Here is a 141,033-nt window from a genome sequence, read left to right on the forward strand (position 1 = left end):
TTAGCGTCTTGTTATATCTTAAATTGTTGTTCAGACTCGGTTCAGAGCACATAGATAATAGCAAAGTAATGATTTTATGAATTTAACAAATATTGCTCTCTATTCTTTTTTGCGGGTTTAAAACTTTTGGTTGCGAGTTGAATTTTTTTTTGCGAGTGAAGCTGTATCTCAGTGGGCAGTCTCTACCCACCGAGATGAAAGGGCTTTTTCTATTGAAGTGACAATATGATCACGCACACTACGTTTCCCCCCTGCCGCCAGTCTGGCAGATAGCTAACTTGCTAAGTTGGCTAATCAGCGCTAACACCAACTACAGATGGGCTTAGCTAACGTTACGTATTAAGATGGGAAAGCATAATAATTAAGTTCACTTGATACAGAGTTTAAGATTTCGCCATTTCTACTGGAAACTTGCTCTTTTATCAGACTGGCGACAGGGGGAAAACATAGTGGGCGTGATTATATTGTCACTTCAATCAGGAATGACCAATAGAAAAAGCCCTTTCATCTTAGTGGATAGAGACCGCCCACTGAGATACAGCTTCACTCGCAAAAAAAATTCAACTCGCAACCAAAAGTTTTCAACTCGCAACCAAAAGTAAACCCGCAAAAAAGTGCGTCACGTGCGCTTTGACTCAACAGAACATTGCTGCTTATGCAGCAGTTTAAGTAGAGAATGGGCTTTTATATTGTACGGGAGAGAGAGCAAGAGCACGTCCGCGCTTAAACCATCTTTTACTCTCTAATACTGTTATATAGTACTCTAAATTAATACATTTACAGAAAATCTGCGATTTGTCACATCCGTTTCACCACTAAATACTAGCATGATGTCGGATTGCACTATAATTTATGGCAGATTCAATTTCAAATCTTATTCAATAGTGATGGTAGTTTATATATATTTTATATTATTTCAAAAGTAACAATAAGCATTTTATAATTTATTTATTGGATTGATATAATTAATTTGAATTTAAATACATTCGATTTACACTGTTGAACTACACTAGACATTAGAATGCATTGTTGACATTTAAAAAATGACATGTAATTTAAAATGATTTAATGTAAATGCACGATTCTGTCACAGGCCAGTGTCCTCTCTGCAGTCGGCCCCTTCAGCATCACACAACTGCGGTGATGCATCCCAGCCTATCATTATCTCCGACACGCCCAGCCCTGCTGTCAGCATCATCACCATCCACAGTGACACAGAGGACGAGGACGACAGAAAGTGTCCACCGGAAAGGTACAATCTCCTTCGCATCACAACCAAAACTCTTCATTCTGTCGTTATATACTATTTTATTTGTTATTTTTATTACATTAAGACAAGACTACATTTGCAAAATAACTAATGTCGAGGTAGATAATCTTACTATAGTACAAAATAAGCATTATATCCAAATTCTGCATGACATGACAAAATCTCAGGCAACACAAGGTGCAACAGGATTTTTAAAAGATTAATATTTCATTGTGGATGGAACTACATGGTGCATCACTATAATATATTGCAATATTTGTACAAATACTTTGACACTTGTAGCTGGTTAGGACAAAACATCTATTATTAACATGATGGAGTCGTGATTCATAACTCAACACTTTATCATGTGCTAGCTACTGTTGGATGAGGATTATTTATGCACTTATCACAGCTTGATCACAATAATCATGAGATGAAATGAGTTACCTGCTTCTTCTCAGCGGCAGCTGCAGCGCGAACCAGCGAACCAACGTCATCAGCTGTGTGACGGTCCATGACTCCCAAGATTCAGACTCCTCCACCAGCACTCCCCTCAGCCCCAGACACCTCCCAAACTTTAAAGAGAACACACGCTCCTCCAGATCTCTGGCTGTGGTCATGCCGTCGGTGAAAACGCAGCTCTGGGATGAACCTTCGAAAGGTCAGTGTGCTGAACTTAATTCAGGTTTCTTTGTGTTGGTGATACTCTTCTTTTTCTACGGATTCTACTTTTGCACCTCCGCTTTGTCTCTGTGCCTTTTTATACAAGGTTCTTAGATGTTTGTATTCCTGGTTTTCCCTAAATAATCACTGCTTCTGGATGTTTTCCTTTCATGTTGACCTTGAATCAGCTTTATATTACTCAAAATGTTTTTCATTTTGAAAATGATGTCTGTACATGAGCGGTGAAATATCATTTAAAATCAGGATTTTACTTGCAACAAATGAGTAACTTAATCTTCCACCCACAGCAGTGCTCAACAAGAGACAACCTGCTTATGAGAGACGTCAATCTACTCATTGGTAATATTTGTTCTAAGCCGGTTCACGGTATTTCTTGTACTGAATTTCAGAACAAAGCAGTAATAGTTCTGGAAAATCAAAGAAAGGTGCAAGCTCGCAATCCAGTGGCAACCGGCATCAGATGGCTGCATCCAACAGATCTCAGCCTCTTAATCTTAGCCAGGTAAGTGTAGTTTGTACAGTTGTGTCTCCATTCATTTATGACTACTGAAATGGATACAAACTGACTAGAAACTAGAAACATAGCCCCATGTAAAAAAAAGGGGGAACATGTGATTCATTGCAAATTTATTGCACCTACGCAGGCACAGCAGTCAATGATATCATCTCACGACCGTGCAGGGGGTGGATCCTTAAGACGCCAGCCCACCTACCCTCCAACCGGCCCCTCCCACTCCTACAGGCTACATGAGGAGTCACTCTTCGGTTCCGCCTCCAGCCTGTACGCATACCCTGCCTCTGCCGCTCTGGCCTCCGTGTCACAAGCAGTGGACCAGCTGCACAATTCGTCCGGTTCCTCTTCCTCCAGCCGCCACGCACGCACCGCCGGGCCGTACTCCGCCTCTCTGAGTCTTCTGCAGAAGAACAGCATGATGGGCGTCATGTGCCCGACCTCGGCTGCGTACCAGCAGCAGCAGCTGTCTGCGCAGTCGTACCAGCGTTCTGCAGCTTATCCCCTCAGTCAGAGAAAACTTAATCAGTTCCCTTACCTGTGAGGACCCGACATGTTTGGTGTGATATGGAGATGTCGTCGGAAGAGCTTAGTTTAATTTCTAACTTTTTTTATTTGATAACAGCCTTTTATTCATTTTTAAGGCATTTCAGAGGTGCAAAGCATCTTAAATAGTCTTATGCTTGCACAATGTATGCAAAGATGCTATATGGTTACATTTCCCCAAAATCGCTTTTGTTGAGAATTACATCAAACTTGATCATGAAAATGAATGATCCCAGTAAACAACTTTTCGAAGTTTCATACAGAAAATTAGGATACTGTGCACGGTATATATAATTGATTATATACTGCAGAAATATTAAGGTTAGCATCGTGGTGAATTTGGTATATGTGTAGCAGTATGCATTAAAAAACACTTTTGGACATCTGCAAAACTGATCGGTCAGTTTAGGAGAATCCAGAAACACGTGCCCTCAGTGGTCAACTATACATAAATGGATGTAAACTGTCTAAAAAAATCATTTAAAAAAGGCAACACATTTAAAATAAGTGTTTAGTTGACGAATTAATGTTTTATATGTTTATCTAGCTGTCTTTGGTACGTATGTGAGTCAGTGAGTAATGACTGCCAATATTTGTCCTTTAGCAGCTAAACTGGTATTTATAAACTCGATTAAAAAATGTGTTGCAATGATACATAAATGATGTCATGCTAAGATAGTTAGAACTGAACAGGCCAAAGTGTGCAGGACTTGATCATTTAACACTGTTTTGTTCCTGCAAAGAAATTCCTAATATTATGAGGATTTTTGTCTAATGGAGACAAACAGCTTTTCTAGAGTAGTTGTAATCTAAGCACTTACGTCATTTTAAGGGGCAAGTCACACTTGGTCTCTTAAACCGCACGGAAAACACGAGGCCGCGCCATTTTCTCTAGTCAAATGACCTGCGGTGCACCTGCCACGTGTCTACATCAAAAATAACGAACTTGCGCCTGCAAAAGACGCTAAATGTAAATCGTCCCTTATTAATTCATTCAATTACGGTTGGGACGATCTATCCAGCTAGATTTTCATCTTTTGGTTTACCGTTGATATAATTGGTTTATGCATAAACGATCATGTTTAAATGTTAACATTATTGCGCTTTTGTTGATTTATTTATTTAATGTGTGTAGGGCTGTCACGATTATTAAATAATCGTTTGTTTGACCATCGTGATGGTTTCGTATCATCGCAATAATCGCACATCTCTATAGAAGGGGGAGCAATAAAATTTTTATTGTAGTCTTTGCAAGTGAGAAAAGACTGTCAAGAAGCATTTCTATGACTTTTAATGGGGGCTTCATTTCAATCCCGATCAAACTCATTTTACAAGTATTTTGCGGCTGTATTATTGACATGTAAAAGCCTAGAGCTTAAATATATGATGACCCCTTTTTTTAAGAGAAAATAAAACATAGTCAGATCTTCATAACAATATGGTCGTTTCAAAGCCAAATAAAAAATGTATGAGAATTAAGCCCTAAAACAGACAATTAATCGTCATAATCACAGTGATTTATTAGGCAATTAATCGTCAGACAAATTTCATAATCGTGACGGACTAAATGTGTGGTTTAAAATGTTTGTTTGTATGTGTTTTTATTAGGGCTGTCAAACGAATAATCGCGATTAATCGACATCCAGAATAAAAGTTTGTGTTTACATAATATACAGTATGCGTGTACTGTTCATATTAATTTTGTACTTATAAACACGTATACATCGACATACATGTATACATATTTAGATGTGTTTATTTATATCTATGAAAAAAAAATGTATATGTATGTTCTTATAAATAAAAAAATGAATACGCACAGGAAACCGCTTAATAGTTTGACAGTCCTAGTTTTTATGTTACAAATAATGATTTCCTTTCGATTCTTTTTATTAGTTAATAGACATTGCATAATTTGTACTAAATTAATTTAGATTGTACTTTCATACTTTTACATGTTGTTTTTATTTCATTCTTTTTTGTATGCTTTTGTAATCCATAACTCGAGAAGCTGAACTAAAGAAATTGCTCAGTGTGTATTATGGCGCTGTCTTGTATTGTTATGTTACGTCATGTCTTAACATCACATCCTAACCAAGTACAACACTTTCAGTGTCAACTCATAAACTCATGCAAAGAGCGAGTTTTAACCACTTACGTCGCACCTGTGGCCTTGTATCACAAAGCCGGGTTTGGGTTTTTACCCAGGTAAGTTCGCGTTTAGTTTGAGCATACTCCGAGTTTTCGGGCTCAAGAAGGTGGATTGGTTTTGAGCGGGTTTCGTCGCTGTGGTAACTAAGGCTACACGGCTAACCTGCTCCGGAGCAGGTTTTATTCTGGGTTAGAGATCGCAAACCAAAACTGGACCAGCTGTGAGATAGATTGGATTCAATTTATAGTCATTACACACATATTATTATTTTTTGGATTGGATTCAATTTATTGTCATTACATAGGCCTACATATTTTTTGGATTGGAATAGTGACATAGAGATGATATCATTTCATGTGAAACTAGAACACAAACCAAACCGAGATTCCTTATAACATATGACCAAGTGTAACTTTGAAACAAAAGAAGAGTGAGATAGTGACGTATATCTAACGCAGTGAAGCCATCGAACTGATGATGCTTTCCATGTTCCGTGTGATTGGCTGGTTTGACGCACGTGTCACACTTTCAAAGAAAGTTTATAACAAGTCTTTCTACAGCTTAACCTGATCTAAACCAGGTTGGGTTTGTCTGGTTTTGTCAACTCAAATCTTACTCCGCAAACAATGTTTGTTCACCTCGCTTCGTGATACAGGCCACTGATGCTAGACATGGCCTTGTGTGGGAACCTACCTTGTGTTCACAAAATACAAGCGAGACTTAAACAGATGGTTAACATGTTCCACGTTCATATTTTATTGGTTGATCTCGTACCTTTCATAGTGAACTTTTTTGGCGTTCTGAACTTGTTGGATATTTTCTCTTGTGAATTTGCCGGGGTTTTGCTGAAGTCTTGGCTTTGGTGCAGTGATGGCTGTTTATACTGTTTGATCACAATGTGAAGTGGAGTGCGGAATAGACTTCATCACAATAAACTTCCATCCACAAGACACCGTGTGTGTGCGTTCGATAAATTTCAGAGCTCAACAGCCAGTCTGGGTGATGAATGGACCGTTCCCTCTGCTTACTACTCTCATATCTGGACGTTTATTTTTATAACCTCTCTAAGGGATTGTATTTTGGTGATAATCTATCGTCGCAGACATTTTTTGGAGCAGCTTGTTTTTTTTCTATAAGAAGTGGTGCTCTTACAGACAGACTGGGAATGAATCGGTCTTATGTCTGTAGGATGCTGTTCTCGTTGCTTTCGAGTGCAAACCACTGTTCCTAAAAAATAAGCATAAGGCATAAACATGGCGTGCCAATTTTGCTGTGCATATACATTTTTTATAGCTTAACTATGTTTTCACTAAAGTAATGTGGAGTTGAACATTTTTGATAACATTTTTCAATGAGGTTTCATTTGTTAAAGAGTTCAGCCAAAAAGAATCCTTTCATCATTTGTTCACCCTGTATGACTTTCTTTCTTCTACAGAACACAACATATATTTTAAAGAACACTGGTAACCAAATACCATTGACTGCCATTGACTCCCATTATAAATTAGGCGTTACTCAAAATATCTTCTTTTGGGTTTCACAGAAGAAACAGTCAAACAGGTTTTGAACCAGTAGGGTAAACAAATGATGATGAATAAATGTTCATTTCGGGGTGAACTATCCCTTTAACATTAGTCAATGCGTTAGCTATCATGAACTAACCATGAGTAATTCAATAAAGTTTATTTATATTTTTTTAATGTTAGATAATTTCAAATTTTTAATGCTGAAAAATGTAATTCAGTGATACTTCCAGATATGATCTTCCTGTATATTATTGTATATTTAAACTAGCCAATTTTTTGTGTATTTTACCACAGGCCTACACTATATCGGTAGCATAAGCATGATCACATGATGAACGAACAATTGACACGGCATCTTTAGTTCACATGAACCGTGAGGAGTAGACACAACCATTATCTAAAATCAGTATTATAACGGCAGAGCATGTTTTTAAACACTGCAGATACTCAGTGCTCATGTCTTTGGGTCTTCAGTTGTCTGTGTTTGTGACATTCTGAGTACCACCGGTGGGGTCCTGGTGTTGACACATATCTGTCAAGTGAATATATGTGACTGGTGTCCTCCACTGCAGCGCTGCAAGGACCACCCAATGATACCGGCGCCCAGGAGACTTGTGGTTGTAGCCTCAAGCAGAAGGTGATAATCTATGAGGCTCTAAAACAAAATAAGTTTAGATCAAGGTCAAGACACGACCTGGGATTCAGTCAGAGTCGATATAGGCTAACATAACTGCTTATGCCTCTGTAGTGGCCTGTAGTTTTCTACATTGAAAAAAAAGGACATGTCATTTTCAAAAATGAAAATTCTTTAATCGTTCAAAACCGGTAAGATAGCTTTATGTCACCAACAGAGATTTTTAGAGATTTGGTCACATTCACGAGTTTGAAAAAGGGCCAACACAATTCATCTTGAGTACCTATACAGTAGTATTGCATATGTCGCATCTTCAAAGAGTATTTAGTTTGATCAAATTTATAAAAGAGAGATACAGCTTCAAGATAATTTCCGGAACAAGACGAGATGCTGGAGTCAGGCAGGGGGACGGAACTACGAGGAATAATCCCTTCGTATGTTTTTACATTATGCAAGTATTCATCGATTTCCAACAAAACACAGACATATGACATATTTTGATTTACCGTGTACAGTTCATGTCCGGCACCTCAACTTCTGTCACCATCGCAAGAGTAACGAGCTGCCGCTGCAGAGCCACAGCGCAGCCAATCTTTTGATAAGCAGGTCTTCCTATTGCACGTTGGTTGGCGCATGGGCGGGCCCTTTCTTTCGCCTTGCCGTGCTTTTCCTGGAGAATTGTGCAATAAAAGGTATAGACTACACTTATAAATTACTTTCCAAAACAATTTGGAGTGCTGGGGAGTGTATCAAGCACAGAAATACTACGTCATACATGCCAATTGGTTGCAAAGTCCAAGGTGTTCTGCGGAAGTGGGTTTCTTTAATAATGAAAATACGAGGGTTGTAAGTGGATAGAGTTTATTCCTTATCTCTGTCAATCATAAATAAAAATCAAGTGTATTTTTCGTGCGATGCGTCACAATGACTGATAATGTGAGGTGATATATAAAATGAGAGCGATTTATTACATTTTGGTATTTGGACTGGTATCATTGGACTTGCGCAAGTCTGGCAATCCTGGTGGTTTTCACAATGTCTCATACAGCGCCGTTGGTCTCCAAAGAGACAAGACGCGCCATTTTTTACAAATCGACAAAAAATTTTAACAGAATAAATACAGAAACGGCTTGCAAGAGTTGAAACAAAGATATTTTCGGCAACTAGTTTTATTCTGTTTTTAGCTTAAAAAGGGTGTCTGCTCTCTTTTATTGTTGGGAAGAAAACAGCTCGTCGACATCCAACCATTTTTTTAAGAAAGGGAAGCGGGGTTTTAAACAAGACTGGCGAGTAAATAAAGACAGAATTTTCATTTTTGGATAAAAGACAATTTTAAGTAAATCTATAATTCCTCCCAGTGCGGATAAATGGAGCAGCATTACGTGTTGATATAACAGACAGAATAACAAGAGAAAGCAGTTACAACTGCATGAGGGGATTCTAACCGAATACCTGCTCACATGTTATAAATGCTTAATACATTTATCTATTCATAATTGATTTGATTCACAAGCAGATTCATTATTATCTTGATGTTGTTTGTAAAGTGTTATGTTTTTCTTATTATTGTATATTTCATATCTTATGTCACTTTTCATAACTATGTCCTAAGACAATCCTTTTCCGAATGTCTTACGGTGCCCTACAGAATGCCTTCAGGTTATGATGCTTATCCAAAGCCGTTTTTCTTGCTTACCAAGACAAATTCATCAAACGTTTTATCACTTTCTAACACTAAATGCACAAAGGGTGACTAACTTGTTTTATGAATGATTCAATTACTTCCAATAGTTCATCAAAACCATAAAACATTTTTTATTATTTATTGTAGAAACAGAGGCTACATCTCTGATGCGAGTCATATTAAGAGGTATTGACAGCCCATGAAAGTGTACTTTAAAGAAAAGTGGATGCCTGTGAAGTATTCTTTCACAACTTCAAAACAGCTAACATATAAATGTTAGCAAACCATGAAAGTGTCCCTTTATATAGTGGATTCATGCAAACCATTTATTAATAATGTATGAACGTTAGTAACCTGTGAAAATGAAATACACAATAATAAGAAAAACCAATATAACACCCTACATTCTCCAGTCTGACAGCCTATTTGCAAACAACATCAAGATGATAATTGATCTGCTTTCGAGTAAAATAAATAATGAATAAATACATTAAGCATTTATAACATGTGAGTTAAAATGGCTCAAAATTTGGCAGGCACTGTATTTTGTTAGAATCCCCTTTTTATTCATGCAGTTATAACTGCTTTATAATGCATTTGTAAATGACTTATTAATCATTAATGAACACGTTTATAAATGCTTTACAAAGATAACAATGTAAAGTGTTACCTGATTTTGTGTTTTCAGCGGTCGGGTGTAATGAATCGTCCTCTAAAAAACAGACGGGTTTGGTATTCTCATAAAATGATCATGATTCTGTGGCCTCAAATTATATCGTTCACATCAAGAATAAAGCAAAAAATGAAAGTATACCTGTTTTCTGACGCATGCGCACAAAACATGCTGTAGCTGTTTCTTTAGACTGTTTGGAAATGTGGTTGAGACACACAAACATACAAACGCCTTTTGCGTGAGGATGCATTTCACAAACAAGGGATGAATAGTAGTGTTTATTCAAACGAGCACCATTCTGAATAAAACAAATTCATCATGTCCATGTGTCGAAGAGGCATAAAACTCTACCCTCATGCAAAGTTCACTGTAAAATGTACAGGTTTCTTTATTGCAGGTAAGATCAAATCTTTTAAACGTTTACGTATTTTATTCTCCGTGTATAATCTTATTAGGTGTTATTGCACCCTTCCCTTTGATAACATTTTATTATGTAGCAATTCATTTCTCGTTTCCCCGTGTGCAGTGATCGTTTGGTTATGTTTGGCTTTCTTGTCGCGTCAAAAGCATCCGTAAACATCCTTTACATACGATAGGTCCATACAAGTCACAATAAACTTCACACGTCGATGTCGCTTAACGTTCCCCCTTCCTTTAGAAAATCAAAACGTTTTAAAAACAGTATTCATAAAAAACAACACCAGCGAGGAAGTCGAACTAAAAATGCAAGTGTGTTAGCTCAAGAGAGTCTCGCCGAATTGGGAATACATTGCGTTATGATGTCAACGTTTTACGCGTTTCGCTCCTTTGCGCATGTTTGTTTTAAAAGCCGGAGCAAGACATATCCATGGAAAATCGGAATCGTCTGTAACTCCCTGCAATGTTCGGCAATTCACTGTCTTTGCGTGAAAGGCGCTTGACACATTGGTGTCTCTGATCTCGTGCCATTTCCAGTTTCATACGGTCGTGACCCGCATCACCACCTCGCGGTTGGTGGGGGTTCCGAGCCTCGGGTCACTGGGCCTCAGCTGGCTCAGGATGTGGAGGATGGTGTAGCCGCAGTGATGGTTGAGGATAGTTCTTAACCTGCGCACTCGCTGACCTCCCCTGCTGCCGCTGGCCAGCCCGTGCGGGTTACTGCGGGAGCCGCGGTTTCCCGCCTTACTGCTCGAACTCAGCGGGTCTCCTAAGTCCTTTGACTTTTCATAGTTCAATACTTTCCATTGCTGATTAACAGCCTGCCATCGCTTGAAGATTCTATACACCGATGAGCCCTCGTGAATTATTAGACCTGTGAGGAGATATTGATATAGAAGAAATGTATTAAATACATTCATACTGTAAAACCAGTCTAGTGACTGATAACGCCTACATTCTATTCCATTTGGGTCAGCTGAGGTTTCATATATATATCATTTGCCTCTAGTCAATTCTTTATAAAGGCTTAAGCAGCATCAAAACAACTAAATCAGGTTTAACACGTGTGACGTTGAAACTACGTTATATTGTGGGGATCTAGCACACATGTCAATGTCCTTTTTACAAAAAAACGTTTATGGTTACTTGTAATCCATTTAATCTGAAACCAGCTATACAAAAATAACATCAAAAAACATCTGAGCATATGCTTTGATTTATCCACCATTTTCTGCTTCTCACCTATGCAGACGATGTCCATGAAGCCATACATGCCGTAGCAGATCTGGAAGAGTAGGTCCTGGCGCTGCCATTTGGCAGATGGGCTGAGAGAAGACCAGACCAGCCACGAGATGCTGGCAATGAGGAAGAGTGAGCCCAGGATGATGGCGGCGATCTGCACCTTCTCAATGACCGTCAGAGAAATGGCCTGCCACTGAAACACACGGCAAGAGAAGAACCGTTCTCAGCCTTTGCTGTGCTGCTAGATGACTATAAAGAAAAAGGCAGCCAGTGCTTAGCCCTGACCCAGATATTTCACAGCTTGAGGAACCGGCTGATGGTTTACCTGCAGTGGATTCTTGGTGCTGATGGCCAGAACTTGGTACTTGAAGTAGCAGAGCTCGCAGCTCCAAGAGCCTCTCTCGCTGATCCAGCGAATCAGACAGGGCTGGTGAGTACAGCGGACCGAGCCGTCGCAGCGGCACGGACTCAAGAGCTCCCCCTGCAGACAGGGCACAACAGAATTCAATGAACATCGGTTTACTTTGATAATGCTTATACGTCTCTATGTGTCTCTTGTGTGCATGATTCATTAGCTATCGTGTATATGTAATGAGTCTCTCTATTTCAGAAGCAAATTTCTTGTGTTCTTTTCTCCTTTTTCCCAATGCTGTCCAATTATATTAACAAATCATAGCTTGATGGAATTACAATGGATTGTGACATTACTGAATATTCTGATATAGTCTCAAAAATTACAATTCTGACCTCATGTCGTTCAAAACCTGTGTATGACTCTTCTGTGAAATACAAAAGATGATGTTTGGTTTTGTGTCCGTTCAAATGGAAGTCAATGAGGGCCAATGTGGTCTGGTTACTGACATTCTTCAAAAAATTGTGTTTTGCAGCGGAATAAAGTCATACAAGTTTGAAAGGACATGAGGGTGAATAAATAATGATAAAAAAAACATTTGGGGGTGAATGTCCCTTGAGATCGAATGTATATTATGTAACGCACTGTAAGTCACTTTAGATAAAAGCATGTGCCAAATGCATAACTGTAAACGTCACAAGTTTCTCAGGTCCACGTGTGTTCTGTTTATTTTGTACATTTTTGATTGTTCTGTCTAAGATATCAATTCCTCAAATGAACATTATGTATGACTGTTGTTATATGTATTAAATTTAAGTCTATTACCAGGTGGGCAACTCCAGTGTTATGGATGTGACATTTTATTGACTTGTAAATTCTCATTGAATGTCTATATTATCAAAATATAGAATCATCTGTTTATATTTTACCAAACCCCTGATGATAGAGTCCAGACATCAGTCTATGCACAAGCTTTCCATTGAAAGTGTTATGGATGTGACAAAAAACATGGATCCTGAACAGAACATTTCCGCTAAACTAAAATAAAAAACCTTAAAGCTTATGCAAGTTATATGAGTTTTTATTTTAAATGCGTCAATTTACAATCTACTCATTTTCATTACTGGGTAGGCTTTAATATATAGTCTTACAAAACTAGTAACGCTTAAGTAAAAGCGATGCAAAAAGAAATGCAGTTTCTTTAGTTTCAACTTGACAGAACACTTTCATGCACCGTTCTTGACGTCAACAACGTGTTCGAGGAATATGTGCATATCTTCGATTTCAGTGAAGACAAAACTGGAGGGTTCCAGAGCTGAAAATTCTGCCTTTTGTAATGTGTCCATGGCCTCTAAAACATCTCGGTCCTCCACGCAGAGTACCGTGGGCAGTTGAACAGAACCAAGCAGCACACTTGACTGCTCCAAACACCACGCACTGACTTTTCAACTGAAATAATATAGCGTCATACATAGACAAAACATTTATATTTAAACTTACGACAGCGACCGCACCGCAGGATGTTGTCGTGCTTGTACGCGTCTATTCAAAATGCTGTCGCTCGCAACCAGTGAAGCTGCGAGTGCAGGTGTTGAATGCAAGTGACGTCACTCGCACAGAAAGCAAATTTGTCTGAGCGTGCGAGTGCAATTCTGCAGCCAGACCCTTCTCCATCTGTGCATGGCATTTCTGTATCATCTGTTGACTTCTGCAGCCAGCATTACAACCGAGTACCTGGGTAAGTGCACATCTTCTATTTCAGTTAATATCTGACACACACCTCAATAACCCATCACGGCTGGAAGCCCGCCCAGCCCCTCAGATAGTGTTGTGGTCAACGATTGAACTTGATTTACGTAAATGAGGTATTAGTCACGAAGCGTCCAGCGGTACAAATGATAAATCGATCGCGAGCACCGCTTGCACGCAGCTGCTGACGTGAGCTTTAGACTCCAGACTTACGAGCGCGTGTAGTGCGCTCGAGGATTTGAAGAGTGTGCAGTTAAAAGACACGTGAGTTATCCTCATCTCTACAGCTCCAGACGCTCGATCGATACACAGTTCTGATGCAACTGCGGAGTGAGGCACACTCTCACGGTTATGTGTGCTATAAAAAGCAATTTTAAGACTTTAACTGGAACCGTAAAAATGATTTTGTGGATATATTTTGTAGATGTTTTGTAGAATGTTACCAACGTTCTTCGAAATATCTTCTCTTGTGTTTTGCAGAAGAATGCAAGTCCTACAGGTTTGAGGCTGAGTAAATGTTGTTATATGTTGTTATAATTGCTTCCAATGTTTCCTCATCTGTAAGTCGCTTTGGATAAAAGCGTCTGCCAAATGACTAAATGTAAATGATGACGGGTGAACTACCCCTTTTACAGTTTGGCACCGCTGTATTTTCTGAGTCAAATTCATGATCACACCACGGGGGACGCACGAGTGAATTTCAATAACCCACCGCGGTCTCGAAATAGCAACAAAAATGTACAACAACAATAAACAAAACAAAACAAAAGACAGCCTTATTTCTTTCACGGGGCATCCAACAAAACAGCAGACCTGGAGTGAGCGTGCTGGGTGTATTTTGATGAAAAGCATGCATCAGCTACATATCTAGTGCCAGCATTTAGCAAGCTTCTAAGAGAACATTTAATACATACGAGGTGAATAACAACTGATGTATAAAGAACACGGACGAAGAACCGTGGAGGCGAGATGGACGACCGTAAGATTGATGTGATCTTTCGAGAAAGCCTACAAACAAAGGAAAGAGTGAATGGGTTCAGACGTACCAAAGGTACTGCAGCGTTCAGGGAAGAAAAGAGTAAAACAGCAAGGCAAGAACGCAATCTGCGGTCATTAATTGCATCGATTGGTTAACTGTGGTACACGGTGTTGAGTGTCTAAATGCAAGAGGATTTTTGAGATGTGACTGGAATGAGAACCGCTTCACATCCTCCGGCGTCATAATCATTATTGATTTCGAGAAGTAATACAGATTTGTGTGTGCTCATCTCTATTTCTTCATCTCGGTTTGTCAATTTGGTGTCTGAATCGATGATGAAATCGAATGGGGATTTTAAGTGTGTCAGATATATACAGCGGGTTACAAACATCTGAAACCACACAGATTTAAAATGTAAATAAAATAAAGATAATAAGGTACAATTGTGATGATACATAATGGGTTGTACAGTTTGATACAGTAAATGAGGAAAGAATATGTTTTTATGAACATGAGGTTCTCTGCAAAACTCGATTCTGATTGGTCAGTCTCTCATCTTGATATGTTTGTATCACTCTTCTCATATCCGGTATGAATTTGTTTCAAATGGATGCTGGATACTTTACATCCTGCCATTTCATAAAAAACCCCAACAGGCTGATTTGTACCCCGATGTAAACATTAACACCTTTGTTTACAAAAAGGACAGATTTCCTTTAATCCATCGCTAAAAGATTAAACTGGTTGAGTCCAGCCCGGCTCCAGTGCACGCTGCCATTAAAGCAAAAGAGGGACATGCTGTACCAAACACTGAAGTTCAAGTAAATTTCACTCAAATTGTTCTCTAGTTAACAACACGCGGCTGTGATCAATGTGAGAGTTGCGATAAGTGGACAGAGATGAGTCATACTGTGCTTTATAGTACAGCCTGTCCTCTTCTTGTTGTGTTATCTGAGATTTAAAGTCAGATTTCATTTCGCCAAAACGAAATGTAATCGGCAGAACATCTGTAATTATCGGTCAAGTCAAAGTAATCCCTGAAAAAAGCTTCCTTTGTGAGTTAAGAGACGCTAGACTTAGAGCAAATTGTGCTTCCTGCATTAAAACCAAACGTGTGAACTTGATCAGATTAGAGTTTATATTCACGGTTAACTGCGACTGCGTCAAAAGAATTCAGACCTGATAGATCAGACGTGGATTGATATTTCATCTCTCGAGTCCCATGGTTGTTCTTCACTCATGATCAAATTGTACGTTTGGCTCCAAAAGTTGAAAAAAGCTTTTTATATAGCAATTGGAGTAAGACGTTAAGTTGAAACCTGGACGCATTTATGAGTTTTTGATGTCCTCCTTTTGCTTTAATGACAACTTTTGAGCTTGCACATGAACACAACAAGTTCATTCAAAATCTGATGATCGGTTTTATTCTGTCGCTTAGATGGTTTATTGTGCTGCGTCAGCAACAGAAAGGTCACGGGTTCCATTCCCTGGAAACACACATACTAAAATGTTTTAAATTGAATGCACTGTAGGTCACTTTGAATGAAAACCGTGCAAATAATATTTCAACATGATTTGAGACGTTTCCAACGTGCTTCAACATAAGCAAAGATGTAAATACGAATAACATTACAAATTCGCTTGAATTTTATTTCCATGTTTATATCAAAAATCCACATTTCTAAGACCTTACTGCATGTTACTGGCATTGAAGTCAACGACAAAAAAATCGTTTTGTTATTTTTAATTGCCTGACTGTCTTTCAGCGCTCACTAAACGTACCTGAGAAGCAGATTTACAGCAAACCGCATATCGCGTTGAAAAAGACACCTGACATAAATCAGATGGACGTCCATATGGGTTGTATTGATACATCACCAACACTTTTCCAAATGAGCTGATGTCTACGGCTAACTTGATGCAGGACTGGATCACAGGTTCTGCACATCTGTCGTCACACAGCTTGGCTGCTGACCAAACATCCAACCTGCGTTCGGCCCATAAATAATAAACAAAAACATGTGCTGATGCGTATGCGAACGTCTCATTACACACACGTTTTAGTAGTAATACACACACGCTTTCAGTAATAATGCCGTGCAATTCATCAGATGACATGTCAACCAAGTCACCCGTCGGACAATAGAGATACTGACATCAGTAGCCCGCTATAATCAGCTTACGTTTTGTTGAGGTATGACTACATTGAATGATACATCTCTTAAAGGGACAGTCCACCCGAAAATAAAAACTGAGAACATTAAGAGAACGACAGCTTCGGTCTCCATTCACTTTCATGATTAGTCTCCACATGTATCTCTGCTATATTTGACGTGCTACGTAATAAAGAACGTGTTTTTAGAAACAACATGAGATGAATAAAGGATGGATTTAAATTTTTTTGTATGAACTAATATAGCCAATATCTTTGCAATTTACAAATAAATTGTGTCTTTATGCAGGGTACAGTGCAACTATTCTGAATCAATGTGAAGGAAATATACAGTCCAAATATTAAACCATCATATCATCTCACTGAGCCTTGTTTATAACCAACAACTTAAGTATTTTAGACCATGTGAATGTTTTTCTTGCATAACTATCTTAGCATCACTGTAAACCTTTTAGCTTTAGTTATGCGGCTAGTTGCCGGCAACTTACTGTAGATTTATATTTATCTAATTTATTGGCAACAGTTTGTTCGAAGATGAATGAATATTAAAGTGAAACATTTATCTTTACAGACAAAAACGATAAAATAACAACCTCATGCAAAGCATTCTGGGAACCAGAAATCCACATGAACCTTTTTCGGTTTGTTTTCAAATCTTGGTTCCCAGAATGCTTTGCATGAGGCTGTTATTTTATCGTTTTGTTCTTTAATGATAAAGACTTGTTAATGTTTAATGATCATTTATCTTTGAACAAACTGCTGTCAGTGACAGTGATGTTAATTAAACACATTTCACGCCACCTAATGCAATGCAACAACCAATTAATGATCTACGCATTTCTATACAGAGCATCACTGAGTCCTCTGAGTCATGAAAAGGGTTAATCGGGTGTATGTATTGAGCATGTGCATCGACAGCCCCCAACCTGTAAACCCCTCAAGCAGGGAAATGTATTATTAGCACACGTGTTGCCCTATACGTGATCATGTCTTTGTTCAGTGTTGGCAGTACAGTGAGATGAACAAACCCTCAATGGAAACACATTTCTGGACATTTTTGTGTCAATTTAGGTGGTTTTGTATATCCCAGTGGTCTACTTTGTAAAAAAAAGTACATTTACTTAATTTATATCGTTGTTGTTTTTGCTATTTTTGTAGTTCATTGCATTACTGTAATAATGCTGAAGGTTATTTACATACTATACAAAACAAGAGGACAACAACTGTTTCTTTAATGAAGCGGTATGGTAAGATAAACAGACTCCAAATATTTCCCACACGAATCGCTGATCAATTATGGCTGCTTTATCACAATGCATTTTACATTTCGATAAGGTACAGATGGTCACAACAGTTACTTGATATATATATATCATTGATTTGTGGCCGCATTGCTTTTCCGTTTTTGTGATTTGTGATAAAACACATTGACATGAATACTAAGTAACACAATAATCAAATATAGTGCTCATGTTAGTGTGTATTTACATAAGTCCCGAGTAAGCACAAAGAACTTAATGTGATTATATGGACCAGCCTGTAATTCATTCGGATCATGTGTGCAGTATGGACAGGGCAATATAATGTGCCATTTACATTTGCCTTTGAGATGGGAATTTGGATGAAAAAGAGAGAGAGGTCGAACGCTCACGCGTATCGGATAAAATAACAAGTGCCTACCTGCTCGGGCCCTTGGAAGCAGATCCGACACTGGGGGGTTCTCATCCCGCTGGCTGTGCTGCTGGCGAGGCTGACCGCGTCCAGGCCGGCTTGCAGTTTGGGGTCTTTCTCCTCAAACGCAAGGCTCCTGGGCCTCGGGTCGCTCCCGTAGTATTCCTCCTCGTCATCGCGTCTGGAGCAGTCGACGAAGGGCGGCCATCCGCAGCCGCCCATCCCGAGCCCCCTCATAGCGTTGGATGGTCTGTTCGGGTCTGCGACAGTGTCGGGCCGTCTAGAACCGGATCGCATGAAAACCAGCACCTTCAGTTCGTTAAAAAACATGCGTATCCGGTTCTTAAACATGTTCGACTACATGTGTGTGTTGTGTGGCTGATGTGAAATTGCAAAATTGTTTACCCGAAATTATTATTGTCATATATTTGTATTGTTGTTTTGTTGTTGCTCCTCGTAGGCCTGTTATTTCACGAGAAACCCGGTTGCTACCCTGACGCCACAGAGGAAAGTGTCCAAAGCAAAGGTAATTGGTTAAAATCTCCGGACACCGTTTCGGCTTGTTATTTTCGGTCTGATGGCATGTATGTGCCTGTCAGGGCCGACCGAACGCCCAAATAACACGACAGATAATAATAATAGGCGCTGTTACAATCATTCTGGATGATAATCGCCCGATAAGACTATGGTTTCACAAGAAATGGCCATCAATGCATTGTCCCAGGTCTAAAGAGAGCGCTTTAACCATCCACAGCCAGGATACACGGATGAGAGAGGAGGAGGAGGATGCAAAATAGCACTTCACGAAAACATCAGCATCACTGCGATACAGATTCACAGTCCGGGATCCTTCAGCATAACAACATCGTAATCCAAAATAGGTGGAAGTTCCCAATCGTATAGTTTCGTTTATTGTTTATCGGAGGCATCGCCGTTACTTGATGGTCATTTCCTCGTGCATTTTCTCATCGACGTATTCCGACACCGCCTCCCAACCCAAATACAGCGTTCAGAAGTATCCATTAGCTCGGCGTTTTAAAAACAAAATAGCAATACTGGCCGAAAAGCACAGGGAAATGCCAGCATCTTTCTCCATTTAAAGTTCACCATCACCATCCCCCTCCCGGACCGGAATGGTTCCTTGCCACGTTCAGAGAAAGATGGAGCTTCCAGAAAGCGAAAACGAGAGCCCCCGTGCGCAGATTTCCTTATTTTCCTTCTTCACAGGGCGTGCGCATCTGATAGCGAGTCGGAGCGGCTAATGCTGTGGGTCGTAATGCGATCGGGATGCTGATGCTGCTCCCCTCTGATTCATCCTCGAAATGGACGTTCTGCCGTGCGCATCCACACACGGCCCTTGTTTCCAAGGCGCGCTCTCGCCCAATCAAAATGATTCATTTACAAACGTCTCGGTGCCGTGCGCGCTCCTGTGCACTTCTCCTTTGGGAGATTCCACGTATGCCTGTTCGGCGCGTTTTGGCGGGCGTCGCTGTCCGAGGTGCTGATCTCTCGCCGTGACGATTCCCTGCGTGTCAATGAGACGCGCTTAATATAAATGAGCGCGCGCGGATCAATGGCACATCCTTATGCTATGCTGTGTTTTAAAATATTAAATATACTGTACTTGTGTTGTAACTTTGAGACAAATAGAACGAGAAATATAACGCATTTTACACAATGGGTTGAAAACAACCCAGGACTTTTTAGTGTAGTTCTTTATACAGGTAAATCTGGTAGGACTGAAAGAACTCGTTTGCTTAAACGAATTTGACAATTTCATGTGACAAATCATTTATATTCTGTACCCAGCATTTGAAAATATAGCCATTTCTTTAATGTTGTCAAATGCTGTTTTTTGAAAGAGAAAATCCAACTAAGACATCTAACACTAACAAAACTCAAGAATCCATTGAATGAATCAACATGAATCTACTGAGAGTTTGGTGCCAAAATGAGATAACTGTTGTGTTGGTAAGCTGTATTTTCAAACCAACTGCATGACGCAATTGATATTAGTTGAAGTGCCCAATAAAAAACATGTTTTTTTACATTTTAAAAACGGAGTTATCTCATTTTGGAACCAAACTCTTCATGTCCAATTGCCATTGAATTATAACAAGGACAATAATCACATATACATTATCAAAATATCACATAACAATTTGTTGAACAAATATGTGTAGGCTACTTACTGATATGCCTGCTGCTGTTTTCTGATGAGAAATGATGTCACTTCCTAACGCACTTACCATGAAAGGCTGGCTTTTGATAATGATGTTATGAAAGACTAAGATAATTGAAAGTGATTTTGCAGACTGCTATTGATTTCTGTTGATTATCAACTAAAATAGCACCGTACAATTCTTTTATTATATTTCAAGTAGAGTAATGAGTTTGTGATTTCTATATTTCAAAACCGTGAGTTTATTATTTTATCTATAGATATACTGTATAGAGTGACTGCATGGGTCGCTTTCATCAGTCAGCACTATTGACTTGAGTTTTCTGTGAATTTTTCCTTTAACAAGGCGGCTCTAAAAATGGATTTTTTTCACACAATGCCTTTGCATCATTGCATGGTTTGTTTTAAACAGCTAGGGCATGGTAGTATGACATGGCAATTGTTGTACTGTTGCCCCACAACATTTCACAAAAATATTTTTGGGAACTTTGGAACAGCTGGTTAATCACAAACATGGCTAGAACTATTAAAACAGTGAGTTTTGTGGAAAGACTCGTCATTTGTTTGCAAGTGACTGTATTTGAGCGCATTAGATGTGATACAGTATTTTATTATCTAATGCAATGGACCTCAAGCTATATACTTAGGGCCACTGTACACAAATACACAATGACACAACCTGAATCAATCCACTATATTCATAAGTCTGGCTGGCAACAAATCATTATACATATAGTTGATTTACTGTGGCATGGCTATGCTACACGAAGCCGTGTTTCTGTTTTGCACATCAATAATTGAACTGTGGCAAAGTGCATGGACTCCTGTACATGAAGAAATTGAAATCTGTTTTAATTATTTGTTCTCAGTAGAGAACACTGAAGAGCCATATCAAAATAAATGGTTACTTTAGGGTCATCGGTTCATGTATTTCAGGATGATCTTTTTAACCATGGTTTGTATTTCACATTCTAATGAATGGCCTCGGGAAATCTCTTGGCACCAACAAAAGTGGCGCTAACCCCAAAATTACAAAATGAATCACAATATTACTCTTTTTTTTTTAAACACTTTAAGCATAGTGAGTCTTAGTATCTCAGAAATTCTGCAGGGGTGGTGTTTGGCTTGTTGTACCAAGCGTCCTTTAGGTTAGCTGATTGCGGCTCGTGTCTAGCACAGAGAGGACAAGTACATACTCGATACTTGTTTCTCACAGACAGCCAAGCCGGTATGGCTATATTTGTGCTAACATGCACTTTAAGTCCGTTCCATAATTTATGCGCCTATCGACTTGTTTGTTTCCACGCTCTGATAGGAGAGATTGCTCTTTCTGTTTGTTCGGCTAGATCTGCACTGGGAATTGCAGTAAACTCTGTTAAAATTGTTTATGTCCTTATCCAACAAATAACATATTCATCGGAGCTGGCAACACCTTAGTTAAGGTATCCCTGAGAGATGACGTGCTATCAACGTCCCATGACACATCACTGCACCAGATCTTTGCGCCATATGTTGCATTCCCACATTTAAGACCCGCTCTCTCTCAATTTTACTGGACCTTTCGGTATCTTGACAGGTGGTCAGCCTTGTTTTGCCATATGGATGTACTTCATATGAAGTGAGAACTGGCAAGTGGCCCGGCTCTGAGCCCATGCGTGATCATCGAAATAGGGGTTTATATTGTTGAGCGTTCCTAGACTGAAACCAGACCAAACAGAGCACATTTTCTTACATAAGTTTGCTCAAATAGCCCAACAGTGCAGAAAACTTACCACATAATGCCAGACTTATAATTTAGTCTATATTATAGCGTCTCAATTACTGGTCGACTTTACATCTAATTTACAGCACTTTGCTAAATTGTCTAAATCTCACAAAAAAACACAACGTCCTTCCATTTTAAATGCTGATGAGTTTATCCATAAAGTGCTTTCAGCTGTGAACTATTCAATCCAATTGTTGTGGCCACTTGTAGCAATTATTGTGCGAAGACCCATTACTGTAAATGTGCTGACAACCAACAAATGATATGGTCAAACAATGAAGCCAACTTGAACACGTTTTATCATTTGTACTTTTGTAAAAGAGGTTTAAAACATTCAGTTTTTAAGGCCACCAAACATCAGTTCTTATATATGCACAGAATACGTTCAGAAACAGGATGTTTAACATTAAACCAGGCTTTACTATCATTAAACATGCACTAACAGTATCAATTTTGGTAAGTCATTGCGCGAAACAGGATTTAAAGGGACAGTTCACCCCCCAAAAAAGTCTGTCATCATTTACTCACCCTTGAGTTGTTCCAAATCTGTACAGATGTCTTTGTTCTATTGAATACAGAGAAAGAATGCTTGTAACCAAACAGTCATTTTCCACCATTGACTACCATCGTAGGCAAATTGACGATGGCAGTCAAATGTGCCCAAGAACTGTTAGCTTTCCTACATTCTTCAAAATATCGTATTTTTGGTTGAACTGTTCCTTTAAATGCAGTGTTTTTAGAACAAATGTGTTGTTCCAATGGGTACCACATGGCGGCAGTGTGTTTGAGGAACTCGCTTGTAGACAACAAACCACCTCTGAATTATTTTCCAATGACAAACTGCTGCATAAATATCAATCAGTAAACATTCAGTATCAAGCTGTGATACTATTTGAAGTGTTCTGCACTTGTTACCTTCAGGGCATTCTGTCTGTTATGTATTTTGATGTGCAGAAACTCGACAGTGTACTGAATCTCACCATGAGAAGTTACTGTAAGACAACATTTGTTAACAGTAGAATCTTTATGACACAGCATGAATCATTTTACACACCCAACCTACACAAGTTGTATAATCCATATATAAAGCATACCGAGTTCACCATAGATAAAAAGCGAGTTGAGAAATATATTTTTCTTGCAGTTGGGTGCATCAATGTGGAGATCTTATTAATGAAAGGCATTTATTTGCTATCAGAAATTACGCATTCACACACATTGATCCAAGAGTTTTTAATTGGAAAAGTCCCTTTCAAAAATACAAGGCAAACCCAGGGAAAATGGCGCTTACAACTCACCGAGTTCATCAGTGCCTTCATATGATGGCAATAAATAATTACTGTATAAGAGCAAAGACATCGATTTCATTTCTTTCTCACAATTCACAAGTTAAAGAACAAGAGCGAGTGAAGCTAAACAAATCTGGACTGAGACACGTTTCCATTTTCTCCAGTATGTGGGGTGGAAAAAAGCAATTAAGACCGTGTGTTTATTAGCAAATATGTTTATGTATTAATATGAGTAGGCACGGAAAAACATATTGGTGAGGGAGAAATTAGAAAACATATGGAACTGCACACATAAGGTTTTGTAAATGATCTACCGGCTACAACAAAAATGTACATTGGAGGAAAAAAACACTCAATTAAATGGCAATTTAACACTATTCAGCATAAAATGAAAAACAGTGCGAGACAAAGAGATTTTGCAAACCACAAAATAACTGATTACATAAGGATTTAACCGAGACTACGGTTTTAAGAAGCGTTTTTGTACATCAATAAAGCGTTTGCTTCAAGCAACAGCCAGCGCATTAAAAATGTTTGCAAATAAACGAAGTGCATGAACGTATTTCCATCAGGCTAATGAGCAAATGCACTGAACAAAAATGGCACACTGAGATTATTTCAACAAATATTCACAAAACAATGCATAAGATGATAAAACACTATATCAGTGAGTAATACTAAGCTTCAAAAGGATATAAAGAACTTAAAAGTCCAGTGAGGGTTGTAAGACCCGGGCTGTGGTTTAAATAAGGATGGAAGAAGCGGTAAATCTGTGAACGTTGACCATGTCGCTTTACCATGTAAAGACTATGTACAGCGGGAGGGTGGCAGTCCATCGGCAGGGGGATATCCTCTTATTCACATGGCTCAGGTACACAAGTTCTTAAATATTTGAGTTTCTAGATCTAATCACTAAACTAAAACCGCAAATGCTGGACCGGTCATTTCATCATGAAGCATCGACAAAACACAGGAATTGAACATGTTCGCACGGATTCTAGGACGCTTTTTCTGTGAAATACATGACAATATTCACCTTGACTACTTCATATCACCATAGACGCCAAATTCGAAAACTACCGTTTACTTAACGCCTACGTACGTTTGCGTGGTATTTTAAATTCCGATTACACTGAAACTACAGGGACCGCTTTAGAACTATATCCTTCCTATTTATAAGTGATCTGACCAGATCACAATAAGCACATGCAAACACAGATGGCTTTACATTGCAGATTCTCAGTGCATAAACAGAACAGGAAGAGCTTTTCAAGTCAAGGATGGGGGAGTGCTCAAATAATCATCCCATCATACATGATATCTCATTCCTGCTGCTTTAAATTAGCCCTCTGCAGACTTTTGAGAAATGGGTCAGATCTGTCATTAAAATGGATGTGTCTGGTGTTCTGTTATAAATAATTACGATTGCGTGTGCTGTGAGATGTGCGTTGTGAACCCAGTGTGTTAAACTGTGTTGAATCAGTTGAGGATGGGTGATTGTGTTCCGTGTTTAAGGTCTGGATGTCTCTCGACGCGCTCCACTCTACCTGTGCAAAAGGGAACTGGAATAGCTGAACTAAACTAGTAGTCTAGGACAGGGGGTCTGAACCACTATAAGAACGCACTGGGGTTTGCTCTGGGGTCCTTTTGGTTCCTATAGCGCATGGCCAGCCAAACACCTAAGATCTGAGAAAAAGAAACAAAAAAGCCCATTACAATAAGCAAAAAGTAATGGCCCTAGAAACATTACATTCAAATAAATATCTGTAATAATACATTTATCACTCAAGCTTGAGTAGTTTATTCCTTACGATAAAAATATAAAACGGACACCGGGCATTCACAAATATAAAGCTATGTGATCTCAACCCTCCCCATGCTAAATAACTTATTAGACTACCGATAAAACTCAAGTCTTCATATATTTCTAAACAAACATATTGCTCATTTCCTTGTGTGAATCCTTAAAGAGCCACATTTAAAGATGCTCTTATCCAATCACTGATTTGATCTATTTTATAATATAGTTTTAGTTGGCTTTCAGCCTTAACTAACCTCTGTAAAGCTGAAAAAGAGGCCGACTCCTCCCAGGATCTTCAGAGCTTCTGAGGCATGCTGGAGACTTTTTAGACCACAAGTAATGCAAGGTCCCTTTTGTTTACATGGCTGCAGGAAAAAAAAGTGGCTTCTTAGTTTTATCGTGATGATTTAACAACACTTGTTCAACGCCTCCATCACCCAGTGAGATGAAGGTATACAGTTAAGTGCCGACAGAGAAATGAGAAGAAAATCTTCAATGATCTTCATTGAGTCATTACCTTTGCATTCCTGTACATTTCCTCACTATACATTTGGTTTATACATCCGGTCCCCTACACATTAACTCAAGACCTCTGATTGCAAGTGCCATGCTCTGCCATTTAAGCTACAATGTTACAAACAAAAAATTATTCTTACAGCTGGACACAAACTCATGTCGGTCAAAAAGTCTGCCTGATGCTTGGTGTTGTTGAACAGGCCGCAGCAGTCCAGTTTTTCCTCCAGACTGATTCTTGTCTTATTACTCATCATTCCCCAGGACGAGGCCAGTAATTTCTCCTGTTTAAAAATGTGACAAGAAAAAACTTTTTCAAAACATTATTGTGCAACATCATCACATCACACAGTGACAGCAAACACAAGTTTCTCCTCCATTATTGCCGTCTTCAGACCTTTCAAGAAACTGTAAAGTTCCGTCATCACAGCAGAAGCCCCGCCCCTACATTAATTCGATTGGACAATGGAAAATAGGCGCATGTCGTCGACCAGTGTTAATTTTTTTCAAATTCAGGCGCAGCAGATGGCAAAAAACGTGAGGCGCGCATAAGCATTGCTCAAAACGCTCCCTGCCAACTGTAAATAATTCAAAACGCAAATACACGCGTTCGGTCTCATCAGCCCCAGTCTTTATTTGGGGGGCCACAACCTTACACAAAGGGGACCTTACAACGAAGAACTTTGAAATCCACTGGTTAGAGTATGTTAGGCCTACCTGCTGACCCTGGTTCATGGCTAGACAAGAGCAGGACACTCCAAACTGGAATAGGAACACGATGAAGAGAATGACCATGTACTGTCGATCTGTTGTCAAGGCCATTCAGTCAGACAGAAGCAAAACGCATAAATAACGGTTTACAAACGTAACAGCTGAATTTTACAGGGGCAGAAAAATACAACGGCTCTGTTAATGAGAGTAACAGATCTAAACTACTAACATTAAAACTTTACGCAAAGTTGTAGTGGGCTTATAGCCAATAAAACCGAAAGTGATCTGCACATGAACATTATATTCATATTGAATTCACCATCGGAAGCAAACAACTGTTGAAAATCAGAATCTGTGAAACCATATGGCAGGTACATAAAGGATACAAAGAAGAGCATGACTTGGTGATGGTGAACGGCTCCAATGAGCCCGACAATGGCGATCAACAGCAGAAAGAAGCCGACGGCGATCACGCCTCCGATGATGTGGATGCTGGAGACAATGCCAAAGCCTTTCCCCCATGCTGCTACAACAATCAGCAGCAGGCCCACCAGCTGTGGATGAAATTAGACCAATCAAAAAGAAGCAAACAGAAAATAAACGTGTCATTACATAACAAACTTTTTATACAAAAGAACCCTTTTTTACTTTCGTGTGGCACTTTAGCAAATGAAATTGGATATTTACAATTATTTTGTTCATTAGCTATAATAATGGCCATGGTTGGAGGCTAAGAATAAACGCGTGGTCACATTGGACTTTCTTTGCAGAGCCATGCGTAACCATACCAACTTTGATGGATTCTGGCATATTTACAGTTTTTGTATTTTCGTTGTTTTAAAGCTGTATGGTACAAACTTGGATTGTGTAATATTAGCATTTGCTCCAACTGAAAAGGTCAAGCCGAGGTGTGTCCATCAACTATGGGATGTGTCATCACGTGATACGATTTAGCAGGTCAGAGTTCACCAAACTTGAACTTTGGGACGCAGCGAAATGCGAAAGTTTGCAGCAGAAAATTGCCTTTCAGGTCTGGCGCATTGCATGCGTATGAATGGAAGTCAGTGGAGCAAAAAAACTAGTGTGACCTCACCATAAGAGCTTTGTGATGAGCCAAAATACAGATTCCTTAAATTTAGAAGAAAAATGACGACAGACAACATTTTAATCATGATCATTTAGACATAGAATGTAAAGTCAACTGGAATTTTTCAGATCGTTACACTATATTTTTTAATTCATAAAAATAAAAGTCATCCCATGAGTCATCTACAGCTGGGGGAACATACAACAGCACACGTTTGCTCAAAAACATGCATTTCTACGGTCTCTATAAGGTACACACTGCATCACAGGGTCAATCTAAAGCACAAGGGTTTGTCTAGTATTTATATAACACAAAACAAACAAAGATCAAAGATTGCAGGTCCAGACTCCAGAGAGCTACAAAGTTTATTCACATAACCTTATCGAATGATGTGCGACTGTAATAAAGACATCAGTAACACATGGGCGGAATGTCACTGGCCAACTGAACAATCAATGTGCACATAGATCAACAAATGTCAGCATGAGGGTACAATATAATGTTACAGAGAAAGAAACACATCAAAACAGCAACACATACACCACAAGGTGGTCTGTTCAGAGGGTCATGACATTGACTCGAAGTCCAAAGTGACTTACAGGAGCAGGTTACCCATCACAGTTAAGTGTTTTGCTCAACACCACAAAGGTAAAAGTTCCCCTTTGGGGTTTGAACTTTTACCAAGATGTTGGGCTTCTATCCTTTCGGTTACTGGCCTAGATCTTCAACCTAGATCCCCAAATGTCAGCATGAGGGTACAATATAATGTTACAGAGAAAGAAACACATCAAAACAGCAACACATACACCACAAGGTGGTCTGTTCAGAGGGTCATGACATTGACTCGAAGTCCAAAGTGACTTACAGGAGCAGGTTACCCATCACAGTTAAGTGTTTTGCTCAACACCACAAAGGTAAAAGTTCCCCTTTGGCGTTTGAACTTTTACCAAGATGTTGGGCTTCTATCCTTTCGGTTACTGGCCTAGATCTTCAACCTAGATCCCCAAATGTCAGCATGAGGGTACAATATAATGTTACAGAGAAAGAAACACATCAAAACAGCAACACATACACCACAAGGTGGTCTGTTCAGAGGTTCATGACATTGACTCGAAGTCCAAAGTGACTTACAGGAGCAGGTTACCCATCACGGTTAAGTGTTTTGCTCAACACCACAAAGGTAAAAGTTCCCCTTTGGGGTTTGAACTTTTACCAAGATGTTGGGCTTCTATCCTTTCGGTTACTGGCCTAGATCGTCAACCTACAAGTCATTTTCTAAATCATTTTGCTATTTACAGCCAGGCAGACTCGATAAAGTCCAAAGTCTTTTGTTTTGGGTCATTGTGATCATGACTCCAATGATACTGCTGTTGATCTTCAGCACTGTCATCAGTATGAGTCAGAGGCATCATGGGAATATTAGCAGTGATACGGTCATGCTTAGTACGCAATCTATTTTACTAGATTAGCAAGCAGACTCTTAAAACGTCTGAAATGTCTTCTGAACATATTTCAAAATCTGAAGTAAACACTAACATGAACTCAATTTTGACAGATCAACGAAAAGGAATCTTCCAGACCAACGGGGTAAACAATTGTGGAAGAAACACACGGGTGTATTCATAACAAAGAAGCATGGTTTACAAATGCACTGTGTGCCCTAAGCCAAAACAAGCAAAGAGTAATTAATTAAATAAGTAAACAAATAGGTTACACAAACCCAGGTGCGGTTACGCAACACTAAGGAAACGAAACCTATCAATGAGTTCATTTTGTAATATCGACCCACGACATTTGATATTACAAGATATTACAGTGGGTTTTACAATGAATGAAATACAAGAAGAGAGTTTTGTCCGAGCAGTAGCAAAGCTAGCCGATTCATCTGCGTTAGTGTTATAAAACAAAGACCGTCTCCACGATCTAGCCAGAATGATATTAATATGGATCATAAACACATACAAGCCCAACAACGATTCTCAAATGTAAGTTAGCCAGATCCGTCAGATAACGCAAATAAAATGTATTTATTTTAGTACTGAGGTAGGATTAGCCGTGGCTAGCGAGCTAGCTGTGTATATTCATAGGTGCGCGTGCGACTCACCATGTAAACTACATTTAGCGAACAGAGGGCGTTTTTCGAGCACGTAAATCCTCCGCAGACCATGTTGAACCTTCAGTCATTTACCGGCGATGTTGAAACGATGATCGAGTGATGATGTTTCGGCTGTTTCTTCTCGTGGCTGAGCAGAGCAGAGCAGAATTAGACTGGCCGGTGACGTCACCGGAGCCCCCTCTAGTGGCCGAAATAGTTCACTCGCGTGCTCTGTGGAAAGTAACGCCAAGGGACACACATTTCTATTAAATGCCATTTAAATCCATATTAAAGCTTTTCGTTGTATTATAAAAACGTACAACATACCGTACTACATATACAAAAGAAGGTTTGACATTTATTTAACATGCATACATACATTACACAGAAATAGAATTAAATACTGTTTTCTTGTTTTCCTTAGATTTTTATAATTAAATGAACATCAAGACGACATTTTTTATTTATACGATATTTATTTATTAATTCTTCCGTTTTTCGAATGAAGAATAATTAAATCGGGGATCATAAATCTCGCGATAACTCGTCGTGTCGCACTCGCACGCGCTGTTGACAGTGTACTTCGCAGTTAGCTTTACATTCAGCGTCCGTTAACAAACATATTAAGTTAAAGAAGTGTGGAAGAGTTCCGTTTTTATTAAGCAGCAAAACATCTATTGCATATTTACATATAGATGTACTCTATTTTTAATCGTTTTTAATGCAGGTTAATATTTTGCATGCCTTAACTGGGTGAGATGTTGCTCTTCTTTAGCTTCTGGAACTACCAGTTTGACCCAACAGAAAGACGCTCTTATTTTGCGTGAATCTAGTACTGAATGAGGGTGAGATTGTGGATTTGTAGTGAAAGGGTGTAGTAGTCTTAGTAGAATTAAATGTAAGGCTGGACCGCTGTTTGCTACTCTGAGCAGAGTAGCAACAAACCACGTCACACTTTGGCCCGCCCAGTGACGTCACGGGCGTGTGTGATACGGATGCAGCATTGCAGACTGATGCTCGAAACAGACCCACATCCTTATCAGACCTTATCACACCTTGGGTGTACATTTGATCGTTTTCTTGTTTTTTCCTTTCGTTTCATCTAACGCTGTTTAAACGCTGTTATCTTAAATGTCAAAGAATAGATTAATTTAGTTACAGCATGCCCCAACAGTGAAGAATGTTGGTAATGTCAATGAAAACATTCTGTCCGTTGACATTGTCACAATAAACGTCTGCCATCAAATGGACTCATATACGGATGTGCTTAAATGTGTTGGTACCCTTGAAATAATGCGTCATTCCTCCCGAAGAGTGATGAAATGAAAAGCTATTGCATCTTGTAGACTTGCATGCCTTTGGTAGGTCATAGAATAAAGCAAAGAAACTGTGGAGAGAGATGAATTATTGCTTATTCTACAAATATATTCTAAAATGGCCTGGACACATTTGTTGGTATCCCTTAGAAAAGATAGTACAGTACATAATTGGATTATAGTGATATTTCAAACTAAGTTGTTTCTTTAAATAGTATCACACATGTATCAAATCTTGTAATCTGTCATTCAGCCTATCGAAAGGATGCGAATGGTAGAAAAAGAACAAAGGATAACTGCCAAACAGAACTCCAAGGTGAAGGTACGTCTGTTTCTGATCGCACCGTCCATCGCTTTTTGAGCAAAAGAAGAATCCATGGAAGAAGACCCCCTTTTGAAAGAAAAACTAAAAGCCAGACTGGAATTTGCTAAAATTCATATTGACAAGCCACAATCCTTCCGGGAGAATGTCCTTTGGACATATGAGTCAAAACTGGAGCTTTTGGCAAGCCACATCAGCTATGTTCACAGACGAAAAAAATCAAGCTTTTAAAAACGTGAACACCATACCTACAATGAAACATGGATGAGGCTCGCTTGTGTTCTGGGATTGCTTTGCTGCATCTGGAACAGGGTGCCTTGACTCTGCGCAGGGCACAATGAATCTCAAACTATCAAGGCATCCTGGAGCGAAACGTACTGCCCAGTGTCAGAAAGCCCAGTCTCAGTCGCAGGTCATGGGTCCTTCAACAGGATAGCGGCCCTTAACACACTGCTAAAATCCCTCGAGAATGGATAAGAACAAAACATTGGACTATTCTGAAGTGGCCTTCTATGAATCCTGATCTGAATCCTGTCGAACATCTATGGAAAGAGCTGAAACTTGCAGTCCGGAGAAGGCACCCATCAAACCGGAGACAGCTGGAGCAGGTTGCTCAGGAAGAGTGGCCCAAACTACCTGTTAACATCTGCAGAAGTCTCAATGAGAGCTACGGAAAACGTTTGCTTGCATGTCAAGTTAGGGGTCCCATCATTTTTCTCCGTGACATTTTCATGAGTTTTATTATTTACAATATTATGTTGAATAAAGAATCAAAAGCAAAGTTAAATATTCCATTAAATGTGGAATAGACAATGGTGCATGCCAATGACTGGTTTCAATTCATTTCAGAGAAAAATGTGCATTCTTTGTTTTTTGTAAAGGGGTACCAACAAATTTGTCAGTATACTTCTCAGGAAAATGTACATGAAATTATGAATAAATATATAAGATATATAAAAAATAATGTAAAGTAATATCAAGCCGTTGCTTTGGCCAGTATGTTTTATCATTAATAAATTATAAAATAACATTTAAGTGTGACAGTCAGACCCAGGTCTTCCCTTTTCTTTGTAAAATCATTATAACCTTTCTTTTTAACGCTCCAGGCCCAAATCTGAAAATAACCTTGAGGCTGCCTTCATAAACCTATTTGCTGTCTGTTGGCTTTCGACGGTTGCCTTGAATCTACCACAAAATCCTGTTTGCGATAGAGCAGCCTATGAGATGGTGAGACTCTTTAAAATCAGGAAGCGAATTCAGAGAGACAGAGGAAATTCATGCACGCAAAACTACTTCTGCTCTGTGAAGCTGCATGCCTAACAATCTACACGACTTTCTTCTGTTGTACAAAGAACAGGCAGGAAATGCTCATGGGTTACAGAAGACACTTCATGCAGTTACACTGGTTTAAATATGAATAGCACAATTAAAGTTACAAACTCGACTGCAATTCGAGCTGAGGTGAAAAGACATGAAAGCTTGCAAAACACTCATAAGAAATTTCTCAAACAGTTGGAGAAGGTTGAGGACCCGCAGATAAGGACGGGACTAAAGGTTTTCCTTCATAGCATACAAGGTGAGCTAGCGGATCCTTTTAAAAGTCAAACTAATCGCAATTTTTATCCTCCAGTACGCCTAATGATAGATCACGGTATTCTTTTTGAAGACGTTGGGGTCCTTTTTCATTTTTGGGTTGTGTTTTAATGTTTTCATTATTTGTAGTCGTCTTTGTTATTTCCCACTACTTTGTTTTTATATGATTTCACATGTCACCTATGTCGAACTTTGTATTTTATAAAAAGCAGACAGATAAAATGAAATAAATTGGTTGTAATTTATTCTGAATTAAAATCTAGCAGATGCAGACCGTGATGATTATAACTGTAACTAACAGACCGGATGTACTTCAGAATCATGGATTTTACTACTGTCAGGCCCAGGTTGAAATGTTATTAGCTCAGTCTTAGAGATGTTGTGATGGTGGCAAGCTTTTGAACATGAAGTGCTGGTCCATTTCCTGTCTGACGCTTGTTTGCTGCCCACGAAAGCCACATCCTCTCAATCTTACAGGAGCCACCTGTCTACAGTGCAATTTTAAACTCTGTATCTGACCCTGATATTTTTTAGTGTTCCACAACATTTATCTTATTTTTAGAATGGCTAAATTTAATTAATTTTGTCACTTGAACAAGCCATGTGTCTTATACTTGTTTGGTGATGCAACATTTTAAAATCTGTTTCAGGATAAATGTCCAATTTTTCAAGGTTTTTCTTTTTTGTAGATTATAATTGATGGTGACATGGACATTGGAATATATTGTTTAGTGATACAGCTCTTCATCTACTTCCTCCTTACGCTTCCTTTTGAGAACAAATAAACATCAATATTGCTCTTAATATAATGATGTTATCAATTTAATCTCTTTTCTAAATGCAAAACTCCAAATATGGGACCGGTACTCGCCCGTGCAAAACTTGCCACCATGGTTCAAGAATGTTTTGGTAGTTGACTATGGGCCCAAGAAAAAATAGCCCCCTCCAACTTTGTGACATTCTGATCCCTTGATGATTCTGCAATCTATTATATTTTACCCATTTTATGATCCTGCAAGCACCACTAAAGATGCCCTAAAATCTAAATACTAAACATCAATTGTGTTTTAAAATTATTTATTTAGCACAGCTATTGATATGGAAGACAGAAAGGATGCTTGAAGGTGATTACATCAAAATGAAATGGAAACGGGAGGTCTTTGCTGTTGGCTTTGAAGCACAGAGAAATTAAGAAAGGAAACATTTAATTCAGGCTTACTGCAGGGAGCATCTGTCTGTCTTAATCGATATAAGCATGTTTTACTTGTTTACTACGGGTGTCCGTGTGGTTACTTGTCTTTGCAACATTTTGGTACGTATTGCTTTGGTCCTCCATCAGTTTAGGTCTGTGCACTTGTTTTCAAATCATCAAGCAATAGCACATTTCCCTTTAATAAGGTGCACAATTACATTTATACATGTTGTGAACTACTCAGTGGTTATGATTAAAGTCATAGTTTACTCAAAAATGCCAGCGCTGTTTGGTTACCAACTTTCTTCAAAAGATCTTTAGTGTTCTACGTAAGAAAGAAAGTTATACAGGTTTAAAATGACAAGAGGGTGAGCAAATAATGACTTTAATGTGTACAAAAGTATGTGCATTAGCAAAACACCTCAAATAAATGAACGAAAAAGTAAAGAAATGGAGCAAATTAAAGAAATGTCAAATTTGCTGCACAGATATCCGCCAATGTTTTCCTTAAATCTTCTATTGATTTGACTTGTTGATTGATACCGATCAATATAGTTATTGATTTGTGAACCTTACTCAGCCGCTAATTAACATTTTAACGGAAATTCCTTACTTTACGACCCGGCCTCATTATTTATTTAAAAATCATCTATTTTATTTAGAAATGAATGAAATTCATCTTCACTCAGTTGTCTCCTGCATTGCTTTTCTGGTCCCTACTTGTTTAGTCAGTTCAAGTATAGTTCTCAATCAAACCCACTCGACAAACAAATAAATCAATGAACTGATCTGACTCAATCACCCACTCGTTTCTACACACCAGACGAGCGAATGCACAGACGGGGTTAGATATGAGGATAGCAAAGGATAGCCAGCATCTAACTGGAGTCGGTGCATGAAGGAGGCGGAGTTAAACCTCTGAATGCCTTGGTAACAAGGGGGGGGCAGCGGCTCTTGAATCACTGTACTACTGACGGTGATATGTTGCACGTTGCCACCTGATACTGCGCTGGATCGAGTGCACATTTGTCACATTTCCTTTATTAACGTGTCAGTCTTGATTAGCATTGCAATTTTCTAATCATTTTTTTCTTTCTGTGGTCGACCTCTCTTCCTCATCAGATCTTGCAAGCTGTACACAGTCTGCCTTTATTCCTCAACACATCACTGATTCTTGCTTTTTAAGCAGGGAGAGAGTGAGCGGGCGAGAGAAAAGAGAGAGAAAAGGGGAGGGAGAGAGGAGGGGGTGTAGCAGTGGAAGGCAGGGGCTGGGATCTGTCTGGCAGAGAGAGAAATAGAGAGAGAGAGAGAGAGAGAGGTGGGAGATGGAGAGAGGGAGAGAGAAGCGGGGTATTCCTGCTCTGTGCTGTTCTGCGTGGGTTTGAAGAAGACCTTGCACCGGAGAGATCTGAGAGAACCTTGTTCATGACGCGTGACTCGTCTGAACCTTTAGCATGAGATGGACCGCGCTCTTCAGCATGAGATGGACCGCGCTCTTCTGTGAATGTCTGACGTGTCATCTTTATAGACATAGCCCGCTGCTTGACGCACCGATCACAGGAGACGTGATGAAAAGACTCTGTGTGTGGACACCAGGATTTCTCGCTGTGTGCTTGCCGTAATCGTTTCCAATGATCCATGTGTCATGTAGACTGAGTTTCACTCTTCACATTAAGCGTCTTCTCGGTGGAGAACGTTGGGGAAACTATGTGCCTTGATCCGCGGGTAACATCTCTGCATGTCTCCCTGATGTAATATTACTGTCTGTTGTCCTTGAAGGAATTTTCTGTCTGAATTCTGTCGCTCGCATTGTCGTTTCACCTCTTGTTGAATGTCGTCAACGAAAGCGGGAGTATGCTTTTCATGCAGGTGCGGAGAGGTGGGCATTCGTCTGCATGCTTAAAATAGGTGAGGGTGGACTAGAGATCAGCAATACGAAGAAAATGAAATGGATCTGGATTTTGAGAAAACACAACAGTGTATATAGCAATTCTTGGGGTTACGGTTCAGCACTTCTCTGAATTTATTTGGCTGCCAAGATTATTTTGTGCTTTTCATTATTTTCTGCCTTTGATCTGTTGAGAAATTCTGGACCACATGAACCGAACGGGTCCGTCTCAGTCCAAAACCACCTACCTTATCTCCCTCACCCTGGTGAAGGTAGAGACCACAGAGGAACATGAGTTGGAGAACACCAAGCAAACTGTGGAGGGAGCGGTGCACGACGCTGGTGGAACGAAATATCTCAAACACACTGGATCCAACAATGAGGGCCAGGAGCAACAGAAAATGGGTGTGGAGATGGAGGCTGGAGAATCTATCAAAATCTCAGCGGAACAAGATACAATCCAAAGCCCGAGGGAGGACAAAGCACATTTTACAGATGGTGTTCACCCTGGTGATGGGCAAAAATCAATAATCTCACCCAGCGCTGAAAATGGCCGGGCCAGAGAATCCACAGGAATCTCTCAGTTTTCCGTTCCACGGCATTTCTGTGACATCCCAGTTCGTGCAACCCAGCGTCCGGTTTCTCTTCTTAAAGCTCATGGGGGTGGTCGTGAATTTAAGGAGTCCAGAGAGAGCATCCACGCCTCATCCAAAAGCCTTGACCGGAAAGACAGTCGAACTAGGATCCAGTCTCCAACCAGTCCCACTCCGGGGTCATTTCGGGCATCCTGGGCTGTTAGTGAGGTGAAAACCTGTGATGAAGACCTCAAAGGTGTTGGGATGAAAAGGCCCACTGAAGGGGATATAATAGCCATGAGAACGCAGAGTCCTCGAGCGGAGAGATTAAAGGCTGGATCTACTTCTCTACCCACTCCAATCGCCTTGATATCCAAGCCTCAACGCAAAGGGAAGAGTCGAACCTTGGACAACAGCGATCTGAACTGCCTGTCTGAGGACCTCCTGAAGAGCAAAGGTGGCCAAATGACATCTGACTTTCGGACAGCTCAGTCCCAGGGGGCTTCGGCACGTGACCGCAAGATGCTGAGATTTATTAGTGGCATTTTTACCAAGAGCATTCCTGTGGCGACCAGTGCGACCATTGTGACCCCAATCTATAGCTCCATTCAGAGAGAATCCAGTGAGGAAGAAGGTATGATATGAGAACACAACACAACCTTTAAGATAACTTAAATAGAAATTGTGGGAGGGGGTCGAACCGGGTTAGCTTTATATATTGTAAATGAGATATAGGTTTTTTTAAGTTAAGTAATTGGAGAAAATAAGAAAATATGCTTAAGTTTGAATTCATAACTTTTCACCTTCACATGAGATAGTCATAGCATTACGTTTTGATTTGTTGTTTTAATTCTATTGCTTTAAGTTGTAGACTGGAAACGTCTTGGGTCTTTTCTTTACAACCACCCCCTGCTGTTTCTGTTTCTGAACTGGAAAAATCGGAATGGGAAACAAATTTGATAATGCCCACACCACAGGCAGCACGAATTTACCCAACATCCTAATCCCATCTTTGATGTTTCCGCCCACTTCCTGCATTCTGATCTCCGTCTTCCATGGAATCTTCAATCCTTTCATCACCAGCCTCATCATTTTAAACCATATCCAACCACACATTTAACACCCCAAACTGGAGGGAATGTCCTAATCTTACAGGGAAAAACAGATCTGAAATAAGTCGCTCTACAAAATGAAAGTCAAATAAGCATTTATGTCTAAATTTGAGGGAAGTTCTCTGAAAATATTATTCCCTTTAATATTTCCCTTATCCCTTTAACAGCGGGGTTGGGCATAGTGCATTAAGTAAAGCAAAGCATCTGTATTTTTCAGACAATGTTGCAGACGTTCGCTTGCATCAAGGACAAAGGATTCTTTCGGAAAAATATCTGTACTTCATAGCAATACAAATGTGAACCTGTGAGAAAAATTATTCGTCACAACTGCTTACATGTGATGCTGCACATAGGTGTGCATGTGTGTGGTCCGCACGCTACGAGCAAAAGGTCCGATGTTTCTGCACGCAAGATGCATGCGCGCACAAAATATTTACGTATGTGTTCTCCGAGCGAACAGAAGCAGCGGCTGGAGGTGGGGTTGTCATGGCAACAGGGAGGGCTGAGAGAGTCGCCTGTTGTGTGGCTGTGTTATGCCAGGGAGCGAGCCGCAGATAAAATGAATGGGAGTGAGGGTATGCAAGGAGGGGTCCTTTTGAAAACCGTCCAAAAAGGAAGGGAAAAAAAGAGGGCAGCTTTAGAATGTCACACATAGAGCATCCTGTTCTACGGGGGTGGTGTGTCGTATATGAGGGGCTTTAGAGAAGTGCATAAGGATTGTACTGTCTCAAAACGCTGGCTTCGGTCCTGATGTGGCCCGCCGTACAATGACCTCATAGATTTGCGCTGGGTTTGGCGGGGGTTAAACCTCTTCCGTTTTGCCACGGGAGTGCCAACTGCGTTCTTAGACGTGAACTCCCTTCTGTGTGTCGTCAGGCGGTTTATGCCTCCGTGCTTTATGGTTAAAACTGTGTATCACGCAACCTCCACCCCTACAAAAGCACGTCGTGACTCTCATCGGCGTTTGATGTGACTGATGTGGCGAGAGAGGGGTGTGGAGGCTTCACGCTCGCTGCTGCACGGCTACACCTGCAGTCCTTCACGCGCTGTGAATCATTCGACGTTTATAACACCTCCAGCAGAGCTGTCAGATGAGACCGGGAAGGAGCAGAGAATATTGCAATGCTAGGACATGTTTAATGCCCGATCAGTGTTTTTTTGTTTAGTTATAGGTATACAGAGACAGACCTTAGTCTTGAGCTCACTTTAATCTGAAAAGATAAATGTCATTTGACACGAAGCCAGGTGATAATGCCATGAACGTTCAGAATGACGTGTTGATCTTGCATCAAACTCGCTCTTCTTGTAAGTGACTCATGAAGTTTCACATCACTGACGTCAAGACACCAACAATCAGATTTAAACTGCAAATCAAATGGTGTGATGTTTTTCAGAAAGCAGAAATTATGGTTAACCGAAAGAGATCTTCATTCCATATCATGATTAGTCATTGATACATTTATATTTGTATTAGCTGTTCTTATGAAAAGCATAAAGAGAGCATATACAGACAAAATCCCCTAACCCACATTAAGTAAACTATTGTATCCTCTAGACATCATGAGACTTGTTGAGGAGAGGTGTACTAGTTAAGTATCTTACATGGAAAAACTATGAAAGGGGTGATTAAAAATGTCCGTTGACTTAAAGGGAAAATAAATGTTGGTTCATCGTGTATTCACCCTCATGTAATTTTCAACCTCTACGACTTTCTTCTGCAGAAAACACAAAAAATATATATTTTAAAGAACGTTGGTACCAAACAACATTGGCCCCACGTGGGCATAAAACCAAGAAACATTTCTCAAATATCTTCCTTTGTGTTTCAAAGAAGAAAAAATCATACACAGATCTTTTGGTCAAACTATCCTTTTAATTGGAAATGGAGCCAAGTCTAAGCACCAGAATGTCATAGATGCTATTTTTATTTAGGTCAGAAAGCACCCACCCTGAACACCATAGCAACCGCATAGCAATGCCCCGGCAACGACTCACGCCATCATTGCACCGCGTGGACAAGCAAACTCGATTTTTAATTAGAAATGTATTGTACTGTTTTATTGCCACATTTGAGTCATAAAAAGAGAAAAATGACGGTTTTCTTTTTTTTCAGCATCATGCAACAACAGTCAGGAATGGACCCTGAACCGCGCCATTCCAGAGCTAAGACTGGTGAGAAGTTTTTATTATTTCTTAGTACTTTATTTTCGTTTTAAAACAAACTGTTGAGTAAAGATGCAGAGGAAAGAAAAATCAAGAGTCACTGTGGAAAATTGAGATAAGGTCATATCTGTGGCATTTATTTATTTTCTTAAGAATTGTAAATAAACTGATCGTGATGATAATACGAGATAAACAAGCAAAAGAAAGCCGGTGCATCATACTGTGAGATGTGTATTGTGTGATCTGGAGCCAGGTTAAAATGTCATACTTCCTGGTTCATGCAGGGGGTTTTAGGTAGCATACGCAGTGGAAAAACTGCACTTGTGAACAGATTCATCACAGGAAGTTACCTGCCACAGGAATCACATGAGGGTAAGAATCTTGTGAATGTTTTTCCTTGAAGACTTTCAGTTAATGCTTTAGCAAAATGAAGGTCATTGTTCATTTTTTCTTTCTGTAAGGTGGACGATATAAAAAAGAAGTTCTGGTGGAGGGACAAAGTCAGTTATTGCTGATCCGAGAGGAATCTGGCCCTCCAAGTGCACAGGTGTGTGTGGCTTTGTGTACTGCGATCACAGATAATAATACATGGTCAGAGGAGTCCGTAAAAAAACATGAATGAATGAGAATGAGAATGAGATGCACACTTAGAAATTTAGAATGCAACAATGCTTAAAATTGAGAGTTTTTGGGTCACCACGAGGTGATGAAAATTCACACCTTAAAAACATACAGGCACAGAAAAAAATATTTTAAGTTAAAATTAGTTTATTTTTTTCTGAATTTACTATTTTGTGTTTAGGTACAATGATCATATTTGATTAATTATGTGAATTACTATAAATATTTCTCTCAAATTTCAAATAAAAATATTGTTTCTATTTGCAGAAAATTGTAAATGTGAAGAAACCGGTCAAAATAACAGAAAAGATGCTCTGTATTTTTCAGACCTCAGATACTGCAAAGAAAAAAGTTCATATTCGCTTTTAAGCAATACAACAGTAAAATGTGTGCATGCATTTAGGAAAAGTTCCAGCATCACTTTTTCTGTGATAACCTGTAATTGTATCACAGTTTTCTTGTATTGTCATGCTGTCAGTATTTCAAGTTGCTGTTGACTTTGTCACTCCTGAGGTTTGATTTAGTTGAAATTCAACAGACACTGGATTGCAATGACCACAACGCATCTACAAATGCTTATTACATACAAATTTTAACTGTGTTGTAGTTCTGCAACTGGCTGGATGGTGTCATCTTGGTTTTTAGTCTGGAAAATGAAGCCAGTTTCCAGGATGTGTATAAGAACTACAGTGAGCTGAGCAAACACCGTAACATTGCAGAACTGCCCATTATAGCAGTTGGAACACAAGGTAAGATCTATACCCTTCTTATGTTTGCTTCATATTGATTTATTGAGTAATATGATGTCACTGTTTTTCTCTCTTTAGATAAGATTAGCAGCACTAATGTCCGTGTGATCGAGGACAAACGTGTGCAACAGCTCTGTATAGACATCCGTCGCTGTACTTACTATGAGACCTGTGCCACTTACGGGCTTAACGTGGACAGAGTATTCGCTGAAAGTTAGTTTCTTCAAAAAATTAATTAGATTGAAATGAACATGAAATAGAATATTACTTTCAAACATGATGCAGGTGCTTATTGGACAAAATTTTTTCTCTTTAGTGACTCAAAAGATTGCTGCCGCCAAGAAGCAAGCCGCTCTTCTGGCCTCCTGTAAATCTCTCCCGAACTCTCCGAGTCATTCAGGAGCGTCGACTCCGCTGTCAGGGCCCGGACAGGTATCAGGCGCACGGGTGCCTCTGTCACAAAAACTTTGTGGAAAGAAAAATTTTTTAATGAACATGAAGTCTGCTATTAATACCATTCATTTATTTTGCATTGTGACATTATTCTCATGACAATTCAGCATTATTTTAAGCAAACTGTAAAGTGCAATTGTATTTATTCATCATAGTAGGATTTGTTTATAGTAGATTGTGTTTATTTATATTCATCATAGTAGGTTTTGTTTATAGTAGATTGTGTTTATTTATATTTATAAATATAGGTAATAAATATAAATATACTGTAGATATTCAATATTATATTTATATAAATAAACCGTGATATTTGTGCCTAATTGTCATGATAATAATAAAGGCTTTCAAACATTTACTTGGGATTAGTCCCATCCAAAATAAAAGTTTGTTTACATAATGTATGTCTGTGTACTGTGCATATGAATTTTGTATTTATGAACATATATACGTATAAGTATGCATATTAAGGAAATATTTAGATTTTTATATCCAATAATTGGTATTGTGTACAGTATAAATCTTTGTAGACTTTATATATTTTATAAAATATTTGTGTATGTGTTTATAACACAAAATTAGTATGCACAGTGCACAAACATATATTATGTAAACACAAACTAGTACTCGGGATGCGATTAATCGCGATTAATCGTTTGACAGCCCTAAAAAATCTAATCGGTGATCAAATTTGACTTCATTTTCTTACATTATTATCATTTTTGTGTCACATTTTAAAACACCAGATGTATTATAGTGTTTTGTAATGTAGTATAATCGTTGCATTGATTGTTGCATATAAGTGTTTTCAGTGATTTTGTTTTGGTCTTCATCGTTCTGTCTAAACCATTCAACATTCCATCCCCTCTGTCCTGTTTCTCTCTCTGTGGTATGATCCTCTCTCAGGCCAGTAATGGGGGTCAGAGTAGTGATTACCCCTCCTCTTTGCCTTCTACCCCTGTGATAAGTCACAAAGATATTCGGGGTGGGGCAAGTGGAGACGGGGGCTCTCAACGAAATCTGCCCCGGCGACGGACCTCTTTATTTGCGGTCAGTTCTTTGGTCTAGTGATCTTCCGATTTTAAATGTCCAACACCTTAATAGGGTGTGGAAATGATTATATTTTTTAATAAAGTGGGCCTCACGGCTAAATAATTCAAATAATAAAATGTAAATTTGTCATTGTTAAAATACTATTATGCAAGTTTATTATGAGACCGATGTAAGTAAAGCATCTGTATGTTGAATTTCGATCAAAAACTGTTTAAAACTTCTGCTATTTCATTTCTTTCCATATGAGACCGATAACGTTCTCATCTCGCCTTTAAATGCTGTTCCCACAGAATAAATATTACCAGTCTGTTTGTGAACTCTCTACATCGCGTTGACACTCATCTCATCTCATGAGTCATTTCTGTCTTACTGATTGTCTTTTTACTTTCCCTTCATTTTGATTTTGTCCAATTGATCTGTTATTTTAGAACCGTCGTGGCAGTGACTCGGAGAAAAGATCTTCTGAAAGCAGAAGTGATGTGACCGGTAGATCCGTTCCTATTAAACAGGTATATGGAAGTTCACAGGTTTCATTAGAAGTGCAGGAATTCCCCCTTTTTATCTAGTTTGCTTAACTTGGTCGGAATAGCTGGTCTCAAGTCTTTGAAACCATCTAACAAAAAACTGACATGTTATTTCTTGTACAGGGGACTTTGTGGAAACGTAGCGAGCGTTCTTTAAACAAAGAGTGGAAGAAGAAGTATGTGACTTTATCAAACCACGGCATGCTGACGTATCACTCAAACATAAATGTAAGTAACACTTCAAACACCCAGATTACACAAACTAAAGCCCCCCTGGCAATGTACTGATACCGCTCCACATAACACCTTCGCATCATGGCGATGAGTTTTGAACCCATAATGGCCCTGGGTTGCTTACTTATTTACAGGAATATTTACAGAACGCTCAAGGAAAAGAAATGGATTTATTGCGGGTCACTGTGAAAGTGCCAGGCAAACGTCTGCATCGTGCCGGAACACCTGGCGGCCCGTCTCCCGGTGCTGTTCTTGTCCCCGTACCCGGTGTTAATGGAATTAGTAAAGACAAGCAGACACCTGAAGGGGGCGCTACTTGTAAGTGCCAGAATACAGTGGTTAATAAAAAACTATCTGATAACTAAAAAAACAGCCAATGATCAGAGACATATATCCTGTCAATCAAAAAGGATAGGAAATGCAATAAATGTGTATATAAAATGTTTAGAAACGGCATAAAATGTTATGTTCAATATTAATATACGTTCATATTGAGAAATATTAATTTAAACAGTAGAATTTAGTAAGGTAATATAACCACCAAACTATCTGTATCGGTGGAGAAATTTAATATTCATCTGAATATTCTACTGAAAAAGTTTCTCATCATCACAGTTTTACAATTTCTGTACATTCCCAGCAAATCTTCTGACTGTGGAGGAGGCATCCAGAGCTGGTTTGTCATTTCATATCGACCAAAAGGTGAAACGTTGCCCGTCATCTGTGTCGAATAAAGGGTTCAGTATGGGTAAGTAAAGGGTTTCATGTGCATCTCGCATTCATTTGTTTCTTAAAAAGACAAACATCACTTTGTTAAACAGAAGTAACCAGACCTCCACATAACTCCTTCTGCTAATGTTTAATATGAAAATGTATATTATTTTAGGATACTGTACTATTTTTATACTATTTTCAGAAAATCCATTTGCAGATGCCAATTTACGGTACACATTACGGCTATTCAGATGAAACTAGTTGAGATTGAAATCCTGTGAAATAAAGGTTTTGACAAATGCTTTGTATTGTTTTTATAGACTCGAGTGCAGAGGGAGCCACAAGTCCACCGTTAGGAAAAGACCACATGCCTTCTTCTCCAATGAGTGACCGTAAAAAGAAAAAAAGAAACAGAAGTATTAATCTGAAGGGAGACGCAGCGGCCGGGCAGGCTGAAGGTAAGACATCAGATTTATGAAACATTCAAATTCTGATGCCACAATGATTCAGTTTCACTCACAAAACAATAACATTAAGTCAAATTCTCAATGCTTTCCTCTTTATTCCAGTGTGCACATGGTTGATTCTCTAGTTTTCTTACTATATATTCTGCTTCTTTTTCCCTCATTCCTTCTCTTCCTATCTTTTCTCTTTTCCTCTGCTGCCCTGGACTAATTCCTTGCACTGCCAGCCAAGCGCAAAATGTGGAAATTAAAAAGCTTTGGTAGCTTGAGAAACATTAACAAAACAGGTAACCTGACTGGATGAAGCGAATAGCTGTACTCGACTCTTGCTTATCTTGCTTGTACTGTCTACAGTCTGGCTCCATGTCAATCTCTTGTCACATTATTAGATTAGCGCAAATGGATCCGAGTCTTCCTGTCTGTTTCTCTCAAACACATCATTATACTGAGACATTAGGCAGAGGACACAGTGAGTGTTTTTTTGTTGTTGACCTCTTCCTCCCTTGTAAATAACTGTCCTTTTCATCCAATAGAAGAGGAGAGTACGGACTTTATCATCATATCCAGTACTGGACAGAGCTGGCACTTTGAAGCTCAGAATCAGGAGGATAGAGATGCTTGGGTTCAGGCGATAGAGAGTCAGATCCTGGCGAGTCTTCAGAGTTGCGAGAGCAGAAATAAGGTGAGGCTGGCAACAAAATAGTTACTAGTCCAAAATCTTTGGGTATTGAAAATGTTCATCATTTAGTTGCCCTCTTGTCATTCCAAACCTGTAGGACTTTCTCTCTTCTGTAGAACACAAAAGAAGGTATTTTAAAAAACGTTGCTTACCAAAAACCATTGGCCCCATTGACTTCCAAAATATGGACATTTCTCAAAATATCTTCTTTTGTGTTGCACAGAAAAAAGAAACTCAAACTGGTTTTGAATGACAGGGGGTGAATAAATGATGAAAGATTTCTTATTGTGGGGTGAACTATCCCTTTATTCGGCTATATACGAAGCGAATGAATGCTGTGATTTGTGATATAATAAATACTGATGTTAACTTGCATTTCTCAGGCACGACGGAGCAGTCACAGTGAAGCTGTTGCCTTACAGGCCCTGCGTAATGCCAAAGGGAACGACCTCTGTGTGGACTGTGAGGCACCAAGTAAGTGTGTTATAATGCGTCATTTACTCTATACCAAAGTCTATTGTGTGAATAATCACGTCAAAAATCTCTTTTTTGCAGATCCAACATGGGCAAGTCTTAATCTCGGGGCTCTCATCTGCATTGAGTGTTCTGGTATACACCGGAACCTGGGGACGCACTTGTCTCGCGTCCGCTCGCTAGACCTGGACGACTGGCCCAGCGAGCTCACCAAAGTGCTTACGGCTATAGGGAACCATATGGCCAACAGTATTTGGGAGACCTGCACTCAAGGACGGCAAAAGTTGACACCTGAGGCAACAAGGTGAGATGACTTCACAAGTAAATGCTTCTTCTCTTTTGTGGTCAGGTGATCTTTGTGTTTTATTACCTTTATGTGCGGTGTACACAAACAAAGCACATTTTTTTCACAAAACGTTGAATAGTGAAAAACTGGAAAAATAAAAAGATAAATGTCATATACAACTATCATGAATACATATTCTTAGATTTTTCACTTATACATAATATATTATTCGCTGTCAAGTGATGTAAAATTCATCTTTTATTTTGTGTTTTCCCTTTTTGCCCCATAAATTAAACTCAAAATACGAGTATAAAAAGGTAGAGAGAAAGAGTTTGTAAACCTTGTGGCTCTGAAGACAAAACTTTTAAATAGGTGCTGAATTATTTATGATGTTATCAAATGAGAAAATATTAAAACAATATCTGTAATCACAGTTTGAATGTCACCGTTATTCTCAATACTTACCCTTGCTCAAACATTATATATTGCAGTTAAAAAATGAAATTCAACTGATTCAACAAAACAAAATTCAAAACAATTTTTCTGGAAATAAATTAAACAAAGATGCTGAGTAAAAACTTAATATTTTACAGTATAGCTATAAGCACAGAATATGACTCAAGCTGTTTCATGACATGGATGTAAACATCTTCTGGTTGATGATGTCAGCTGCTATTGCAATAACTCAGTCTTTGCTTTGTCTGTATGTTTCAGAGAACAGAGGGAATCCTGGATCCGTGCCAAATACGAACAGCGGGCGTTTGTGTCGCCCTTGCCTGCTCAGTGCTCGGAGGGCACAATGTCATCCTGGTTACTCAGAGCAGTAATTGACAGAGACCTTCCCAGACTTCTGCTTCTCCTCGCACAAAGCACCAAGGATCTGATCAACATCCCTCCTGAAGGAGCGGGGCAACAGCATCACAGCGCATTACACGCGGCGTGCCAGCTCGGGGACGTTGTCATGACGCAGCTCCTGGTCTGGGTGAGTATCCCTCTCCAGGCATTATCATTCTTTTTTGTTGTTGCATTGCATATATGTTTCTAACAGATGTACTGTAACTCTCTCTGCACAGTACGGCAGCGATGTCAAGTCGAAGGATCCGCAGGGCAGGACGGCCCTTACGTTGGCACGTCAAGCCGGCAGTAAAGAGTGCGCTGAGATTCTTCTGCAACACGGCTGTCCCAGCGAGACCTCACCCACGTCCCCCACACCCGCTCTGTCCCGCAAAAGTAGCATTACGAGCGTGGGCCGTGTCAATTCCAGGCGGAGGGTCTCGTAACCCGTGAACTTTCACGATCATAAAAACATTTCTAAACAGGGCGGTTTTTATTTCTTCATACGGAGTTGTGTGTTCTGTGCGTCTGTAAAATTCTGTCCCAGGATATCATCGACAACGCTGTATTTATATGCATACATCCCTGCAGGTTCCTCAGAAAAGGGAAAAATTAAAAAGAAGAAAAACCTTTATCATCCATCCTAGAGCAAGCTTAGAAAGACATTTACAAAAATGCCTTTTAAAAAAATACGGAAACTGTTCTACCAAGTAAAAGCAATATTATTTAAAATATGCTGATCTAACTGTAATATAGATGCATTACAAGGTCAAATGTAGCTTGAGAGTTTCCCAAAGCAATCTGAGGGACTGTATTTACCGTTAGGACTGTCATTTTCATCATTCTTTAAAAATAGACATCATGGCTGAGGGTATTGTAATGTAACATGTTTATATCCAGAAGAAATAGTATTTGTCATTGTGCATCATTTCCAAATACTATAGACAATAAACTCAGATCTTCAAATCTCTTTGGCGCTGCTCTTTTTTGATCACGAGGCCACCGAAAGGTTCACATTCAAAGAAGATTTGAGATTTCAGATCGTTGGGCTGGATCACGCATGAAAGAAAAAGCATTAAACAATTTCGTCAAAATATACTACATTCCTTAAATGTCTCTATTGATCTTTTTGTATTCTACATATATGTATCAATATATTTAATAAATTCTTCATTCCTGTAATGTGGACAATTTGCTTAGGTCAAACAGAAGATGAACCTTTATTTTTCTATTATGCTTTTCTCTATTTAAACAACACATAAATGTACCACCTTTAATAAAACTGGACATTCTGGCCCCTCTAACAACCACAATAAAGTGCTTTTATTAATGTTTGCAAACATTTTTATACATTATTTAGTGTTTTCATACCACGTAGGCCTACCCCAGTCTGAGAACATTTTTGGCTCATATTATAAAATGATTTTAATCGGTTCAATGCATTTGATATATAAATGTTCTGTAACGCACGTATAAAAGAGTCGATAAATAAAGAAACTAAGTTGAATCATTGTGTTCATCCATCTTGGTCGATAATAAATTGGCCCGAGGGAATCTGGACGCAAACATTATGAACTATAGGGGGCGCTCGTGCGACGCACTGGATGCGTCTCAATACCTAAAACTGATGACATGGACCGCGATTTAAGTAAACGTAGACTCCGACCGACTTGATTCGTGACACGTCAGTGAACACAAATCCCAAAGCATCATGTCCGAGGTGGATCCCGACCGTCGTAAAACAAAAAGAATGAGATGATGTCCAAGAGTGCTGACTGAGTAGTGAACGCATTAGGTGATGTGACAAAGCCCCCGTCTGCTACGAACATGGACGACAGTCTGGGCTAACAGCATCCAGGAGTGCTATATATTTGTCCTAAATCAACAACACTCTATGAGTAAGCGAACATTTGCATCCGTCCGCCATTTGTTAGCCGGCTCATACGTGTTATTTAGGAGACATTGCGTTCATTTGTATTCCTTGAGGTGGTGCTAATTTGCTAGTTAGCCAAAAACGCTAACGTTAGTTAATAGAATGCACTGAGCATCCGATAGCAGGGTGTACTGTTAGATGTAAACAAACTCCGATGCATTGAGCAGATTCGGTCATGTGTTTCAAATGTATGCTTTCTAGCGAGGAGCGTCAGTTGTTGTCGTGGTATAAAGATGGAAATGTACTTTTTGACTTGCCTTTGTTTGGCGCTTGAGAGTCGTGTTTTGAGGATAAATGAACACGTTGTATATCAACATATGTCATGTTTTTTGCAAACTTGAAAATGCAGGGGATAAAGAGTCCACTTTGATGATAAACTGTAAACTTTTACAGTCACTGTGCACTTTGTTTAAAAAAACATGCAACATGCAGCATGCAGTTTGTGCATTGCAATTTAAAGGGTTTACCAATTTGCTAAAAAGGCATTAATACATAATATAATCTATTATTAGTAATAATGCCCCCAAGTAGTAGTTTATAAACTGTAGGCTTTTCCTTCCTGGAAGCTTTTATACAGCATCATTTCACATATGCCATCAGAATTGAGTTATTTTTAAGAAATGTATGTTTTTTCTTATAAAATAAATTAATATGTTGGCAAGGAAATATTTTTGTTTACAGAACAATAAAACACACACATTGTGTTTGTTTTGTCAAGTGATGCTAATCTTTTGTTATTTTTTGATCGGTGGTATATATATTCGGTGATCAATTATATATTCTCTCTCGCTTTATCTTCCTTAATGTACACGATATAGTGTGAGTGTGTTTGTATGGGTAGTTGATATACGTATGGTGTGACAGCAAATAATTTAGAAAACAAATATTTTTATATTATTCTTATAAAATATCATATGAGAGATTTATCTTCATTGTTAGTTTGTTCTCATTTTTGCTGTCACACCATTTTTGTTTAATTTGTATAGTATTTTAAAAGTAATGAATCGTGTGTCACAACCGTGTTTTGATTCACTCTTTTTATCTGTGTTTCAGTCGGTGGGCTGGCTTTCTTCACAGTGGGCAGGCATGCGGATCAGACTGCAGGGCTCAGGCCATGCGGCCCGTCTCCTCTCTGAGCTCAACCGCTGCCGTCTGTCCCGTCTCCTCTGCGACGTGGTCCTCCAGGTCGGAGGTCGTTCCTTCCCCGCCCATCGTGCAGTGCTGGCGTGCGCCTGCACGCACTTCAACAGTTTTTTTTCCAGAGGCTCCCGCAATGGTAGCATTCCCAACACCTTCTCCTTGGACTTTGTCTCGGCCACCAATTTCGAGAAGGTGTTGACTTTCATCTACACCGGTGAAATTTTCACAGACCTTATAGATGTCGGCGTGCTGTATGAACTGGCAGAAAGGCTGGGAGTAAAGGAGCTGGTGAACGCTTGCCATGCCACTTTTCCTGACCTGCAGAGCTCCAGTTCAGGACACCAGATGTCCGATGGAGATATGGAGAGCGAAATGGTGTGCGCCACTACCGTGGCTACGTCCGTATGTTCGCCCTCTGCGGCGTCGTGTTCCTCGTTGTCGTCTTCGGCCGCACCTACACCTGTCACGCCATCTCCGGTTCCTCAAGGTAGGAATGGCAGGACGAACCGTTCCAGCTTGGCCACCGTTTCGCAGTCTCCTAAAAATGAAGACTTACATTTGGGGTACAACCAGCTGGCGACCAACAAACCGAGTCCCTCGGACAGTAACCATTCAACAGAAGCTCTTCCAGGTCTCGCTTTGCAGCTCAAGACGGAGCGGGACGATGAAGGAGACTGTGGAGGAAGCAACTCAGTGGACCACCTCCTAGTTAACGGTAGCAAATCAACATTTGGGGCTCTTCCAGAAACCTGCTCTGTTCCCGACTCTTCCGCCCAGCTCGGAGGAGAAACATGTGCCCCCTCGTCGTCCTGTAACGACCCCTTGGACGGTATACAGCTAGGGTCCATTTCAGGCGGGGTACGAGTCAAAGATTATTTTGAGGAAGATGATGCCAAGAAGCAACCCGAGGAGGCTCATCAGTGGAGAGCACTTTCAGAAGACATCATTGAGCTGAGCGATGAAGAGGAGCACTTCATTGTGGAGGAAGAGGACGACGAAGACCTGATGTGTATTGAGAATGGTGAACACGGGTCTCTTGGCCAGCTGGCTTCATCGCAGCCGTGCAAAGCTTGCGGAATGCTGCTTCCCGCCGAAAATGCTATCATTCGGACTCACGCCGAGACGCACCTTTCTGAAACAGGTTCCTGTCAGGTGTGCGGAGCCACGTTCTCAGAGCGCGAGGCAGCTGTCACGCACGCCCTCTCACACGTGGGCATCTTGCTGTTCTCCTGCGATGTCTGTGAGCAGCAGTTTCAGAGCGAGGCCGCATTGATTCATCACAGACGGCAGTCGGCGAATAAATGCAGCCCTCAGAGTCCTGAACAGCTGAACGGCGCCTCTCAGAGACAAGGAGGAGAGCTGCAGTGTGCCGTTTGTGCAAAGACCACCACAAATGATTTTAAGGTTTGTGGTCCTTTTTTTGTTTCTAAGCCCTATAATGCTATGATGTGACATGTCTGTACACGGCATGATTGCTATTTTATCCAAAACATTTATTTATTTAGGGGCGTATGGTTGTATAACAGCACATGAAAAAATACTATTGTATACTTTAGGGTTTGTTATAGTAAACTAGTGAAACTATCTAGAACCTTACATAGTGTACAGTTTATAAATTCACTATAGTTGATGCTACAGAAGTCTTAAGTGTAGGAATTAATATAATACACCACAGTATACCACAATTTACTATATGAAATACTAATGTATACTGTAATATTTACAAGTTTATCAGTTCTGTTCTTAATAATACAGAATACTGTAGTTTACATTAACAATATACCACACTTTAATACACTGTACTACAGTAAATAAATACTAAAGTATGCCACAGTATTTACTACAGAATATCAATTCATTATAAATACTAGTACTGTAGGATAGATGAACAAAGGCTAGTAATAACTAAATTGCTTTATAGGATACTACAGTTTAATATAGTTAATTCTAAAACATATTACAATATTTACCACAGTATCAATTCACTATACGGTTGTGAATGCTACAGAATACAGTAGTTTACATTAAAGGGATAGTTCACTCAAAAATACATTTTATTGTTAAAACCTGAAGACAAAAGAAGATATTACAGAAGGTAATGATGATTGGGTGAACTTTTTCTTCAACTAAGTGTAGTAAGTATTATACTACAGTTTACCATAGTATACTACATACTAAAGTATATTACATTTGTTTCATAAGGGAGTGAAAGTTTATGTTTTAGAGGCTTGGAATGTTTTCCCTCTTATGGTAAATTCACAATTTCATTTGATCATTGGTGTGACAATGCTCTCGTAAAAAAATGACATGCGCAACCTTCCTTTTTTACTTGTTTATTAAAAACATATTGTATACTAAAATGTCATGCCATAAATTGTAATGTTTATAAGAGATACTGAAAACACATCAACTGCTTGTATATTATTAACTGAGCGTATTTTGTGTTCCTCAGGCCGTCCGGGAGCACGTTCAGAGCCACGCATGTTTACGAACTCTTCGCTGTGGAGTATGCCAGCTGGCCCAGCCCTCACGATGCGCTCTCCTGTGGCACACTTTGACGCACCTCTTTCCTATTTACACTTGTCCGCAATGTGGCAGCCCTTTCCTGGAGAGTTCGTTGCTAGATCGCCACCTGGCCCTACACGCAGAGGAAGAGCCTTCGGCAAAACAGGACTGCAACAGTCCGGAGACCGGCCAAGTCGAGCTGCGCTGCTTCCTGTGTCCACAGACCTTCCGCTCTGAAGCAGCTTTCCATTACCATCTCAGCGTGCATTCTAATGAGCTTCAGGGTAGCCAGGTGTGGCCGGCCAAGCGCAAAGCAGACCAGCTCCTGGAGTATTCCTCATCATCTTCCTCCCCTTTGGAAGCCGGTGGCTCGGGTAAAACGGGAAACGCAGGGAGCCTGGGATTCAGCATGCAGGACAAAATGGTTCACGGGGGTCTTCAGTTTCCCGCCGGGCTTGTCGCGAATGGCAACTCCTCCGGGCTCAGGCAGAAATGGTACCGCTGCAGGTATTGCGGTAAACACTTCGCACACTCGGGTGAGTTCACCTACCACCTCCGCATCCACACGGGAGAGAAACCGTACCAGTGCAAAGTATGTCTGCGCTTTTTCCGTGGCCGTTCCACCATGATCTGCCACCTAAAGACGCACTCGGGTGCCCTCATGTACCGCTGTACCTTGTGCGGCTTGTTCTTCTCCACGCTCAAGATGGTCTCCTCGCACATGGAGCTTCACAAAGACCAACTGCCACCTGATTTTAACATAGAGGAGACGTTCATGTATAACGACCACTCCAAAGAACCCGTCCCTTCCATGGACACATGAACAGACCCCACCGTACGCTCCACTACACTGTGTTGCCCACATGGTTGAAGAGAAGTGACTGTAGACTTAGAATGTAACTTAAGTGTTTCGTGTGTTTGTCTCTGTGTCATTGTGTGCCGAAAGAAGAGCTAAATGTTATTTAAAAAATGTGGCCACTAGATGCCGGCGAAAGAGAGAGAGAGAACAAACGTTGTGCTGATCTGTTTACCTCTACAAACTCTTCCAGCTGTTCTGTCACAATAAGCTAAAGTCTCTTATTCTAAAGAAGCACAAAGTTGCTCTTATTCCAAGCAAGTGGAAGTTGAGAATTTCCAGGGACTTTCTAAATTATCAGATACATAAAGCAGTGCTCTTGGTCAAGGTTATAAAGGTTTTTTTTTTTAAATAAAGGTACTTTCCTTGTACAAAATATGGGATATTTTTCTAGTAGCATTGTGACATTAGAGAATCGATTAGAAATAGTTACTTGTTTATGATGAGACACTGCATATTGTATGTTGTCCTCAAATTACTTCAAGAGGATTTTGACTGAGGTGCTAATATATCAGTCAGTTCATGAGGTGGTGTTAAACCTGTTGACTGGACGTATAAAAGTATTTTGTGAAAACAGTGTTTTCATTCGAGCTTCTGTTCTGAAAGCCGAGACCTAGTAATGTGCCAATTTCCGAACTGTTTTACACCTGAAATATCTGCTTTTATTCACATACTAATATTTATTATGACACATTTCACATATGTTGTCTTTTAATCAAGTCAGTTTTTTTAATATTGTTCCTCATCATTGGGGCATTTGTGGTTATTGTAGCCTTATTCATGATGACGTTCTAATACAGGCTGAACGTTACATGGCCTTAAGGATCAATATTATGGTCATTCGGGTTTAGGAGGACTGGTGTTGTGTTGAGATCGTGATTCATGTAGAATATAAGAAGGGGAATGTCATTTTGCATAGCACATTTATTTTCTAAATAAAATAATTGCCTTATATATTACTTGTTATTTATATGATTTATACATTTTGGCATCACTGTCAAGCCTTTTTGTGTTAATACAGCTGTACTTGTGTTATGATTAAAAGTGGTACTTTGAACCTTAAAAGACGTATGTCTTTAATATGTATGGAATCTTAAATAATGCATATTGCATATATATGTATTTTCTCTTTTCAATGGGAGAAAATATAGCTGCAATCAGTAAATTTGGGTAAAAATAACAGATTTATTGCCTGATTTACAAAGGTAAGTTTATAATAATGACTCGATTATGATTTCATGAAAAATTACAGTTTTTCCAAAACATGTAAAAATGTGTATCGATGCAAAGTAACCTCCGATTTAAACCGAGATGCTAATAGAGAAGACAAAAGTTACAGAATGCAGCTTTAAAAATGCGAAGAATTTTGTGAAAAACTAAAGTCTTACCTCCACCTTTAAAAAGATGCTTTAAAACTTGTTTTATTTCTAAAATTATCCATAACAATATGTACAAACAAACTGCTGTGCTCACAGCTACTTAAACAGCGTTAGATGTTTCAGTTGAGAATACGGAAATTCATGTTAGCAAATGAATGTGTTTTTTTTTAACAAAACAGTCTTTGTACAAACACTGGCGTGTGGGTACAGCTTTTATTACTAAGGTATATGAGTTTCTAGAAGTGACCATAGGAACCGGAAATGGCGCTTATGAAAGTTTGACACGATTTCCTTCCTTCTACTGTTAACAATACAGAGGAGAGAAAAACAGGAGACAATATGACCAGGCGTCTGGCCAAAAACACTCTTGTTGTCTAAACATGGCCATTTTTCCTTGAAAGCATCATTCATGAACAACCTTGATTTCCCTCTTAAGATCCAATGTCCGAGTGGCTGGTGCTGGTGTTACTGAGCTTTCGTTCTTTAACAGCGGTCGTTCCCGTGTTGTCGGCCAGCGCGTTGGCAGGCGGCGGCGAGATCCGACTGAGCACGGCATTAATCAGGTGATTTTGGAAGCTCTTGCTAAGGAAGTTGTAGAGGATGGGGTTGGCGATGCAATGGAAGAACGAAATGCATTGCACTATGCTGAAAGAAAAGTAAAGCACGTCAACTGCGTTGCAGGAGAACAGGTGGGGACACTGATCGTCCACCATCAACAGCAGCCACACAAACTGGTACGGAAGCCAGCAGGCCACGAACACCAGGGAGTACACGTGCACCAACCAAACGTCCTGTCGGTTCTGGATGTCCGGCGTGGCACGGACGGCTCGGGCGATCAGAACGTTGCAGGTGATGATGACGGACGCAGGGCCCAGAAACTGGAAGATCAAGTTCAGGAACGTAAGGCACATGAACCATTCCGCGAAGTTATGCTCCGGGACCAAATAGCAGCCCGGCTCCTCCCAATCTAGCAGATCGATGTGAACGTTCTCCAGCAGGGCCAGCACCAGGGAAAACAGCCAGATGCCGATACAGAGCAGCCAGCGACGCTTTCGGTTCGGCGGGAAGCAGCCAGGTCCGATGGGCCGGGTCAGGGATAGGTAACGCTCCAGGGTCATGAAGGCCAGGAAGAAGGAGCTGCTGTAGAAGTTGATGATGAAGACGAGATTGGTGACCTTGCAAAGGAAATGACCCCACAGCCAAACTTTGTTCATGGTCTCTTCCATCATGAAGAAGGGTATGGTGAAGACCACCATCATGTCAGACAGGCTCACGTTGAGGATACAAAACAGGACGCCGTTGGCGGAGTGTCTCCGTCGCCAGTTCACCCATAGCACCAGGCTATTCTCGGCTAACCCCACCATGAACAGCACGAGGTAGAGGAGGAAGAGAGCGACCCGTCGACCACTATCGTTCAGTTTGAGGGTGCATTCGTATAAGTACCACGGTGTGCCGTTGTAAAAGTCGTATGAGGAATTATGAAAATCGCCTGTCATGATCTGGAAAGATAGAGTTGTGGACAAATGAACTAGTTTACTTAAACCTTTCATCACAGCAATGCCACAGAAGAATAATTTTTGGTTCCCATTCAGCCAACGGTTCTCATAAGAAACATATCTTACTTACTTTTTATGGCCTACAGAACATTTTACAAAGAAATTGGTAAAACAAAAATAGTTCTTTAGATGTTAAATGTTCTTTGGGGAACCATTCGGCCCAAAACAATTCTTCTATGACATCGTGAAGTGCATACAGATTGAATATGAATTGGTAAATTCATCTGTACATACAGTGTACTGAAAAATATAACAGAATTGAAAGAATATAAACAGTGTTTTTGGGGCAAATATTTTAAACCAAAACACCAATGACACATCAAATCTTCTTACACGATAAAGACACCCACCTTGCTATGCAGCACGTGTTAAGCAGATGATGCTCTTGTGGTTCAGATAGAAACAGCACTGGAGGCTTTGCTTGACCGCCGGCTTGTGCAGATTTTAGCCATAAGTTGGTTGATGTACTCAAATAAGTTCTCTCTCGCACTATCATCAGGACAGGACATCCTCACAGGACAGGAGGGGGTTCCTTTCAACAGGAAAGAGTCGAAGAATCTTTTGCCGATAGTATCGTGAATATAATCACAGAATGTTTGTTTTTTGTGCACATCTGAGCAGCCAAAATGGAATTAGAGAGGTTGCACAAGGGTGTGGTGCAATAACTAAATAAGGCTAATCCACAAGCCTCCAGTTGTATAGGTTACAGGTTAGCCGAGAGCTGCAAATCGGTACTAATGATAGCAAGATCTGTGCAAGATTCTTCTCATAGATTGTGAGGAACAATGTGGACAGGTGTTAAAATAGTAAACAATGAGTTCTTACTGGTGGTTTCGAACAATGCCAAAATACATCATGACAAACATGCAAGAGGGATTTTGTAAATGCGTGTTCTGCTGAGATGTATTAACATTTTGCACATATCATACACATTAAAATAAAGGTTCCTAAAACATTTTCTTGAGCATTCTGTTGCACAAAAGGTTCTGTGGAGTGAAAAAAATGTCTACGGATTATAAAATGGTATAAAAGGATTTTCAGGGAACAAAACATGGATTACTTTGGAATTGATGCGAAAGAATTTTAAACAAATGCATTTATTTTAAAACGAATTAAACGTGACAACATAGTTATGTAAAACCATTCATTTTTATTGCATATCAAATGTGCAGCTCAGGTGCAGTAGCTATACATTTTGTTGCAAGTGGATTGACTAACTCAATGAATCGGATCACGACCGAGTGATTAATCCCTATTATTGAGCACAGGAGCCTTCTTTTCACAGTTCCAAAAGTCTAGGAACAAAACACTTATCTGGATTGTGCCTGATATGCTGAAAAAACAACCCCCAGCAGGACAATAGCAGGAAATGCCTTTGTTGCGCAGGGGCAAGTGAGTGACGGGCAGTACGAGAGAGGTAGGAAGCCAGCCGTACATCAAGCATCTAAATCTAGTGTAAGCATATGTTCTGAACTCTTTGTTCCAGCTCCTCCTAGTATTACAACAGTTTGTCAGCAGTTTGTGAGACGACTGTTTTTTTGACACGCTTCCCATTGTTAAGGGTCCATTATTTCAGAGTCTGTCAGCAAAAAATGGCTTTCTGAGAAGGTGAGGTCTTCTTTTTCATACTCAAGTACTTTATCATAAGCTTTCGATAGTGAAGTAATGTAATGGTGTCACATTACTGCTTCTTCTTTTACACCGCCAATACAATTGATTTACTCTGGATTATATTATAACGCGTATGAAAAATGATACAACAAATATTTAAGATTGCTTTTTAATGGGTGGGTTGGAGCATATAGCGAAGAAAAAGCAGCAAACAAGGTCTTTCATATTTAAATGAACTTTTCCTGAAGTTGTTTGACTTCAGAAGAGAATGAGCGAACGATGCAATGACTGTCTATGTTTATTAAACTAAAACATAAGATGCAAGTTTTAACATTTTGTTGGTCTTTACATAAGCACGTACTTCCATAATGGTCTGTATATGTACACTCGTGTGAATACAGTCTTGTTGCTTCACTCAATATTTAGGAAAAATGTTTTATTGTACATGAGAATGTGCATTATTGGTCATTACAGTCGGGTTGCTACGTGCATTATGTGAACACAATGTAACAACTTGTCTCAGTGTAACAACCACCAAGGTCTTCGGACAACTCTAAAATACCATTTAAATATGAATCTATTGCAGACAAGAGCTAAAACGAATAAATAACAGAACCCATGATTTCTGGAAATCTCTGAAAAATATATTTTGGTCCGAACACTGATTTTCGCAAAATAAATAAAATGCACCAATAAGGCATTTCATGTACTAAATCAGCTCAGTATCACTAGAGAGTGTTTCTGCTACAGACTACACAATTCTTCTTTTCCTCATGAGGCTAAATGCATAAAATTGCTCACATACTCCATACATACATACAACCAGTCAGTATTCTTATTTTTCAACCAGACCCATTGAAGGGTCCCTGTCTGACCAGTATTCACAACAAGTGTATCACAACATTGTAGTACAGCAGTTATCAAATGAAGCAAGCATGCGTTTATAACATTAGAGAACATGAGCTTCTATTCCTCCACAATCGGTTCAGCATTTGGTTAAGGCAGTTACTCCAAAGTCCGAGAGAGAGAGAGAGAGAGAAACACCAAGAACATTTTTAGCACTGCTACAGGTTCAGAGTCACATCTCCTTAAAAGATTAGGCAAGGTTCTCAGGTTTGTATTTGCAGTTGTGTCACAAGTTGATTTATATGAATGTTGTTCCATTCATTTAATACATAATTGATCAACATAGTGTGCATGGTAATGTCAAGTTCCAGTGCCTGAACTTTTACAAAATAAAAGCACAGCAGACTTAAAAAAAAATCCATGTGAAGGCATGTTGGGTGAACTTGACCCGCCTGTGTCACATTTCACCTCAAAATCACGGACACAAGAAATCATGGGATTTTTTGCATTTTATGACAATTAAGCTCCACACCCACTTGAATTCTCATTACCACAACCCGGAAAAAAAAACACTGACAGAAGTAAAAACAATATATTTAATCTGTCGAAAACGTATGCATCATAGTTGTGTTTCTTCTATTGCCTTTGACATGTTTTACGAGCACGTTTTGAGAATCAGTGTAATGTACGTAAAATGTTCGGGCACATTAAAGAGATTTTTATACAAACTCGTTTTTCCAATTTTGAGGTGAAAGGAGACCTGGACATTCACTCTTGTCAGATGTTGTTGAGGACACACGAGCACTTATGCGAAAATGTTGGAGATGAATTCACGGAATCGTTTGGCATACTGTTCTGGATGAACTGTAGATATTTCAGCACCAACCTGAAAAGGAAGCATCGGTCATGTTGTCATAGCCTCACACTTCTGAATTACCATGAATTAAAAGCGGGATTTTCCACTTACGCCGTGCTTTACGGTCTTGGCCGCATGGGCGGCTTTCTTCTTAGTGTCATACTGAGTCAGGACGTCGATGAGGCCCATAAAGTACACTTCCCTCTGCGGAGCTCCTAGAAATCCGGAAAACCACACGCGTCACATGCATTCCCGTTTCCTTCCTGCATATATAGGACATTATATTTCCTTTTCTATATTTCCTCCAAACACTCACCTGGAGCGCTTTTCACTGCGTAAACATCAATGTAAGAGTCGAATTCTCCAGGTCCCAAGGGTTTGAAAGAGTTCATGTAACCGGCGATCCCCTCTGGTGACGTGCCGTAGGAGCCGCCCTGCGCGGCCGAAGCGAGACCGTTCTCGGGGTCAGTCTCATCTTCAGTGCCAGGCTCCTCAGCCTCCTCCTCCTCTCGCTCGGCACGTGCAACATCGTGGAGGCCTAGCAACAGGCTGTAGTCCATGATCTTTAGCTTTACCAAGAACTACAAATCCCAAGAGAGATGTTTATATTAGAGCTGTGGTTTGTGAACTATTTATTGTGCAATTTATATCTTCCACAGTGTCTACCTCTACATCTTTGTTCAGTTTCTCCATAAATTTCTCTTTCTGCTCTTCAGTCACGTAAACCTTCTGGAAATTGTTCCTGAAGTCCATGTCCTTAAACGTGGGCAACTCTTTTACCTGTTAACAGCGAAATAAGGGTACACAGAGATCGGTAAGGCAAAGAGTCTGTGTGAGGTAACTTCATAACTTTGCTGAGATTTAATGACGAAAGGAGTTTACCTTTTCTTTGTCACTGGCCTCACGATCTACAAGAGAACCCTAAAAAAAGCAAAAACATTGGATCTCAACCTTTTTTACTTTTAAAACTTTGAAGGACCCCTCCCTATTTTACCCAATATTTTAGAGCTTGGCATAACTCGAAAGATGTATATTCACTATATAAATAACCAAACAATAGGAAATATCTTGATTTTTTGTTTGTTGAAGTTGGTTGGGACCCCGTGTTGAGGAACATTGCTCTGACATTCTGTCATTATTTACTTACCTTCATGTCAATTCAAACCTGTATGACCTTCTTCCGCAAAACACACAAAAAATATATTACCCATTCACTTGCGTTGGTTTTGTGTCCATACAACAGAAGTGATACAACAGCCGCTGCTGTTCAGTTACCAACATTCTTCAAAATACCTTCTTTTGGGTTTTGCGAAAAGAAAGTCATGCAGGTTTGAAATGACATGAGGGTGAGAAAATGATGACAACATTTTCGTTCTTGGGTAAACCATCACTTTAAAGACAATAGCTAAAACATTTTTGGATTGAAAGCATGCCCCCTTGTGGCACCAAACAGCAATAAACATGACACTGGATGCTATAATGCCTTCAAGTAATTGTTTGATCTACTAATCATGAATGCATTTGTGTTTAAACCTGCTGAACCGGTCCTACCTTCAGATCATATTTTCTGTGGACCACTAGTCTGTGGCTGAACATGTTCCTCATGACGATCAGGTACGTGTCCTCACTCTCCACCGTAACACGGTACATTCCCAGAAACTGAGGGAGAAGTGTACTGCCATGGCACTTCACTATATGCTGTTAGAGAGGAAACAAACAAACTCTTTGTATTATTCACAGTGTGACCACAAGCACCCACAGAGCCAGGCGTGTACTTCCACATCGAGCCGATAACTAGCATGAAATGTATTACTTATTAACATGATAAATAATAGAGCCTGATAATGATCATGTGAATAATTCAAATATGACGTTTCTGAAATATACAGTAATACAAGAATTGAAGTATCTTTACTTTCACTGTGGTTACTTATGTTGTTTTAATATCTCATGCAAGTTTAATTAAATGCACCAGGATAAAACATTAGTTGCCATATGTTATTCAGTACTAGCACATGGTTACAAGTCTCTCGGTTTAATACGTCATCTTGCTTTCCAGTCTGCTTTATAAAATATTGCTTCATTGCACATGGTCACTTTTCAACTTAATATAACAGCATGCTCTTTACAATCTACACTTAAATACAACACCGCATCAGCAAAAGATTCAAGTCTTTCCAGTATTTAAATATTGGTTATGTAGGTCATTTGGATAAGCCACTTATTAAATGTATAGTTCATGTTTATTTAACTCTCACGTCATTTAAAACATGTACGAATTTTTCTCAGCGAAACACAAAAGAAGGTATTTCGAGATCTATATGTGGTTTTGTGTGCATACAATAGAAATCAACGGGGTCCAAGGTTGTTTGGTTACCAAGATTCTTCAAAATATATTTTGTGTTCTGCAGAACAAAGAAAGTCAAACTGGTTTGGAATAACACGAGGGGGGAGTTTACTGTGCCCTCAAAGCAAATATTAATTTCAAAATGGAGCAAAAACTAGGAAGTTCCCGGATCACACCACCAACCTGCGGCTGTACATGCAGAAACACACTGTTGAATAAAATCTGCCCATTCAGCTACAATGGAAACATAAACACAGTTTTCTCGTGTCTGTCATAGCACTATGAACAAGACAGGCACACAATGCTGAGCTAACCCAACACTCCACGTGACCGCCCACCTCGATTCACTCACTGGGGTCTCGAGGGTACACAAAGTAATGTTTCTTTCATTAAAAATGCTTTACACCTAAAGTGAAGATTGTTGAGACCGTTAAAGCCACACACAAGACTCCAGTCACACTGCATCAGTGGCCTAGAAAAAGCAGCTTTCTTCAGGTCACCCCTCACGAGGGCCATCCAATTGAGATCACATGACCAGTCCAATCCTACCCACTTTTATCTCAGTGACCTATTATTGCATAAATGAATATCCCTGTAAAAAGTGTATTTTACAACGGCATCAGAAATTTTAAGATGATTGAAGTTTATAATCAAGTCAAAAATAAACAAAGATTATTTACACATTTATATTAAAGGAAGCAAGACAGAGAATGAAAATGATTGCATCAGATATAAGCATCAGACACTTTCAACACAACTTGAGTGAGAATTATTCAACCAGTGTATTATAAATGTAGTTACCTGATGATACTCGGACAGAATGTTGTGAACGTCGGCTACATCTTCACTGGTGATTTGCTTCACTACCAGCGTGCGGTCATAGGAGGTGAAGAGGACACCTTCTCCCTGCCCATCACCCTTTGAGGGAGCGCTGCGGGCTAAAGACACCTGAGACCAATAACATCCATGCATGCATTAAACATCCTTATTTACAATCTTCAAGTATAGCAGAAGTAAAAAAACGTTCCACAATATGTTATTGGAGGCTATACGAGGCCGTACTGCTAACATGACATTGATAATAATTCGTGTCAAGAATAACAGCTTACCTGGTAGTCAAGATCTTCGATTGTAAAATGCTCTCTGAGATTCCTGAAGACTTGCGGACAGTATTCCTTAAATTTGAAGTGGCCTGGAAGATTTTCCCTGTACGGCACAGAGTGAAACACAAAACGTTAAGATCCTGCATATCCACACGCCATAATTCCCATCACCTCGAGGCAAAAACGGCCCTTTAGATGTGGCTCTTATATGGAAAGTGTTGCTATATCCATCCACTAATGATACTTCATGCAAATTAAGGGAAACGTTTCTGTGCTTATAATATGGGGTTCACATGTAAACATTCTGCAAATATGGCCCTGCTGCAAAAAACAATATAAATAAGCCTACTATTGTGACACCATTACAAAAGTCCAGCACAGTTACTTGTACAGTGGGTTTATTCCATTGGTTTCAGGCAGATAACATCCTATCAATAGCACGTAACACATTACAACTAGAGGCTATAGTAGCTTCCGTTAAAACCGAAAGAATTCCCATTACAACCATTCAATTTGAATTTTGTGATGGTTTCTATTGTTTGTTTTCAGCAGGTAAAGGCAACTGTGCAATAAAGCGGAATGTAAAATAAAGAGGTGTTTTGGATAAATACTTGTTGAAGAGATGATTGTTCACTTTAATTTTGGTGTTGGCTTTGAAGTCGTCGGGAAGCAGCATGACGGGCACAGGAACTTGATTTAGATCATTTATCTGCAAAACAAAAACAGGACTGAAAATGAACTTCGCACTGTCAGATTTTTCCACATCCCAACACAGAAAATGACTCAATGCTTGTATACGCCCTCCTGACACATGCCACAGTGACATTTCCAGACTCCAACCTCACATAAACTCCTCCAGAATTCCCTTTGTCTTTATATCTGTAACATTCTGTGTAGACTCCTGATGAGAATGTACCCAAAACGGTCAGCAACAGTGCAATGCATTAACGGCTCGAAAGAACTTTGTCGCCGACACCGCTTCGCATGCGCTGCATCCGACCGCAACAGTTGCATTATTACAATCCGCGGCGCGCGATGAAACAATGTATCGACTTTGCGCTCGACGTCACGCGCGTCGATACTTTTATGTTTTGATCTATACTGTAAATACACGCGCATTGCACATCGAGACCTAAACAACACATCTGATCTCGCGTACGCGCTCGCTGCTAACTATTAGCTCATAAAATGGCAGATGTAGGAAGTTAAGGGAAACGTTTAACGCCATACCGAGTGATTGACGCCCCACATAAACACGCTGAGCATCGGGTCGCTCGCCCGAAACACTTTCACCTTCTGCTGCACGAAATGTTTCTTCTTGGTCTTGGTTTTGGGGCCGAGGATGACCATCGGGCTGGAGGCGCTACCGGACGCCATCATGACGGTCGCACCCCGGTCTGGTTTCCTCGCGGATCCGCCTCTCCTTGTTCCTGCTCCGGTCCCTCCGATCAGAGGTAGGAAGACACCCGGCCGCCTGTTTACCGCAGATTTAAGGGGCCGATTTCAGGCCGATTTTGCTCAGAAGTGAAGCCCAGGCTGCGATGTGTGGTGCTGGTGATCCATACGCTCCTCCCACAGGTTTAGAGGAACAGCTCTTGATCCGTCATGACAGCTCAGAAACGGCAGGAATGTGCGTTGCACCTGACTGGCCTACTGTATGCGTCATGTGTTCTCCTAATGGGCAGGTGAGAAGAAGGCTAAAACACGACATCTTGTCATTTGAGGATTTTATGTTATTAAGCAGATATGTATGAGAAATGGCACACTGTGTTCTTGTGTCTCAGTTGGCAACGCAAAGTCATGGGTTTGATACAGGAGGCGCAAATAAAAAGACCAGAAGAATAATAAACTGATGTGCAAAAGAGGCCCTAATGTTTTGAAAAACTTCATCCAAAACGCATAGGCCTAGAGCATGATAACAAAATGTTGTTACCTTGGAAACAAGCATATTTCTTCTCACAAATCTGACATGGCACATAAGAATCCCCCTGCAGTTTAATTTTGGAATTTCAGTATTTATTTGATCATTTTATTAGTGAATACGTATGTATCCTGATGGTTTCTTGGACTATTCCCAGTTGCCCATGTTTTTGGTTTCTTCGTTTTCTTGTGACTTGTTTTAATGCTGCAGTTTGCATTTTTATATTGTTTCATTTAAAGTTCCATTGTTTTAATTTTGCGGCATCTAGTGGCGAGGTTGCGAATAGCAACCAATGGCCCTTTTCAGCCCTCCCTTTCAGAGCACTGTGGAGGCTGAGCTAGAGGACTCCTCGTGTTTTCACTTTGCCAAGGGAGATAACGTATTTGTAGAGCAGTTTATCTGTTTTGGACTACTGTAGAAACAACTAGCTCATTCTAACGTAGGAAAACATAACGCTTTATTATTTATACACATCTGAACACATTTTTAGGTTTATTATATTGTGTTTCTATCAATATATCCTCCAAAGAATTACACATTGGACCTACACAAGTTCATTAAAAAAACATATTTTATATTAACATATGCTTTTATTTTTCTTTGTTTCAGTTTATTTTTTCATTGTTCTTGCACACTTTATGTTTTCCGTTCAAGGGCCCACATCGACTGGCACACACATTGATACAACAAAATTAATGTGAAGTACATTGGATCAGGCATAATTTTGTACACTTTGTCTCAGTGCATTGTGGGAATCGGAAAATTTCTGAAAAATGATACATTCGACCAGAATAAAATCAGAAATGTAAAATATGAAACAATTTAGTAATATGTTGCAATACTTACGGATCAATATAAATAATGAAACAAATGGCGAAATAGAATAATTATGCTTACTGTAAAACACATGTACTGTGAGGGCTGTGTTTAAACATGTTTTTGTGTTTGTTTTCCCCTATTAAAGTGTGACCAATGCATGGCACTCACTATATTAGCAAATAAAATAAGCTCTGTTTTGACAATGAAAAAACTGCTGACAATATAAAAATACATGGCATTATAGTTCATTAAATAAATCAACACTTTATATTTATATAAAATAGCATATTGAAATATATAAAAATAACTTCTCAAAAAAGGGTAACAGCCATCAGCATTCAAGAATATTCCACCTCAAAACACAACCGACCACAATAACCTTATGTACATATAATTCACAACATGCATTCGCAACCAGGGTGTCATTCCAACGAAAAACAAAGGGGTGCTTTCCAAATCACGTGACTGTAAAAGAGCGTTTCGATGTCTGGATTACATAACAACGTGTACGATTTGAAACTATGCAAGTCTTCAAGAAAAGTATTCGAATAAATCTAGCGATACTCCAGAATGAGTTCGACGTTTCTTTTCTTATCTATAGTTTAGTCAGTGTATTGTTGGAGAAGGGGAAAGGGGATAGGTTCAAAAACATTGTCACCCTGTCTTGTTAACAGTATTACAGCCCAACTAGAACAGAGAACACAGGCACGAATATCTAACACACACAAGTAGTTGGGCAGGAATTAAATAGCTCGCTGACCTATCACAACTTAAGCTCAAAGTGGTTCTGTGTGCTTATACTGTTTGTTATATATGGACTTTATGAGTTTATGGCAGTGAAGTGAAGTCCTTCGAATGGAGGTCTGGACTTAACCGGGGGATTTTTCCATGTGAAGTGGTTTATCCCTGGTGTGTCCTGGTCAGGCAGTGTCTATCCCTGTACCCCTCCTCTTCCTCCAGGATCTGAGCTGTCGGGCCGTCGCTGTCTTCACTCTCCATCACACGGTAAAATACCGTCTTCACTGATACGCGGCGGCACTTTGTTGCCCAGCTCGTCCACGCACCAGCAGTGGCCACGCTGCATTCCCTTGGACGAACGACACTGGAACACAACAGGAAATTGCGTTTGCTTTGGTTCTCTGTCTGTATTCTTTATCATGTATGCTGTTGAAAGAACCAGCATTGCTGTCCACGAGCATAGAGTCTCTCGCCGATCCACCTTTACCAGAAGGACAATGCTGGTTGACCATCTAGTTTTGCTGGATTACAACATTACGGCTATGTTGGTAAACCAGCTAGACCATCATAAACCAGGATGTATATGCATGTAACCATGCCGGTCTAAATTGACGTTTTCTTTCTTTACATATATTTTACACACATCTCTTACTTCGTCTCACCAGACATGTTTGTTTTGCCCATCATTTATTATAAAATGCTACAAATTATATTATCAACATAATTTGAATAAAGACATGTACATGGATTCCCCCCGCCCTTTTCTCGAACGATAGTATGTCCTTCATAGGTTTTCGGCATGCTGCACAAACCTTAACATGATCAACTTCTAAATATTAAATATACCAATTTAATATTTAACAAGAAATTCTGCTCCTTTTTATTTCCGGGGGGGGAGGGGGTTCAGTGTATTCTTATGCTAGACACAATTGTATGCTGTATACGCAATTGTAAATTTGTCTTAAATTTGTTCTTTAATACCTGCTTTTTTCTGTAGAAGCCACGAGTGTCACAATTGGGGATGTAGATATCACGGTCAGACTGGAAAATGGTGAGTTCCAGACCCCTCAAAACCGTGTTGAGCAGCTTACGACATGGAGCCTGGAATCGAAATGGTGGACTGAATGAGGCAATGGCTCGTATCCTTTGAATATGTCAATTGTGCTGTTTACTTCATTCAGATTTAGATTGCAGTAATAAGACCATATGATGATTTGGCTTGCCATGTTGCTTATGAATAAGAATCCAGTTATTGTTCATCAGCATAACCGCAGGAGACATTACACGGCTACATTTCTAAGATGATCTGCAGGATTTTATGTGAATCTTTGCCGAGAAGGTTTCCTAATAATAATAGAAACCAAAAGATGAAAGACTCACCTTTTCTGTGTCACCACTGTGTGCCTGATGTGGCCCTGTGACAAAAGGAAAAATGAAATGTGACTCTGCATTTTGTAAAGAAAAAGACACTTTTGATGACATAGGATAAGTCTGATTCGATTTCATTAAGACTGATTGAATGCTACACAGTATTATATATTCTGTATGTATACATTCATCGAAAATGTTTTGGACAGTATACATTTGGAGAGTATACAGTAGTTTTGCAAATCATTCAAATGCATTGATAATGTTGGTCCCTTAAAACTGTAGTTACTCAAAGTAAGCAGCAGATGGAGACCTATATAAAACGGCAATGAAATGGGAATGTGGGTGACACTGATATATAGTCACAGACACACATACCAATCGCTCTTTCTCATTTTCTTCAATCGTTTTTCCCTAAATCCTCTTTTTCTTCTTTTTATTTATTTTTAATTGTTCTAATGCACATATGCACACACACCTGTATAATTGCTAATACTATTAGACAAGTCTTCTGTACTTGAATGCAATACTTAGACATTCATGACAATGCACATTATAACAAGCGACCTGTTTCACATCTGTGTATTTACAATATGCCAATCATTCACGGCACAGAAAGGCTTTACACACCAGAAATGATTGCCGGCACTTTGTGCACATCTTGGTTCAGTTACAGTTTTGTCATCCTATGCTTAAGTATGAATACTGCAGCACATTGGCTTGCCAGCACATTCGTGGACCCTGAAATTCATCCTCGTGCTATTTAGCCGTGGTACTTAAAGCAGATTCGCCATCCCATTCTCCCACTGCATGCGGCAAAACGCTACAGCAAAAATGCACGCCAGGAAGGTGCCACGGATGTGCTCACCCGCTCCTGAAAAGAAGCTGCGGAGGAAACGCTCCCAGACAGGGACCTCAAAGGCATCCGAAGGCTTACCTGTGGGTTGTGGCTTTTCTGTCGGGATCAGTTTGCCCTGTTTGGCGCAAAAGCCTCTGCCCTGCAGCAAAGCCTGGAGAGGGCTATGGTCCTTCGGAGGTGGCACGCAGCGAAGCCCCTTGGCACAGCTTAGGGTGTACACCCCGCAGGGTTCCCCCAATGCAAGGACGGTCGTGCTGGCTGGCCCGGCGTGGTCCCTCGAGGCCCGACCCGCGCCCGAGTAATGCCCGTCTTTGCAGGTCAGGCAGTTTTTATGGGGCACTAGACGACCCGCCAGGGACCTGGATCCACAGTGGATGACCAGCAACAGGATGACCGGCATCAAGTTTGAAAGGAGAAACATCTTGCGTCCGGGTCTCAGGTTTTCCATGCTCGTACGTGGCTGATGCTATTTCTGGAAGTCTGTTTCTCTTTCCTCTTTTCTTTGCTTGCTTTTCAACCTTGCTTGGTGCCTGTGCGGTGGTGAGGCAGCCAGGAGTCCCCTGCAGTGCCAGAGGATACAAACCAAGAACGAGTGAGAGACGGCAGGCAGCAGCTTTTAAAGATCTGAAAGGCGGTGATAGAGAGCGAGAGCGAGAGAGCACAGTTATGACACCTTCAGGGGCTGGGACTGAGAGAGAGAGAGAGAGAGAGAGAGAGAGAGAGAGAGATAATGTGCAAGGGGGTGGAAAGAAAGAGAGAGATTATTTTTTCTTTTTCTTCATTGAAAATCCAGCGATGTAGACTTTTCCTGCATCAGCTGTGAAAATGTTAAAGCAGTCAAGTAATCTTTGCCATGGTAACAATGAAGACGAGGGATTTCATTTCTCTGGTGATTACACGCTGACTACAGTAATTTGCTCTAGGAGAGGAACTCCATTACCCTTGTGGCTTTTAAGAATGTTCAAAGCGTCAGGCACTTACTGAAGCATGGGGAAGACTTTCCTCGATTATCATTTAGTTTTTTAGTTGCCTAAAAGAGATTCAGAAGTTTGTTGGTAACACTTTACAACATGTATTTGTTAACGTAAGTTAAAACATGAGATAACATCTGTTTGCATTTGTTCATGCACAATGAATTAACATAAACAATCTGTATTGACAAAGATTAATGAATGCTGAAAAACTATAATGCTCATTGTTAGTTAATGACACCTAATGCATATACTTATGTTACTATATACATCCTTTTCGTAAAGTGTTACCAGTTTTTTTAATGGACTGTGTCTGTTAACTGATACAGTAAATACGACTAGAATGCTGCATTTTATTGGAGCAATGCAGCCACTGGAGATTTCGCCACTTAATAGTTTTTTTGGACAAGGAATAGTCTGTATAATTGGGGCAGTGTTTTTGCAGGATTTACACAAGACAGTATATGCCAACGGCTAATAACGCAATCCATCAACCCAGTCAGGCTAGATAAATCTGATCTTTTTGGAATTCTTCTTAATGTTCTAGTTGTCCTTAATTGGCCCAAGTACTATTTATAAGTAGTTTATGAGTTTTTGATATTTTGTAGTCTAAAGGATATAAGAAATGTCAACTAAAAGTTATCATGTTGTACTTTCGTAGAACAGCCCGACAGTGCCAAATGCACTTTTTATAAAAGGTGCATTAAATGGCCACAGAAATGACAAAAAATTAGTTTATTTGTTATTTACAAACGAATCAAAGACGGAATACCGTCTTAGGGGTCAAGGCTGCTTTTGACACATGGGAGGCATATTGTTGCCTTCACAAGAACTTCGGGTCACACCTGGCTGCAGGGGTCTTGTGAGGACAGAGCCGTGTTTATTTGTTGTTGTCATGAAGCGGGATGGAAGTTAAGATGTCGAACACGGGCTGGTATGAATGCAGACAGGATAGAGATGTTTATCTTACTGTATTGACATGTATAGTCATAGCTCTCCTCAACACAAACATGTTTGCCACTGGAATCTGTTTTCATTTTGCCACGCTGTGGAGTGAAAATGAATATTGCTCCGTATTGCTCATAAATAGCATCCTGATATGATACCTTAGGCTCTGGAAAGCCACAAGGTTGGATCGTGCCTTTTTCTGAGTGATGTCAGCTGGCTGATGTTTTCTTATTGTAATTGATTAGTCTTGGCGAAGGATGCAAAAATCACCTGCCGTATGACGTTCCCATCTGCGCCACAGCACGGCCTCATTCTCTGTTTCCACATGTTCAGTCGGGAGAATGTTCCAAGAAGCGTGCCAGACAGTTGGGGTCTCTTTTTCCAAATTCACCAGTTTACGCCCCACTCATGTCCGCAAATTGGGTTAGATGGTTGTTTAATTCTTGTGCATTTTTCTATATGCATTGTTTGTAATGTATTGTTTTATTGTTGTGGGGATAAATAAAACTTTCTAAACCCATTTGTCAGCACTTTTTAACTGTTTTCTTCATGGTTTCGGCTCTATACAGTATATGGTGCATTTCACATCACCAGTCACTATGAGTCATGATTTTAAGGGGCCCTTAGATTATGCCAAATGTTCTGTAACCCAGTTTTAGCTGTGTCAGGAGGCTCAATGCCAATGGGCTGGAACACAACCTCGCAGAAAATGGATAATGGAAATAATATGGTCTTTTAGTGTCAACATAATGCAAGTATTTATGTCACTTAATTCAGTTTCCACTGCACGAATGAATAATTTATGTCACATCAAAAACACATGACGTGACACTAATGATGACGTATAAACACATACACCATTAACCTTTGATCAAAGTACGACCCAATGATATATTTAATACATCAGCGTATATCAAAATCATATATATTTATTTATGTGTACACTGATTTATAATATGATTAATTATTATAATAATAATTTCTATTTCTCCTGTCAGTTTTAAACCTCAACTTGTATGACACCGCTACTCGCTACAACGTTTCTGATTGGCTAAGCGTCCCCGTCAATCAATTTTGCGACGCTTCTCATTGGTGCGCGGCGTTCGCTGTTGCCTATTCCGTCATCCAGGAAGAGCCGTTCTCACTTCTACGAAGTTTGTCAGGTAGCTAATGGAGTCGATAGTTAGAAGTACAAGTGGCCTTAAAATGTTGTAATGTCTAAACCACTGATGTACATAAGGTACGTGCATTACTTCAAAGTATTTAGATATGTTACTCTTGACTGGGTATTCTTAGCCGGTTGGTAGTTTTGACACCTTGTTTTGAAGAGGCCTCATACCAGCTAATAATATGTTAGCTAGCAAGATGACTAGCAGTGATTGAAACCAACCTGCTACTTTTGACATTTTACATAATTTGTTCGTTTCATGTATGTAATAGCAGATAAAGCGCGTATGTTGATATATTAGAGGATGTACGTTTGTATATTTAGATGTTTTTGTGTCAGTGTTTTAACTCTGTCTGGTACAGTATGTTACTTTAATCTGTCAAACTGTTAACTTGCCTAGTGACGAGAAGATACTTACGATCGGAAGCTGTATGATCTTTTTAATGCGTCTTTGTGTCACAATGGTTGTCTAAATAATTTCGATAACTGTGGTAATCTAGAATAGTGGCTTCATGGATGACAGGTGACGCGTAAGATACTATCTGTGGAGACTTTATAAGGGCTGTCACTCACGTGACGTCATGCAAAGAATAGCAAAACACCATATTATTTTTGTGTTTGTTATTCACGACTGTCTGTAACATACGCATCTTTAAAAGTCTTGTATTTGTATGTTTTGGAATCATACCGTATAATGTAATGGGTTAGTATAATTTTGCAGAGGTCGTTTTTTCATCCTTCTTTTTGCATCTCATTTTTTCTAAAATGTATTTTCTCATTTGTGTGTGAATGTCTCATATTTGGTTGTTGTGTGTTGGTGGGGTTAAATATGGGGTAATGTTTAATTTCCCAACCTTAGGTGACTTTAGATGGTACAAAATTCCAATGGAAATATGTGCATGGGTTATAAATGATAGCTAAGCATAATTGAACTTGCCAAAATATTCCATAAACGTAAATGTGTAGGCTTCTATGGGTGCAGATCTCATGTGGGCCTGGCCATATCTAATGCTTGAATTCAATACGGCACTTGCACAGATGTGTGTTCATTCGTGTAAAGCAAGTCTGTTTGTACTTCATCATATTAAATCTACAAGTTTTGCCTCTTAGGAGCTCAATCAGATAGATTGCCTGGAGTCTCAGGTCCTCAGATCAAGGCCTTTAAACCTTACGGCATCTGTTTCCCACTCTGTAGCCCGGCAAGATGGATGATATCAATTTACACTACAGATTCCTGAACTGGCGGCGCAGGATCAGAGAAATCAGGGAAGTTCGTGCTGTTCGTTATCAAGAGCGATGCAAACGAATGCTGAAGAACGGAGACACGCTAAGGTGAGCTTGCCCCATGCGTAACCCATGTTCTGTTCTTTTTCCACTTTGTTTGAAAGTCAGCACCTGGAGTTGAATTCATCCGTTGACGCCTCTGGTCTGTATGGAAAATTTCAGCACTGCTTTTAATTTTTCCTTATTTATTTGTGTGTTTGGAATTGCACAACCGGTTACCCCCATCGGTATCACGTAGCTGGATTTGCGAGCGAAGAACATCATGGGTGCGTGTATTCGAGCCATTAGTCTGTACTAAAGACGTAATCAGCCTCGACTTGACCTCGCTGATTGAAACAATTATATTTTCAGTCAGAGTCACTGGCTACTTGTTTTTATTTTAGATGAAAAGCTAACTTGAATCACCGGATAAATAAACAGGCCTTGCACATGTGACGTCATTGAATCTCCGATATGAAGTCAAAGGCATTTGTTTTGGATGCAGTGTGTCAGTGATTCAAATCCATAAACGCATGTAAAAATAATTTTGAATACGTATCTGTCTTTGACACCACATTCATCTGTAACTGTGATTTATCATGAATGAAACAGAGACGAAAGCAGGTTTGAATTGAGCGGAAAAGGATATTTTGATGACTTTTTGTAGTAGTGTTTTGCTTTGCATTTTAGGAAGACTGCAGTATCTTGCACATTTCATGTTTATGAACTTGACAACTTTGGGTCATCTTATTGGGTCTGAAATAGCTTCTCACTCACTCTTGAGTGCTTGAAAAAATTAATTGTGTGGCTTTGAAAGAATCAATGTGAAATATCAAGAAACGTGTCGAAACACAACAGAGCATGATTTCATCTGTTAGTCCATGCCTCACTGGACAATGTAATGATGTGCCTATAGCAACATTAAGCTTTTTATTGCTTCCCTGCTGTAGTTACCAAGGGAACTCTGATGAAGTTGGCTGCTACGTGGCTCCACGCCCCTTATCAAAAGGAAACTGTTACTTTGAGGTAAGCAGCACACCTATGTTGTGGGGTTGCTAATAACATTAGAATGTGATTCACTTCAACACCCTTTCTCTTGGCTTTTGTTAGTAATTGTAATAGCCCTGTACTTATTGCTTTTTGTAAGTGTGTGTTGATTTTCTTTATTTTAAACCAAGGCCATTTTGTAGATTTACATATTTACCTTTTTCTCTTTCTGATTTAAAAAAAATCTGTTACATTTTCAGTATTGTTTTTTGTGTGTGATGTAAATTATCTTTGCAGTGACCATGTGAATGTCAATGTCCTGAAATATTTTGGACCCCTTCTGTTATAAGGCTTACAGTCTTTGAATTCTTAAGATTTGTGAATCTCTGCATCAATATCACAAGGCTCCTTTTTGCAATAGGCAGTTTGGTCAGTAGTCATTAAGTTTAGCCTTTTTATTGTAGCATCTATTTTTGTTAAACTGTTAAGAAATTGTGTGTGTTTTTTTAAGAATTTAGGACAACTGTTGCCTTTCTGTTGGTTCGAAGCATATGGGCGGCTGTAAGCTTTGTCCCCTTTGTGTTGATGAACAGGGATATCACCATTTGGAGATCGCTTCTCCTGCAACTTTGCCACAAATTACAGTTTGAATAGCAGCTCCCAGGTGATTTAGTACAGGAAAATTTACGGGATTGGGTTGTAAATTAAGCTTCGGGAGAGGGCAAGATTATTTAATTTATGGGGCACAGCAGAAACAACTTGGATATGTGTCTGAGCCTGGAGACAGCTCTGATGGCGTTCTGCTGCTGGAAGATTGAGCTGGTTTGATGAACTTCCTCTCTGGAGCATTGAAGCAGGAAAGTAACGCCCCATAGATTTCTGTATCCTGATGAGTCCTTCGTATATCCCAGCACTACAGCAAACCCCTTTTTCAAGCATTCAAGCCTTGTTTCTACATTTAGAAACGTTCTGTACATTCTTATTTACTCTTTGGGTTCTGCCAATCTTTAAAGCAAGAAATGGCCAAATCCCTAGCAGAAATTTATTTTTAACAATCTTCTGTGCTCTGTTAAGATGTCAAAGGAGATGTGTCAAACCAAACTATATCGCAATCGTATCGACCGATAGCGTCACTCTGTGCGTCTGTGTTCTCCAAACATATTTTCAGCCAGCGTGAATGAATGCAACATCCACAGTGGTCACTTATGAGTAATCGATAAAGAACTCGCCCTTGCTTTACAGGCTTTAGATCACCTGATCGTGACGCAGGAATCAAGAGAATCCTTCAGATTGCTAAAGTCTGGGAACTTTTCCCCTCTCTATAAAGGCCATCTGCCTGACGGGATATGCGTCAGCGTGGTCCTCATGTTTCCTCATTATGCTTTCACAGGGGTTTGATTTCAGCGCATTTGGGCTGGGCAGCCAATGCTCCATCAGATTCAGTACTACATTGTTGCGCGTTTGCCGTTTTCCTTGTTTCAACATTTGAGCGCTGTGCAGCGATTAACCCCTACTCTGTTTTCTCAGGGTGCTCGAGTGTGCATGTGCACATCAATTTTGTCCTTAGTCAAGTGGAAATTTCTCTATTAGTGTAATTGATAATTTTTTTTGGATCACCAGAGTGGAATTTCGTAGCCGCTTGGTTCATGGCAAAGTTCTTTGTTGAAGTTGTGGTAAAACGGTTGCGTACCCTGTACTTTGTAGTGTATTAAGTTATCAGAAGGAAACATGTGGAATCAGCTGCAAGTGTTTGTATTTAGTTGAAAATTTCTGGATTTACAGTTGCTTCCTAAAGCTTGAAAGCAAATCCTCGAAAGAGGCAACAAGGAAGATGAGGAAACCTGGACTTGTTTAAACTAGAGGAGTCCTTTTCTAAGCTTGTAAGTGGTTTTGGCTGAGGGTGCAGAGTTAAGTTTAGTTTTTGTGGCAAACACTGGATGCATAGATCTTTACTTCCCCCTCCAAATTTTTGTCACATAGATGGATATAACACTAATGTTGTGCACCCCCTTTCAAAGATGAGGCTTTTTGTTAGTGTGGCTTGCCATAACCTATTCACCTGAATGTTATTCTTAACCTGTATAACATTCTGTGGAACAAAGTCATTATGTACTAATCATTTTTGGCTTTGCCTGAGTTCTATTTGAATTTGATGCCAAGTGGTTCTAATTTCACATGGTTATCGCATCTCGGTGGTGACGTCAAATTCAACACACCATATTTGAATTAAATGAAATCTGAGAACTTCACATTTTAATGCTGCTTGCAATATTTGTTAGTTTTTATGTAAGAAAGAAGATTGTACAGTTTTGGAACGGCACGAGGTTGAGTAAATAATGATTTTCATTTTGTGTGGGCTTTCCATTTAAGGGCAGGAAAAACGTAAACGCTTGAAGCCATCGTTGTTTCAGCCAGATTAAAGAATAAGATTGGCAGCCCTATTTTAATTTTATAGTTAAATGTTGTAGATGACTAGCCTTGAGGAGCTCGCCGAGGAGAAGGTGTGGCCCTGCTGAAATTGTGTCGAGATGCTTTGCATACAACGGCAGAAGAAAGTGGTAGCTTAAGACATAAAAATTCTTAATAGCAGGTTACCTGACATTTCCATCCAGTGACTCAGTCGAGCACTTCTTGTTAATTGTCGATTTCTGCACCGTCTGTTTTTGACTCTGTGCCGCTAGTGACGCATGTTACCGTTGGCATTTTCTTTAGAAGCCCCTAAAAGCCATCTATTACCCTTTAGTCATTCCAAAACAAATTGTCAGTTTGTCGCAAGCTTTGAAAAACAAAGGCTCTTAGCTGTGCTGCTTGTATACTGTTGTGTGTTTTTAATCTTTGATGTTCCTGTGGTTATAGTGGTATTTATGATACCTACAGGTAACCATTATGGATACTGGAGTAAGGGGAACAATTGCTGTCGGTCTGGTTCCTCAATATTACAAACTTGACCATCAGCCTGGCTGGCTTCCACACTCAGTTGCTTATCATGCTGATGATGGGAAGTAAGTTAGAGCCATCGTTCACTTTCAGCATTGTACCTTTAATATATTCTTAATTTTTTTTCTATAAATTATTTATTATCGACATATGTTTTAGCATCATATGTTGTTTCTTTAAAGTTAAATGATTGTCTCTTCTGTCCACAGGCTGTACAATGGCAATCCTGTTGGCCAGCAGTTTGGTCCTAAGTGTAACCGTGGCGACCGCATCGGTTGTGGTATCTATGCAGACACTGTTGATGCTGGCCTTGTCACTGTGTTCTTTACCAAGAATGGAAAGGAGGTGTGTTATGTTTTGAAACCGCACATATTTCTGTTTGTTTGTGTTCATTTCTGTATATTGCAACAAAATAATTCATGGCATTTGTTGGCACAACTTAATTTGATGCATTGGTGCAAGCCAAAAATGTGTCAAACTCTTATTTTGATGAGTTGTGCTGACTTAATAATGTTTATAATTACCTTAGCTTAATATTGTGTGTAATTGTAACCTAAAAATCTGTGTTAATGTGTTTACGACAGTATTTTAGTTGCAGTAAATCAAAGTAATTGGCTAGATAACTTAATTTTTCAACACCAATTGAGTATTCCCAAACCATGTAACATTCCCAAACAAGTTCAAACTCTACCGTCAGATGTTTGAAAAGCGTAAAATAAATTAGTTCGTGCTCAATCATTTAACTTAATCTATTACAGTTGAGGTTGCATGAGTGATGCTTGTTGTATCAAAGTATAGCATTGCTGAGGATCTCCATATCTCATCATGATTTGCATGGTACTGGATAATAAGAGTTAATGTAGAAATAAAATGTTTTCTATGGATTTCTATCAAAATGAAAACAGCATGAGAATTAATAATTCTGTTCTCTTGGCATTTTAAAGGGTTTTGGTTATGTTAGTGGTTTTAAAAGGTTGTACCATTGTCCTGAAGGATGGATAGACCATTTGCTTAGGCTATGGTTAGGCTCAAAAAACATTAGCATAAATGTAGCTTTTTCCTCAAAAGGCATCTCATTTCAGATGCTATAGGCAAAATCAGCTCTTGCTTTTTATTGTTATTGAGAATTTCTTAAATTGAGATACAAAAAAGTGTATTTGCAACTAGTGGCTTTCATTAAATAAGTATTGAAATTTTTTTAATACTTCATTTTAACGATGAGCAACAATTTTGTAAGTTGGTGTTGCTTAAAAATAAATTTCATCTAAGAGAAAAAAGTAATCTGTCTGACCCAATGTGCGTGATGACATTATTTTTGTTATTTGTCACAACTCCTATTGATGCAAACTGTTGTGTTAATGTTTTAGTCTACTCAATATATTTTTCGAGTGTACATGAAATTGTTTCTAAAATTGTAGTTTGTTAATACCCAATGCTTTATTACTGAGACCTTGTGTGTATTGTTCTTGCATTACAAATTTATCAATGAATGGACTGCTATCTAATAAAAAAACAAGCGAAGCATTATTCATGCACTTAAAGTGACCACATTAGAGTTCTAATGAGAATCTACAGAAATTAAAAGGTTTTATACACAAAATAGTCTATTCTTCAAATTTTGGGTTGCTACTGGTGGATGGTGTAAGACTGGCTTTCCAGCTGGCCAGACGGTTTTGAGGTTTGGAATGATACAGACATAATTTCAAACAGAAGTTTTTATTCACCGATATGATGTGCTGTAAAGTATTGGTTAACCGCATGGAATCTTGTAACAGAGCCCGTTTGTGTGTGTGTGGAAGGTGGGGTCAGTGGTGGTCCCAGTGGCTCGAGATGGCCTGTTTCCAGCTATTGGCATGCATTCTCTGGGAGAGGAGGTGCGGCTTGACCTGCAGGCAGAATGGGGTTCAGAGGAGGAAGACAGCGTCATGATGGTGGACAGCCATGAAGATGAATGGGCACGCCTTTATGATGTCAAAGTCAGCGGCACAGTAAGTAAGCGTCAGCTCTTAAACAGCCGTTTGACCAAGCGTGAGCCAATTAGATTGGCAATAACCATGGGGCCTTGACAGACTTTTAAGGGTGCTTAAAGATCACTTAAAGAAATAAAACAAGCATTAAAATAAGGCAAAACATCCAAAAATCAAGATGTTTTATTATTTTTAGAAGGATCCTTTAAAGGTATGCCAAGCTCTAGAATATTTATTTGCAGTCAAATAATGTTGTGGACAGTGGGATGTATTTTTGTGTTATTTAGCTTTAGTGAGTAAGTAATTTGTTATCTCTTGTGTTTTGCACATAATCAGTTGTGTTCTTGAAGTTGTGGTGGTAGGTTAGAAAGACAGACATTCCCTGACTATTACAATACCAGTGCACTGTGTAGTGTTCACAGTTGTTAAAGAAACATGACTCACCACAGATTGTTTCTTAGTCTTGGAATGGTTTATAACCAAAGCACTATGGTTTCCTGTTCAGATAGGATCATAGATATTGCAAAAGTTGTGTTTACCACCCACATTTGCTTTTTCGTGCAAAGTCAAGCCCATCTTTTCATTTCCTTTTCTTCTGAAAGTTTAAAGGTTTTTGTGATAAATAAAGTATATGTTCCCAAAATCTGCCTCATCTTAAAACTATTGTTCTGATGTCATCCCCACTTTAAATAGTTTAATCGTCATATCTCTCCAGACACCAATTTACTGGACTGAACCAATAAATTATGACAGGAATGAAATCGCATATTGCTTGAGCAAATGCCTGTGAGCCATTAAGAAGTTTACATCGTCTTCATTCTTAGAAAAATCACTTGGAGGTGACGATTAGGGCTGCAACAACTATAATAAGCGATAATGAAAATAGTTGTCAACAACTATTTATTTAGTTCAGAGGTAGGAAGTAACGAAGTACATTAACTTGAGTACTGTACTTATGCACACTTTACGAGTGTCTGTACTTTTCTTACGTATTAGTTTTTCAGGATATTTTTTTTACTGTACTTCACTACATTTGAATGACGACATATCTCACTTTTCATGCCACAAAAAAGGTTTCCCTTGGCCAACTGCCCTCTCACTCCCATGTTTGGGAGAGAATGTTGTCGGCTGCTTCTAATATGACACACCTGAATCAACTCAGCCATGGTGTGTTAATTAGGGAGACATCCACAACATTTTGAGAGAAGGCCAATGAGTTCAGTTGTGTATACTTTTTCCATCTCTGATTTAGTTATTATAAACAAAAGATCTAACTAAACCTCTTATCCGATTAATCGACCTTTCTTTACTAATCAATAATCAAAATAATCGTTAGTTGCAGCCCTAGTGATGCTGGTGTTTGCTGAACCTGAGTCTGTTCTTTTGTGTTTGCTGGGGCCACCTATAATTCCTAAAGTAGAGTTTAGATGAAACTGAAGAGAACATGTTTTCGTGTCTTTGAGTTGGTTATGGAGCAGGGCTTCTCAATAGAGTGAGACTGCAGTTGTGCTTTTGGAAACACAGCATGCACACCTTCCCATCTGATGCGCTGGACCTTCCAGCTTGTTAATGCTATACTGAGTTCTTGAATGCAGGCCACATGAAGTGCGACTCGCTCTTTATGCTTTCTTGGTTGGATGGCACGAACCAAGCGAGCAAGAACTGGCACCAGACCAGCTTGTAAAAACTCAATAAGAGAACCAACAGGGTGCCAGAGAATTTTCTTGGCTCTGTGCATTCTCGTGAGTCCTTCTGGCTCGGCTCCCTTTTGGACAGGAGTGATTCTGTCACCTGAATTGGTCTGGGAACCTAAGACTTATAGACACTGCTGATAAGGGCATGTTTTGACAAGACCTTGAACATTTGGGCAGATGGAACTATGTCTGAATGCCCTGTGGTTTAGTTTCCACATTAGTCACTGTTGAGTGAACTCATGCGATTGTTAAGGTTCTTTTAGAAATGGAGATATCTCTACGAGATGGATCTTGTGTGAAGCAGTGGTAGACCTGTAATAAAATTACTCTTTAGTAGGCTTAATAGCCAAGTACTCTAGTCTCTAGAATGTACTCTAGTCTTCTGCCTAATGTAAACCAAAACTTGGAATAAGAGCGTCTGCCAAATGTGCTTTGAATTAAAGGGATGCTCCACCCAAAAATGATCATTCTTTTATTTACTCGGCCTGTTTTATTTCAAACCTGTAGAGTTTCCTTTCTGCAGAACACAAAAGAAGATATTTTGAAGAATGAAGGTATCCAAACGACATTGGAGCCCATTGACAATAACTATGTAGACACCAAACCACACAGATATTTCTCAAAACATCTTCTTTTGTGTTCCACAGAAAGACCTCAGGGTAAATAATTGATACCAGTTTTAGGTGGGGGGTGATGTTCCTTTAAATTCTCTGGCGAATGCATAAAGGTAAATGTGTCTAGTGGCAACACATTTACATGATATGAATTTAAAATAGTTTTTAATCTTTCATTTTGGCAGACGCTTTTATCCAATGCGACTTGCATTGCATTGTACTATACATTTGTTTCTTAGTATATGAAATCCCCTGGGATAGAACCCACGACCTTGGCGTTACTAGCGCCACTCTCTTACCACTGAGCCACAGGAAAGAGGATTGAAGAGTTGTATCGCAACAGATACAAATTTGATCATTATATCTTTGAATTTTTTTTTTATAATAATCAACCTGTTAAATTTGCCAACGTTACTTTTTACGTGTAGATTGCTGCCATAAATTCATTACATAGCGAATCCTCCTCAACACCTTGAGTAAATGAAGAAAGATGTAGCACATCCGTGAAAATAAACTAGATTTCTCTTAAATGGGATGTTTGACTGTTTTGTTTTATTTCGTATGATTGAATGAAGATGTTCTAGCCCACACAGAACCGATTACAATAGCATTAATTTTCCTTGTAAGGCGGCACTGCTCCTGTGCAGTGTTTATATTCATTGTTTTAGGACAGCCACACCTGTTTAGATAAGAGAATCACATTCTGGCATGCTGCAAACCGTCATCCTAGCTGTCGAGAGCCATCCCAAACACTCCCTGATTTTGTTTATCTGCATGCTTTATATGTCATCCCTTTTTATGCATGTGATAACAGGGAGATATTTTGATGCTCATAAAGGCATTGTAATAATAGATGCCGTGAGATGTATGCTTTTGTTTTGTTTGAATTTAATTGACTGCACTTAAGACGGATTATTGTGGCTTTTCCCCTTTAGATATGTAGATGTTTAGGTGGTATCATGATCTAATAAGTGTTCAGAATGGTAAGTAGTCATTTAGCACCTCTTTTATCCAAAGCCACTCCCTTAATAACAGAAACCTGAGTTTAAGAGTTTTGCTTGGAGGGGTAATTGTGACGGCTCATGTCTCTGTTCTTTGGCATCAGCGCATGTTATTGTTGTATCTTAATAGTCTCGTGTCGATTTTTTAACAAGCAAACCGCCTTTGAAATAGAAGTTCATTCATACCCATTAAAGTACTCAGAAGTATTTCCCAAAGACTTTAAACACGACATAGATAGGTTGTATTGGAGACTATTATGATTACATTGCTTGTCTTCAGTGTAGTTATTATGTGATATTATTAAACCTGATAACATTTACATGGTTAATGTAAATATACCAGAGAGGAACGGCATTAAGAACTGTATATATGTTTACAGTTAAAGGAACCGGGAATCATCCCGGATGGTTCACCCAAAATATGAAAATTCTGTCATCATTTATTCACCCTTTTGTCATTCTTTCTTTTGCAGAAGAACACAAAATATTTTGAAGAATGTTGGAACAATGGAGGGACCCATTCACTTGCATTCGGTTACAAACATTTTACAAAATATCTTTTTTTGTGTTCTGCATAAGAAAGTCATAGAGGGCTTAGAATAACAAGAGCGTGAGTTAATGATGACAGGATTTTAATTTTTGAGTGAATACACATTTTAAAGACTGGATTTCATAGGCCTGTCGGTATGCACAAATATTAACATGATAATGAGAAATAGGAGAATTTACAAGGTTTTGCTAGAACTGTCTCGTGCATTTCAAAAACACATTGGGTAAACCAAAGTATGAACATTTCTGGTTTCAATACTCATCTGAACTTTTATTGTAAGTGTATTTACTGTAACTGCAATTTTAACTTTTTTGTCAATTGAGGGACAACGCTTGTTTTTTGTGGTAATGTGGTCACTCTGTGATTTTCAGAGGCTCAAACTTCAGCACATAAGTTACAGCTGTCTAAACTCTTGCTATCAGTGTACAACCCCTCTTAAAAGAAAGAGTCTCACATGGAAAAGTGAGGATTTGCTGACTTTGGCGTTTTTCAGTTCCAGATTATAGCCACTAGTAAGCCTACCATCTCAGTTTAGTGGTCTTTGGGAGAGATTCATGGACCAAATTTAGTTCTCTGTAGTTTAATTCTGTTGTAATGGAGACTGATGGAAACTTTTGATAAACCTATCAATCTCAAGATTAAAGAGATAGATAACCTAAAGTAGTTCTTTCATCATTTACTGACACATATGTCATTACATACCTGTATGACTTTTTCTGCAGAACCTAAAGGAAGATATTTTAGAGAACATTGATAATCAAACCACTTTGGCCCCTATTGTGTCCTACGTTGTATGAACACAAAACCAGTCCTTCCTCAGAAAACCTTATTCTTCCTCTGAAGAAAGATTCATATAGGTGAATTGACACACAGAGGCCTCAGCCTTGCCTGTGTGTGTGTTATAAGGTGGCATTTGGCTGGCACTGATTTGTACATGCAGTTTTCTGCGAACACTAAGCAGGGATCAGTTTATAGTCCCTGCCCACCAACTTAATCTCCCTACTGCCTTGTGGCAGCTATAGAACACCTGGACTTCTGCTCACTTCACACACACAAACAGATTCCTGTAGCTCAAAATGTTAAGTGTGGCCCTAGGGAGTAGAGACCCTCGGCATATCTTGTATACATTTACACTCATGATGAATTGCATTATGCCAACTGATTCTTATCACTAGCGTAGAGAGCTGCAGGCACCCAGACACATACTCATTCATGGTCTTACTTATATACTCATTCATACTCATAAATACTCACACACACACACTTCTTAGTTGCTTGGGGTGATAATGACTGAGCAGAGATTTATTGTCATAGTCTCTTTGGCCCCATTGTATATGCTTATTTTTTCTACTCTGTGGTTCATCGGACCTGGCAATGTCTGAAAATTAATTTAAACATTTCGTCCCATTAGCGAACTGTATATTTCCCCGGCCCCGGAGAAACGATTTAGCCTCTGTGTCGTACACAAAAGCACAACGGTGACCCTCGGCCCCTCTGGCACTGGAGATGTGACTGTGGCCTGCTTCATTCTGGTTAGGGTTTTAGACACATGCTTTAACAATTAAGTCTGGACGGGAATTCATTATCATTACAGCCAGTCGAACTGTATTACTGTAACACTAACCACTGTCAGATGTTTTTTATAGTTTCATATTGAATAAGATACCAGGGCTGGTGCAGATGTCTGTTCTCGGTCTGAACTTTAAATAACATCGCTTCAGTGGATTCTGGGCTTAACATTACGTTTTTTTTCTGCTGCTGGTTGTATTGTATGATCAAATGCTTTCCATTAAATATTACGCCTATTAAACGATTAATTGCGATTAATCGCATCCATAATAAAAGTTGATGTTTACATTATATAAGGTTAAAGTTAATATGCACAGTACACAGACATGCGATTAATCGTTTGACAGCCCTATTGCTGCTGTTCTTCTGAGGCCTCGTATTTCCAGGTTTTGTGATTTTTAGTTTTTGCCTAAATCATTATTATTATTATTCACCCTTGTCACTGGGTTTTTGCCATTATTTAACTATTTACAAGTTCTTGTCAACTTTGCAAAACCGTATTTAATTATTTCAAATCTGTAGCGTTTTGTCCATTTCCTGAATTTGGACATCCAAGGTTTTGGAAGGGCAGCGACGATATATTAGCATAATTTCCTATGGCTAGAAATCTCTCACAACTTTGGGTTTTTCCCAGTTGGGCAAATGAAGTTCCTTCAGCTCGGCCTAAAATCTTTCACACTAAGAAATTGAAAAGTCTTTCATTATTCTAGTTTCCATTAGTTTGGGCAGTGAGCCTTTGGACGATCTTTGGACGAGTTCATCTGTTTCCCACAGCGGAACGGTTTCATTTGAAACCCAAGCAGAGACCGTATGGAAAAGCAGAAGAACATCACTACACCCTTTAAAGGAAACATGAGAAATCAGAAAGAGAACAGGGAGTGGCCCATGACCTGACTTATCATGAAATTTCTGCTGGATTTGTATCCTATTTGTACAGTCAGATTTAAACTTTTTACCATTTCCAGACAATCTGCATGATGCACAGTTTCCTGTAGGATTGTTTTTGCAACGCGAATACCGACTGCCCGCAGCTCCTGGATACCGACGCAAGAATTGGTAGCGTGACGTATCATTACGTGGGTAGTGCATGAAATCCAAACAAGATGCAAGAGATTGATTCTGTCTGTATCTTGTTATATGACACAAAGAGGAAGGCATATCGTGACTTGTGATCTAGCGGCCTTGTAAAGAAGCTCTTCTGTAATTCTGTCGACAGCGGTTTTCATGTGCAGCACACGAGACATGTGTTGAGAGGTGCATGTGAAAGAGACTTTACAGAGCCGAGTTAAACAATGGCTGGAGTGGTTTACGTTTATTCTAGAAGATTAACAGGTGGAGGTTCGGCGCAGGAAGAGCTTGCCGCTGTTGGCAATTATAGTCTGTAGAGATGGGTTCAGGATTGGTGCTTTGGTGGGAGAATTCGTACCACCCACACAGGAGACCACGGTATGATTTCCATCCATAACACTCTTATTGAGAATTTGAGGCCTGCTTCTTGGTGTGTGGTGTGGTGGAGTGGTACTTAGGGTTTGTAACAGAGCGTCGCTGATTCGATCCCTACATGAAGTGATCCCTCACCATTCTGTCCTTAAAGGGACAGTTCACCCAAAAATATAAAAGCATTTGCTCACTCTCGAGTTGTTCCAAATAGTTATAAATATCTTTGTTTTGATGAACACAGATAAAGATTTTTGGAATAATGCTTGTAACCAAACAGTTCTTGGCCACCATTGACTACCATAGTACAAATTAATTACAATGATATAAATTACAATGGTAGTCAAAGGTGTCCCAGAACTGTTTGCTTTCCTACGTTCTTCAATATATCTTCTTCTGTGTTCATCAGAACAAAGACATTTATACAGATTTGGAAAAACTCGAGGGTTAGTAAATGATGACAGAATTTTGAAGTGAACTATCCATTTAAGGTCATCAAGAAATCAAAACATCTTTCATAGAATATTGGAGTGTATATTGTAAATCATTTATCAGTGCTTGTTTTTGTAGGTGATGTGCTCTCTCAATTTTTTATCAAAGACCACTCCTGACAACATCTATATTGACAGACTAATGACCAGACTTTCAACTTTCTATGGTTTAATTTGTTCCTGAAGGATAAACTTGACAGTGACGTGATGGAAATTCAAGCACTTTAACAAACAAGATGCAAAATAGAATACAATTTACCTAGTTTTATAGTCTAAACAAGTTTAGTTCGAAGAAAATGTTTAAGCATTTTACTGGATAACAAGATGCAGTACTTGGAATCGTTTTAATCAAGGAAAGACTTTCAGATATGTGGTTCTGGAGAACTTTGGAAATGTTGACGGATACACTGTATTTTTAACTTCTTTGTCAGCATAAACTAATCAAAAGGTGCAAGTATATAAACATCTTTTATCACATAAGGTCCAAAGCATCAGTGATATCCGTCCTTTGGCAGGAATGAACAGTTATGGTTGGGAAGCATCTTCCCTTCGGCAATAACTGGTCCTGATTGGTTCTATTAAAAGGTGGTGAAAGACTGCACGGGCCAAACCACTGATGTGATTTCTTTCGCTAGACACTGGTCGTTTTATTTTGAGTAAATACATGGGGATCAGCCAAACACAGACACTGTTTTGATTTACGCTTAATTTAAGACAATTATAAGACGGTGGAATTTCTGCCACACCTTGAAAAAAGTTGTTTTAGCGCTCATAGATCCATATTTGTGTTTTCACATTATTTTGATTTGTTTCTGAGGAACTTCTTGGAAACGAGGAATGTCTTGGAAGTGCTTGGAATTCCAAGCGCTCAGCTAAATTGAGTCTACATGTTGAAGCTGTTCATATCATATTGTGTCAATTAGACAAGCTTAAATGTGAAAAGTTAACCGCTTAACACAGGGCGAGTCTAGGATAAATTGCATTTAGTCTACATGTTCCCTGTCTTGGTGAAAGACCGCTAGTTTAATTGACGGACAACTTGTAACAGCCTGAGTTCATCAGGCGAGGTTGAAAATTAAGTCTGCATTCAAAAATTGTTTCTCTCTTTCCCCTCCAGTGGGTATTGTTGAAACTTTGTACGGCACTTTTCATTCCCCCCCTAAGACGAATCTCTGTTTTTCGTTGACAAACAACTCCTCTCGTGGCCATCTCCACCTTTTCCACATTCTCCGCACTGTCACAGGAAGTTGTGGCGTGTGCTTGCAGTGTTGCATCTGTTGCCGGGGCAGCAGGTCAACAAAACAATCCGCCGCCCCCAAGCAGGTCCCGGGATCATGCCGTTTGAAAGCATGTTGGATCTGTCAGTGCTGTCATCCAAGCATGCTGGGAGCTGTTGAGAGCCGTTGGGAGTGGTAGAAAGGTAGACAACCTCCCCATTACTCAGCATCAAGGAGGCAGGAAGGTGTGACTAGGTGCAATTTTGCCTCCGTCCTCAAAGGAGAAGGCAACTGTGTTGGCACGAAATCTTAAAGAGGGTGATGTGAAAAGAAGAGCCAGGTGGGGGGAATAAAAAAGCACTGCTTGCTTCTATAAAAAGCAACACGCACTTGAAACAGATTAATGGACGTCGGCCACCTGGTGCATTCTCAAGTGTCCAATGTCTTTCATTTCAACAGACACGTTCTTTCATATCGCGCCGTGATTAGTTTAACTGGATTGATCGGACTTTAAAGAGCTTATTGGCCACGCTCGCCTGGAACAAAGCGCAGGCTGATTGTTTGCAGTGTGTATTACTTTCCGTAGTCCGTCATCGGGTTTGATGTTGGTAGGGGATGTTCTTGGAGAATTGACAGCGACCTTTTCTTGTCAGTTTAATTGTGTGTTTGACATTTTTGAGCTGTTGTGTTTTCAAAAGCGTAGGAGCACATATGGGCCATCGGTAGTCATTACCAGCATGTTGTTGTAGGAGCCTCCCGGGTCTGTCCCAGCGTCCATCTGATCTCCAGTCCTTTGTAGCCGTAAACAAGGATATCGAACATTGTTGTACATGCCATTGAAGAAATGTTTCCATTGCCCGTGCAAGTGAAGATTTGTGGGTAATTAATATCAACCGGTTGAAATCTGAAAGTAATCATGATGTGGTTTTGTAGGAAAGCTGGACTTTCAATGCAACGGTGACAGGAAGACCGAGCTCTAGCCTCAAAAACTAGTGAGCTGCCATCTTTAGGCCCGTGATAGCCAAAGATACAAGCTTTTAATCTGATGTCAGAATTCATCGTTCTGATGTGCATATTATGAACAATAATGTCGGAGACCAGGAATAGATCACTCAAAAATAAAAATCTTAATTTATTCGCGCTCATGTCATTATTACTATTTGGACTGTGAAACACAAAAGAAGATATTTTGAGAAATGTATCAATGTTTTTGTGTCCATACAGTGGAAGTGAATGGGGTCAATGTGCACCATTTTTTTAAGTATCTTTTGTGTTCTGCAGAAGAAAGTAATTCATTCACATTATGAATGAATTGATGGTGAGTAACAATAGACGAATTTAGGTTTTTGCATGAACCATCCCTTTAAAGTTAATTCAAATTAAGTTAGGTTTTAGTTTCCCACACAAATAAATATAGCCTATGGCATGTAAGGCCATGGAGAGAAGGGGACTGACATTCTTTGTCATGTTGTTTGATAGGTAATAAACAGACCCTACACATTCTTGTTCCACATAGTTTCTATAGCTTATTTGGTTATAACAGGTGTCTCCCAGATCCGAAGAAGAATTCACATCATCCAACCTATTTTGATTCGATTTAAATGTGATCCAAAACACCGAAAGAAACTTAAGTGTTCGAATGGAACCTGAAGTGTATCACCATTCTAATGTGCATTTGATGTCTAAGAACTCTGTCTAGGTAGGCAGCTCACTAGGTTGAGACAGCCGATGAGAGATGACTCATTCTTGCTTCAACAGCAGTCTTATAATCTAGCAACGGTATCCTTAAAACCCAATTAAACCTTTTAATCCACTCCATCCAGATACAAATGCTTCCTCAGGGCAGTGTAAACAAAGCTCTCGTTCACACATACAGGTGTCATTGACATCATCATTGTAGATTTCTGACACACTGCTGAATGAAATGTTTGGCTGGAATTTGAACCCCAAAGCCACGAAGGGTAAATGTAATCGTACATTAATGATGGTAATTTCACAATCCATTGGTGTTTTCGTCTTGTCAAGCGTAAAGCTAGGTGGGGCTGCCGATACCATTCACATGTCTATACAGTAGCTGAAAGACGAGGCCAAACCCTTGTTCTTCCATGAACTTATGAAGAGAGGTCAACCTTTCGTCTTCTCTAATAAGCTTATTATGTCAGACGTTCTTTGCTAACACGCCTGACGGAGAATGTCAATCAAGGGTTTGTCATCAGTGCCGTGTGCTGCTGGGGTTTGCCCATACATGAGTATGTAGACCTCAAAACCAACGCATCGCATTGGCAGTCAAAAACATTTCAGGCGTAAAGGGTTTTCTTGTCATGAGGTTGTCATTTGGACAAGTACATTTCTCATTTGAGAAATAAATCATGGAGAGTATTAACAAAGGCAAGCAGTAATTATTAATTGTACGTTAACATTTTTGCTTTTAAAAGTGTACATTATACACATTTTTGACTGACAGTTTGTGAATGATGTAAATGAAGTCTGTGATGTGTTTTTTCACAGCTTCTGGAGTATGTAGGGAAAGGAAAGAGCATCATGGATGTGGGTCTGGCTCAGGCCCGACAGCCCCTTACCACACGCAGTCACTACTTTGAAGTGGAGATTGTGGATCCAGGAGAGAAGTGTTACATCGCCCTGGGCCTGGCAAGACGAGTAAGTCATTTCTTGCGTTGTTTTTAAGGGTGTCTCTTTCGTAAGGGTGCCACGATGATTAATGTGAAGTGCATGAATTGTTTTGAAGGATATACCTATATACCAGTTGTGTGCTATTCATAAGGACACAATATTACAAAAAAGTGTTTTTATTATGCTTTCCAAATCGTTTTGGCATATCACAGCCACAGTTTGGCTATACATCATGAATTCAAATGTAGCCATAGGCTTGACTGTCGAATCATACTTTGACATGTCCCTGACAAGAAGTGCACGGTGGAAACAGGAACGTGACCGCTGTGCTTCCTGTCGATCTGTGCATGGCCATGAGAAACGTGAAGGGTTATTTTTCTCAGGTTGAGAACAGCAGACTCAAGTCGTGCAAGGTTTTCTTTCTCTTCTTACTTTAACGAAGCCGTTGTGTCTGTGTGCATCTGTGTTCGATCACATATCAGGTAAGCGTAGCTGCCTAACTGCTGTTTACTCCTGTTGGACGTCAGCCCTGTTCCCTGCATCCTGTGTCTGGAGAGACATTTACAAACAATGTGGCTGTTAATTGTTAAAACATCGAGTCGGCGTCTGTCACCTTTGTCCAAGTGTCTGACATGTAAGATGTAAACAACACTGGTCCAGAAGTACTTCCTGTTTCAGTCGTTTAATTGTTTCTTGAAGTGACACTTTGTAGTTTTTCGACCTTAAAATAATGTCTAAAAAATGATTCTAGGGGTACAACAACTCTTAATCTGATAAATTCTATTGCTTCTGGTACCTGAGCAGCAAAGCCACACTCTGTAAGTTCTGACATTTCTGCATTAACTAGTTTCATCAGCTTACTTAAACAAATTCATGTGTATTGCGCTGCCCACAGGAAAGCTTATACAGCGACATTATTCACAACACTGGCAACAGCCAGTTGCGCTTATCAACCACATGGAGGAGCCGTGAGCAAAAGTGCTATAGTGTTACTTTAAAGATGTTTGTTTCACATTCAGTTCTAAATGTTGTCGGTTGTATTTTGTTCTAAACTGGGACAGGAAGTGCTTTTGGACCAGCCTGGAGCGTGATGGGATCCCTGCTGTGTCAGATGGGCCGAATTATAAGTTAAAAGCCGCTCTTTAACTGTATTCGCAACAAGTGTGACAGCGGATGTGGGGGGAGGAAGAGGCGAGATCTTATCTGCGATCATTGAACCCTCACCTCTGAACACGGACTGAACCCGTCCTGCCATAGACCCGGCTCCCCTCCCTTTCTACTCGTAACAGTACAAGCTCATGTGTGTGTGTGTCCGGATACACACTGTGTTGCTAGGATACAGGACAAAGATCTTCTGGGCCGTAATGAGAGGTGGAGGCACACCGGAGCCTCGACGGCCACGGTGCGTGAATGGGTTCGACCGTTATTACCTTATGACCTTTCCCTCCTGCATCGACCCTTTCCTACGCCGTCATCCGGCTTCGGTTTGAGCTTCCTATGGAGCAGTCGAGCGAGCGTTTGATTAAAAACCCTCCTCGTGTTTTTTATAGTTTTAAAATAGACTTGAAATGTTTAATTATCCGAGCTCTTCTATCGTTCCATTGCGTGTTTATCGTCTCACGATGACAGAAGCTTGCACAAACACGGCTCCCTGCCTTCCACAGCGCCCGGATGGTGACACGCTACCCTCTCGACCTAATCTCTGAGCTATACGCTTGTTTGGAGATGTGCATCTGCCTCCACCGGCGGTTGTTGACTTTGTCACAGTGTGCAAATGCAGGTAGCTAGAGTAAAGCACATAAAAGCTCCAGGTTGATCCGATAGAGCTCCTGCACGGGCACATACGCTACTGTTTGTGTTTTTTGGAAGCTCCGTGCTTCTCTCTAATGGCTTTTGCATTATCCTTAGGGGGCCAAAACGCTGTATGCATGAACGGCACCTTTCTCCAAACGGGAGTCTCGTGGTATTTAATTTCATTTGACATATTTAAAAAACTGTTATGTGGGTCGCCGGCGCTAGCCGAGTAATTGATGGCTCGTGGCACGTCAAAGTGTCTGTTAGCTTGTACATGATTTGGAACACAGATGCAATCCTACGAATTATTATGGCGTCGGGCCGCAACTCAATCTAAATTAAGTCATGTTTGAACACAGTTTACTTTTTCTTGTGTATTTGCAGAGAGCGGCGCTCCATTGTCTCTACATGTTTAGGGCTGTTTGTCAGATTTGCCCGAGGTGTTATCATGCCTGCCCTCTGTTGCACAACCTCACAGTGTAGCCCTGTGCCTCAAGTAGACCAAAACGGACCAAGAGATATTAAAAGTGTCAACTTTCTTTCTCCGAATGGGAATTTGTTCTTCAATCATGCGTCCTTCTCAGAAAGGGTTTTGTGATTCACGCTTGGATCATAAATCGATCGATTTTAAATCCCCCCAGTATATGTTTCCCATCGTCTTATTAGAAAAAACAGGTCAAAGGATCTTGACATCTTTTTAACACTGAGCTACATATTACCCTTAACCGTAACAGATTCAACGTAATTCCAAAAACCAGATTAAGAGAAATTAAGAACAGGGAACTGCTCTTACAGTATGTGGTTCACCATCTTCTCATGTGTTGTTGCATCAGAAAGAAATTATTTTATTTATTGGTTCTTTCGTCTCTTTATTTAATGCATTCTTGCCCTAAAATTCGCATCAAACATGCATTGCCGCCATCTCTGAAATATAAAATCTGATGCAACAGGTAAATCATTTCCAATTATTATTATAAGCCTACCGTTGTGAATCAGGTTTTCAACATGATTTTTTTATTACCAATACATGGTTTGTACTTTACTGAAATATGGACAATACATTCACTCTTTCTTTAGAAACTATGCATTTCTAAAACTGCTTTGAAACAAGCCGTTTGTGAGCCGTTGTTTGAAATGCGCAACCTGGCTGCTAGAAGCCGCTGAAATTCATGCACTTGACCTTTAATAAATGTAAATTCATTTGAATTATGTCATATAAATTGGCCAATATAATCTGAATGTGACTAGTTTGATTCTAAAGTCTATTTTTAAGCATTATGAATGCGTTAAATCAATTTACAATTTCTGTATATTTTTTATTTCTTGTTTTAGTCCAGTGATGTAGTTTATAGTTTCTTTGTATGAATGAAGTTATTGTCTTGGAGTCATTGTTAGATCTTATCAGAATGTTGGCTGCTCTTCATGTTTGTGCTGGCATGAAGCATCTCTACACAAAATTCGTAAAGCCTGAAGCTATGTGACAACTACACCCCAGATAATAATGTATTTCTTTACAATCGAAAACAATGAACGAAATGCTCTAATAGTTTTTGGCTGTGGATCATATAATTTTCATTAGTAAGAAGGGAATGTATTTAGTTTTTGATATTCGAAGAAATTTTTTGGAGGAGTCCTTAACATCAACTATAACTGTGTCTAAAACTTATTTTTATTATTTAGATAGGGATCTTATTTTGACTTGTGTCTCTTTTCTCAGGATTACCCAAAGAACAGGCACCCGGGCTGGAGTCGAGGTTCTGTCGCCTATCACGCAGGCGAGTCTTTAAACTTTTTGTCTTCCAAGTATATGTAATTTGAAGATATTTTGTCATCATCTTCACGAGCTAACAAGAATATCCTTGTGTTTATCTCTAAAGCAGCCAAATATCTACTGTATGTCAATCATTCTCCCATCCCACATCAAAATCTATTTACACGTGAATTCCACACATCCAAATCCTGTTTACACAAAGTTTGTTTTGTTTATTCCTTTCATCTTTGATTGTGTTCCCACTGCTGTTCAAGTGTGGATTACCCAGAATTCCTGCAGGTCCAGCTTGTTTCTCGGCTTCGTCACTTGGCTCATCTATGGGCACCATGTCTACAGCGCGTGGAGGGACGGGATCCTGATAAGAGGATTGTGGAGATGAGATGGCCGTGATGATTATGAGCAATCTTAAAATCACACGAGTATAAAAAACCCGATCTGACTCCACGGGTGCCGTTTTACAAAGCAGCCTGAAGGAAGTTGATACTGGATAAGACAGCACAACTGCTTATTGTATAGATGAGAATCTTTACACTCCACAAGCCCTCATGCCACTCCACATGACAGATTGCAAAGTATCATTGTTTGAATAAAACAATGTGATTCTTTGCATCATTTATATTCTTTTCAACAGCTTCATCTTGTCCAGCACGTCAAAGGACGTCGAGCAACGGAGGGTTATTTCGGTTCTTAAATTGAGTTTTGCTGCAACAAAAAAGATGTCACAGAATTGCGCTCACCTCAACACCTCACTCATTAATCTTAATGTTAGCCGGGATATCGATAGATTTGGTTTTCAATACTCTGCAACTCATCATGCTATCACTATCGGACTGCGCAATTCATCACTTCCAGCTCGACAGCACAAAGCCAGAACCGCTTGAGCATCAATGCCCCTTTCTTAAAGCTGACCCCCATAGTTACTCGTGTTTATTTGCTTGTGAATTCACCCAGGCTCATATCGGGTATCAGAATAATTCAATCATAACATCACTCACATCAGGGTGGTGCAGTTTGTCACTTGCACCTGGAGCCCTCCTGTTGGTGCTACATTTATGGTGCGTGTCATATCCGCGCCTCATTGCGGCCCCCGATGATGGAGGCTTGGCTCACACGCGGGTCAAATTAGGTGGGCGTGACTCATTGATCCATACGAAGCCCGTATCCATGACTCAATCCTGTGAGTCATCGCACCGGGGCACGTACGACCGCCGTCAGAGCCGTTGATGTGTTGCGCTGGGGGTCAGCATCTGTGTTCCAGGGGAGGACAGCGGCGCCATTTGTATGATGGAGAAATGAAGTCGGAAGTCAGTGAGCTACATTTATTCAAGTTTAAATGAGTGACTAGTGCAGCAGTTTGGAACTGAAGCCTCGTGACAGGCAGAACGTGACGAAGTGGCGTTGAAGTGATCTGTTCTTAATGCAACCGCTGTCCACGCCAAGCTGCAGGAAATAGTTGGCAAGGGTAGCACTGCCCTAAATTGCTGTTTGTGATGTGTGCTTGGGTTCTTTAAAAGCTTTTCTTTAAAATACATTTTTATTACTAAAATTTATGCATCCGACAAGTTTAGTAACCTGTATTACTTTCTTCTGCAGAACACAAAAGAAGATATTTTGAAGAGCGTTGGTAACCAAAAAACATTGCCCCCACTGACTTCTAAAACCAAAGAGACATTTCTTAAAATATCTTCTTTTGTGTTCCACAAATACAAACGTCACACACAAGTCACATACATGTTTTGAACGATATGAAGATGAATAAATCAGAATTGTAAAAACTTTTGGGGGAGCTGTCCCTTTAAGCTTCTTCAAGCATTGCTACACAAACAAAACGAATCGTTTTTCCATATCCCGAGGCTCCTTGTTTGCGGAAAAGATCAAGAATCAACCTTTTCCAGACAGTCTCCAGGTAAACCTCTGTCCTTCAAGGAAAGCTTTCTTTGCGATCTGGAGTACCGTTTCCCGTCAGCTCAGGTGCCAAAGAAGCGGAAGGACAGCGAGAGAGCGAGACCCTCATCTATTTTTAGCGCTCTTCCTCTCCCGCAGCGACTTCTACGTTTGGGAATGCAGCGTTGGGCCGGGGACCCACATGGGAATCATAATGATACAGTGTCTTCATCTCCCTCCCCGTGTGTTCAGATAGGGATGTTTAAACGGTATCCTGTGCCGGGACGGGTCCCATGACAACTCCACAAATATTTACAAGCCATGCACCGCAGTGGGGTTTGTGTCTGCAGGCAACCTCGCCATGTTTTTCTTTTGCTTGCTTTCGGTTGTTGTCTCTTTTGTTTTGTTATCTCGTTTTGAAAGAAACCGTCTTAAGGAGAAAGGAACGGAGGCACGAGAGCTTTTCTCTCTCGTGTGTCCCGTCAGGCTCTGGATAAGGCGTGCGAGACATCTTTGGATCATTAAGAGGAAATGTGTTAGGAATGGGGAGTCTGTGTGTGTGTGTGTGTGTGTGTGTGTGTGTGTGTGTGTGTGTCGCTGTTCAGGTTCACACCAGGACTTCAGTCTTATGCTTCTAACAAACACTTAGTATATGTGACTCATAATGTCTTCATTCATTCAGTGCCCTGCGGGTGTTTATTGCTCAGTTGAAATAGATGTATAGATGGTTTCTGTGACCACAATTCCCCTTAAAATACTTTTTTTTTATTACAAGAGCTACGTTTAATCATATAATGATGCAAATGATACCCCCACAGTAAAAGACTGCCAAGTGTAAAGGGATAGTTCACCCTAAAATAAAAATTATGTCATTATTTTTTCATTCTTATGTCGTTGAAAACCTGTATGCCTTTGTTTATTTTGAGAAAGGTCTCAAGTGGTTTTGTTTCCATATAATGGAAGTCAATGGGGACAATATTGTTTGGTTACCAACTTTCTTCAAAATATCTTCTTTTGTGTTTTATAGAAAAAATGAAAGTCCTTTAGGTTTGCAATGACATAATACTATAACTTAATATTTATACTATAACTATACAGTTCATTTGTATCTGAGTATGTACAATCTCTGTGATCGAACCCATGATCTTGATATTGCTTGCATCACGCTGTAACCGTAGAGCTTAAAAAAATGACTAGCTACTATGTGTCTAAAATAAAACAGAATATTTAACGTCACACTCTTATTTGCTTCACAGATGATGGGAAGATCTTTCACGGCAGTGGGGTTGGAGATCAGTTTGGCCCACGCTGTTTCGAGGGCGACATCATGGGCTGCGGAATCATGTTTCCTCGGGACTACATGCTGGACTTTGAAGGTGAGATGACGTTCAGTAAAGACACAAGATTTTCATGTTAACTCGTTCGTTTTGGCGTGCTATTTGTTCAAGGAGTTGCATGAGAAATCAGTCAATTGAAAACACTGCCCGTCCATATGTTTAACGTTCATATAGAGCAAAATCTTTTACTCTCGACAGATGAAATCGACGACTGGGATGCCGCAGACGTACGACCGAAGCAGGGACGCGTGGAAAACTTGCTGTATTTGAACGATGAAGATGAAGAAGAGGGAGATGACCCAGAACAAGAACAGGACGGCCAGAAAGTTATGGTGAGAAACACCACACAGACAGAGAAGAGTCTTATTTTGCTTTTTCACATCCCCGTTGTGTCTCGTCTTCTGACTTGATGAATTTTTGAATCCACAAACAAGAAACTTGCTTGTAAATGAAAGACCTTGAAGGCTTAGTTTGACGGCTGAGTAAATGAACCGTCATTATATTAGTTTTAATGCAGACTGGAGTTTGTTTAACATTCATTTATCAAGTCAAGCGTTTTAACCTCGAACAACATTAACGCATTAAGGTCTCCAAGTGGACTATTGAAAGTTGTCTCGTGGCAAAATCTGCGACTCTGTTTGATCCTTGACCACACCGCAGCTCATCTCTGCCCACTGGGTGAGAGTTAAGCTTCTCGCTACGGCACTTACGCAAGAATTTTGAGGAGTCAAAATGTCTGTTCACCACCGAAACAGAACAAATTTTTGTAAGATGAATTCGCTTGCAGATATTCAATCACCTGGAAAGGCTTATTGGAAAATTCATGAATACCAAAGCCATCTCGGTGCTGTGAAACAGATGTGCTTATCTTGTTCATCATAGATTTACAATCCCTCTAAAGTATCCAAAAGTTTTGGCTGCCGTGCATGTAGGACCGTCGAGTGCCGTGTATCAGCCCTGTAGCTATGGAAATGCTGACTCACTCGCCCCTTTCCTCTCTGACTTGAGAAATGCTGACTCGCTGTCGCCCCTCTGTGCTCATCTAGGTATTTTTCACCCGGAACGGCAAGATCATCGGCAGGAGAGAGGTGGTTGTTCCGGATGGGGGATTTTACCCCACTATCGGGATGCTCAGCAGTGGAGAGAAGGTGAAGGTGGACCTCCATCCTCTCAGCGGCTAACAGAGAAACTAAGCAAATCAAGTTGAATGTCCATTCCTAATTCCTGCTGTCAGCCAATCAGCTTCGACCGGACTAACCTGCAAGTGCTTGGAGAATTGTGGGAATGGTTTCCTTTTATGACTTTCTTGTATTCGAGGCACTTAAAACGCAACAGATTAACACATGTAACACGTTCACATCGGTGCATGTTCCATCGTAGAACAAAAACTGCAGCGTTTCTCAGACTTTCACGACTCTTCACTTCTTAACGGTTTACTGTGAAACCATACAGAGGGTTATGGCATGGACATTTAATGTTAGGCCTTGAAAAAACTGTTTACCTAAAGACCGAAAAGATATTGTATGAAGATAAATTTGGTTTATTACAAATGCGTAGAAATCGATATCAACCTATATATTTTTAATGAACGTGTACATATGTAAATGTATGTATCGGCTGCTACACAAACATTTAGGAAAATCTGTAGTGTATATTAGAAAACCGAGCTAAAAACTGTTAAATGTGATGTTTTATAAGTGATCGGGTACAGCATGAGAACGCTTAGAATCTCACGTACATGAGGGAGTGATGAAAAAATGATGGTTATATCACAATTTTCCACAAACACTCCCCGTGATGAATCGCACGGATGAATCTCAACCGTGGTGACGGTGTGTTGTGGTCATTTTTTACTCGTTCCGAATGTCACATTTAATCAAGTGCCACTTTTGCTGTTATTCCTGTCTGAAACTGAGCGGTCGAGGGACGGTGCCAATAAACAGCGCAGCGTAATTGCTAATTGTCTGCGGAGACGAAGCGTATTGTCCCCAGATGTATATCTTTCTCTCTCGTGTCATGACGTACATTGCAATTCAACAACTCCAGACCAGAGAAAAGACACGTTGAAAAGTCTACTTCGAGTCTTATAAATAAATATCTTTAAATGCAGCTAAACAAAGCAATTCGTTCTTATTTAGTTTAGTGGGTTTTGCCAGTAGGTCTCGGTTTGTGGACGGTTTATCAGATTTTGCAGGCAGACGCCGCACTGGAGTCTCATTTAATTTTGTCAAAAACATTGAGCTGTTTATACAGACATCGTCCGCTGTAATGTGAACTTGTCTTGTTCACAAATACCACAAGCACTTTAGAGATGGCCAAACTTGAGACAAGAGGCCGAGCATCTGTAAACCTGCTGGCCTCTTTGACATCTGTACAGATGCTGGTTTGTACCCCTCACTGTTGTTATATGTCCTGTCTATTCTGTCCTTTGACATATCACACATGGAACAAATTGTTTCAGAGATGTACATTGCCAAATTTAATGTCTACTTTCGTCCCCTTTAAAATTCTCTTAAAATGTCTTCATATTCGTTGCATATGCAAATCTCATTAAACTGTTCTCTGTATTGCTCTCCGTCAGGTGTCTCTGTTTCTTAAGTTGTATTTTATTACAAGCTGAATGCGAGGATGCAGGCTGTGCATAATTGACAATTATTTGAATGTATGCAAAAAATAAAAGTGTAAGTTGGTTTTGTTGTTGCATTGTCATGTAAACTTTACATTCTGCACAATTCCATGCAAATGCCAATGAAAAAAAATACTTTTTACCAAAGGTTTCGCCATACTGATGCACAGATGTCAACATTAAGGCGTTAAAAAAAACATTTGAAGTTTCTTTCCTTACTCGGGTTTGTGCTGCTTTCAGAATCGTCACATCTGTAACGGTACATATTCCTCACGAATGGCATCAAATTTAAATAGTCACTTTTTTATGTTCTATGAAGAGTCATCCCCCATTTGTTGGGTATTGTTGCTTCTGGTTTGTGCATTTTAATTCACAGAAATCATACAAACTATGTTGTCTCCTAAAAACAAAATGCAAGAATTGCTCTTTCATTCAGAGACAAGAAAGTAGATGGCTAAAAAACAAATATGTTTATTTTGTAATCAAATGTTTGGCAAAACAACACAAACTGAAATAGATTCCAGTGATGTTATTTCTGTGGGATATTAGTTACACTGACAATGAAAGGTCAAAGTCACATTAGACCAAATGGGAGCTACTTCAAAATCTTAGGGTTTGGTCTGGGTAGAATTAGAATGAAAATCCAGTGAGATTTTTTTTTAGATTTTGGCTGTAATTTTGCTGTATCCCTTCTGGCTACCACGGGTCAAGTTTGAGCACATTGCATTGTCGGATGCAATAATGGATGAATTAAGAAAGTGCTCTTCGAGGCAATTTAGAAAATGTGATCAATGAGCATTAATTGATCATTTCAATAAGAAAATATCATACCTGCAAACTAGTAACTTTTTTCACAATTTGCCGTTTTGATTCAAACAGGTAATTTTTTGCATCGTGTAAAATCGTGAGTCTTTCCGTGACGGGGGTTCTTCGGCATCTCTCGTGCGTCTGACACGCCTTTGGTCCAGCACCTGGGTTCGTTTGGCCAACCAGAATCAAGAGAACAGCGTCGCTGCGTCTCGTTTCGGAAGGCTCATTCGAAGCCTGCTACGTCATCGAGGCTGTCTCTTTAAGTAGGACGCTCTCTGTTTGCGTGCGAAAGCCCACAAACGCTGTCTTCTGTACGAAGGTAAATCAGCAGCAAAACGTGTAGGCCTATAGATGTAGATGTAGAATTACATTTGTGAACTTGTAAAGTAAGTATTTGTACCTGTACACTAAAGTGTACACTCACCACCGCCCCAATGTGAAAACTGAAGTTGAATGTTGTGGACAAAACTCACAAATCCATCTTCTGGAGATGAAGAAAAATTGTCACATGTGTAAACTGGCATTTTACAAAATACATTGGCAGATAGAAATCACAAATAGCCCCATAGAGATGTTTTCTTAGATTGAGATTTGAATTGCAACCACAAGTAGGCATCTACAACCTCTCGAACCTGTCACTGCAGTTTCAAATCATCCCACCTTAACTTTTGTTACTACTTTCGCGATAAACCCTTTGCAAAACTAACTCGTGCACTTGAAAGCTCAGAGGCGAGAGAAAGAAGTGCGTTTGATGACGTCATGCGGCTGACCGATACCGCCCCCTAATGGCAGGAAAATCACAAAGAACAGTTTTGTGTAAATTGACCTATATTTTCTCTTTTTACAACTTTACTTATTTACTTAAAAAACTTATTATTGTACTTTAAACATATCCGATTTGTTATCACAAAGGCGTCCTATGTTTATATTTCAAACTATGTTATGCTGCCTCTGTCTTCATGCCCAAATAATGCTGCCCCCAAAGATTGCCTCATGAGGCAGCGAGGCCACAAGTCAGCTGGCTATATAGCTTTCGAACGCAGCCTCTGTATGGACCCTTCTAATGCAACTTTCAGAAGAATTCGGAGGACACATGAGGTGTATCTTTCTTTGCTGGAGATAAACCACAATTCTTTGCATCGGCCAACGTCTGTTTTTTAATAAACGGCAGCAGCTGCACCAATCAAATATGTGGTGTGTAAATGTTAACAGCCCTGATAGCACACATACATCTGGCTTAGGTCTATTTGACGTCTGCAAGACATCTACAATACATAGTTTGCTCATCTGCAATACGTCTCGGAGACGTCTGCGGTCAGACGTCATATAGACATCTAGTAGATGTCTGTAAGATTTAGAATGGATGAACAACAGCTCTTTCTAAGATGTTTAGGAGATGTTTTTAAGCAACAGATGTTTCCAGATCTTTAGCAGACATATTTCAGACGTTCAGATGTTTCCGGGACGTATTGCAGATGAGCAAACTATGTATTGCAGATGTAAATGCAGACGTCAAATAAACGTAAGCCAGATGGATTGTGCTTTCTGGGAGTTTACAGTAAGGCAGTAAAAATTTTACTTTTGTTTAACTCTTTTGGCATCGTTTAGGGTAGACGTTACCAACATTTTACCTCTTAACTTCATGTAGAAATACTTTTAATTAATTTGACAGTTGTACCAGTGCAACGTTGTACTTCCGGTTTCCTTTTCCAGTATGTCCTACGAAGCACGTCTCGTTTAATTCTAAAGTTGAGAATACTGAATGTACCGCATCCTTGAGGATGAGTCCTCTGGAGGACGCAAGGACGCAACCTTACGAGACACAGCTAATTCAGCATCATCTCTTTTTTTTGGTCCTTTGGGTTCGACCAGAATCACAGTTTGTAAACGTCATATTTGCGCCTGTGAAGAGCATTGCTTGAAAGGGACGAACGCAAAGGCTGCATCACAATTCAGGGGCTGCATCCTTTGAAGGTTTCATTTTAAGACCGATTGCGTCACATTCAAATGTTGCATCAGAAGCAGCCCCAAAATGCAACCTTATTTCAAGCGTCATAGCTTTAACTATCCTGAGATTCATTGCATGTCACAACTTTTCACTAAAGTATATAATACACAAAAACATGTAATGAGAGGGGTCTTCTTGATAAGTTACATTATTACTTTAATTCAGGCTTTGACTATCATTTCAGATTCTCTGAATGTGGTTGCGGTTCAAACAGTCTGAATGTAAGGGTGATGATGTATACAGAACTTTGCCTGTAGTTCCTTCTCAAAATAATAAAATGTTACATCTCAAATCTTACTGTTTTTTGCATGCATGCACGATTTTGAAACCGATGTTCGGGTCGTCTCCATTCTTGAAAAAAAAACAGCTTTCTGGCACATGCTTTTGTAGAAGTACATTTATTAGAAAAGTTTTCCAGATATTTGGTCCCATGGTAAAAGTAACATTTAAATATCATTTTGCAATAAACCTTCAGAAGTTGCCAATCCAAAGTGGTACAGCCAGGAGGTGTTTAACATACGAAAGTAAATCCCAAGTGCATTACAGGAGTGAAAGCCCACTCGTCCCAAATAACATGTTTAAACTAAACATTCTCGCTAGGCATATTGAACAATGATATTTTAAAACGCAATTGCAAAAAAACATCTCCGGTTCATGTTTTGTTTTAGAGGCGCAAATATCGGAGTATCAGCAGCATAAAATATTCTACAGTCATATAAAAGAATATAGAAAAGTACCAAGAGAATTAAAATGCATAAAACTAAGTGAATACATTGGAAAAGCTAGTGAACAGACTGGAGAAATCTTGCAGAGGATCTGACAGCTAAAATGTGTTATGTTCACTGACAAACATGTATAGGCACATAAAAACTGAAGAAAACAAAAGAAAATTGCACAAAAGGACAAAGACACAAAAAGAAAACAGGAGAGAAGCATTTCATTATGACTCTATTTGATGTTAATGTATGTTTCTCACACGACTTCATCTTCCTCATCATCATCGTCGTCGTAACACCGGTTCTTCTTGATGAGGTCCTCCACACTCACATCAGGACCGTCCTCCTCAGCCTCCTCTCCATCCCAAAAACCCACATCCTGAGAGGCCTGTTTCTGCTGAGAATCGGATTCAGACTCGCTCTGGGGAGATGACGGAGGACTGTTTTCCAAACTACTTTTGCTCTTCAGGGAAGAAATTTCCTCCTCCTGTGCGTCCACTTTCTCCTCATCACACACTTCATGTTCCATACTTTCCTCATCGACTTCCTCTTTGCGCTCTCCATCAAATTCCTCTTCCTCCTCCGATTGGTTAAATTCAGTCAAGTCCTCGGAGGAAATGAGAGTGTCTGTGGTCGAGGAAACAGGCGACATTTCCTCCTCTTGCTTCTCTTTTGAGGGAGACCTTTGAGATGGAGATTTTCCCTCGCTGGGCTGAGGGACCGGCGCAGAGGTGGCGCTGAAGATGGAAAAGGGTTTGCTTCTTTCTTTGAGGGAGACGCTCCTCCGAATCTTTGGCAGATCTGACATGTCCGTGTTGGTTGATACGCAGTCGCCCTCTGGAGGCCATTTTGGGCGGATGGGTTTGACAGCACCACCATCAGCAGGACCGCAGGTTTGAGCTGTGCTCTCCTCGTCTTCGGTCTGTGGAGGCCAAGAGATCTTTAGTCGGCGCATCTCTGGGGGTTTTTCAGATTTCTCAGACACAGCCTGGGCCCGGGTCTCCAGAGTGGCCGTGAGAACGTTGACTTTGACCAGCGCAGACTCTTCTACTGTTGGGCTTGACGTAGCTTCTGGAGGTGACAGCTTGACCTGCTCTTCCCCTCCTTCTTCTTTAACCTCCCAAAGCTCCTTGTGGGGTCGGTGGCCGAAACCTTCATCATAGTTACCCTTTGCTTTAAACAGCTGGCAAAAGTGTGGCTTACAGTAGACGTTGTTGTGCAAAGAGGCGTAGTTCACCAGACTAACCAGGAGAGAGCAGCAAAACACAAGAGGAGAGGTTTCAAACAAACTCTGTCCTGAACAGAATAGTTCACTTTTGTTTTTCTCAATTATAAAAGAGTATTTTGCGCTCACCTGAGTTTTGTGTTGCAGTAGGCACAGCGAAAGCAGGTGTTGTGGTAAATCTGCTGATTTGCTACAAGTTTTTCTAAAGGGTAGACAGTCTTAAGGCACGTCACGCAGGTTTCACGAACAGGCAACCGAAACTTCTGCAAGTTAGAGCAAAACATAGGGATGTTTAACACAAAGCAACACAAATATGTCTGAGTTTCATTTACCTTTTTTAACAATAATACAGACACAGAATGAATATATACTGTAAATACTCACCCTAATAGCTTTAGGCTGGTTTTGTTCAGGACTCATAACAGAACCTGAACATGGAGAGAAAAGGGATTTTTAACGTTAACCCTTAAAGTTATAAGTCACCCAAAAAGTAAAGTTAACTGTAATGTTCGGTTTCATGCACAGATCTATTGGATGGGCTGACTAACTTGTGAAGTTCCCAGTACAGAACATAAATGAACACTTTAAACATACTTGAATCTGGCTTAAATATGAACAATAGTATATCTGTGAGTGACCACAAAGCAGAAACTCACCGTTTCTGTCTGTTGTGGGACTTTTCAAGGTGTTGGATTCAGAGGCCTGTAAAACACACAGAGAACAAGTAAAACAACCAATATGTTGTTTCTGTAATGTGACTTAAGGGCATTTGAGTTTGAAACATGATACGGTTTCCCGAAAGAAAAACAAAAGAGGGGGCGGGAGCCAGGTGGCCAAAGGGGAGGGGTTGAAACATAAGACGGCCTGATGACATCAGCCAAAGAAGAAAGTGGTTTCAGAGAGAGAAGTTCTTTCATTTTAAGAGCATCGATAAATCGTGCACAATAAGGCCATTTCATGTAAACTCACCACATCGGTAAACATCGGTGGCACATTTTCCTTCTGCTTCCCACCGTGACTGCGGACTTCACCGTCTACCGGATCATTCTACCCCCCCCAAGAAAACACAAAAGGTCAGCGGTGAGTATGTGCTCCAATAAACCACACAGCAGAATCAATCTATTAGATCTAATAAAGTCATATGAAATGACAGCGATCTGGCAGAGTGATTTATGAAAGATGCAGGGATGCTCACGGTGGGGGAGGATGAGAGATCGAGCTTGGTCACAGCTGCCTGGTACATTGCCATTCGGTCCCTGAGAGGAGTGGACTCGACCATTCTGACTTCAGACTCGAAGGTTTCTGTGAATCGCAAACAATAGCGTCGGATCAGTGAGAGCGGTCTGTCAATAGTACAATGAAAGATAATATGAGAGCCAGAAAAAAATGGGAGGCACAAGAGGGAATCGGTCAGCAGGAATTTCCACAGAGCTTGACATCAGCACTTTCCGATCAGAAAGATGTTGCAAAACGGAAGGAAGAGGAAGTTCAGGGAGTTCAAGGGGATTTTGTTATACGGTTAATGGTTTGTGACTCATGTGTTGCATTGGAGTTAGTACCTCCGGTATCTCCAGACTCCATACTTTCAAAGCCACCGTCTCCAGGTTTTTCAGCCTCTCTAGACACCTAAACAATGAAGCACATGTTTAAGACGACTGCTACACAATGAACAGAGACACGTGACAGACATACGTTTAGGTTTAATACAAATTAAGCTCTATAGTCAGCTCTATAGGCAAAATGCACGTCTATGGGCCAAGCGCATAATGGTTGCCCTACGGACTATTAGAAGAGGATCTCTGAGCATGTTTTAAAGAATGTTGTGGTACAATGTACATTGTACACGTACGACCAAGAATGATTAATAAGTGATATACACAGCATCTTGTGTATTGATATTTAGGGCATATAAACAAAAATATTATGGGGTCAATTCCTGGTCAAATTTATTGAATATTAGATGTCCAGTGTATGAAATTTAGCAGCATGTAGTGGTAAGGTTGCGAATTGCAACCAATGCTCACTCCACCCGCTCTCCCATCACGCTAGAAGCACTACGGTGGCTGACACAGGGCTAAGATGTTGTCACAATGTCGCTTCTTTGCCGAAGGAGATGACGTATTTTCGAAACGCATAGAGCAGTTTGTCCGATAGAGCTACTGTATTAACAACATGGCGAATTCCGTGCAAGCGGACCCGTGGTATTTGTAAATAGAAATATATCATTCTAAGGTAATAAAAGCATAACGCTACATTATGTAAGGTCTTATACATAATTATGTCTTCAGATGTGTAAATTATGTAAAAAAGGGAAATCAAAAGACATTAAAAACATATTAGTGCACGCAGGTAGTATGCTGAATATGAATTCAAAGGGAATGATCAATATGAATCAGACAGCAAAGTTATGACATCGGTGTTTATATGTTCCTCCAGCTCTGCCTGTCTAGCTTCTCTTCTCCTGGCATCAATAATCCTGTAATGAGCTCTCAGATAGACACGGGCGTCTGGCTTTACTGCCATCACAAAATCACCACATGTCCATTCACCCTGACTGTACACCCGGACGCATGAAAACTACAGCGACCAATGTTTCAGAACAGGTATAAAGAATACACATTATATCAGCTGATATACAGAATACAGTTGAATCGAATAAAGAACCGAACTGACAAACTGAATGTTTTGCAATTGAGATTCTGTTGGCCAAAACATATGTTATAATAATTAACAATAAAACAAATAATGTGTATATAACACGTAACATACTTATAAAATATATAGCTTGAATGCGCTGTGAGTGGATAAAAGCGTCTGCCAAATGCATAAAGGTTAATGTAACAATCAAATGTATATTACTGGCAACATTTAGAATCACATTTAAGCATTTTTGGCATTTGTTCATGCTTGCTTTTGATCAATAACACAATAAATGTAGCAACTTCATGCGAGGAAAATGAAATCAGATTTTTGCTCTCTTATACCTATAACTGGCACCAACATCCCTGGTTTTACAAGAAGTGTCTGACACGAACATATTTGTCAATACATATACACGATCAATCTCAGCACTAACATCTTTCCAAAAGTCGTCTCCGAGCACTGTCATTGTTCTCAGGAAAGAGGCGAAACAGGAAGTGAACTGACATCAGCCCACAGCAGACACTTTCCAAACATCCAGCAATATCAGTATCAACCTAAAATCCACATGCCTTACCTATTCAAAGCAGACAGACACAATCCACAGTGATTCCTGGAGATTTACAGAGCACTGTCTGTCTGACTAAAGCCCGGCAGCGCTCACAGAGCAGATTAGAGTCGGGGAGCATGCCAGGGTTTTGCTGGAAACAGCAGGAGTGGGGGGGCTGATAGGGCGGGGTGGGGTTTGGGGGGGAGCCATGAGGGCAGCTGCTCTAGCGTTTAAATCCCAGGGGGCTGAAACCATCCCACCCCCATCATGGATTAACCATTGGCGGGGGTTTCGGGGGAACCAGCCGGCCAGTCTTCAGCGTAGCGTCTCCATGCTGGTGCACTAACACAGGAGGAGCGGGAAATAAACATTGTACAAAAGCTGTAGGCAGGACAGCCACAAGAGGCAACAGCCCCGGACAAAAGAGACTCTCTATTAATCCAAAAGGCACAAAAGATGGAACATCTGAGCCACGGGCTGCCAAAAATGAGGAGTGGCCTTTTGTTTTCACAGGACCAGATCTGTGACAAAAGATGATATATGCACGCACTATTTATCATTTACATTTTTTACATCTTTTTTTAACTTAAAGGGACTAACAGGGACGGTGAAAAGAAAACTTATTTAACAAGTGGTGAATTTTTTATAAAACTTGACCCTAAACTCTTTCAATTTCAACTTTGATTTTTGGAAGACATTTTTAATTCACACAAAGAACAATAACTACACACCGCACAGCGATTATTTCATAATTTTCCTGTTTTAATGATTTATTTCTCAGCATTTTTTGTCTTATTTCTTGTTCCACAGTTTGTTTTCCCTACAGCTGCTTCTCACCAGGCAAACGGTAATAAAAAGTGCTACAGAAAAACTTAGACTGAACAGTATTCATTCAATTTTTAAGATCACATTTTAAATGCCAAAGTCATTTCAATCTAAATAGACTTTGATTGGTTGTCAATGTTTTATCATCGGCTGGAGACAAAAAAAAATTAATACACTGAAAGTGATCGCAATAATATAATACCTCCGTGTTTTATTGTCTGTTATTGTAGTGTTGACTCTTTAAAGGTTGTTATAAATTTAAGAGAACTGCAAAGTATTTGCGTGAATGGGGTTTAACTCCTAAAATATGGCTAAAAAGTCAATATGACTCACTTCAAGTATTCGGATGCATGTCATTTAAGCCGTAATGATGCTGCATGTCTCAATACTGTAAATCACGACAGTATTCAACATACAACTGATGATGTGTCTGGATGAGCAATGAAATATCTTGTATTTCATAAGCAGCTGGACTTTTGCAAGCCATCTAGAATACAGACAGTGCATGTCATCGCTAAAACACATCATTATTCAGGCCAAATTCAATTTCCAGCAGACACACAAAAATCTCTGCGGCAGATTTTTAAAACAGAGGAGACTTTATTTCCATCAGGCGAGCTCCCTCGTGACCATCCCTCAGGTTAAAGTTAGAGAGAAGTTTGGCTTTGATGAGAGCAGAACACCGTGATGATCATGTGGAGGTTTATCTAATGAGATCTCATCCCTTTCAGATGATGGGAAGAACTTTCTACCAGTTAAACAGTTTAGGTTCAGACTGATGAAGTCTGATTTTCTAGTCTGATAAAAGGAGCGTCCTGACCGAGGAAATGAAGCCACTTTAACGTAACTGACAGGGTTTAACAAGTGATGCTCGCTTTAGTAAAATACTATTTTTAATCTGTATTGTTCATTACATGCTTGGATCACTTTTCTATTCTCACCCACACTCCACCTCTTTCTGAGTTACAGATGAGATGTTGGGCACAATTCCCAATGAATCCCCGGTTCACGGAAGAAACAAGACTCTATTGTGTCTGGTAAAGTCCCTGATATTTTTTGTCAAGTATTCAGGCGGAAAAAAAAAACCAAGATGTCATATGAAGGAGTAACTACAAATATATTTTTATGTTTTCCAGTAGCTCAATTGGTAGGGCAAAGAGTAAAAACTGTTACATACCCCAAAAATAACTATAACATAGTTCAAAATAACTTTAAAGGTGCAATGAGTGATATTAGGGAGGATCGATTGACAGACATGCAATATAATAAACATAACAATGTGTTCAGAAGACCTCACATAATGAAGCATTGTTTTATTAGCTTGGAATGAGCCATTTTTATCTTCATACACCACGGGTACCCTTACGTGGAATTTGCCATGTTTCTACAGTAGCCCTAAACGGACAAACTGCTCTAAACAACAAGTTTCGTAAATACATTATCTCTTTATGCAAAAAAGCGAATACTTAGAGGGGCGAGCGGTGGAGTGAGCGGTTGGTTGCAATTCGTAACCTCACCGCTGGGGGCCGTTAAATTTCACAAACTGGACCTTAAATTATAACTATATTAGTGTGCACATTAACCTAGTGTTTATTCTTATCTTGCGCACTGCAGTTTTACATGTTTTATGCACGAATCCTTCAAATTGGATTGTTGTAAGGGTTTTCAGCTCTATTAAAGGGTTAGTTCACCCAAGAATACAAATTCTGTCATCAATTGATCACCCTCAGGTTGTTCCTAACCTTTATAGATATCTTTGTTCTACGAAACTCAAAGGAATATATATGAGAGAATGTCAGTAACCAAATAGATCACATCTCTAAAAAAATATAAAGTATTAGTTGTTTTGGATAAAAGTGCATTTTAATAAATAATTACCATTGATCATCCTTAATGTTTGTCTTTTGCAAATATTTAAAGTATTGAAAAGAGCTGTCAACTTTGTCAACCGTATTTAACAATAAGGTGGTTTTGCAAATACAAGCTGTCAGTCTGACAGCGGCAATATGTTGTGCATGGAAATGCTTTAAATGACAATTACAATGGCCTCGTAAACCTATTCAAATGATCCAAACCATCCATCCACACTAACTGTCTGAATGTCACTGCACTTAATACACAGTCACAAAGAATTTGATTTTGTTATCCAAAGCAGACAATAGTTGTCCTGCACACTGTGTTGTCGAGCAGTGATTCTACTAAAACATCAACAGAGCACATAGGAAGCTTTAGAAAAGAGTCACTGATGAAGCACAAAACCACATGACTAACAGCATGACCGGATTCTGCTTTTTCAATGTTTAACAGACATCCAGCAAGCTGAAGAACAGAAGTCTACCTTTCCAGCAGTAAATCACAAACGTCTCATTTGTTTACGCCAAAGAGTTGTCATCTACTTATCAATCAAGCTACCAAATAAGTATGAAATACTAAAATAGATTATTTTCTGCCTACTTTGTTTTGGAAGATGTCCCCTTTCTCAAACATCATCTTCAGGTTGTTTAGAGGCACGGTGGGCTTCTCGATGGGCACGCTGGACACCCCTCCAACCCCTGAAGTCTCCACATCTCTCTGCATCCACTTGTCCATCATCTGCTCACTGTTGCTCTCTAACCCGACTTGTGTAATGTCCGTAGATTCGGGCGGGGTACTGGAGACAGTCGAAGGTTCTGTGAGATCTGAAGTCTCCCTGTTTACCGGCACCATAGAATTCACAACTGAAGAAGCAGAATCGGTTGTGGAGCGATGTTGAGGGGTCTCCTGCGGTCTGGAGTGCGTTTCGGGGGCAACGGCAGACGGCTGCTCCCACAGCTGCTTCAGGACGTTCAGATTGCCGTTGCGCAAGGAGGGAGTCGATTTCTCCAGAGACTGTAAAGAACAAAGACACTCTCAGAAGAGTTCGCTCGGACGCCTGGGGTTGCTCAACTTCTGCATTCCTGAGATAATTCAGACAACTGCATTGATCTATTTTTCCGACAATACCGAGTTCATACATGCCTTTTTACGCAATACATACAGATTTAGTTATTTCAAGACGAGAACAAACAAAGTGTTAGATAAGAAGTATGCATGTTTACAATGAGGAATGTTTAGGGCTAAAGTTTGCTTTGTTCTGTTTTTACTACCCAAACACTTTGAAAACACTTACAAAACACCTCTGATCTTTAGTTTTTTAAATAAATAAACACGTATAGCTGTATCTCCTGCCAAGATTAGTAGTCATTGGTAAAGTCTTTGTTAGTTTGTTAGAAAGAAAAACCTGGTAAAACCTGGTAAACCGTAGGAGAGGCTCCTCCAGACCGTGCTGGTGAAAATGAGAGGAAAAAAGGCACCAGATGCTGGTCTTTAAAAAATCTGCTGGAGGAAACTAGGCCAACCCCCTCACAACAGGACAGATAAACCAGGAAGAACATCAGAAGGGGGAAGTAGAGACAGGAAGCAGACAAAGAGAAAGTACGAGCTGAAACTCCTGCTCACTGGCTTTTTACATGAGTAAGATATCAAGTATTTTCATTTAAGATTTAACACAACTGCCGTCGATGTGTGGTGTTGTTGAAAAAAATCCACATTTCTAGATATGAATATTTCACTCAGGCCTGTTTTTTTCAGTCCTTAAGCCAGGACTGTGCCTTAGTTGAATTAAGATATTTATGTCACTTTTATAAAAATGCTTCTTCAGACAAAACAATGGCACTATTATATTTTAAGATATTTCAGGGCAAGTTATATTCAGGTCAAACAGGTTAAAGCAGGTATAGACAGGTCAAACGTTCAATTCAGTCTGGGATTAGCCTAAAGCCTCGTCTGTGAAACCGGGCCTTAGTTAAAAAAAAACTATAAATATAGTCACATTCCTGGAAATATGTATGTCTCCTTCAGGCAGGAAAAACACTTTTTTAGGACTTGAGGCACCACATGACACAAAGACTGACATTATGTACACTAGAGAGCAAGCATACACGCCTATTTTTTTTCATTGTGCAAATTTACTTTAAATTTAATGCTAAATATTAACCACACAAAAACAATAATGCTTATTGAAATTATGAATGAGCTGGAAGTTTGAACAGAAGCGTATTTCACCTTAAAGTCATAACCACGTCAGAGATTTGTCCCATATTTCCGTGCTTGCATGCAAAAGCCTGGTTTACCGAAGAATGTCAATCTCATCGTATTTTTTTCCTTTTAATGTGCTACAATGGCTGAAATACTTTTGGATGATTTAATGTTGTCCCATCTGCTACAAACCGTAATTCATGAAGGCAGAGACTCTATGTTTCAGCGTACATTATTGATATGCCAATTCATTTTATCTGTACACAGACTTTAGCCTTCAACGACTCAAAATGAGTCCTATAGGTACAGTAAAGCAAATATTCTCAATACTGAGAATCAAACGTGCACAAAGTACACGGCAAGAACCCACTGCAGTCTACTTTAAAAAAGGTCATAATGTACCTACATCCACAGAAACGTCACAATGCACATCTTCATCTCCACTAGTCCTTTATGCAGACAAACTCACACTTCTTATTTTTTACAGAGTAGTTCAGACACACTCCACAGCAGCAAGGACACAGACTGACAGGAGCAATTAAGTAAAGTGCATGGGAATTACCTGACGATTAAGACGTCCTAATAGGGATTAAGATGACTTGACACTGGCTACATGCGTCTAAGCAGCAGCAGCACAGAAGGATGTTTGTTATCACTGCATATGGAAGACGGGACATACAAGCGTATAAAGGCAGCTAAACGCACTAAAATGTATCTCTCAACCCTTTAATAGTAGTAGAAAGTGCATGTATATACATCACATCAAAAAGTTCAAGTCTTTTAAAGGCAATAAAGTCACTAATGCATACATCACATCAGATAGATCAAGACTTTAAAAGGCAGTCAAAGGCACTTACACAGAAGTGTGAGGTGTACATATATGTATAGATATCACATTATAAAGCTCAAATCTTTTAAAGGAAGTTAAAGACACGTATGTATATGTACAGTATATCACGCCAGAGAAGTTCCGTCTTTAAAAGTCATCTAAGGCACTTGTGTACAGTATGTATATCACATCAGAGAGCTCAAAGCTTTTAAAGGCGGTTAAAAGCATTTAAGTATATATTTCTCACATCTTCTTAAACTTCTTAAAATAACTTATATGTATATTCGAGTCTTATAGAAGACGACTCACTTTTTTCTTGTCTGCATTTGATTCTTCTGCAGCCCTCTGATACCTAGAAAGAAAAGAAGATAAAGTCATTTTAACTTTGGGTTGTATTCAGTTCAGTTGCGGCAAAAGTGATCAATAAGCAAAGGTGTTCTTTATTGTTTTATGTTCCATCGCTTTGTGTCTGGTCGATGCTCCACACTTATAGAAATGTGTAACGCTGGTGGCCTCTAGAAGTCTTACAACTAAACCCGACTGTCTGGAATTGATGTTGCTTCCAGTTTTCTTTTGATGGCATGTCAAAACAAATCTAAAACTGCGCTTGTTCAGACATTTAAAGACTAGTCTCATATACTATAACGGGAAGTTCTTCTGATTTCAGTTGAAATCCACAACAAACTTGACAAACAAGTTATAGACACGTGTCATGACACAAAGACACGTAACGGCTTGTTTTGAACGTAGGTTAGCTCGAACAGAAGATAGGCTCAAATGTTTTCAGAGTGCCTGTTTCCACTGTGCCCTTGCAAAATGTTTTGGGGAGAGCGGGCGCTCAGACCCTCCATGAAACATATAAACAAAGCGAACACGGATTGGTTGCTTGATATATCAGTCAGAGCAAGTCAAAGGCCATCATGTAAACAGCAAATGCATCACAATTTGATTTATATTTGGTCCCCATCTAATACGGCTCAGTTTATAAACTCATCTAATCTGTAGTTTTGATGTATGGAGACATTGAAACCAAACCAGAAGGCTGGAAAAGACATCAGATATAAGAAAAGCAGATCCAGATGGAGTGTGGGTGTATTTTGCACAGGAAACGCATTCAGTGCCAAAAAAGATGCTTCTAATGAGTTAAACGGAAAATATTTGTCTTCAAATAAAACAATGGACTTACAAATGAGATTTTAACTTGTTGTTCGGGTGCTGAAGGAGTCATGAAATAGTTCAGAACGATCTTGTGGCTGTTCATTTTGATACTATTAACTGTGACCATTATATATATATATATATATATATATATATATATATTCAGGCAAAAGGATTCCTCCATATATCTGGAGGAATCCTTTTGCCTAAATGCGGCGTGGCATAGAGTCGATCAGTCGATCAGTCCACTCTTTGTGAATCTCCCCCACATTATTGGATGGGTTTTGTTTCACAATCCTCTCCAGGGTGCGGTTATCCCGAATGCTTGTACACTTTCTACCACATCTTTTCCTTCCCTTCGCCTCTCTATTAATGTGCTTGGACACAGAGCTCTGTGAACAGCCAGCCTCTTTTGCAATGACCTAGACTGAGAGACCATTTAAAGGCTTTGCAGATGTTTTGAGTTAATTTGGCACCAGGTGTCTTCAATGTTTAACCTTGTCATAATATTCTAATTTTCTGAGATACTGAATTTGTGATTATCCTTAGTTGTCAGTTATAATCATCAAAAGAAAGAAATAAACATTTGAAATATATCAGTCTGTGCGTAATGAATGAACATAATATACAAGTTTAACTTTTTGAATGGAATTAGTGAAATAAATCCACTTTTTAATGAAATTCTAATTATATGAACAGCACCTGTATTTCCCTCTCAATGTACAGTGTTGGGGTTCTGTATCTAACACATTTAAAATGGGGGTATTGTAGAAATAAAGTCAAAACAGATTTTATAGCACCTAAGTGAAACATGTAAAAGTAGGTGAGCGAGAACAAATGGAAAGATTAGTGACATCAGACTAAGTTATGCAAAAAGTGTGATTTGCTTACTTGGAGAATCGTTCGGCGATGGCCGTGTTTTTGCCTCGCACACCTACAATGGAGAGCTCCTTTGCTGTCACACGTAAGGATTGGGAGGCCCATTGCCCACGCTGAAATGAACTTACTGCCATTTTGGTTTCCTCGGTTTCTGTTAGGACGGAGACATGCATTTGAAATGATGAAACAATCAGAAGTCAAAGATGAAGTGAGCAACCTAGAGAAAGCTAATACTGGCCGTACATTTGCTCACATTCAAATATGTCTTTATACAAAAGTTGTTGTGTGAAAAGAAACTTAACTTAATTTGTACATTATAGTTTTAATGGATGATGGATAGTAAAGAAAAACAATATCCCCTGATTTGCATTCAAGGAAATATCAATACTTTACTCATTTAGGCTTTGTTTTCACCCCCTTTGATTTCATGCACTGTTTTGATCACTTTTTTTCTAAAAACGAATGAGTTTAAACTTGATCAGAAATATTACCAGAACATTCATCATCTTATTTCTGAAATGAGTCATCATTGCGTCACTGCCCAACACCTGCAACAGCTCACCTGAACACTCATGGTATGACTTCTGTCTGACAGAGCAGGAAAGATTGAGCTAATACTCGTATCTGACACGATGAGCTGTCTGTCATAGATCTTACAAAATTCACAGGATATAGATTGTTTGGAGAGAAGAAACAGCTCCTTGCTTGAATTCTTCACGAGAACGGTTTAATTTAATAAATAGAAACTGGAGTATGTATGGACAACAAGGCCTGCACTGGGATAAGGTTTAGCATACAGTACGTTTTCGTAAAATAGCACAAAAACTCTGTGAAAAACATGTACTGCTTAGCTGAAATGTTGGTGTCATTGTCTTTCAAACTGCTGACACAGCAAGTCATTACTTTTCAGAAACTGTAACACAAAAGAATGAACAGAAAACACCCGTAGACATATTTATTCCTCAAGAGGAGATCCAGGAACTCAGATGGTCTCTTTTAGAGATTAAAACGACTTTCTCTCATCTAGAAAGACGGAAGCAAGACTTCCTGAAAATCATCATATGAAACGGGCAATCCTGAAGGGCTCAATATGTTATAATTGTTAATCGCTTTATGCCTTGATGTCGTTCATATTTATGTATCCAAAATGTGCTTCCAGGGGATATTCAAGCATTTAACATGCTATTTGCTTCTTTATAAAAGAACAAAAAATCTTCCCATGGGACAGTGAGACAGAAACATTCATCCAGAGGTCACGTCAACACTTCAGCATGCTTGGACAAGTTTTTACGTAGTTCCCATAAACCAGATTAATCTCAGAGTTAAACTTAAAATGGTTCATCTCACCAAGAGTTTTTCCAGATCTCTTGACAGAAGAATTTCTAGATGACTTCTCAAGTCATTTGTGTTCACTGTATGAATGCAATGTAGCTTTGAAAGTGGTGTGATAAAGACTGTCCTCCAAGAACTCAAAGCATAACATTTACAGATTTTTTCATACCTAAAATGAGACTTTAGGAACTGTGAAACACTGCGCTTATTTGCTACAAGATGGATCTAGTTCACAAGTTAACATCAGGCCACATATGGTTCCCAAAATGGTTCTTAAAAACTTTCACACAAACTTTCTTAAAAACAAACCAATCTTGTAAAGCATAAATCTTGAAAAATACAAACGTGTAATCCAATCTTTATCCAATGTTGCACTGAATTCGTCTTTCCTAAACAAGTCAAGTAATTGACCATCACAGGCTTCAACACTAACACATGACTGGTGAGATAATTGAGATGTAAAGTGAGAAGCGCAAATGAAGAAAACAAACACTCAGTTCCAACAAAAGCACAAAGCATGCACCCTAAAAACACAAAACACGCCTAGGCCGCAAGACAAACAAAGCTTCTCTAAACAAACATCAAACATAGGTACCTTAAGTTTGTGCTCTATTAAATGTCCTCTTCCAGTGTTTTCAGTGTTGTGTGCGTGCCACAGAGTTTTTTGCTGTCCTCTTTCTCTCAACGCTTTGAACACACTGAATGCTCACTGTGTGTAAGTGATGAAATATACTGACTCCTCTCAGCCAATGAGAGAAGAGCTGCTTTTCACCTAGCAGGTAAGGCCCGGCCCACACAGGGCCTAAGACTTTTAGCATGAGTCAACAAACCTCTATGGTCTGGGAATCCCACTGGATTCCTGGAAGTGTTAGACCCCTCCTCCTCCAAATGAGGTCACTAGATCCGGAGATGTGCTGTAAATCAAGAGATAATTTCCTCATGCTATTATTTTTATTTATTTATTTATATATATATATATATATATATATACAATTTGTTTTTATGGTGCTTTACTTTACTTTGGGTGGGGGCGTTCAAATTTTTATTTTTGTACAGGCCTTAATGAGTAGCTTTTCTCTAATTGTTCTTTGTTTGTTACATTATTGAAAACTCAAATTCAATTTTTTTTATAGAATTTCCTTTTGCTAAAATGCTTTTGGTTTACATGTTGTAAAAGAAATATAAAGGAAAATAGGAAGGCAAATGAACAAAAAAAGGTAAAAAAAAGGTTTGGGGAATCACTCTCCGGTTACACTAAGATAGAGACTAGCTTGAAACAGATGTGCGGTGACAAATATCTATCCACAGCACCAACACCTTACAGATGTGTAACAGATACCAATTTAAATAAACATAAAAAAATATTGTGACCGAATCCTATATCAATCTAAAATGCTTAGTTTAAAAATCGTGGGACTGAGCCGACCGTCAGACACAGGAGTCTTCAACATCACCGGTCCAGTTTCATTAATCATTAAATCATTCATTAATCCTGCAGTCACATGAAAGTCATGCTTGTGATGGTCTCGGCATCCCACAATTTTATCTGACAGCTTTTACACATAATTTGTACAGTATATATTTATTTCTATATTTAATCACTTTTACCTGTTTTACTTTGGGTTTTATGTATTGTACATAGGCTACTTGATTTTATAGTATATCAATTGTATATATTCTCGGATTCTGTGTTACATGTTGCCACGACATGACATCATTAAAACTTTTATTATGGGACAATGTATTATTGATAAATTGAATGGGGAGTTGAATAAAATATCTCTTTTGACATTCTCTATAAAAAAGATTCACAGATCACAGCCAATTTTCAGTATGATAGTCAAAATGCTGTCACATGAGAACAGTCTGCAATATTTTCTCTTAATAATAATAATAATAAAGTTCAGATAGCGGACATGAATGTTATATCGATGTGGACACACACACCACACTTACAAAAAAAAACATAACGTACTTCAAATGCATTTTATGAATTGTTTCTAATAGAAAGTACATATTAAAAGATAAACTACGTTAAAGTTAAGAAATAATAGTCAGTGTACTTGTATTTTAATAGCCTGCTAACTAATTTGGCCTACTTTTTCTAGTTTATAAAAGGAAAGTTTTATGTATAGCCTACTGTAGTGTGTAACAGTAGTAAATTTCGCATTGACTAGTTTACAACTGAGACGTAAAGTATATTTCTGAGAGTAGGCCTACAAAAGAGGAAAAGTGAAAGTATGCTTTCTTTTATTTTTAGGTTCAAATAAGTCAAGGCTACTAATACAAATTATTACAGCTTTTGTTTCAGCATGTTAGTGCTAGAAGGCTCCACCTCCTCCAAAGTTTGTGTATTTCATCATTACACACTCAATTATGACTCTGGTCCATAATATCGTATAACATGTCCTCGTGTTATGGGAGTAAATGGCTGATGTAAGGATATATTAACCGTCTCTGTCCGGGTGGGGGCAGCAGTAGCAGCCTTATCAATATCACATTTCATACGGAGGAAGTGCGGATTGAGCTTAAACATTTTCCCTTCATCACAGGTAAACACCCTTTCTTTTATCCTCTATATTAAAAGCACTTGTATTATGATGTAGGGGATTTCTCGTGGGGGTTTTATGAGTATTGTTAAACGCGTGCATCGTATACTTTCAGTTACAGACACATTAAAATATATTTCCAGAAACAATGGGAGGCGCGTTAAATGTAACGTTGGATGTAAAGACGCGTATAAACGTCGCAGTTGTTACAAACAGATCGGATGTGAACGCGCGAATTGCATGTTGCGCATCTATTCATACATGTGCAAGGTCTTTGTTCGTTCCGTTTGGCGGTTCTTCATACAGATGCAATGCAATGCAAGTCAGTGTATTCTTTGACTTTTGAAAAAGAAGAAAAAAGTCTTGAATAATAATGATTTACAGTCATTTTATTTAAAAAGAAAAAAACGAGGCATCTGTGTATGTATATGGAAAGTCACTTGTAGAAAGAGCTCAAACGAGATGCGCTGTACAGTATACCAACATTAATATATATGCATCGTAGAGTATTGTATATGTTTTTGTGCGATCAGGTTGTGTAGTTTATCTTAATGATTAATAGTTATGTATATTTACAATGTGAAAGTGATAGAAACCACCTGCAGTTTGATAAAAACAACATCTTGCCAATGGGTGGGGTTTACACACAAAGATAAGGCTCTTCCTCGAGTTTGCCTTCCTCCACCAATGATGCTTCAGCCGGAACCTCACACCAGCGGGGCTAGTTTTGGTGAGGGAGTGGGTATTTTAAAATAAGGTGATGCCCCACTGCCTTCCCCTCAAGTTTCACATAAAACAAACTTTTCATGCCATGTAGAGAGTTTAATTTTATAAACAAAATTTGGTTTAGCTTAAAAATGCTCACCATTGTCTCATATAGGACATCTTTTTGTGGCCCTTTTCAAATGATTCTATGTAGATGGAAAGCAGGTTAACTGGCACCAAATGTTCAAATTCGTGTTATCTTCATCTAAAAAAATTTAAAATCAAATAATAAACACAGGAAATCTACAAAATACAATGCGTAATATGTAATATTATAGCAAACTTCCGTAAAATTGTTTTCTGACAAATCCGTATTCTAACAAATCTGTACATTAGTGCCATTTGGATTATATGTGAGACTTGAAAAGTAACACCAAATATTCTGATTTTATAAACCTGTTTATTTGTTGAATTAGTTGTTTTTATTTATGTTTAATGACATACCACACAATGTTATTCCTAATGTATGTTTTGCTACAGCCAGACGCCTTCATCCTGAAGACTTCACATCACTGTTCAAGCATAAGATGCAATGGGTGGACCGGTAGATGGCACCAAACTCATTCAGAGTCTAAAGATCGATCTCATAAAAGCCCTGGGTGATGATCCGGATTTTGTCCTGCAGTGCTGCCATACCCTGACAATATTGTCTAATAAGGAGTATAACAATATCAAAGACACTTGCAAGAGATCCGAGCAGATCCGGGATATCCTGGACTATGTGATTAACAAAGATGACAAATGTGCACTGAAATTCCTAAGGCTGCTAAAAAGACATGACATGCAAGAGACATTTCCAGACCTGCGAGGGCTTTTGTCTGATCTGTCAATCAACAAACGAAACATACAAGAATCCACAGGTACAGTATAATTAACGGAGATTCAAAGTGAAGTCAATTTTATAGTTTTATGATTTAAAAAAAAATATATATTCATTGAGCAGAAACGACAACAAAGAGGAAACAGGATCTGATGGAAAACAATGGTTACCAAAAGAAGCCACGCATGACCAGTGAGTCATCTGCAAACACCTGCTTTGCATCATGACTGCCTCTGCAGTATCACTTTTGTTTTGCATAACTTTGCTCTCCTCTGCAGACTCCAGATTGGTGACCGAGAGGGAGATGATGATGGTGGCTCGCTGTATTGGGAACAGCTGGAAGGAGGTGGGCATAACGGCACTAGATATGACCACCATTATACTCCAACAGATAGAAGAGGACAACAGGCCACACACGGAACGTGTTTTTGCCATGTTGCGACGATGGAGCATGCGTGAGAGGGATGAGGCCACGCCGGCCCGTCTCTATGACCTTTTAACCCAAGAGGAGAACGGTGTGGACCCTCTGAAAATTAATTTCCTGATTGGAAGCAGTTGAGACGCTGTGAGCACTAATACAAGTACCAATTTGCATGTGCAAACATGCAACCACACCACTAGAGGGAGCTATGACTGCTAGTCAGTTACAATGGATGTTTACTTATTGTGTTGTAGTTTTTTGTGTTGTTTGTTTTGTAACGGGTATATCAACGTACGATATAAGCTTAAAAGCAACAAGATAAAATATCATGCAGGTGTTTTTAATCTTTGTATTTCAAGCCTAGCTTGGCATTAGCTTACCATATTTGTTTTTCATGTTATGCTTATTTTACATGAGACCAAAAAAAAAACATGTACAGTCTTATTTTTTTAACCATGTTTGCACTAACTGTAGATGAGACATACTCCATTTTTCCTCAGGTGAGCCTGATTTGTACTACGCCGACCCAGTTGTCCAGCTATAATACATTCAACAAAACTGTACATTTCCTTTTTGTGAAAGCTTTTTATCTGAGAACTTGAACTAATTCCGTGTACAGATAAGGAAGGCCTTATGTTTATGACAGAAGTTTAAAAAGATTTATGTTCCAACAGAAACCACTATCTGGCAACGTTGTGGCGACCTTTGGTCTCTCGCGCAAGTATCACGTTGTTTCACCCTGGTGCATTTTCACCCGGGTGGTTCACCCGTGTTGTTCACCCGTGTTCACCCTTGCTTTTCCTGCCAAGCAGGTGATGGGATTTGAGGCGGAGCGTTGTACAATTCCATTGCGCAGGCTAGTTATTAAACAGCATATGGCCTTGTCAGACCTTTTTTTTATTTTGGATTATAAAAGGATTTTTTATTCAACCTGACACGGGTGAATCAATTTCAATGTCAACATGTCTAAATTAATGGAAAAAATATGTGTGGATTCATTCTGTCTTTGTAAATGATATTTTGTCTCATTTCTCTATTTGTATATAATTTATGTTTCTGGTGATGGGATAATTTTATTTTAGAGTAAAAAAATGAAATAAAAAAATATAATCAAATAGTTAATTATTGTCATTAATTGTGATTGTGGTTTGAGGTTAATCGAAAAGAAGGTTTTATTATTCACTTTAGATATTTGTTTGATTAACAGTCTTGTTTATTGTTTTATAAGCTCGGGCTCATAAAATCTGCTTTATGAAGTATATTTAAATGCAGAGAAATGGCTCAGAGAAATCGTGCTGTTGTTACAGTTCGTTTGAAATCATACTTTCATTCGCAGTGTTCAGTTTTGGTTTAGTGGTTTTGAGTATATATTTCTAGTGGAATGGAGAGTTGGCCCATTTCATCATCAAAGGACAAAAAAGTGTATGTTCTTTCTTTTGGTATCATCATGCATTTATAGTCTTAAAAGCATCATTTCTAAGGTACTACATGCTATTAAATCTCCTTATCAACCTAATCCTTATAAGACATTTGCATACAAACTTATACCTATTTCCTTAAGAAAAGGCTTTATAATAGACATCAGATTGCTATTGGTCCATACACTGAACCCTGTGACATTCCATTTCATCTTGTGAGTGAGTGAGTGTGTGTGGGCTCATTGCGCAATGAGACAAACATAGGTGGAATGGATCTATCTCTCTTCATCAGCAAATGTACCTCTAATGTGAACTCGGAACAACACTGCAGAGTTAGGAAGATATTAAATGAGTTATACATTTAGCATAAGTATGATCAGTCTTCTTGGTTGTATGCCAGAATAACCATAATTTTGCCACCTGTCATTTATCCAATGGGATGCAGCACCCTATTAGTTAAACCGGCCAACGCTTGAGAAGCAGGTAAAATGCCTTGTCATGGAAACATTCCAAACATATACATTTAAGAATAATACTGATGTCACTCAAAGTTTAATTTAAATAGCGTAAAACCTACCCAAGTTTATCTGATTTAAGTTAACGATTGATTTTTGTTGACACACCCATATCATTTTAATCCAATTAGACTGTCACTTGAATGACGCTATGCGTGCGCAGGCACATTTAGCCTATATATATATATGCTGGCTTCACATTGAACCACTGGGGTCTAAAGGTATACTGTACGACATCACATGCCATAGAGATTGCATGTGCTAAGAAGAAGGAAAAACACATTACAATGAGTTCATCTGTTTCTAAAGGTGAGAGGTTTTGATTACTTGGTGTTTTAAAGGTATGCATGACGATTTTTAGATGCACTGCTTTCTTGGTTTTGCTGAATCGTGCAGTTTGGCTGTGATGATGCAACACTGTTACTGTTACTGTACAAGTAAGCTCGTGTGAGCGTTCAGAATAGTACACTTAAAAACGGAAAAGTTTGGAAGTTTGGGGTGAGAAAGGTTGCAATCGGTTAAGGAATGACGCACAAAGCATGCATTGTTAAGAGCCAGGAGATGCAACGTGATGCCTTAAGTTTCTCGTATTTAACACAGTTTGGGAAGTGGAAGGACACAGGTCCTCAAGAATATTCAATTCAAAGAATATTTGATACTTAAAACGAGCAAATGTTGGTACCCTATATTTGAGCTAAATCTTATTCTCTCTTTCTGATGGCCATCTTGTACTAGGGTGTCATGTTTCCAGAAAAAAAGCTCAAGTTTGAGGCGTTTATGGCGTTTTCCACATTCAACAGTGTGGCTGGTGGCCTGGTGCCATGGAATTTTTTCAAGGGATAAGTCTCGAGTTGCTAGGCAACGCTGGGCGTAAAAGTTCTTCATAGTCTGGTACTTGATGTACCCAAACTTCAAAACTGGCCACATAACACTAAGACTTAAACATACCTGTTGGACAAGAAACGGATTCGTTGTAGCTATTTTAGAAAAAAAGATGCTTCATTAACATTTGATTTCATCGCGCGATTTGGAATGCGTTGCTTGGCAACCAAACGTGTGGCTAATGGTTCGCCTCCATTGAATTAGTTTAATTCCTTTTATTTCTTTATAAAAACGTGTATTTTTTAAATGTGTCTGTTTTTATTATGTTGCTTTTTTAACGCCTTGATTCTAAGCCATTTATTGGTCTAATTGATAAGAGATGTTCTGTGAATTCCACAGAGTACATGAATGGCCATGTCCACCACGAAGAACCAGATATCTATGAATCAGATGGGACATTGTTCCTTACCGAGGCTTTCAAAGTGATTGTAGAGGAGATACTTCACAAGGGAACTGACATTAAGCAGAAGGTCAAGTCTTTCAACTTTTGTGTATTCTTATCTTATCATGTATCTAAGGTCATAGTGGTTTGGAGACACTCTTTAAACTGTGTGTCTTTCTACAGGTGTGTGAGTGGAGAGAGCCCGATCAATTGAGATCTCTGCTGGACCTGGAGCTCAGAGAACATGGAGAGTCTCATGAACAGTTACTGAAAAGAGTGCAAGATGTGGCGAGATACAGCGTTAAAACTTGTATGATAAGTTCGTTCACACATTCAGATCAGTTATTTAATGATGTGGGATTTCACAAAAAAAATCACATATTCACCCTCGTGTTGTTCGGAACCTGTATATGACTTTTTCTGATGTACAACACAAATGAAGATATTTTGAGGAATGTCTCAGTGGTTTTGTGTCCATATAATGGAAGTAAATGGGGGTTGTTTGGTTCTTCAAAATGCATATGTGGTGTTTTTCTGGTCACAGGTCATCCTCGGTTCTTCAATCAGCTGTTTGCTGGTATGGACTACCATGCATTGACCGGACGACTCCTCACGGAGACCCTCAACACCAGCCAGTACGTCTGGGGTACTTTTTACAGAAGAACTGGGTTTCTCAAAGTTTCTCAGAAGATGATAAATGAGTGTTTTAAAAAAACACTGATGTAACATTTTCAGTGATCTGTTACTCGTTGATGCTGTAGTTTTCCATTAAACTATGCTGTCATGGTAATAGGTAACCTATCTGCACTTAAAGTTATCAGATGGTGCCATATGACAACACACAATGCAACTTGTCTATCGTATAGGCAATTAAAAAAAACATACTTTTGCCTGAAGTGTTCAAATATGCACGTACAATGGCTGATCAATACACAAAATACTCAGTGTGAAGTCATTACAGATATACCTATGAAGTGGCTCCTGTGTTTGTCCTGATGGAGGAGGAGGTGCTTTGCAAGCTTCGCTCTCTGGTTGGATGGTCGGAAGGAGATGGAATATTCTGTCCTGGCGGTTCCGTGTCCAACATGTACGCCATGAACGCAGCACGATACTGGGCCTTTCCCAATGTGAAGACGCAAGGGTTGTGGGCCATACCGCGCCTGGCTATATTTACATCACAGCAAGTAAAGAGACAAGTCTTTTTAAAAGTGTCATTTTTGTGATTTTTGTTACTGTCATTGTTGTAATTCATTATTATCGTTTTTTATCTCAGAGTCATTATTCCATGAAAAAGGCTGCTGCTTTCCTCGGTATTGGGACGGAGAATGTTTTCATTGTGAAGGCGGATGAAAGGTACGGTGGTTCATTTTTCTAGCAGGTGTCACGAGAGCATTGGTTCGCTTCAACATATTCTGCTTCTTACATCACAGGGGCAGCATGATACCAGAAGACCTGGAGGCAAAAATCGTCCAGGCAAAATCCCAAGTAAATATTTGAATTCCCACTATCATTACGGTAAATCGAAGCATTCTGTGTAAGTTTGGACTTTCATAAAACAACCATTTAAAAGCAATAGGCGCAAATAGAAAATTCGGTCATCTTTACTCTCATCTTGTTCCAAACTTTTATGATTTTTTAAGCTGTGGAAACACAAAGAGTCTATATTCTGTAAGCCACAGCTGAATGAAACTCACACTGATTTGGAACAACGTGAGGCCGAATAAATGATGACAGAAGTTACATTTTTGTCTGAATTATTTCTTTAAGTATCGAAAGGTCAAAGGTTAACAGTGTTTTTCTATCGTCTCTCTCTCAGGATGCTGTTCCATTTTTTGTCAATGCCACAGCAGGTACCACAGTTCAGGGTGCCTTCGATCCACTGAACCATATCGCCGACATATGCGAAAGGAACGGCATCTGGATGCATGTAGACGTACGTATAGCACAGATAGCTTATGTAACAATTACGCAATACAGCCACAAGTCACTGCTTGTCTATCCCTAAATGTTCACGCCTCAAGTCTATAGGTATTCTGTTGATTGCACTTAAAATGTTCAATTTTTGGATCATTTGGATCCCATTCTCTCCTCTCTCATTTGCAGGCGGCATGGGGCGGAAGCGTGCTGTTCTCCAAAAAACACAGACATCTGGTCTCTGGGCTAGACAGGTTAGAACTCTATGCAATATGAGCTGACAGAACAAGCTTGTAGGAAAATGTGTTTAGTAAGCTCATTCTGAGCAAAATCTAGAACCGTGTTTTGCAATGTGACTGAACCTTTTACAATGGCGTACCCCTCCAAACAACACACATCTATCTGTGTAACCCCTCTATTTAGACAATTTAGACTAACAAACATAGACTAAAGCTGTATATAATATATTCATTTCGGCCAGAGAATCTTAACCTTTTTTTTCAATATAGGAAGGCCCACCAACTCCCCTTTTTTACCCGATGTAATCTAGAACTTTGCATAACTAAAGGACGTGTATCCATAGTAAAAAGAACTAAGAACACTAAGAAATATCTTTAGTTCTTATTCTTTATTCAAATAATTTGAAGTTGTCTTGAGGTTGTTATTTGGGTTGTCAAGAGGTTTTCTTGGAAGTTTGTTGAAAGGGCGGGTCCCCCAAAATTCTGTCATCATTTACTTACCCTCGAGTTGTTCCAAATCTATATACATTTCTTTGTTCTGATGAACACAAAGATATTTGGAAGAATACTTGTAACCAAAGAGTTCTTGGCCACCATTGAATACAATAGTAGTCTGAGTTTTTTTCGTCTTTGAGAAGTACACAAACATCAATCCAGCCCTAAATTAAGAAATATATATGCCAGTTTGAGAACTACTGTCCTACAGGGCAGAATGGAGCATCTTTGACTCTAAAAACAGTTTGTATTTATTTTATTATTTTCAGAGCCAACTCCGTAACCTGGAACCCCCACAAAATGCTTCTAGCTGGATTGCAGTGCTCTGTGGTTTTGTTCAGAGATATCACGGTCAGAACACTTGTTAAATGTAGCACTTTATTGTCTTTTTATGACGAAACTAGTCTACTACACTTTGCACATAACGCTTTATCATTCATCTATTATTTTCACTAACTCATCCAAAAGATGAAGTATATTCACTTGGCTATAGATAAATACTTCACACGCACTGTAGTACAAAGCAATGCTTCTGTTTCTATGAATACAATCACAGATTTGTCATTTTATCCTCTAGAATCTGCTGATGAACTGTCACAGTGCCAAAGCAACTTACTTGTTCCAGCAAGATAAATTCTACGATACAAGCCTAGACACAGGAGACAAATCTATCCAGTGTGGGCGAAAGGTGGATTGTTTGAAGCTGTGGTTGATGTGGAAGGCAATTGGATCGCATGGGCTTGCAGAACGTGTCGACAATGCCTTTTCACTCGCAAGGTATTGATGCATCTGAAGGCTATTGATGTTGATGATGTCATTATAAAGTCAGCTCAGTTTTTAAATGTTGCATTTTGTTATTTTAATTATTCAGTATATAATTGTATATAAATATTAGTTATTTTACATTGTGGAATGTGTGGGAAATGAGTTCTTTATTCATGTGTACACCAGGTATTTAGTAGAAGAAATGGAGAAGAGGACAAATTTTCAGCTGGTCTCTAAGGTAATGTACTGTATAGAAACCTTAAAAAACATGTACGTTTAAATCAGTATAATGGTTCTAGATTTATATATGGATCATGTTTTGATAACAGAGGCAGTTTGTGAACGTATGCTTCTGGTATGTACCACCCAGTCTCAGAGGGAAAGAGAACAGCCCAGATTTCCAGGAAAGACTATCAAAGGTCGGTTATGTGATAATGTACCCGAATGAGCAATTTAATTTCACAAGATTTAATATCTAACAGAACTTTTGAGGTCAGAAATTCTAATGATAATACCGAACTATACCACCAGGTGGCACCAACTATCAAAGAAAGAATGATGAAATGTGGAACAATGATGGTGGGCTACCAGCCCATGGAGGGATATGTCAACTTCTTCCGGATGGTTGTTGTTTCTCCACGGTTAACCACCAAAGACATGGATTTCTTTCTAGATGAGATAGAGAGATTAGGCAATGACCTGTAATTCCTTTGAAAATGTATGTTGTCAGCAGACCAAAACAGCCCCTCTTATTGTAGCTATTTTACATCCACTTTTACAATAAGCAATTTTCAAAACATTTATAAAAGAAACATTAAGAACCCACAGAGCAAATTTTATTTTAAATTATAGTTTACTCCGATATATGTAGGTCACAGACAGAACTAAAGGTTTAGTACATCACTATACTGTATATGATTATAAGTTTTTCTGTTTCCTTTTCAATAATGCACAATATAATCTGCTGTGTTTTTAAATATAGGACATGTTCTTGAAGTGGTTGATAAAGTGAATTAATCTAAGGTTCTTACTCGCATTTAATTCTTTAGAGTTAAAGACGACTCCCTAATGAAATAGACTGCCCAATCCATTCAAGCACACGCCCCCTCTCCAAGTCTCCTCCCTCTACATGATGGGCAGAAACTGTTTCTCATAAAGGCTTGTTTTATTTATTAAAAATATTCTGGCTGGTTTCCCCCCTTCATATTTGCCCCGGGGTAATTTCTTTAGACACTTTTTTATGATACCTGTCTGGTAATAGGGACATTTTATACATGTAATTTCAATTGATATTTAAAAAGATTACAGCACCTTACAGTATTATGTTTATTTGTTTAAGTATTAAGTTTGTTTGTTGGTGCAGAACAGTGCATTAGCCATTGACAATCCTAAGAATGTTTGCCAACTGTTTTATTTTGTATTTTTATCAACAATTTAAAACAGATATTTTATAAATCAGTTGAAATTAAGAATTGTATTGTGAAATTCTGCATTATGACTGTCATTTTGTTGAACACATTGGTTGCATGATGTTGTGTCATTCGAAAGCCTTTGTAAAAGGTTCTTACCTAGACTTTAGGTCAATTTATATGCTAAAAAAATATTTTCATTTATCTTAAAGATTAAAGATCAATGGGACTTAACCAACGTGTTTCAAAAACATTGTTTATTATGTAACGTTTTCCCAAAGGCATACTAAAAGTCAGACTTCACGCCTCCGTTAGATTTCCAGAAAGCATCTGATTTATTCTATTTAATCTATTTCAATATTCACTCATAACATTTGAACACGTTGGATTGTGGAACACGGACTTTATTTACGCCGGAAGCGACCCGTAATTTGCTCCTTGTGTGGCGGTCACGTGACGGACGCTCTCCCTAGAGGGCACTTCCGGTAACGTTTCCTGTGTTTGTAAACTGAAAAAATTGCAAGTGCGACAAAACAATATTGCAGAATTATAAAAGAGGAAGAGGAAGGTAAACCAAGTGCACACACGCGGAGCTTTAATTTGATTTATGACGGCGTAACACATAATATTCATTTAAAAATGCATCGCGATGTGAAGTTAAATAGACGGTGAACTCACGCCCTGTTGTGCTGTATAGGATGAATGGATGGAAAAGGCTTTACATGAGTAATGTTATTGCAGATTAGATAGGAGAGGAATGCATTTAATTCCGCTTCTTAGATCTAAATGTATGCACTGTGTTGCTTTTAGTACTTGCTTTGGTATACGTGCCGTTTATATCAGCACATCAGGCTGCAAGCCAATTGTATGAACAGACTGATGAAATGATAATGGTGTTTATTAGATATAATCAAATCTACTTCTTGTAAAAGTTTGCTTTATCTTGTTACTTGGGCTTGCGTTCTGTCTGCTGTGTGATAAGAATGATGCAATTTCTAAAATATATGTAAACTGCCTGAAGAATGATTGGTGGCCAAAAGTTTTAGTGTTGTAGATTACAATACAGTTTGCAATATGCAATATGCACTCTCTCATTTTGTCTTTTTATTTATACGCAATTTTTTGTACATCAACTACATCCTTTTTGTACTGCAATGTATTGTCATGCTGCATGGTCTGCATGTTTTCCATAATTGATCTTTTACATTAAACTGGAAAAACAGTCCTGAAATTTAAAGTAAAACAGGATAAGGCATTTAATGGAAGAAAACAGGGGGGTGGTGGGTAAAAAATATATATTTTTGTGTTCTAGTGAATTCCAAAACCATAACATGATCCAAATTAACAGTGCATATATAAATGCTTGAATGTGTTTTTACAAATGTTTTTGTGTGACCGAACCTGTGAGAAACCATTCCATTCAGTTACCATTTTGAACAGATTTGTTTCCAGACGGCTGGAAATGTGATTAACCAATTACTCAAGCCAAACTGAATGGCTTAAAAACACATTCCATTAAGCCTTAATAACCTGAGGTTTGGCAATAAAGGCTAAAAAAAGTCTGATTCCAGCGGATAAACGCTTTGATTTGTCCTCGGTCTGATAGTGGTGTGCTGCATATGTGGCGGAGATGGAAAGACAGATTGATATTACCCTGGCTTTATATACCACCCCTTCTGTTTCTAGGCTTGGGCCCCCTGATGATTGGGGCTTGTGTGGTCTCTTAACATTGTTCCAGCCCAGAGCGAAGTTCTCTGTCCCCCAAAACACACACACACACACTGTCACACTGCGATGTCACATCTTTCCAACAGCTCAGTGCGAGATCAGATGAAATGGGTCAGTGTTTGTTATTCCCTCTTTCAGTTGGATTTTCCCTACATTCATTTTTTTTAAGTTTCCATTTTATTTTTATTTAGCTCTGCTGTTTTAACCGATTATAAACCATTTCCACTATTTCAACTTCTCTCTGTGATAACAGAACTTAGATAAATTGTTTAAAGAATTGACATAAATGCGATTTACATTCATTACATTCATGCACTTAGCAGATGTTTTTAACCAAATCGTCTTGCAAATGTGAGAGAGCATTCAACATTTTGCTTTGGCGAGACCAAATGCACCAACTTTTTTCTTGCGACACTAAACGAAACTGCAGATGGCACAAGCAGATTCAGCTCGACTTTCCTCATTTGATCAATGTCTGTCTGGTAGTCAGAAGCAAATGTATAGTACAATGCAATGTAAGTCGCTTTGGATAAAAGCATCTGCCAAATGCGTAAATGTAAATGTATGAGCAATTAATTTGTAGTGTTCCAAAAAACAATAAAGCAAAGTAAATAGACAAATCTTATTTGTCCATTTTGGTCCCAAATTGAAAGTTAAATCTCAAATCTGTCAGATTGGTGGTCTGCACAAGAGTTGCCTTGGGAAACGTTGGTGCTTTACTCTTAATAAACACTGTTTGTTTGTTTATTTGTTATTTGTTGTCATGCTTGTACACAGGCTGGGTTGCTGGGCTGTGAAGCGGTGCTGTCCAGCATGGCGCTCATGCAGGCCGGCTGCATGCCCAACCACAGGAAGATGGGCTCTCATCTGGGCCATGGACAGAGAGAAAACAATCACAGCCACAATCACAACAACAATCACAACCATAACCAGGACACCCAAAACCAACATGGCCACATGGTGCTACCTTCAGGAGTAAGCTGCCCACCACTGGTAAGAAAAAAAAAGATATTCATCATGTGAAGCCATTCAGATCCCTTGAGTACTGTTCACACTTGATTCATTTTAGGGATTTGAAAGCGGATTACAAAACGTTGGGTTTGAAGTGAACTGAGACCTTGTCAGGTAGTGGTCTGAATGCAATGCCCACTTTTACAGTTTGGGGTTTGAAATCTTTACTTCGTGCACTTTTTGTTTGTCTGAGTTTGTTTCTTTCTAAGAGGAATCGGGTCTACAACACTTTCTGTGATTACTGTGGTGATTACTAAGGGTTTATGCCAGTTAGCCTTGAATTTTGTAAAATGATTCGCTTTCTAACCCATAACCATAATTTCCCCGTTTCTCATCAGCTCATCCGCAAAGACGGGGAATTTCACTCGTCCCGGCTCTTGGATGAAAAAGACATGCAGGCCAGCCAAAACGTCCAGCCAAAGAAGAAGAACAGGAAGTCAGGGCTTCCCTCCAAAATGAGAGAAAAACCTCAGGCAAGGGCTCAGTCTGTTCAATCATTTATCCTGCGGGTTGGTCTGTTTATGACATTTACTAATGCCGCTCATATTAATGTCCCGACTAAATGCGCATGATCTGTTATCTTGTGTATGAGTAGATGGAGATGCCTGATGTGAACGACGATAACTTGCTCAGCTCTCAAGTGCAAAAGAACTTTATCTGTGAGCACTGCTACAGCGCCTTCCGCAGCAGCTACCATCTGAAACGACACATTCTTACCCATACGGGTACGCCATGAACGTTTTTATTCTCTCGAAGATGTATTTTACCACTCAGAGATGTGGCTTTGTGGTTAGGCACACACTCTTTAAAGGAGTAGTTCACTTCAGTTTTTATTCCTACTATAGAAAGTAAAAAGCGACTTAATTTGAGGAGAACTACTCCTTTAAACATTCGTCTTGTGGGCGATGCAGGTTCAAGTACAGCACATGTCCCGATCTTATTTCTTGTTTCCTGTTAATTAAATGCATGAAAGAGCGGAAGCTTTTATGTACGAAAATTTTGATTAAAAAAAACTAATTGGGGTTTGTGTTTAGGGGAGAAGCCATTTGGATGTGATATGTGTGACATGAGGTTTATACAGCGTTATCACCTGGAGAGACACAAGCGCGTTCACAGCGGCGAGAAGCCTTATCAGTGCGACCGCTGCCATCAGGTGAGATAAGACACACACTTACTACATTTATAATTGTTTTTGATGCTTTTAAAAGTATTTCAAGGTACATCCACTTTCTCCTGTCATCTTTTACTCACAAGGACATTAAAACGATAATCTTTTTCACACTGTCACATGTCTCTTTATGACGTGTGTCATGTCTTCAATGTTAAATAAAAATTGTATCCTATCTTATCCAATAACACAAGGGGAAGATGTTTGGGAAAGTTGTTTGAAACAATTATTTATTACAAGTTTCTCAATGACATCTGGTGACGATAGATACTGCCACAGAAAAGATTAAGAGACTGTTTCAAAATTATTTTAGTTTTGTATTAACTATTTATAGGTATGTGGTTAGGTAAACTTATCATTTTTGTTTAATTCTTTGAACTACTAGCAATATTTCTCCCGAATATCTTTAAATTTTTTAGCCTTAATTTGTACAGTAATAGTGAGGGGACAGGAAACGAAGTGGGTGAGAGATGGGGTGGGATGGGGAAAGGACCACAAGCCGGGACTCGAACTCGGGTCCCTTGGGGCGCAACAGCACACACACAATTCAATACAATATTTGTATTTAAATTCAGGACAATCGGCTCCGAATATTTCTCCTGAATTTAAAATAAAAATATTGTTTCTATTTGCATTTATTTGCCGAATAGAAACAATAAAAAAGATACTCTGTATTAATTCAGACTTTAAACAATGCAAAGAAAACAAGTTTATATTCACTTATAAGCAATACAACAGTAATATTCGTACATGTATTTAGGAAAAGTTCAAAAACCTAGAATTTGTAACAGTGTTTTCATGAGTCATGCTGTCAGTCACATTGATGACTTTATGCCACTCCTAAGGTTCAGTTTTGTTGAAATTCAACAGATATTGGACTTGAATGGCCTCAATACATCTACAGTACAAATGCTGATTAAAAAATAAATTGGAATGGTCTCTTAATTTCTGTGGCCGTATAGTGATGAAATTACACACTTGTAAAACTTTTACTTTAAGTGTGACATAATCTTACAGGTGCCCCTTTACCATGAGAACGCATAACAATCTTAGATTGTGTTACTTTATCAAAAGTGGTTGAATCAAAAGTCACTTCACCGCACGAACGCTTCCAAACATAATCATCTAAACCCCTTTTGTCACAGAACTTTTCCAGAACCGACCGGTTACTACGACATCGGCGTTTGTGTGCCGTGGGCGTCCCAAAAGAGGAGAACCAGCCGTGCTGCGAGGGACGGCCGTATTCTCAGGACCCCTCCCAGCACACGGCTGCCTGGACCCCACTGCAGACAAACAACAGCAGGCTGGCGGTGTGACGACCATCTGAACGCTTATACAGCAAACAAAATGGACTCGCTGCGGCCAACATGCAGTTTGGCACCAGAACTGACTTGAGCTTTTAAACTCGAATGACTCACCAACAGTGAAATCTTTTATACTGTTAGACTCTGGGAAGCAACATATTTTGTACTTTTAATCTTCGTAGATGGTACTGTCATCAGCAGGTGGGTTAGTTCTTCATCCAGTCCAGGCAATAATGTCCTCTGGCTTAAGAATTACTTCCTTTTGTAGTTCCTGTGTAACAATGTTTTTGGGGGATTACGGCGTAACGACCTGAGAACGTATAACCTAATTCACAAACTCATACATTGTCGCACAAAGACTTTTCTCTCCAATTTGTTAGACGTAGAGACAGTAGATGCATCCTGATAGAATACATTCTCTTGGTGTGTTCGTGAATGAATCGTTTTTTCTGTTATTTCAAGAGATTATTCTCATTAAATACTGTGATAAAAGCTTGTGAACATTGACAGTTTTACATCGGCCTAATGGTTTTAGGAGAGACATCTGGAGCTTACTTCTTACGGTATCCACAGGAGAGCTTGTTTTTTCATTATGGTGTTAAGCCTCCACATTTGTCAAACTTTTAATGTTAGCCTTTCGGTTAATATGAACACTGACTTTTTATTGAGTATTAGAGAATCAATTAGACATTTCAACACAGTATGATGTGAAGTTTGCAGTATGATGTGGCAATTCTGTTGGCATCTCAGTTTCACTTAAGCCACTGGATTGACGAAGCCGAGCCAAGAATCACATTAAAACCTTTTAACAGGTTGTACAGTTCGTAGAGAGACATGATTATATCAAAACTTTTCACAGAGGTCTCGCGTTTCATTTTGCCCTTGAACACAGTTTTTCACGGCTGAGCTTGATTTAATATATTTTTTCAGCATTTTTAATTATTTAAGTAGAAACTGTAGTTGGGACTAGACTGCTGCCACTGTTTAATGTAGTGGTTCCTTGTTTTTTTACCTAAATTTGAATGCATGTCCCTTTCGTTGAATGTATACTGTAAAATATTACTTGTAATTGTTTTAAACAATGAAAACATTTTTTGTAAGAAAAAACTCCCTGCTTGGTATTTTTTTACCATTCACAAACAACTAAACTTTATTCTTATCCTGATAAGGCACCGTGTAGAAAATAAATTTTCTTTTCTAAAAACAAGGCTTCTATTTTTCTCCATGCATGCTGTACATTTAGTATAGAAATGCGTTCTGTCCTTTTTGATTTCCACTTTAACTGGTGGAGCATGACATCAACAAAGCCAGGTCAGGGGAACGACTCCCGTGGAACATGCATAGTAAAAAAATATATAGAGTTTATCTTGCATATGCTGTGAGTCTCTTAAGATGAAAGCATCTGCCAAATGCATTAAACGTGAACTGATTTTTGTCAGAAACACATGCCTACCAGCAGATGGCGTAAGCAACCAGCTTTCAACAGTATCTTTAAAAGATAATTTGCCAAAGATCATTCTTGATCTTTATGTAAGTTTCCAGAATGCACAACCGTCTTTACACTGTTTGTATAACATAGCGTCTTCTGCGGGATCCATTAGAGAACACATAAACATGTCTGTTGTCAAAATCTTTGCTTTAATACAATTTTTTGACCACATGCAATTTTTACTTTCAAAAATAATTCATGAGTTATTATTTGATGTGAGGGATACTTAACCCAAAAGTTTTTCCAAATTAGTATACATTCCATAGTTGGAAAAATGACTTTATCTTTATTTTCTTTTGAACACAAAAGAAGACATTTTGAAGAATGTAGGACAGCAAACAGTCCTGGGGCACTTTTGACAACCGTCAAATATTTTCCTACTATGGTAGTCAATGGGGGAAAAATCTGTCTGGTTATAAGCATTCTTTCGAAAATATGTCTGTGTGTTCATCAAAACAAAGAAATGTATACAGATTTGGAACAACATTTCGAAGGTGAGGAAATGATTATTGGGTGAAGTATCCATTTAAGCAAAATTACACCACAATAGGAAAAACTATTTAACCAGTCAATGTAAAACCAAGGTGTTATTGGGACGGACAATGCCTGTTTTGTAAAAGAGAGTTTCATATATTGTTTATATATGTCCTATTTTCGCTCATCTCATGTTCCTCCTCAACACAGACATTTTCCACCGTTTACTTTGGGTTACTGCTGTATATTTGTCAGCGTTTTAAAGAACGATCCACAATAGTAGCAGCTATAATTCAGCAGTCAGTGTAGTATAGAAATATGTCTTGGAATGGATTTGTATTGGAAAGGAGAGATTAAAACCGCTGAGATCTGATATTTCCAACAGAAGTGCAAGAGAAACGCAGCTCAAACCGCATTACCAGCTAAAGGAGACCGAGTTGGACAAAGACTGTGCCTTTGTGTTGCTGGAGACATGCCACAGCCTCTCGTCTCCAGACTCTGATTTACAGCACCCATGGGCTGAGTGCACTTAACACACACTCCTAAAACCCAGGACCAGAAGAGAGTCTTAGATATGATCGTACTACAGTCGTTCAACACAATGTGTGATTCACAAACAGTTATAGGAAAAAGTGGCATACAAATGTTGTGCATATGCGCTTTGTGTATACCAGCGTAGAGGAAAATCCAAACGTCTTTGTTTCACAGAGTCTCTCTAAAACGCTTCGTATAGGGCCTCATTCTTGATCTGCGTGTACAGCACTATGTAATGTTTAATTCATAGCTTCATCAAGGCTTTCTTGCATTGCTGCAGCCATCCGTCATTCTGTTAGCGCTGTACCTTCACGTGTTAATTAGCGGTGATATTTAACCAAGAGGTGTGCCGTGCCCATCCGCCAGGCAGCCATCTTCATTAAAATTTCAATCTCCCCAGACGCAGCTGCATCCATGGACCATGGATTAATTCAGCCTCACAATGATGGAAATGTAATATTAAAGTGTTGTAGCTTTTTAGAGGTGGTTAACCTAATGGTAATGAGTGTAGGTGCAAACCCTGCTAAGGGTGATCGTGTATCATTATGGGTTTTCAATGACCGAGTATTAAATATGTGGTTCCATCACTGTATAAATGCACAATGGGCCATTGTAATTGTTTTTCTATGTAAACGTTCACTAGATGGACACCTTGGACTGTTGCAATGTGTCTCTCTGTATTTTTGAGAGTTTTGAGAGTTTTGCCAGGATTGCGACCCTGTTTACAAGTGTGCATTTGACTGATGCTTTCATGTAAAACAACTCTGTTCAAGATACACATTTTATAAGTATGTGTGATTCGAACCACAACATTTATCCTGCTTTATACTGGGCTACAGCTGTTTTTACAATGTCATTTTGGAGAAAAAAAGGTTGGGTAAATGACAAATTAGAAACAACATACTACAGTTAGTGCCACATAAATTAAGATCCATTCCAATTTTTCTTTTTATTTCTAGATGCAATGCGGTCATTCCAGTCCAGTGTCATCAGGTGTGACATAGTCATCCAACAGCAACATGAAAGACTGACAGCATGACAAGACACATGACAACTGTGGTTAATCACATTAAAAAAAACATGCAAAAACAATATTACTGGTGTTTTGCTTAAAAGTGAAAATGAACTTGTTTGCTTTGCAGTATTTTAGGTCTGAAAACATGCAGAGAATTTTTTTCGAGAAAGTGTTTCTCGAGTTTTCATTATCTGCAAAAAGAATGCTAATAGAAACAACATTTTTTATTGAAATTTGAGATAAATATTGTTAGTAGTTCACAGAATGAAACAAAAAAAATATAATTTACCTAAAAAGCTGAAAATAGTTTTATCTTAATCTTTTCCCCGGTTGTGTATAACAACAGAATGAATCTTCTACTTGATGAAGATTAATCTCTTCGTTCTCTTGACGTGCTCTTAAAAAAAGACAAAACCGCTGACATATATTCTTTGCCCTACTTTTCTATCCAAATAATTCATGCATATTCATGTGAAAATCAAACATATTTATATGCAGCAGCACATTCACACGGTATAGAAAGTTGGGATGATAAATGACTCCCTATCATGTTACTCTTTGAGTTTTATTAGCCTTCATGAAAGAAAGAATCATGAAGATCTCATTTGATTTTTGCTGTGTCAAGGTTTAAATTATAATTTTTGCAAAGAAATGTGCGTTGACATATTGTAATGAATTGCTCATTTGCTATACTAGACTCACCAATTAAAAAATCATTGTTCGGTGACAGTGTATATTATAGAAAACATTTTAAAAAACTGTGCATAAAACCACAGCGAATCGAATTTGTTTTCTCTTTAACTCCCTGTTTCCTGCGAAGATTCCTTCGGTCGACCCCTAAAACTCTTTTTATGAGGGAAACCCAAAGTGGTGAAACAGACTCAGTTGACCAGCGCCTCATTGTCAAGATTTATATCGCTCGAGAGTCATTCACATTCCTGATGACAGAACGAATGCCTCGGCATCCTGCCGAGAGCGTTAAAATCACTCTCAGACAGAGGCACATTTCCCCTCGACAGATACATTAACATACAGTGGCCCCGTGCCACCCCATCAATCTGCGGCTCGTTGGGTCCCACATCACTGCTTCAGGTCTCCCTAGAGAAGCCCGCGGCCAGACTCCCACTTGAGTCACCCGGGTCCGCTCTTAAATGGTGGCCCTCCTTGAGTCAAGGGGTCTGTAGATGATGTAGTTTGGGTCACAGAAACATTGAGAGGGCCTCAATGCGGGTTATGAGAAAGGCTAACTTAAATATGGACACAACTGCAAAGCACAGACATCAAACCTGAGTGTTATTAGCTGTATTATTTACAACACGTAAGTGTTTCTCTGGCCTTTGAATGACTAGCCAAGATGCTTAAAGGGATAGTTCACTTCAGATTGTTCCAAACCCATATAGGTTTCTTTGTTTAGCTAAACACAAAGGAAGATATTTGGATGAATGTCTGTAACCAAACAAATCTCATCCCCCATTGACTCTACTATGGGAGTAAGTGGGGATGAGATCTGTTTGGTTACAAACATTCTCCAAATATGGCCAATACGATGTGTTTAGCAGAATAAAGAAACAACCTGAGGATTTCATTTATATTTTTTGGGGTGAACTAGGCCTTTAACCGCCAGGATATTTGGTTCCTTTCTCTCAGAGTGAAGTAGAGCATAATGGGACTTCTTTATCGTATTGCTATGATCTTTTGCAGTAGATTAATCGTAATGAGGTTTAATCAGGTGTAACAGCTTTTGCTTCAATATTGAATAATAAACCTGACAATAAAATGACACAGAGAGAGCTGCACAAGCGATATTTTAAGATTCCAAAACTTTAAGATTATTAAACATTCACAGTATTGACTGGATCTGAAGGATAATTTTGCATGCATGGGACTTCATGTCCCAGTTGTAATTTGTGTATCATTCCATTGTTTCTGGATTAAAATTGATTAAACTAATAAAGGTTTAAACATTTAGACCTCCCTGACCTTCCATAAACAGCTTGTGTCATTGTCTCGGTCGCTGAGACATTTATGAGACCTGTTTGTTCAGAGAGCAACATAATGCAAAGATCGCAAGTATGCAATATGTCTCCAGCAGAGAGGTACGAACCTCGCGTGCTCGCACAGCGTCTGGCATGTTCAAAAAACTCCTAATGCGTCTCTTTGGATGTTGTGCAATTACGTGCGGGGCTGGGAAGGCCTTCGTGAGCCCTCGTTGTGTTCTCATGGTGTCCCATTGCAATTTTCCACACGAACAAGCAAGGTGAAGCGAGGGGTGAGGCAGAGGTGCACGTCTTACGAATCCTTGAGCTTCTGACAGACGGCTTCGGCCTTGCTATTTGACCTTAGAAATTGTTACGGGTCACGGATGTTACGGGGGGCTCGCACACGCCGGCTCCGCTCTCCGTGGCGTCAGCTGTGCGTGGCGGATGTAGATATAAAGGATATAGATGGATGAGAAGAGAGCGTTTAGGGAGATGAGAGTACGAATAGACAGTAGGCCAAAGTGACTTTGGCAGTCAGCTGCTATTGATCAGCTTTACGATACACTGATTTATATAAGACAGTTCGAAGTACTTTAAAGAGATATGAGTCATGTACAGCCTTACTAATCTCAGGGGTAGCGGGATGGGGACTGTGGTTAAGAATCGCTTCTGATATGACCAGACATGCTTATAATTTCATAAGACTAAAGCCATACAGACACGAGATTTACTGAATATCTGTAAGGCATGAATGTATACGGGAAAATGAATGGTGGAGATAACGGCGGAAACCTGCTTTTGATAATTTCAGGGAAATTTTCCGACACTATGATACGTTCTCAATTTTCAAAGGAATACGGGGTCTCGGGCAAGAAGATCAGAGGGCCAGCGAGGTTGAGAGCGTACACACCCACTCGCAAATACACACACGCGCGCCGATGAAGAGATGGAGTCAAGATTTATGTGACAATGAACTAATTGCATGATGCCATTTATCTTAAGAAACTGTCACCCGATCCTTTCTCGTGGGTTTTAACAATTATTTCAGAAGAAATATAATTGCTATATGAAATTATAAGACAGTTAAATCTCAAGTATAACAAG

At 39.4% G+C, this 141,033-nt stretch overlaps 13 protein-coding genes across 23 annotated transcripts in view; 7 read left to right on the forward strand and 6 right to left on the reverse strand.

Annotated features, from left to right (window-relative positions):
• hipk1a (homeodomain interacting protein kinase 1a) overlaps positions 1-5,030 on the forward strand; it is a 13,611-nt gene extending 8,581 nt beyond the window's left edge. For all 4 annotated transcript variants that reach the window (XM_079478643.1, XM_079478644.1, XM_079478645.1 and 1 more), the window contains 4 exons: positions 1,094-1,252; positions 1,714-1,913; positions 2,326-2,438; positions 2,581-5,030. In XM_079478643.1, coding sequence (XP_079334769.1) covers positions 1,094-1,252; positions 1,714-1,913; positions 2,326-2,438; positions 2,581-2,991 — 883 coding nt within the window. In that variant the 3' untranslated portion in view covers positions 2,992-5,030. The remainder of the gene's footprint in view (positions 1-1,093; positions 1,253-1,713; positions 1,914-2,325; positions 2,439-2,580) is intronic.
• A 4,895-nt stretch (positions 5,031-9,925) lies between these two features.
• marchf9 (membrane-associated ring finger (C3HC4) 9) lies at positions 9,926-19,569 on the reverse strand. The gene is made up of 4 exons (XM_079478755.1): positions 18,255-19,569; positions 11,647-11,802; positions 11,322-11,514; positions 9,926-10,953 (listed from the first exon to the last, which is right to left on the reverse strand). The coding sequence occupies exons 1-4, from the start codon at positions 18,594-18,596 to the stop codon at positions 10,619-10,621; spliced, it is 1,026 nt and encodes a 341-aa protein (XP_079334881.1). The 5' UTR covers positions 18,597-19,569; the 3' UTR covers positions 9,926-10,618.
• Positions 19,570-23,410: 3,841 nt separating this feature from the next.
• Positions 23,411-30,654, reverse strand: tspan31 (tetraspanin 31). 2 transcript variants are annotated; one of them, XM_079479042.1, is made up of 7 exons: positions 30,433-30,654; positions 29,698-29,919; positions 26,893-27,060; positions 26,513-26,593; positions 25,939-26,079; positions 25,537-25,647; positions 23,411-25,167 (listed from the first exon to the last, which is right to left on the reverse strand). In XM_079479042.1, exons 2-7 carry the CDS (start codon positions 29,758-29,760, stop codon positions 25,093-25,095), a joined length of 639 nt encoding a protein of 212 aa, XP_079335168.1. In that variant the 5' UTR covers positions 29,761-29,919; positions 30,433-30,654; the 3' UTR covers positions 23,411-25,092. The 2 variants fall into 2 exon arrangements, with proteins under 2 accessions (XP_079335168.1, XP_079335167.1); XM_079479041.1 differs by lacking the exon at positions 30,433-30,654 and having other exon boundaries at positions 29,698-29,949.
• Positions 30,655-32,578: 1,924 nt separating this feature from the next.
• Positions 32,579-48,242, forward strand: agap2 (ArfGAP with GTPase domain, ankyrin repeat and PH domain 2; the record flags this gene model as incomplete). 3 transcript variants are annotated; one of them, XM_079477857.1, is made up of 18 exons in its annotated part: positions 32,579-32,902; positions 39,800-39,858; positions 40,134-40,221; positions 40,311-40,396; positions 41,078-41,219; positions 41,298-41,432; positions 41,536-41,651; positions 42,576-42,719; positions 43,151-43,231; positions 43,370-43,474; positions 43,627-43,798; positions 44,121-44,228; positions 44,515-44,652; positions 45,192-45,340; positions 45,721-45,811; positions 45,893-46,115; positions 46,812-47,079; positions 47,171-48,111. In XM_079477857.1, the coding sequence occupies 18 exons, from the start codon at positions 32,740-32,742 to the stop codon at positions 47,375-47,377; spliced, it is 2,475 nt and encodes an 824-aa protein (XP_079333983.1). In that variant the 3' UTR covers positions 47,378-48,111. The 3 variants fall into 3 exon arrangements, with proteins under 3 accessions (XP_079333983.1, XP_079333982.1, XP_079333984.1); XM_079477856.1 differs by having other exon boundaries at positions 32,585-32,902; positions 43,615-43,798; positions 47,171-48,242; XM_079477858.1 differs by lacking the exon at positions 32,579-32,902 and adding an exon at positions 36,209-37,208 and having other exon boundaries at positions 43,615-43,798.
• A 268-nt stretch (positions 48,243-48,510) lies between these two features.
• Positions 48,511-54,426, forward strand: zbtb39 (zinc finger and BTB domain containing 39). The gene is made up of 3 exons (XM_079478338.1): positions 48,511-48,829; positions 49,918-51,408; positions 52,457-54,426. Exons 2-3 carry the CDS (start codon positions 49,951-49,953, stop codon positions 53,330-53,332), a joined length of 2,334 nt encoding a protein of 777 aa, XP_079334464.1. The 5' UTR covers positions 48,511-48,829; positions 49,918-49,950; the 3' UTR covers positions 53,333-54,426.
• On the reverse strand, positions 54,279-56,948 carry ackr5 (atypical chemokine receptor 5). The gene is made up of 2 exons (XM_079478339.1): positions 56,651-56,948; positions 54,279-56,243 (listed from the first exon to the last, which is right to left on the reverse strand). The coding sequence occupies exon 2, from the start codon at positions 56,238-56,240 to the stop codon at positions 55,176-55,178; it is 1,065 nt and encodes a 354-aa protein (XP_079334465.1). The 5' UTR covers positions 56,241-56,243; positions 56,651-56,948; the 3' UTR covers positions 54,279-55,175.
• A 1,121-nt stretch (positions 56,949-58,069) lies between these two features.
• pip4k2ca (phosphatidylinositol-5-phosphate 4-kinase, type II, gamma a) lies at positions 58,070-64,737 on the reverse strand. Of its 2 annotated transcripts, none has more exons than XM_079477782.1 (10): positions 64,294-64,737; positions 63,675-63,772; positions 63,070-63,166; positions 62,762-62,908; positions 61,165-61,311; positions 60,496-60,534; positions 60,280-60,393; positions 59,930-60,194; positions 59,725-59,828; positions 58,070-59,643 (listed from the first exon to the last, which is right to left on the reverse strand). In XM_079477782.1, exons 1-10 carry the CDS (start codon positions 64,441-64,443, stop codon positions 59,563-59,565), a joined length of 1,242 nt encoding a protein of 413 aa, XP_079333908.1. In that variant the 5' UTR covers positions 64,444-64,737; the 3' UTR covers positions 58,070-59,562. The 2 variants fall into 2 exon arrangements, with proteins under 2 accessions (XP_079333908.1, XP_079333909.1); XM_079477783.1 differs by having other exon boundaries at positions 64,357-64,715.
• Positions 64,738-65,425: 688 nt separating this feature from the next.
• On the reverse strand, positions 65,426-69,358 carry igfbp6b (insulin-like growth factor binding protein 6b). The gene is made up of 4 exons (XM_079477784.1): positions 68,847-69,358; positions 67,922-67,956; positions 67,523-67,642; positions 65,426-66,905 (listed from the first exon to the last, which is right to left on the reverse strand). The coding sequence occupies exons 1-4, from the start codon at positions 69,214-69,216 to the stop codon at positions 66,792-66,794; spliced, it is 639 nt and encodes a 212-aa protein (XP_079333910.1). The 5' UTR covers positions 69,217-69,358; the 3' UTR covers positions 65,426-66,791.
• A 2,437-nt stretch (positions 69,359-71,795) lies between these two features.
• Positions 71,796-99,980, forward strand: spryd3 (SPRY domain containing 3). The gene is made up of 11 exons (XM_079478675.1): positions 71,796-71,927; positions 73,051-73,187; positions 74,069-74,144; positions 76,983-77,107; positions 77,252-77,387; positions 78,842-79,030; positions 90,091-90,240; positions 93,725-93,782; positions 96,919-97,038; positions 97,198-97,331; positions 98,046-99,980. Exons 2-11 carry the CDS (start codon positions 73,060-73,062, stop codon positions 98,178-98,180), a joined length of 1,251 nt encoding a protein of 416 aa, XP_079334801.1. The 5' UTR covers positions 71,796-71,927; positions 73,051-73,059; the 3' UTR covers positions 98,181-99,980.
• A 2,842-nt stretch (positions 99,981-102,822) lies between these two features.
• lima1a (LIM domain and actin binding 1a) lies at positions 102,823-117,442 on the reverse strand. Of its 3 annotated transcripts, none has more exons than XM_079478687.1 (11): positions 117,249-117,442; positions 115,334-115,472; positions 113,594-113,636; positions 110,854-111,267; positions 105,944-106,010; positions 105,580-105,686; positions 105,354-105,431; positions 105,041-105,086; positions 104,769-104,812; positions 104,514-104,647; positions 102,823-104,400 (listed from the first exon to the last, which is right to left on the reverse strand). In XM_079478687.1, exons 2-11 carry the CDS (start codon positions 115,453-115,455, stop codon positions 103,416-103,418), a joined length of 2,040 nt encoding a protein of 679 aa, XP_079334813.1. In that variant the 5' UTR covers positions 115,456-115,472; positions 117,249-117,442; the 3' UTR covers positions 102,823-103,415. The 3 variants fall into 3 exon arrangements, with proteins under 3 accessions (XP_079334813.1, XP_079334814.1, XP_079334815.1); XM_079478688.1 differs by lacking the exon at positions 117,249-117,442 and adding an exon at positions 116,999-117,088; XM_079478689.1 differs by lacking the exons at positions 113,594-113,636; positions 115,334-115,472; positions 117,249-117,442 and adding an exon at positions 111,659-111,803.
• A 1,575-nt stretch (positions 117,443-119,017) lies between these two features.
• On the forward strand, positions 119,018-122,362 carry LOC306906918 (uncharacterized protein). Its single transcript, XM_079478662.1, has 4 exons — positions 119,018-119,205; positions 120,448-120,827; positions 120,911-120,979; positions 121,066-122,362. The coding sequence occupies exons 2-4, from the start codon at positions 120,500-120,502 to the stop codon at positions 121,344-121,346; spliced, it is 678 nt and encodes a 225-aa protein (XP_079334788.1). The 5' UTR covers positions 119,018-119,205; positions 120,448-120,499; the 3' UTR covers positions 121,347-122,362.
• A 932-nt stretch (positions 122,363-123,294) lies between these two features.
• On the forward strand, positions 123,295-129,021 carry csad (cysteine sulfinic acid decarboxylase). The gene is made up of 15 exons (XM_079478663.1): positions 123,295-123,450; positions 124,363-124,493; positions 124,589-124,715; positions 124,950-125,040; positions 125,367-125,589; positions 125,679-125,758; positions 125,836-125,890; positions 126,222-126,338; positions 126,509-126,573; positions 127,323-127,404; positions 127,631-127,830; positions 128,005-128,056; positions 128,148-128,237; positions 128,350-128,536; positions 128,868-129,021. Exons 1-14 carry the CDS (start codon positions 123,429-123,431, stop codon positions 128,521-128,523), a joined length of 1,509 nt encoding a protein of 502 aa, XP_079334789.1. The 5' UTR covers positions 123,295-123,428; the 3' UTR covers positions 128,524-128,536; positions 128,868-129,021.
• Positions 129,022-129,678: 657 nt separating this feature from the next.
• znf740b (zinc finger protein 740b) lies at positions 129,679-135,637 on the forward strand. Of its 2 annotated transcripts, XM_079478664.1 has the most exons (7): positions 129,679-129,795; positions 130,914-131,066; positions 131,733-131,948; positions 132,305-132,439; positions 132,562-132,691; positions 133,001-133,119; positions 134,280-135,637. In XM_079478664.1, the coding sequence occupies exons 2-7, from the start codon at positions 131,022-131,024 to the stop codon at positions 134,448-134,450; spliced, it is 816 nt and encodes a 271-aa protein (XP_079334790.1). In that variant the 5' UTR covers positions 129,679-129,795; positions 130,914-131,021; the 3' UTR covers positions 134,451-135,637. The 2 variants fall into 2 exon arrangements, with proteins under 2 accessions (XP_079334790.1, XP_079334791.1); XM_079478665.1 differs by lacking the exon at positions 130,914-131,066 and having other exon boundaries at positions 129,683-129,795.
• The last annotated feature ends 5,396 nt before the right edge of the window (positions 135,638-141,033 follow it).

Source organism: Barbatula barbatula, assembly GCF_947034865.1.
Source record: "Barbatula barbatula genome assembly, chromosome: 17".
Taxonomy (NCBI): Eukaryota; Metazoa; Chordata; class Actinopteri; order Cypriniformes; family Nemacheilidae; genus Barbatula; species Barbatula barbatula.

What these genes read in the sequence shown, in the direction of transcription:
- marchf9 (XM_079478755.1), bottom strand. Translation starts at nt 18,596, where the DNA reads ATGTTTAAGAACCGGATACGCATGTTTTTTAACGAACTGAAGGTGCTG. An exon ending in GCACCAAGAATCCACTGCAG is followed by an intron (nt 11,515 to 11,646) that starts GTAAACCATCAG and finishes CGTGTGTTTCAG; the next exon opens with TGGCAGGCCATTTCTCTGAC. An exon ending in CATGGACATCGTCTGCATAG is followed by an intron (nt 10,954 to 11,321) that starts GTGAGAAGCAGA and finishes ATCTCCTCACAG; the next exon opens with GTCTAATAATTCACGAGGGC.
- tspan31 (XM_079479042.1), bottom strand. Translation starts at nt 29,760, where the DNA reads ATGGTCTGCGGAGGATTTACGTGCTCGAAAAACGCCCTCTGTTCGCTA. An exon ending in CGCTAAATGTAGTTTACATG is followed by an intron (nt 27,061 to 29,697) that starts GTGAGTCGCACG and finishes TTTCATCCACAG; the next exon opens with CTGGTGGGCCTGCTGCTGAT. An exon ending in ACATGAGTTTGTGTCCAGCT is followed by an intron (nt 25,648 to 25,938) that starts GTAAGAATAATT and finishes TTTTTCCTGCAG; the next exon opens with CCATGTAAACAAAAGGGACC.
- zbtb39 (XM_079478338.1), top strand. Translation starts at nt 49,951, where the DNA reads ATGCGGATCAGACTGCAGGGCTCAGGCCATGCGGCCCGTCTCCTCTCT. An exon ending in CCACCACAAATGATTTTAAG is followed by an intron (nt 51,409 to 52,456) that starts GTTTGTGGTCCT and finishes TGTGTTCCTCAG; the next exon opens with GCCGTCCGGGAGCACGTTCA.
- ackr5 (XM_079478339.1), bottom strand. Translation starts at nt 56,240, where the DNA reads ATGACAGGCGATTTTCATAATTCCTCATACGACTTTTACAACGGCACA.
- pip4k2ca (XM_079477782.1), bottom strand. Translation starts at nt 64,443, where the DNA reads ATGATGGCGTCCGGTAGCGCCTCCAGCCCGATGGTCATCCTCGGCCCC. An exon ending in TTCTGTCCGAGTATCATCAG is followed by an intron (nt 61,312 to 62,761) that starts GTAACTACATTT and finishes CCTCTCTAACAG; the next exon opens with CATATAGTGAAGTGCCATGG. An exon ending in ACAGAAAATATGATCTGAAG is followed by an intron (nt 60,535 to 61,164) that starts GTAGGACCGGTT and finishes TGCTTTTTTTAG; the next exon opens with GGTTCTCTTGTAGATCGTGA.
- igfbp6b (XM_079477784.1), bottom strand. Translation starts at nt 69,216, where the DNA reads ATGGAAAACCTGAGACCCGGACGCAAGATGTTTCTCCTTTCAAACTTG. An exon ending in ACAGTGGTGACACAGAAAAG is followed by an intron (nt 67,643 to 67,921) that starts GTGAGTCTTTCA and finishes TTTCGATTCCAG; the next exon opens with GCTCCATGTCGTAAGCTGCT. An exon ending in GCTTCTACAGAAAAAAGCAG is followed by an intron (nt 66,906 to 67,522) that starts GTATTAAAGAAC and finishes GTTGTGTTCCAG; the next exon opens with TGTCGTTCGTCCAAGGGAAT.
- spryd3 (XM_079478675.1), top strand. Translation starts at nt 73,060, where the DNA reads ATGGATGATATCAATTTACACTACAGATTCCTGAACTGGCGGCGCAGG. An exon ending in TTACCAAGAATGGAAAGGAG is followed by an intron (nt 77,388 to 78,841) that starts GTGTGTTATGTT and finishes TGTGTGTGGAAG; the next exon opens with GTGGGGTCAGTGGTGGTCCC. An exon ending in TTCTGTCGCCTATCACGCAG is followed by an intron (nt 93,783 to 96,918) that starts GCGAGTCTTTAA and finishes TTTGCTTCACAG; the next exon opens with ATGATGGGAAGATCTTTCAC.
- lima1a (XM_079478687.1), bottom strand. Translation starts at nt 115,455, where the DNA reads ATGGCAGTAAGTTCATTTCAGCGTGGGCAATGGGCCTCCCAATCCTTA. An exon ending in GGGACATCTTCCAAAACAAA is followed by an intron (nt 106,011 to 110,853) that starts GTAGGCAGAAAA and finishes TTCATTGTTTAG; the next exon opens with GTGTCTAGAGAGGCTGAAAA. An exon ending in TACTGCAACACAAAACTCAG is followed by an intron (nt 104,401 to 104,513) that starts GTGAGCGCAAAA and finishes TCTCCTGGTTAG; the next exon opens with TCTGGTGAACTACGCCTCTT.
- LOC306906918 (XM_079478662.1), top strand. Translation starts at nt 120,500, where the DNA reads ATGGGTGGACCGGTAGATGGCACCAAACTCATTCAGAGTCTAAAGATC. An exon ending in AAACATACAAGAATCCACAG is followed by an intron (nt 120,828 to 120,910) that starts GTACAGTATAAT and finishes TTCATTGAGCAG; the next exon opens with AAACGACAACAAAGAGGAAA. An exon ending in AAAGAAGCCACGCATGACCA is followed by an intron (nt 120,980 to 121,065) that starts GTGAGTCATCTG and finishes TCTCCTCTGCAG; the next exon opens with ACTCCAGATTGGTGACCGAG.
- csad (XM_079478663.1), top strand. Translation starts at nt 123,429, where the DNA reads ATGAGTTCATCTGTTTCTAAAG. An exon ending in CTGGTCTCTGGGCTAGACAG is followed by an intron (nt 126,574 to 127,322) that starts GTTAGAACTCTA and finishes TATTATTTTCAG; the next exon opens with AGCCAACTCCGTAACCTGGA. An exon ending in AATGCCTTTTCACTCGCAAG is followed by an intron (nt 127,831 to 128,004) that starts GTATTGATGCAT and finishes TGTGTACACCAG; the next exon opens with GTATTTAGTAGAAGAAATGG.
- znf740b (XM_079478664.1), top strand. Translation starts at nt 131,022, where the DNA reads ATGTCACATCTTTCCAACAGCTCAGTGCGAGATCAGATGAAATGG. An exon ending in ACACATTCTTACCCATACGG is followed by an intron (nt 132,692 to 133,000) that starts GTACGCCATGAA and finishes GTTTGTGTTTAG; the next exon opens with GGGAGAAGCCATTTGGATGT. An exon ending in AGTGCGACCGCTGCCATCAG is followed by an intron (nt 133,120 to 134,279) that starts GTGAGATAAGAC and finishes CTTTTGTCACAG; the next exon opens with AACTTTTCCAGAACCGACCG.